Below are 144,179 nucleotides of genomic sequence, written 5' to 3'. Positions count from 1 at the left end.
CATCAGGTTACCCACCGCCTGAAAAAGGTGGGGCAGCGCATGGGAGTGCGTGTAGTTTCCTCTGCACCACACAAGCTTTCTCAGCTGGCTAGACTGACATGTGGCGCTAGACACAGGGAACAGCGGTGTAAAACAAAGCACAGGAACCGTTTTGTCAACTGCATTAGTGACGTAGTTTACATGATCATACTTTCGTGCGGTGCCTGTTATATTGGGCAGACTGGAAGATGCCTCAACGACAGGTTGCGTGAGCATGCGTGCAATGTTCGTAGCGGCAATGATGGTTTTCTTGCCCAGCATGTCACTAGATGTGGCTGTGAAGTACAATTTGATAAGACAGTAGTTCTCCAAAAGCACAAAGATGAGCGCACAAGGCTTATAATTGAAGCAGCACACATAGCGGAACACGGGGCTTGCGTCAGCAAACCATCAATCGCTTTGTCCGATAAGGAGCTAGCGTTTTTAAACATTAGCAGATGCCGTAGAAGTTAACTAATCAATGTAAAGCACAGTAAGCGATGGTAAGGTAGAGCTGACGCACTAAGATATTCTATCGGTGTTGCCATTTTTGGTCTGTGCTTTGGTGTTATCGTATGTGCCTTGACACTGTATCATCTTTTAGTATATATTTCATATTTTTTCCGAATAAACTTTCAGTTGGTAGTGAGCGCTTGTCCCTGTCTTTCCGTCTGCTTCTACGTTGTGCGCTTCCATTTCATAATTAGTCATGTATCACCAACTCGCCCAATCAACCATTTTGACTATATCATCACTTTCATCATCACCTTCATCGTCATCATCATCATCTACCACGAAGCATCCTTCAGGCCGAAGTTGTGGACTCAATTCCAGAGCCAATTGACGAGAAGGAACAGAACCAGCAGACAATTCGCAGAAACGTCAGGTCTAGTCGGAAAGAAGTAACTAGCACTAAATCTTGCCAGTTGGTGGTTCCTGCGAGCCAGATTCCACCAAATGAACACTACTAAACCCAGCAGAGCCATTCGAAGGCGTTTCCAATGAAGAAGCCATCAACCTGCTGCTTGAATACCCAAGCCTCTATGCACAACAGAATGGGCCCATCAACGTGAATGCTGATGAGATGAAATACGGTAGACGGAGACAGTGCTTAACAGCGCAAACACCGGCAAGTGCGTTCCCCAACCTCACTTCACTGCGACGGCTGCTATGAAGTGTGTAGCCTTGGTACGACTGGCTTGTACAGAAAGATACTGTTGCCTGAATCGGCGTTTTCTCGTCTCTTCTATCCCCTCGTGTCGTTTGCGGTGTTAAGCACTTTCTTCGTCTACCATGCAGTACCTACCAGCCCAATCAAGCACCTTGTTGAGATGAAATGTCTTCTCGGCATTTTGTTCCTCGGTGGCCATGTACCATTTAAAACACATTGATATTTGTCGCAAAAATAACTTTATTCTTACCACAGACTCGCAATTATCCTCAAAATGACCGACCGCATAGAAACATTTTGATGTACTGCACCGCCATTTAAGAAAAAAAATGATACTGATCACTCCTAATACCCCTGTCACAGGTGACAATTTAAATGCCCTTTGAGTGAGTGTACTTACGCTCACGATGTGTCATTTTAGCGGTTCGCTGCTACACGAAAAAGCGAAGTGTATTTTTGGAAGTGATGGCAGTGGTGATTGACCGATTCTTAGCACAACGTATATTTGTTACATTTGCGCCTGTGTCACATCTTGTAATCACGTTGTCTTCGTACGTGGAAGTAGCACCTGTGGCACATGCCATCTTAAATGACTAGAAAACAACTCGCCCACACGTGTGCCAGTGTACCTAGAAGTAAACAGCGCGACGAACGCAACCATTACCTTGCTTGTGCTGCAACATCCCCCTAGCGGACGTGGCCACAAACAGCCCGACGGTGAAAGTAGCAAGGTCAATGTTGTATTTTATGACTTGTTTAAACATAACATTATCCTTTATAACAAAAACAATGGTGTAAATAATTTATTAACGCCGATTCAGGCAACAGCGTCTTTCTGTGCAAGCCACTGGTACAGGGGCTACACACTTCATAGCAGCCGTCGCCGTGAAGTGAGGTTGGGGAACGCACTTGCCGGCAAGCAACTTTGGAGCGAGTGACAATGAACTTGCTTGTGTGACAGCGCACAAATGACACTCGCGACTAAGTGTACTCGCTCAAAGTGCACTTAAGTTGCTACGTGTGACAGGAGTATAACATATCATGATGATGCATGTGTAAACAACGTATTGCACTTATACGGGAGAGAAATGTACAAAACAAACCTTCTCACGTTTCGCAGAACAGTATTGATAGCGTACATGAAGGGCTAAGGCTCCAAGTCATTACCTCAGAGAAGCCGAAATTCGCTTCTGAAAGTGCGAAGTTGATTGATTTTATCGCACTGACATCGTGGTGGTCTGTCAACAGAAGCAAAAAGGGTGCACTAATTGCAATGACAAGACCACCACTCATAGTGAAAATTGTGACATCGGTGTGCATGTCAAATTTTTCAGTTGAAATCGTTCATCTAACTAGTGCATCTGCCCAGTGTCATACATGCAGAAAGGCTCGAGAATAGTTGTTCGAAAGATTTTTTTTCGTAAATAAAAACGTTATTCTCTTTTCTAAAGTCATAGCAGCAATAATTTTGTTGAAGCAAAATACTTTGGTAAATTTCCCTAAGTTTTGCCATATAAGTGTTAAAGGTGGCATGAATTCAGTGACTTGCTTGCTCGAAGTTTGTTGAGATAACAATAACATGAACACTCTCCACAGAATTTCGCTACCAGCGTTGTTTGCGGAATATGTGTAGGTATGTATGTATATGAAAACACAAGAAAGAAAAAAATGAACCCAGAACAAGAATCCGGTGCGCGGAATCGAAAGACCGACCTAATTGTTCGAGACGGCACGACGTCATCCACTGAGCCCCTCCATGAACCATAAACGGCAAGCTTTTTCATACAAGGAAATATTCTTTTGAGCATTACCAGCGACATGGCGCGATGAGCGTCTTGAAGCCCCTAAAACTAAGATTGGTACGGTTCATTTGTTTTGTACGTGCACGTGTATTTCAGAGCAAAATTCTCTCTGTGGTTCTTTTTCGCTGACAGATCAGCCGGAGCACTCGCGATGCGAGGGCAGCTATGCAAACCGTGCATGCCTTCGAGTTATTGGGTGCGTGCATCGTTTAGAAACCTCCCACATACGTGCCATTTTGCGTGATAAGTAATGAGCTATTTTGTGTCAAGGTTTATATTCGCGAGTGGACTGTTGCGAAGTCATTGCGTATGGTGGCACGCTACTTCATTCGTACGCAAGCTATAGTTGATTCATACGCTAGCTATAATGATATAGTTCGTATTTGAGATACGTTCACGAGGCGCACTTCCTAAATATGATCTATGCGTCTATACACTTCACAAAACAGTCACAGCTGTCCGAATGTATCAAATAGAAATTATGTGCGCCTTCTGTCGCCGCATGCTTCACCGAACGCTAAAATTGGCCCTCGGCGACATCGCCTTTCCGCGTCGACAGCGTCAATGTGAGTTGTTGCTTCCACTGCATGATAGTCACTACGAATGCTCTCTGCAAATATTGCAGACCCTATATAGCGAAGCTTACACCGACCATGCGGTGTGTAGAAAAAGACAGTCACACTGTCTGTTCGACTGCTATCGCGCCAGCTAAGAAAATAGTAAGCGACAGCAGTCGCTCATAAACGTCCAAGCGACGTTATTTACGGTGTCAAACTTACTCGTAGATGAGCTAAACGATGGGCCAAAAAAAAAAAAACGAGGGTTCCCACTAACGATCACGTTTTCATTTTTAGGAACACGCATACTAAGGGTTGATGCTCACAAAGTTACCATCTGGTCATTGTGACGTCGAGCCGATCACACGTGATCACAGCCCAGAAAGGAGGATTGGTGTAATAACAGCCCACAAAACAGGCGTGCTCGGGAGTACAAAAACTGACATCGAAGCTTCGGCCCTGCAGTTTTGTGGGGTCACGCAAGTTAACATCTAGCCAGAGAGGACAATGGCTGCGCCCAGGGATCCTTCATTAAAAAGGTATATAAACAGAGCGGTGATGGACCAACGTTACACTTGTTAAGATAAATTTAGGGTGAGGTAGACGGCTAGCGCGAACACTCTCAGCGCGCTGCCTGCCGAGCAAGCGCTCTCGCCGCGAAAGGGAGTCTGCTACGCAAGAGAAATGCATGCACGCTCAAAAAGAAAGTGCGAAGGAGAGGAGTCCGAAGAAAAACGAGAGTGGAGGAGGGGGGGGTGTCACTATTCAACGAATTTGTAGAGGCTTTAGCTCGAAGTAAAGGTCGGCACCGAGGTCGCTGCAATGTGCCTGTGCGCACTTATCTACCGCGCGTACTTTGCTCCACGGAAGATGAGAGTGGCTTAGTTGCCGACCATTTAGTTACCGGGCGCACAAATATCACTTCGCTAGCTAGACAGGCCCCAATTCCGAAGAGAGCGCGCCTTTTAAACACAATAGAGTAAAAACTGGGGCACTTTTAGGACCGAAGCTTTTTATAGCGGCACCCGTTCGTCCCCCGTAGAATGTAACAAGTATACCATTTTGACCTCCAAGGTGGTGCCGGTGAGAGACTTCTTCTGTGCGTTGTTGAACAATAAAAAATAGTGCTCAATGTACATGTCAGTGGCTGCTAATGGGGAATGAGAGACAGGAGCATTCAGCTTTTAGATAACGCGCAGGCTGCGATCACCATTAGTAGCCATTGGCATGTACATTGAGCACTATCTGACAAGAAAGGGTTGCTACGCTATACTCGCTGGGTGTAACCTCCTTAGCTTTAGAAAGGTTTAGTGAGCGTTGAGCCGCAGTGCCATGAATACAATGAACTTGTATATACCATGAATGAACTCGAGGTGGTTAAAAATGGGAAGTAGATACGAAGCGCAAGCCGTAAGAAAGTAAAAGCTGAATTCTCCGCCTCTCATTTCCCATTAGCAGCCATTGGTATGCACATTGAGCACTATCTGACTGAAAAAGTTTGCTACGTCATACTCGCTGGGCGTAACCTCCTTGGTTTTCGAAAGGTTTAGGGAGCGTTCGGCCACAGTGCCATGAATACAGTGAACTAGTATATACCATGAACTCTAGGTGGTTAAAGGTGGGAAGTGTACCCGAAGCGCTAGCTGTAAGAAAGTGTGCGTGTGCCACCTCTCGTTTGGTCCTTGGAATTTCCGCTGGATGGCGGTGCTTCTATATGGGCAATATATGATGAAAAGATGCGAGATGGTGGTACTTGCAGTGTTGAATAGATGGACGAACGAACACATAGACAGATGCATGGATGGACGCATGAACGGACGCAGGGGCTGCTGCATGGACGAATGCAGGGACAGACGCACGAACAGACGCACGTACGGACGGGCTGATGGACGCATGGACGGTCACGCTGACGGACGCATGGACGGACGGAAGCAAGAACGAATGAACGGACGAATTCTTCGACCCACTCTCCATCATTCACTCCGTGGATATGCTGCCAATTTTTTAGTTGGCACTGATATTTGTACCTATGGTCACGTTTCGTGCTTGTCTTTGTTTGAACAGCACGTTAAGTGTCGAGCTGGAAACGTTGTAAGTTCACTCTCGTCCTGTGTCACAAGTCCTGTTAGGTAGGGAAACAATCGCCAGGCTAATTTTAAGGGCTGAAGAATCGGCCCCCATTACTGCACCACGGAAGAATAGACGATTTAGAAGTGGTACTATTTGGCGCACCTGCGGAAACCAGCTGTGGTCCAAAGAACGAGTCAGAACCGAATAAACGAATAAACATATATTCTCAAATATGACAGATCAAACAACACACCAGCATGCGCTCCTGGAAATAGTCTAATAAAATATGTCACCAGACAAACATCAGGCTACACAACACAACAAGCTAGACTCAAAACAACTAAAACGATCAAAACGCGCTACACTGCTACCTCATGCATTAAACAACGAAGACACCTAAAGACTAAAGATTTTGTCAACTTATTCAGTCCAAAGTTCTTGGAACAAAGGTTGAATGATACTCCTCCGGGAATCACTCACTCCAGCGCTGCTTTCGTTCCGCTGCCCCTGAAGTTTCTCTTTCAAGAAATTTCGCGTAGTCAAATTACTGCACTCCGGGCACAAACTTCATCGACGGTAACACGCTGGCCTCCTACGCGCTGTGGATTGAAAAATGACTTCGTCCAGTGACGGTGACCACCCACTCTCCTCCTGCTGTAAAATAAGCCTTCATCCACTGGTGGAAATTTTCTTCATTTCCTGCTTTGTCCTTGATGACAAACGGCTTCGCCCGACGGCGGAAAGACTCTACGCTCTTACAAACATTCTTATTGGAAAATCAAAGAGAAGTTATTGAGCAATGACAACAGATGCGATCGGAAATACATGACAGTTCAATAGAAATATCCCGAGGAAATTGTTGACCAGTATTGAAATTTGGCCCATGATTTTCAATTGAGAGCCATCAATGATTCATCAATGCAAAAAACCATTGCACTCTTTGCCACTTGGCACTCATTGCCCTTTGGCACTCATTGCCACTTGCCACTATTGGCGAAAAGCCACTTGACAGTGGCTTTTCGCCAATAATGCGATAGATAATATGACCATAGGTAATTAGAAAGCCTTTTATACTATAACTATCTACGTCAATAGAGCACCCCAGCACTGGAATCAAACTTGGGGCCTCATGCACGTGAGGCAGAAGTCTTACCCATTGCCCAACAGCGCCACCGTACAAAGACGAGTTTTTTTGCGGTGTATATATCTACGAAACGGCTTTTTGCAAATTTTGGGTGGAACTTAGAATGTTATTTTTGCCATATGCATTTGTTTGAGCATGAATTGGATCATCGAATGGTTTGTAGGGATTCATGGACTCGAGACAAGAACAGTGAGCGCTTTCGACTCCAACTGCGGTTGCGTGGTGCGCTGCTCCGCAAGAACGATTAACGTGTGTTCGTGCGTCGTTTCTGTGTTTCCCCGAGAATCGCGGTTATTTTGATCACCGAAATTCGCGGATACCAGCGCGACGACACTGTGTTTGGTTGTCGAAACCTACTTACGTTTTTCGCACTTGCGTGTGCTGTAAACAATTTTGTTTATTTGTGTCGTGAGGTACATGCGTATGAGTGACAGCGGTCTATTCTCAGCTGTTAGAAGACAATGCGCCTTCGCACGTAAAGGTTGCATGTGTATTTTAGCGTGCATACTCTAACATTTGCATTTCGTGCGCGCGAACTGCCGCGAGCTGCATGCTGGGGCAGCAGCACCTTGTTAGGATTTCAACAATTACAATTTTTCGTAATTCAAATTTATATGCTTTATTTCGCGATTTATAGTGGTTTTTACTCATTTTCAGTCTTTAACTGATATTATTTATAGGGAGTGAATACTCTTACCTGTATTCAGCGTCACACCGCTGTTCAAGCGAATGCCGAAACGCGCACCAAGCTCAAGTATGACGTACACAAATTAGCGACGGACAGGTAGGTCTCCCTTCAGATAAATAATGCTTCTGCGCATCTCTTTAGCGAACGTCCGCGTGCAGATGAGGTCACGAAATGGTGCAGAACAAACCTCAAAATCTTTATTGTTACTGCATGCAGTTGCTCTTTAGCAAATGGGAATTTTTATAGCAGGTACATTATCTTCACAGCAGTACACTGGTTGTCTTGGTCGTGGTTCACTGTTACAATATCATGTTGGAATATGAGAAATGTACTTAATATTCAAAAGATGAGCAAGAGTTGGTAGCATACGCTCTCCTGCTCACTTCTGCACCTGACTTCAGTATACTTGATGTTCAAGTTCATCAACAAATTACGCAACCCCTTATCAAACATCAACCAACCGATTTTCAATTTCAATCTTTCTCTGTCTCGCTGCCTTCCGTATTTTTTTTCTAGCCATGTATTCCTAAAATAATCAGTTCAATTCGTTTTGTAGCACACGAGCATCAACATAATGGCCAGTGTTTCAGAACTGTTAGGCATGCACTATGGAGTGGCCACACCGCGAACACGAAACTTCTCAGCTTCCGCGGTTTTCGCTTCTGTTTTCTTCTCCTTTTCCCCCCTCCTTCACGCGCGCGCGCTGGAGAACATGAGTGGCCGCGCGGCTCAATTTTCCTTGTGAAATATTGCTTACGACATATTTCGTCCATGGTCTTTTTACTGAAATGAGAAAATAAAAATTTTATTGCAAAGTGCTCAACAGAAACATTGTTTACGAAATATTTTGTCTATGGTTTTTGATACAAATGAGACAATAAAAATTTTGCTGCAAAGTGCTCAACAGAAATATTTTTTACAATATATTCTGTCAATGGTTTTTTGATAGAAATGAGACAATAAAAGTTTTATTGCAAAGGGCTCAACAGAAATATTGTTTACGAAATACTTCCTCAATGGTACTTCAACAAAAATCCGTCAATAACAATTTTATTACAAACGCCCAACAGAAATATTGTCGAAGAAGTATTGAAGCAACTGAATGAATACTGCGGAACCACTGATGATCAATGGAGTCAATCATTCGATCACTGTCCGACAATGAAAAATCAACAGTCATTTTCATAAGGGCGCACGCTGGTTCAACCTCCTTCTTCGCCTAATAACTACTCCCCGCTGCTCACCTAAATAACTTCGCGCTAGGGTCTTGACGTTTGCAACTGTTTCGTCCGTGCGCTGCGCAGCCAAAGCAGTGGAAGGGAAGAGGCGTTTCAAGAACTCTTCCCGACCCATGACGCGACCAGGGAGTGATTCACGCTTTCGTTCTCAATGCTTTTGGTGTTTGCACGGCGTTGGTACGTGAGTTGGTCAGCGTAGTGACGCTTTCGAGAGAGAGAGCGGCGGTGCACCCAAGGAGTCCTTTGATTCTGGTTTTCTTCTTTCACGCTAGATTTGGCGCGACTGTATGGCGCCCGGTATAGACGTCAGACTCTGCGCAGGCGACGCTGCGAAAAACGCCGCCACCAATGCCATGCCGGCCATAAATGGGTAGTGCAAAGAGAGCCGTCCGCAAGCGAACGTGTATAGACCCTCTTGTTTTGTTCTTCTTGAGGTGCAGTTTCTTGAAAATCAAAGACCTTCCAAACTTCTTCCGTCAATCGAACCTCGCTTCACAAAAGTAGGAAGCTTATCAAAGCGAAGTGCAGGTACAACAAAAAAGATGCTTCAGTTATTTCGGTGGGCTGCAGTTTAAATGCCAGCGGCATCGCACGACATCGAGTTCGAGGCAAGCATTCCGACGTGTGTTCTTTAATGCCTACATGCGTTAAAGTTGGGCTTGCACATGATGCCTAAGCAATGAAGTACATCTACGAGCAATCTATTTTGCAATTACTGGTACGAAGCTCGCTTTATCCGGCCCAATGACCCTGAAAAGTTTCGTCTTAGCAGCTCTCTATTGATATCCGGCTTCTTCTGCGTTGAACTGCTTGAATGTTTTGTTGACGGTTGCCTACTGTTTCTCTATACTGCAAATGGGGATACATGCGCGTAAAATTTCTCAGTGAACAACGAAAGGCACAAACGAGACATTCTAGATAGCTCCGGAAATCATGGAGACGAACGGCCAGAAAAACCTGGTTGTGGTCGCGAGTATTTAGGCATTTACCTGTGTGACGTATCCTTCAAAGCCCTACGTTCATAATGCTGTGTAGTGGCGACCCAATCAGACTATCGGTGGTCGTGGCGTGTGCGACGTTTTTCGCGCTCGTCACCTGTCTTCTGATGCAGGACGCGCACCGAAGTCTGAGGCCCGTATTCACAAACGCTCCTCCACTCGACCCTTCACTCGAAACGCTCCTTAAGTTGCGTTTTCCCATTCACAAACCGCCCTTCACTTGAAAAAATCTTGAGCGTTTCCTCAAGATTGTCAAGGAAGCGATCGAGCTACCTTGAATCGTCCCTCGAGTGAATCATGTGCGCCAGCGACGCGTCCATGGCGGAGCCCGTCTCACTTTGACGGCATTTCTCGATTAAGTAGGCTGCCACCGCCGCGTTCTTTCGACAATGACGGTGCGCGTTTACTACTGAGCTGTCTTCGAATGATTCAGCAACGGCTACTGTGGCGCCGGGACAAGCGGGCGTGGTTTCAAAAGGAGCACTCACCAGTGCCGTGATGTGTTGCGTTCCGTGCATGAGCCAGTGAATTACCCGCCTTCGGGTGTGCGTATACTCTTAGTGCGAGTGCTCCATGACTTACTGTGAATTCCAGTGCTTTGAAGTGTTTTGTTGAAGCTCGTACACCGCATCAGTTCAAGCGTGGTGCGAAATCTTGACAAGCAAGCGGCATAGCAAACTTTTGACGCGCTGGGTTCACCGTACTTTAGAGTGGCTTCCTCTCCGGTGAGCCTTTGCTGCCCTAGCCTAAATTTATGACGAAGCACACCTCCGTTAGACGACCATCTGTACCAATGAGAAGGTAAGTTCTCCTGTGTTTTTTTTAAATTTTTTTTGTGCTTCGGTCAGATTACTATTAAAGACAGTTTAAGAAAAGCACAACACAATACATTGGGCGCAATGAGTGTGCTGCTGTAGGTACTACCCGTGAAACATAGCTTCTTTATACAGTGTTTATGCAAGCTCACAATACCAATGAACAGCCAAGTACACATTTAGGGGATCAAGCAGATGATCATGCTCTGTGAAACCTGCATGTACGCAAAAGTGCGTCGAGTGTCGTATGAAAACGCAAACGTATGAAATATAAATACAGCAGATACATAATCAGATTGTTTTTTTAATTTAACCCCATTCCTACCCCCCGAAAAAGAATTGCTGGCTATGGCACTGATTCGTGCCGTTAGATAATAAAATAATATAGCCATATGCCTGGTCATCCGCCCAAGTGCCTGAGCCAAACATGAGTCAAAATAGTCAAAGCTCAATACTTCAACCATGTCAGTTCTTGAACGCGAGACATACTAATGAATGTGTGCACAGCTAGAATTGAAGAAAAATGCGGCTTTTTTATCGAAGCTATTACGTTTTTTTAATATTATTTCTTGCCTCTTTTGTGCAGGGGACCAGCTGCCGACAGAACAACACAAAAAAAGGCCCCGTAGAATCTGCCGTATTATCAATGCATTGCAGAGTTTGCACGACTGTATACTGACACGTGCGGTTCTTTTGGGCTGGTTGACGACAACGGTTGCCGAAGACCTTGCTTCCGTCATCGTGGATGCCGGCTTCGTAGCAGCCTTTGTTTTCTTGTCCTTGTCGGGGAGCGGCAGGTATTCGGGCGGTAGTCCTTGTTGTCTTCGGCTCACTCGAACGACCGGGTCGGCGTCGTCCTCTTGGCGGCTTGGGCTTGGCTCACGGCTGGACGGGGGCGTACGGTACATGGACCGAGAAGCACCTCCACCAGATGTCACGAGGTTGTGATACACGCAGCACTTGAGAGGAAGCACGCAGAAGTCAGGGCGGTGTCAGGCGAACTGTTTATTGGGCGGACTTGTGCCCAGGAAAACAGGGCCAAACACAACTCACAGCAACAGCGGCGTGAACAGTCGTCGGCCGACGGAAAAAAAAAGACTCCCCAGTGGCGCACTGCGCCGGCTTTTATACACGCGTCGTAACGCGTTCCAGAGTGGCATACAAGATAAACGCGGCCTGCGTTGCGCTTAACAGAAAGTGATAGCGGCTTCCTTCGTAAACCAAAAGAACCGCACGTGTCAGTCTTTTATACACGCGTCATAACGCGTTCCAGAGTGGCATACAAGATAAACGCGGCCTGCGTTGCGCTTAACAGAAAGTGATAGCGGCTTTCTTCGTAAACCAAAAGAACCGCACGTGTCAGCCTTTTATACACGCGTCATAACGCGTTCCAGAGTGGCATACAAGATAAACGCGGCCTGCGTTGCGCTTAACAGAAAGTGATAGCGGCTTTCTTCGTAAACCAAAAGAACCGCACGTGTCACTCTTTTATACACGCATCATAACGCGTTCCAGAGTGACATACAAGATAAACGTGGCCTGCGTTGCGCTTAACAGAAAGTGATAGCGGCTTTCTTCGTAAACCAAAAGAACCGCACGTGTCACTAGTGACACGTGCGGTTCACGGATAATCACGCTGTCCACGGATAATGCAACGGCGTCAGACTGCAACGTCGCTCACAATGCCTTGAATGTGACAGAAGAGCAGGTAACCATCCCGCCACTGTCGAGCGTCATCATTTCCGTCGGCACCAAAGCGTCTACCAACTTACAAGGTGTCATCGAAGGCGACCAGCACCTGCTCCTAAACCGTCAGATGTGCGTCGCAAGAGGCATAACCAAGCTTCATAACGGCGAAGCCAAGGTAATGGTGACGAACTTCAGCAACGAATATAGGCACTTGAATAGGGGCACGACGGTAGCACATCTAAGCGAATTTGTGGAAGCGAGCAATGCCTTCGCCCTCACCGACTCTCAGGGAGCCGCAACGTCGACAGCAGTGTCCGCGCCCGCCTTCGACGTCAATCAAAGCCTTTCCAGGCAGCAACAAAAGGAGCTCAAAGCCTTACTCCACCAATACAGGGACTGCTTCTCGTCGTCATCGAGGCTTCGTCAGACCCCTCCCGCGAAACATCGCATCATAACCGACGAATATGCCCGTCCGCTCCGTCAGAGCCCCTACCGAGTTTCTGCACGGGAACGCGAGGCCATGAAGCAACAAGTCGACAAAATGCTGCGTGACGACATCATTCAGCCGTCTACAAGTCCGTGGGCATCACCCGTGGTGTTGGTGAAGAAGAAGGACGGAACCCTACGTTCTTGCGTCGATTATCGTCGCCTGAACAAGATCACGAAGAAAGACGTGTATCCCCTCCCACGGATAGACGATGCTCTGGACAGACTCTACAACGCCAAGTATTTTTCGTCGATGGATCTCAAAACCGGCTACTGGCAAATCGAAGTAGACGAGAGAGACCGAGAGAGGACTGCCTTCATAACACCAGACGGCCTATTCGAGTTTAAGGTCATGCCCTTTGGTCTTTGCTCGGCGCCTGCGACGTTCCAACGGGTTATGGACACAGTACTCGCAGGCTTGAAGTGGCAGACTTGCCTCGTCTACTTGGATGACGTAGTCGTATTTTCTTCCAACTTCGACGAGCACCTCCGGCGCCTTGAAGCTGTTCTTCGGGTAATCAAAGCCTCGGGACTTACCCTGAAGCCAGAAAAGTGCCGCTTCGCCTACGAGGAACTATTGTTCCTTGGCCACGTTATCAGCAAGTCGGGAGTGCTCCCTGATCCACATAAAACAGCTGCGATCGCCGACTTTCCTGCACCCACCGACAAGAAAGCAGTACGCCGATTTCTCGGCCTCTGCGGTTATTACAGGCGCTTCGTGAAGAACTTTTCGTGGATTGCCGAGCCACTGACGTACCTCACGAAGGCCGACGTCGACTTCAAATGGGAAACGCCGCAAGTCGAGGCATTTCAAGAATTAAAGCGACGCCTGCAAACGCCGCCAATACTGGCGCACTTCGACGAAGAAACTGACACCGAAATTCACACGGACGCAAGCAGCACAGGGCTCGGCGCCGTGATCGTGCAGAGGACCGACGGACTTGAAAGAGTCATCAGTTACGCTAGCCGGTCACTTTCGAAGGCAGAAGCCAATTATTCCACGACAGAAAAGGAATGCCTTGCCATCATCTGGGCTACATCAAAGTTCCGCCCCTACCTGTACGGCAGGCCTTTCAAAGTCGTGAGTGACCACCACGCCTTGTGTTGGCTAGCTAACTTGAAGGATCCATCAGGGCGCCTCGCACGGTGGAGTCTCAGACTACAAGAATTTGACATCACCGTCGTCTACAAGAGCGGACGAAAGCACTCCAACGCCGACTGCTTGTCTCGCACCCCTGTCGATCCGCCGCCCCAGGACGACCGGGACGACGACTCTTTCCTGGGACCCATAAGTACCGACGACTTCGCGGAACGCCAACGAGCTGACCCAGAGCTCAAGATCCTCATGGACTACCTGCAAGGCAAGGCCGCCGACGTGCCGAAAGTATTCCGCTGAGGACTGGCTTCGTTTTTCCTGCGAAACAATGTCCTCCTGAAGAAGAACTTCTCGCCGCTCCACGCCGACCACCTCCTCGTGGTGCCTTCAGCGTTACGTCCAGAGGTTCTGGAAGCATTACACGACGACCCGACAGCCGGACATCTTGGTGTTTCCCGCACACTGTCACGAATACAAGAGAAGTACTATTGGCCTCGCCTCACTGCCGACGTCGCCCACTACGTAAAAACATGCTGAGACTGTCAGTGACGCAAGACGCCGACAACTAGGCCAGCTGGACTTCTGCAACCCGTCGAACCACCTCAACGGCCATTCCAACAAATCGGCATGGACTTACTGGGGCCGTTCCCGACGTCAACTTGTGGCAACAAATGGATTGTCGTAGCGACTGACTACCTCACCCGCTATGCCGAAACAAGGGCCTTGCCCAAGGGCACTGCCGCCGAGGTCGCCAAGTTCTTCATCGAGAACATCGTCCTCCGCCACGGAGCCCCCGAGGTCCTCATCACCGACAGAGGTACGGCCTTTACTGCTGACCTAACGCTAGCGATCTTGAGGTACAGTCAGACAAGCCACCGCCGAACCACCGCGTACCACCCACAGACGAATGGCCTCACCGAGCGTCTAAATAAGACCATCGCCGACATGCTGGCCATGTACGTGTACGTCGAGCACAAGACGTGGGACGCCATACTCCCGTATGTAACCTTCGCGTACAACACGGCCGTGCAGGAAACGACGCAGTTTGCTCCATACAAGGTTGTCTACGGACGGAGCCCAGCAACGACGCTTGACGACATGCTACCGGTCGGCACCGACGAAGAAGACCTCGACGTCTCCAGCTACCTGGATCGCGCTGAAGAAGCTCGACAGCTAGCCCGCCTGCGTATCAAGAGCCAACAGACGGTCGACAGGCGCCACTACATCCTTCGACGACACCACACCGAATACCAACCCGGCGACCTTGTCTGGGTCTGGGCGCCGATACGACGACGGGGATTGTCTGAGAAGCTCCTGCGACGCTACTTTGGACCCTACAAGGTAATCCGACGTCGTGGTGAACTGGACTATGAGGTCGTGCCCGATGGCTTAACGTCATCCCAACGACGCCGTGCACGACCCGAAGTCGTACACGTGGTGCGACTTAAACCTTATTACGCGCGCTGATTAGCTGTGACGCATTGTAATGTAATTTATTGCATGTACTCTCTCTTATGTTCTGTTTTTAGCATCGGCACGATGCTTTTTCAGAGGGGGGTAGTGACATGTGTGGTTCTTTTGGCTTACGAAGAAAGCCGCTATCACTTTCTGTTAAGCGCAACGCAGGCCGCGTTTATCTTGTATGCCACTCTGGAACGCGTTACGACGCGTGTATAAAAGCCGCCGCAGTGCGCCACTGGGGAGTCTTTTTTTCCGTCGGCCGACGACTGTTCACGCCGCTGTTGCTGTGAGTTGTGTTTGGCCCTGTTTTGCTGGGCACAAGTTCGCCCAATAAACAGTTCGCCTGACACCGCCCTGACTCCTGCGTGCTTCCTCTCAAGTGCTGCGTGTATCACAACCTCGTGACAATACAAAAGCACAAAAACAGCAGGGAATGCGTACAGCTACACTGCATCAGGCGCGCTATGGTGTCTACTTCCTAATCTTATTTATGATGTCCTCCTAGCTCGTACTTTATCTTTACCGTGTGTAGGTTGCATAAGTTTGATTGATGAACACTTTTCATTTGCATTCTTATGTTTGCCACGTTGCTCCTCATCAGCCACATGTAATAAAGGTCCATTTGCCATTCACAACTTCTGTTTTGTTCATTTATCAATACATAATTATCGTCGTGTTTGTCTTTTCATGATGAGACAGGACTGCAAAAACCACTTCTCCGATTCTACAGGAAAGCAGTTCTAGGAAAATTAAACTTGTTTTATATAAAGCAGCACCACTCCTCTTCCATGGAACTGAGATGGCGTGGTTCTAACTGGTAGACTTGCTAATGATGCAGCAATAGGGGATATTTGATTTACAGGGTTCTGACCAGATGTATCCGCAATGACTGCAACACTCTTGAGCATTTTTCACTGCTTTGTTGCACTGGTCTTCAATAAATAAGCAGAATAATATACGCTGCTCTTGACGACACTTTTTCGAAGGTTGAGAGAACCCACAGGATAGTATTTAAAACAGAACAGCGCCAAAAGTCAGACGCGGCTTCAATTTTATGATTTCCAAAAAATAAAACATCCCCAACAATTTATGTTGTGCCGGGGCTTTGGAATGCAGCACAGACACCACGATCCTTTTCAACAGGTATTACCAGTAGTTATATTGAAATAAAATCCAAAACATTAGTGCGAAGGTCATTCATGCACTAACGATTGTGCTTCTGAGCATGCAGATGAAGGAGACGGGAAAAAAATTTAAGACGTTGCAGCTGTGTGAACTTGGAGACGGAAGCTACACAAATTTAAAGGTTACTTCTATGCAACTCTGTCAAATTAGACGCATCCACAAATGCAGGGCAAATTGAAAAACAATAACTTATTCCTTGGAAGTTTAAAATGTTAAAGTTGACACACACACACACGCACCAGTCCCTGTTAACCGACTATATATGTTACTAAAAGAAGAAAACAACTTTAAAATGCATTTTTCGCCAATAGTGAAAGAAAGGCACACGATCGCTTTTCTTAACTTGCGTAGCAGTCTAATTTGAACGCTCAGCCACGAGTATAACATGCCTAGTTTTTAATGCTACCCTGGTATTACCTTGAATATCGGTAGCGAGCAATGTCTTTCAAACTTCCTATTATACGCAGAGGAACAACTACGAAAGCGCCACGGTGAAATTCGCAGTAAATGAGAAAAATAAACATTGCACAGGCCCCTAAAATTAGGAACTGTGCGCGTACTCCCGTAGCGAGAACGATTTTACGTATGAGTAATCCTTATACATATTGCGGGGGTGAATGCTAAAAGCACGCCAACATAGTGTGATATATAGTAAAAAATACCCATTTCACCGCGTTATACATTCGGTGGCTACATTAGTGATCAGAAGGCTCTCAGTAAAGCGGAAGTAAACAAAGCAACAGAAGAAACGGCCGAGCAGACCGACACCAGAGGTCCAACCATCTATTGCGCTTCCTGTCATCACTCACGTAGTTCGTTAGTCACCGCGGCGAAAGTAGGCTCTCAAATGACACACACGCAAACACTACCGTAAATATAAACTGCAATTAATAGACGCATACAAGACAAAATAAACCAAGCAGGTAGACACGTTCAGCAGCAGACGAAATGCCATCAGCTGTTCGTTCAGCTGCCTGGGTTCAACTGTTGCCAGACTTGAAGGAGGGTTTCGCTAACTCTATCAGCACAAGGCTTAGGGAAACATCACTACCACTCTAAATGCACGTATTTTGCTGTAATGTCAATTTAGAAAAAAGAGTAACTAGAAAAGGCGTTCTCCTAATGTACATAGATAGGCAATTCTTAACCACGATTGCGAATACTCTCGTTATCAGGCGCTTTTCTCGGCGCATGCAGTTCACTCAAGTGAAGCGAGCATTTCCAAGGCCTCCCTTGGCGAAGGAAGTGTGGAGGAGCGTTCATGAAATGCAGCGGCCCCTTGAGTGGAGGAGCACGCTCCACCTTGACTTCGTCAAGTCGAGGGGAGCCCTTGAGGGAAGGAGCGTTTGTGAATACGGGCCTGAGGGTCTGTTAAGCTTCATTGTCACCTCGGTTTTTCATGGTAACGATCGGACGCATTTTCATATCACCCACATTATCACTTTGTCTAGCGACTGCTGCGGAGAAGGCGAATTGTTCGCTTACTCCGCATGTTTACGACGGCCCGTATCTAGCGATCTAGCCATTCTGCTTCGAGAAAGCTGCGGAAATCAGCAAAACTGAAGTCCTTAACGTCCGCGGCAATTCACAACGCAACAGTATCGTCGACTGGGGTCTTTTTTGTAGAGTGCGGAGCTGTCGCGACGGCTCTTGTCTTCACCGTCGTCGTGGCGAGTGAACCAGCAAGCACTTATGGCAGTTTGGTGACGCGTCCGAGTAGCAGAGTGAAATTGGCGGCTCTTTTCCCAAGGGATCAATGCACAATTACACCTAATTTTAGTCAACTGTTGGTTCATACGCTGTAGTAGCACCTGGTTGCGCAGCGAACTCTGCAACAATGTCGGGCTTCGCACTACTCACAACTGCGTCGACAGCTGGCGCTGCGAGTCTGCAAAACTCCAGAGTCTGACATCTATCGTCGCCGTCACCAGAATTCGGTGGCGCGCGCTTTCTTGAGCACTGGTTTGTGACATCATGTCTGTGTTCTTTTCATGCGTCATTTGTGCGTGAGCAGCGTGCTGCACGTTTCGATCTGCTTGTCATTTTTAGCGTTGCATTACAAGTGGTTGCTATCATATTTTTTGCTTCGTGCTTGTGGTGAAACTCACTTTTTTGGTACGTCGCAAATTCGCAACCTTACGCAGAAAGTCATTAAATATGCCCGTGACATTTGGCGAAATAATTTCAGGGCAGTATAAACTATAACTACTATCATAACCAGCTTTGCGACGTCCTCAGTGTGAACCTCGCAGTCCTATTCTTGCTTGTTAAAGAACTACAGAATGTAATACTCAATTAAGGTAGAAAAAATGCCAAATATGAATATTAGAATTTTACAAAAATTGCATATGAGCCGGGGCTGCTGAGTGAAAGTGTGAAGTCTTTTTCAAACTTGATTTATTGGACAATACAAAGAACTCAAAACCGTCACGCAGCTCCTTGAGGGAAAAATTGCCCAAGCTGGGCGCCGTTGCAGAAACTGAAGCTGTTGTGACGACTAGGGCAACTATCAAAAATGTACACGATGTTCTATACGGCATATATATCTTTCGCATTCCGTGATCCTTATGTTTCTCTCTCATATCTCTTAATTAGTTCTTGAAAAAGACTGCAAGTTTACTTGAAAAGATACTTTTCTAAGAACAGGAAGCACTGATGTGGCTTCTTGCGAAATTTTGCCATAACTACATTTCCTAAACACTGCAATAGTATTCGGCAAAGATTCAAAATAAATCATTATCATAATTATCACTGTCATCATCACCATCATCATCATAAGCCTGACTCCTTCCACTGCATGACAAAGGCCTCTCCCATGGTCCGCCAGTTAACACCGTCCTGTGCTTGCCGCTGCCAATTTATACCCTGGTGCGGACCGGGGTCGGCCCGGTCTTTTGTGGTAGCGTGGTGTAGCTTCGCGTTGAGTAAACGAACGCTCACAAGGTGGGCATACGAAAAAACAAACAGGTTTATGGCACTATTTACAATTATTTACAGCATGAGATTAGGAGTTCACAAACCACGAACGTGGTGGTTGAACCGTTACATAGTTCAGAGTGACGTCCAGCACTCTGCAGCGTCGTTTTAAATCCTGTCGGGCTCCTCCTCCTTGATTGGAACGTCAATCACACACACACAACACACCGCCCACAGGGCATAATTCCGTAGCACAAGGTGCGCCGAATAGTTATTGCCCCTCTTGACGCAATGCTCTGAGGATAGGAAAATTGGGGTTCCTTCCTGGAACAGTTTGGCGGTTGGCTTGCTTCTTCCGCCTTTCCCAGGTAGGGTAGCCAAGGAGAAAACACTTGAATCGCGGAGACACGACCTGTGCGGTTGGTCTGCTTCGCCGTCTCGCTAAACAAGCCAACCGGGAGGAATCGCTTGTAGAGACATTGGCCAAAGCCACCTTCTAATCCGCCTTCTAATCCCTTTGTCGCTCCCTGCCACTGGACGCTGGTTCCGACAGAACTGGGGTTCCAGGCGTGGGATCGCTGCCCACCTACGTTTCTCAGCGACAGCATGGCGCCTACTGACGACGGTCATAACAGTTTCACCCTTGCCAGATGAGGCACGCAGGGTAGCAGTCCCCTCTGCTGCACGGAGTGGCGACAGAAGGTTCCGTAGTGTAATGCCAGGAACTCGCCTTCGCTTGTCGCATGGTCTGGGTAATTGCCGAAAACTTCGACAGCGTCTTTGAAACTCGACCACATGCACAAGCAAGCACTAGGCCCCCTTCGAATAAAGCAAGCCAAAAGAGGGATGGCAAACCAATTCCCATTGCTAGCTTTACCAAAAGCTCGCACTCAAAACTCTCAGGACTCACTTGTGCTGAGAATCCAGACGTGCTACCTTACACATTTCACATAAGAGGCACAAAAAAACAAAATATCAATTTTGATACATCAAGAGCACCCCTACATAGTTCAGAAAGAGCGACTGAGCGCCTCAGCGTTTCCATTCAATTTGCCCTTTTTATAGATAATGTCAAAATGATATTTTTGAAGAATGAAGCTCCACCTCACAAGGCGACTGTTCAATGTCACGGTTTGCAGTCAAGAAAGGGGACAGTGGTCTGTCTCTACTTTGAATTTTGCACCACCTAGATGACACTGCAACTGATGAATGGCCTACACAATGCAAGCGCACTCCTTTCCTGAAGCGCAGTAGGTTATCTCACGAGAGCCCAATTTTCTGGCTCAAGTAAAGCGCATCTTTACTTGTTACCACTGTCGTCCTGACATAAAACAGCTGCTTCCTTCTTTTTATCGCTGACCACTTTCATCGATTCTTCTTTTCACTGCTGACCACTTTCATCGGATGAGAGCATCGGTACAGAACTCAGATTCAGCGAGCGCTAAAATTGTCCAGATGTTCATCTGTTTACAGTCGCCAATGACCGTCTACTACTGAGACATTAGGCTCACCAGCCTCCAGAAAGCTTAACCTAAGCTGTGACCTAACGGTCTACCTCAACGGTTAGGGAAAGCTTGATGATCTGCTCATGATCACTAGATACACCATTCTGCAATGAAGACAACAACAAAAAAGTAACAAACACTGCCTTCTAGCAGGTTTGTTTGGTTAGTTACCGGTCTTTGCTAACGCCTTTGATTAAAAACACTGAGTTTCTCTGAGCGTTTTCAATTATTCTCATTCTTACAGCACTGCAAAATGCACGGCACTACTAACCAAACGCTTAAGCCTTCACAGTTGGTCCAAACGTTCATCCTGACATTACGTATCAACACACCGTGTACAACACAAAAATAATGCCAAGTGCAATACTCATCAAACGCACCTCACAATGATGCACAGGGTTTTGCTAAAACTGCACCAATGGCTCTCAATTCTCATAGCGCACAACGACAACTTCACTGCGTTGCACCAAACTTATCCATTCTACGAAATCATCTGGTCTATGTTAATATCAATGCCAATTCACGCAACATCCACATGACTGTAAAGGCATACGATATTACACTAAACCTTTGAAACATTAAAAAATTATAAAAATTTTTCAGTTTATACCTTCTCGGTATATTCGTACAAATGATTAACAGACTTCAATTTTCAGCCTTTAGTTCGGCGGTTTTCCTTTTCAAAAATTTACTCCGCATCATATAACTTACAAAATTAAAATGACTCAAATTTGCATCTCCAATTCAACACTGAGTAACAATATTTAACACGCCTGTGCAAAAGTTACTCATACTGACCGCCCCCTTTTCTCAAGGTTCTTTTAATCGCACGAAATGGGGTCTTCGTCCCGGCGGTTATCGAGCACGCTAGAGGCCACAAAATACACAAACTCTAAGCAGTCCACTGCCGTCACACCTCAGTTTCCACTTCGGCCTGTTCCCCTCAGGAATTTGAAAGGGACGCCAGAAGCACGGGTGAAACCTGGCCATTTTTCTGTTGTCTTCTCCCCTACGCGGTATTTAGCCACTCTGTGCTTTCGACTTTGACCCATCGGGCAAGGCCGCTTTCCCGAAGTCGTCGAACTGAATCACGCGTTTCCTTTGAGGGATGCACCTTCTTTAACCCCCTCCAAAGCTGGCTCGCCGCTTGTGCCTGCCTGAATGCCACCATTGACATTTCCTAAAACTGATTGAATGCCTACCCCTTCGTCTTTCTGGCGACGGGGTGAGACTAGTTCTACGCTTAGGCAGTGCCGAACGCTTTCGCTTCTTTCTTTTTCGGCGATGTTTGCTTGCCTCTTTTCTCTCGATGACATCATCTTGTCGCGTCGAGACCTCAGAAGTTGGGAAGGTCATTGGAGCTAGTACTAGGTCTTCCCTCCCGCTAATGCTTTTCGAACTCGGCGTCACGACGGACTGTCAGGCCAAATTATCTTTGTCATCGCTGATGTAACCATTAACTAGGCCCTCTCCGATAGCATCGCTGCACTCCTGAAGCATCGCGTTATCACTCTGTTTAGCAACTGCGCTAACCTTGCCTACATTTGACGATGTCAAAACATCCTCTTGAGGCACGAAGAAGGTTTCCAGCTCCTTACTGGGCCCATTACAGCTGCAGGCACCTTCCTCATCCACGCAAGGAGCGTCTTGCGACATCGTCGCTTTTGCCAGACCGGCCATGGCCTCGTTTTCAGCATACTCTACCTTGATGGATTCTAGAATACGCGGGCCCTTCTCTGGCGCGATCTGTTCTTGTCGTGCTTTACGAGGCGCCTCAACGTCCAGCGCTTTGCGGCGCGCCTCGCTTTCAGACTACGGTGCGAGTCTTTCTTTCTTTTTGCTAACATAATTTCCAAATCTTCTGATTAGCTCTGCTTTAACAACTTCGTAGTTGTTCGCATGCTGCTCCCCGAGTCGCGCAACAACATCCGCTGCCTCGCAGGGCAAAACCGTGAGTAGCTTCTGAGACCACGTGTCTCGCTTACACGACAGTTGCCTACACTTTCGTTCAAACAGTCTAAGATACAGGCCCATATCCCATGATACCTCATATGGCTGCATGTACCTGCACAACTCGAACTCTGCCTCATTTTCGAGAAGACGTACTCCTCGCTGGGGTCCCAACCTCATACTGAACTCATAGTCTTGTTCGAAAAACTTTATCTTGAAGTCTTCTCTTTCGTCTTCACTCTTTCCTTCCATCTGAGCTGCTCTTAACTTTCTTTCAATGATGAGGTCCCATTCTTCGCTTAGTTCCTCATCATCCGCCCCCAATTAATTAATCGCTTGATTGATTATGAGTTTTCATGCCAAACCCTTTGTATCGATCCCCAATTTCTCACACAACAGCAACAAGTCCGGCTTCTGCAGCTCCCGTAAGTCCATGATCGTACTCAGTGCTCGCTACTTTCACAAATAACTTCCCGAAAAGGCGAAACTGAGTCTTTCAGCAAAGTTAACTACCAGTTCTAAAATTTAACCTTCTTTTAGAACCTGGTTCACTCAAAAAAAAAGACAAGCACTCACCCATACGTGATCCATGTTTCGAGCCAGCTGCTTCCCTTGGGCCGACTGTTGTGTTTACTTGTACCTTCGTATCCTATAGCTGCCCACCAGTTGTTGCGCATCCCACTGCTGCCACCAGTTATTCTGGATCCCGGTGCTGAGTCGTATCCCACCGCGATCACCAGTTGTTGCGACTCTCGGCGCTGTTCACCAGTAGTCGCTCCAAATCCCAGTGCTGATCACAAGTTGTTGTGGACCGGGGTCTGCCCGGTCTTTTGTGGTAGCGTGGTGTAGCTTCGGGTTGAGGAAACGAACTCTCACAAGATGGGGATATGAAAAAACAAACAGGTTTATGGCACTATTTACAATTATATACAACATTATGTTAGGAGTTCACAAATCGCGAACGTGGTGGTTGAACCGTTACATGGTTCGGAGCGACGTCGAGCACTCTGCAGCGTCGATTTAAACCCTGTCGAGCACCTCCTCCTTGATTGGAACGTCAATCACAGACACACAACACACCGCCCACAGGGCATAATTCAGTAGCACCAGGTGCGCCGAATAGTTATTGCCCCTCTTGACGCAATGCTCTGAGGATAGGAAAAATGGGGTTCCTTCCTGGAACAGTTTCGCAGTTGGCTTGCTTCTTCCGCTTTTCCCAGGTAGGGTAGCCAAGGAGCAAACACTTGAATCGCGGAGACACGACCTGTGCGGTTGGTCTGCTTTGCCGTCTCGCTAAACAAGCCAACCGGGAGGAATCGCTTGTAGAGACATTGGCCAAAGCCACCTTCTAATCCATCTTCTAATCCCTTTGTCGCTCCTTGCCACTGGATGCTGGTTCCGACAGAACTGGGGTTCCAGGCGTGGGAGCGTTGCCCGGCTACGTTTCTCAGCAACAGCACGGCGCCTAATGAGGATGGTCATAACAACCCGCAAACTTCCTAATCTCATCTGCTCACCCAACCTTCTGTCTCCCCCTAACCTACTTGCCTTCTCTGGGAATCCAGTTAGTTACCCTTAAGGACCAGCGGTTATCCTGTCTACGCGCTACATGCCCAGCCCAGTCCATTTCCTCTTCTTGATTTCGACTATGATATCTTTAACCCTCGTTTGTTCGCTAATCCACTCTGCTCTCTTCTTGTCTTTTAAAGTTACACTTACCTATGGGCAGACGCACGCAATGCGCAACCTCTAAGTGAACCCTGTGTTTTCCTTGCACAGCATGCGTACTACGTCGCCTAAGCACGCAGAACGAAAGGGTCGTCTTCTGGCGTGGAAATAAAAAAAGTTTCGCAGCGGCGAGCAAGTGCGGTCGACATGCGAATGTGCGTGAGCCTTGCAGCGTCACATTGGCAGTGTGCACATGGTGAACTACTGGCCGATTATTTAGCGACCGGATGGAGTAAGCCTGCCCCGTAGCTGTTCTCGCCCTCACTCTATACCACAATGCAACACCCTGGTTACGCGAGCACCCACGAGCGGTGGCACATGCACTAGTGGCCACGCGCAACGATTGCCCTGTTTAAATCTGTGAGTACTGTACACTGTATGATGAAATTTATACACATGGAACAAATTCCTATACATCTTTCCTTATGTTTTGTCGTCATTTTGTTGGTTGTGGTTTTATGGATGTATTGTTTGTTTTCATTTTTCGTTCTTTTGCACACGTTAGTGGACCTAAATTTCTATGCTATGCTTAGTATCAAGATGCCTTTGTAGTGCTCTGTATATATGTTTTTCTTACACCGTATTTCGGCATTGCAATGTTAGTTTATATATTGTCACGAGGATTGACGTACTTTTTCATGGTTTTTCAGAGTTTGCGCCAAAGTACCAGTGCATAATCTTTGCCAAAATGCCAAAAACGTCGTTGCAGAGAGGAACAAAAACTACTAGCACGCAAAGATATTGCGAAAAATGAAAGTTGCGCTTGCAGAGGACGTCGTCGTATAAAACGTCACAGCATTGCCAGAAAAGCGAAGCTATGAACGTGATAGCCACAAATTGAAAGGTCACGCGCAGAATTTAAAGCAGATAGAAACTTGCCCTGTTTTCCTCACGCACAAATGACGCACAAAACGTACTCACAAGTACAGATCCATGCGAATAAGCGTCTCATTTGTTACTTTGCTGTGTTTAAAAAGCACGCGCTTTTAGCAAACGGACACTGCAATGATTAGAGGGACCTTTGTGCACCAGGTAGTTACAGCAGAAGTGTTCCAGGTAAAGCCCGAGGCCAGCCAAGACGTATGACTTTCCCCTCCTCGTCGGGCAAAGTGCGCGTAGGAGATTCGAGAGGGCGCCGCTGCGCGATGTGGCGACGTGTGCTTTTAGCGCCATCTTGATAAAAATCAATCCCCCCCCCCCCCCTCCGAGATACTCGTGAGGAGCGGTAAGTGGCAAATAAAAGTAGCTTGCCGTTCGAACGGTAAGGAATGTGCTCCGGCGTGGCACAGTGGTTAACGCCATGCCTTCACGGCGTAGAGGTCTCACGTTCGACTCCGCGCGTTAGAGTGTTTTTTCTTTATTTTTTTCCTGGCGTTTTCATATATGTAGATACGTATACATGAATGGTGCATGACATCGACGCTGATGGTGTCGGCAAAATCCAGCCGAGAGTGTTCATATATTTGCTATCACAATAACAAAAATTACAATTGGCACGCAAACTTACTAGGAGGTTGCGGGCCACGACTTTCAATGCATTCGATAAGTGCTTGCAGTTCTGGGTGTTGGTGTTGAGCCAGAGTGGAAGATTCTAGGAAAAGAAAGAGCAGTGTTTGTCAGATTTTGCTGTAGCGGTCTCAACGGGACTCCGGGAAAGGCAGTTGGCGTCAGCGTGTTTCTGGCCAGATCTGTACACGATTTTTCATCCGGATTCCCTCAGCTGACAGTTCTATCCTGCAAGACGACCCAAAGGATCCTTGAAATTTGTCAAGCAGCAAAAAGAGTGGTGATCATTGGCTATTCGGAAGGGCCGCCTGTACAAAGTATGGCCAGAAGTTTGTATAGACCATATAACGGCGAGAGAATCCTTTTTGGTTGCTGATTCGTTTTCGGCATGAGACGACGTGCAGCTAGCCTAAGCGATAACGCGTTCAACGCCATGTTGAAACTGGACAAGAATGGTGCCAAGACCAAGGTTCCAAGCATCAGTGTGCTCTTCCGTATCTGCTTCTAGGTCAAACTTACCAAGAATCAATGGGTTTTCAATACGCTGCTGAAGCTCACGGAAAATGTCAGATTGTGTCAAGCCGCAGGTAAAGGTGACGTTGCCCTTGATCAGTTGTTGAAAAGGTTCTGCGATTAAAAAAAAATGTGGCACAATACGGCGGTATTAACCACAAACGCCTAGAAATCCACCCACACCCTGCTTTGTCTTCTGCATCGGGAACAGAGCTGGTGGTATCGTCAAGGCCACACACGTGGTGGCTTTCGGTAAAAGGCGCACAAAATTAACAGAGCACAAGCGGTGTGGTGGCGAAGGTGGCACATCCCTGACAATAAAAACTTCGCATCGTGCACGTTAACTAAAAGCCGCATTCTCCTGTCTCTCATTTCCCCTTAGCAGCCATTGGCATGTACATTGAGCACTATCTTTTATTCTTCAACAACGTACAGAAGGAATCTCTCACCGGTACCACCTTGGAGGTCAAAGTTTTATACTTGTTACACAATACTGCAATGGCTACGAGGGACGAACGGGTGTCGCTATAGGGAGCTTCGCCCCTAAAACTGCAAACAGAACAGATGTGGGGTGATCGGCGATTGTTGTGCGTGCTGTGCACATTCCTGCGATGGCGATGCTTCTTCTGTCTGCGACACGTATAACGCCAGGAACAGTCGGTGTGAGCACACCGAGTGTTTTCGAGCACGTAAACCTGGGAGTGTTAGTGGGCATGGTTCGTAGCATGTGATCTTTTTATGTGTTAGTAACTGACAATGAGCCCTCCTACACTGCCTAAAAGCATTAAGTGTACAGGAACGAGACCCTTGCTATGAATGAACAAGAGAACGTTTAGAGCCTTATTTTTCTTTGTTAAACGGACTATGTTCACCATGAGTTTAAACTTGTCAAACTTCTGCCAGTGATCACAGCTGCAGGCTTTTTTGTTCATTCCAGAGGTGGGTCTGCACAGACAAGAAAGTGCACTGCCTGTACTTCAACACTTTCTTCCTACCTTTTTGAGTCTGCGGGAGACACTGTTCATGCAATGTACACAGTTTCCTATTCCTTTCTTGGGCCTTCGATGTGGCCAGCCACTCTTAACGTCTAGGATCCATTTTACGTAAGCAAACTCACAGCTACTAGCAACAACATATCTTCAGTGAAACCCGCAATCTTAAAATGGGATGTTTATTCGGAGAATGCATCATCCACCTTCTTTGAGATGAGTCGATTGCCACAGAGCATTCTGCAAAGGTAAGTGCATATTCAGCCTTTTAGCCCTTTTTCAATACCGCGACAAAAAAGCAGCAATGGCTTACAAGCACAAAGTTCATACCACCATTATGAGTGTTATTCTTTGAGAAACCACCTTAAGTTCAAGAATTTATTTGTGCCTTATTCAAGAAGCAGCTACGCTATTTCAAGAAATTGGAGCACTACCTAAGAAAGCTTCAAATGGGGCAATACATTCTACTCCCAGCCTATTGATTTTGCCTAGTGAAACACCAAAAAATCATCTGCAAAGCAGGAGGATCTTACAGCACTAGAAGTCATCTGCCTTTTATTATTTTTTTTTGCTTTCAGCACAGGCCAAGTTCAAGTCATAACCAAATATAAACAGCCTGCCAGCGCAAAGGGTCTACTGCTCGGCACCAAGGATGCTATCGAATTTCTTTGAGCAGTATCCTTCCCTGAAATGTGTTGAATGTCACTGGCAGGTGCTTGGAAATGCTTCTCACGCTGTTACTTGAGTCTACCTGTCCTGGCTAGATCATAAAGGTGTATTCGTAACGGCAGGGTAAAAGTATTAGTATTGAATCGAGCACTGTATCAATTCTTAGAGACCTGCACTTGACCAGTATTTAAAGAAACAATAATAACAGCTTTCTAGATTTCAGTGCTGTGCAATCTCGTGCTATGAGGATAATTTTTACTGTTTAATTTGGTAGAATCTATGGGCTGCAGGTGGGTTGTCAGCGCAGTATGAAGGTTTTGCAGCACAAGTTCCAGCTTCTTGTGGTAACACATAAGATTTCTGAATGTTTCGGAATTGAATCCTGCGCTTACCACAGCTTTTCACAAAAGGGTGTACATGTTGGGGGTGAATGTAAACATTCGACAGAAGTGTGTCTGGTTGGGTATGAAACTGGGCGATGGTTTAGACTCCAACCAAAAGTTTTGAAGAAACCCTACACTTTGAAACCGACTCGGTTCCTTCCTCAGGGGTGACTGCGTAGACTACGTACGTAGCATCAGTATAAGTCTCATAGATAGAAGTCACTGGTGCCTTTCTTATTGGGGCACACAAAAAGGGCCAAAAGGGCAGCCATGCACATGACCTTTCAGAGTGCTATGTGTGGATCACTTTAACACAAAGCGGTTGGAGTGATTTTCAAGTAAGTGTCTAGACTTGACAGTACAGGTTCAACTCAAGACGAGTTGCCCCAAGCCGAGGATTTGCTCAGGCATGCGGGGTGTTCTAGGCGTAGAAAGGAGCTACAGACCATTTGAAGGACTTAGCATGGGCAGTGTTTCTCACAAACTCTACTAGAAAATAGGGAGAATGTGCTGGAGTTGAAGTAGTGTTTATGGCTCCCGAAACTTTCTGACCTACGCATATTCATCGATCAGATGAAAGGAAGGAAACACTGCCGCACTCATCACAGGTAGAAGTATGTAACCTGTGTTGAAGGCATGATGTGCACAATCACTGACATGCAGCAGGAGCTGCATGGGTCAGATAGGACACAGTCTTAATGATAGACTCCATGAAAACTTTATAGCGTACAAACAACTGTCACAAGGCATTTCTGAATCTATAAGTGGGATTGTAGGTGTCTTTGAAGAAAGCATAGGACTTTCAAGTAGTCTTTATCAGGCGGTTATTCCACTCGGTAATTTTTAAATAATAAGTCATACAGGTTCTGGTCAACATTTGAGTGATTAGCTTTCGAGGGTTGCGATTGGTTACAGAATTATTAACAAAGGTTCCTTCATTTATTCACTTTTAAATTATGTGCAAGTAGCTAAAACAAATGAATAGTTGTGCCGCACGTCACCACATCGATAGGGATACGCTTTACAGGCTGTGATAAAATCATACTTGTTCTCCTCGCAGATTATTTGGAGTAAAATTATAATAATGCTATAAAAGAAAGAAACTTGTACAAATATAGTAACGCTCACTTGAGCTAAACGCAGAAGTTCATCATAAAAGACGCGATGGAAAAGTTCACGGCAAAACTGGTGTCCCGGGGAAAGATGATGAAACCGTTCTTTAAACGAACAAGGGCCTGCCACTCGTTGAAAGGGCCAATTTTTTGTAGAAATAATCACACAGAGCAACCTAAAATGATTCTGAGAATAGAAGAGTTCATTAAAATTTTACTTCATTGGTGCATACATCGTATACACTTAATAAATCGAGATATTTGAAGTGAATGTACGCAAAAATGACACGATTATGATTTTTGGTTGCATACAGTAGATTGCTTCGGTGTCACACGAGCGCTTTTGATCGTCAGAAGTGTTAATTTCGAAGTGTCGCAGTTTAGGCTAGTTGGTATGACATGACGATAGTTATAGCGCGAGAACAGAACAACGACGGGTCTGGTTTCTTGATCGCGCTCAACACACGCATACTCTATATAAACTAAAGTTTCACATTGTTAACTATTGATGAAGGAACCGTGGCGGAGGTCTCCATTATTTAGAGCGTGAAATGCTAACACGTGATTATAACACCCCATGATGCAAAGCGGAACCCGATGTTGACAATGTATAGCCCCCGAGACAAAAAAAAGGTCGTGCCAACCTCAAAGACTATTGCTTGTTTTATAACTAGGTAATTTTAGACAGTCTTCGTGCAAATTGTGGTAATTTTAGAATCCCTACTGAATTTTTGTTTCGGTGATATCTGATGTGCACAACATTGAATTCATTGTAAAAACGCATCATGAGGGTGCAAAAAAAAGCAAGTAACAAGTGCGTAACTGAAACTTCAGTTGCGCTACACAAGTTCTAGCGTTTTCCTACGAATACTTTAGTGCGTACAGTAATTTGGTCCTTTGCAAACAACTTTTGTCTCTCTTTTTTTATGCTTCCTTACCTATCTATTCTTTACTGTTACAAAACAACTTCAAAAATGAAGTTGAAATCGAAACTTGTGCAGTTTTGATTTCGACTCACTATTATCGTCATCATCGTTACACAGTAGCATGGAGCATCTTATTTTTGTGTGTTTTCGCTCGGCATTCTCGGTCAAAGGCGTCAAGTTAGGGTGGCTAAGGGAAGCGTGAGGAGTTGTTCAAGTGTGGACGATAACGACAGACTCTAGTGAAAAGAGCAGAGTACCTCCACGGAACAGCTAAGCATCATGATGAGCTCCCTTGATGCGGATCTTCCTACGCAAAATAACGTCCACAGCAGAGACATCTGAGCGCGTAAGTGCATTATAGGTGATTTGTGCGTGAACTGGATGCTGTTCACACAGCGATTTCAGCTTTATTTCACCGTTGCAACTGAAGAAACTGAATCTGTCGAACAGATGGTGATACTCCGACTTTCCGTAGCCGGCGGACCTGTTGCCCTTATCTATAACAGTTTAAATTTAGGTCCTCCAACTGAGGTGACTCCACAACCAGAAATGAACTCTTCATGCACACTCTACGCCGACATGACACAAAGGGTATACCCACTGCACCCGTCGCTGTTTAAAGCGACAAGCTAAATAATGTCCCGGCTCTTCCCCCACTGCCTCAATCTTAGAAGTTCATGAATGTAACAATGAGCATCAGCGCGACAAGGTGATCAGATAACAGATCTCCCGAGGTATGGATCACCATTTGTGCGAACTAGCGACAATAGGCCACAATTGTCTTGTGCAGAGCTCGCCAAGTTCACCAAGCAGTGGCAGCCCGCACACGACTTCCAGCTTACATCGGCCTCACTCTAATTTAATAGTTGACAGTTTGATAAATGTAGCTAGGCGTTCGTTGTCTTGTGACCAACTAGAAAAACTTTGCAGTTGACTAAATGTATTAGTCGTCCTAGACAGCTGCATAAACGTGGTGCTGCCTATGCATGTACATCACGCTGGAACAGAAAGGGAAACTCGCCTAACTGCTGACAGGTTATCATACCTACTCTGTCGACAACAAACATGCTGCTTAAAAACCTATTCTGCAGTAGCAGACTTAGTAGAAAAAAATGTAGTAATTAAGAAACTACTACAGAGAGAAAGCATCGAAGCTTCTTTAGCTGAAGGAGACTCCATTAAGACTGCAACTGTTACCGCCTGGAATTCCATAGAAAAAAGGTGGTGTTTTGGGACCAGTAACCAGAACTTACAGCGTTGAAGTGCTTGGTAGCATGTTAAGGAGGAAGGAGCACACCTGTGACATATGCCTCAGCTGTTTGCATTGCGACCAACTAGAGAAGCACTGCAGTTGGCCAAATGTTTCAGTCGCCCAGACAGCTGCATAAACCTGGTGCTACTTCTACATCTACTACATAGAAAGCTCGTGAAGTCATGTGAAGATAGAATGGTATCTCACTAACAGCTTTGTCTTAGTTGTGTGTCTTCTCGCTCAACCTATTCGAGCAAGGAAATCGCAATCGGTAGGTGCATTTGTTCAAGCCGACATAAGCTTTACAGTCAAAGTGAAGCTGAAGCCAGGCCTTGGACAATTTACAAGAGGAATGCAGTGGTCTGGTGTTATTCGTGTGCTGCATAGTGTGTGGTGTAGGCTTAGCATCTCCTTGCTGGCATCTCTCAGATTTGCTGTGGGTGGTATTGCTTGCAGATTAGTGTGTCCTTTCACGATACTGCAATTTGTGGTTTAGGTTTTCTTACCAGCAACACAGTGTTTTCAGCAGGGGTGCTTTCTTTATGTTAGTGTCTACTGTGTTTGCTGTGAATGGTCGTCCTTCTGTATTAGTGTAACATTTCATCGCAGTGCAATTTGATGTTTATATTTGCTTGCAGACTGTGTGTTCTGCAGGCCTGGCGTTTGCTGTGTGTGTCGTGAAGGATACATTTGGCAGTGACAGAATAACACTCTTTTTACGATTGCTTAATTTTTGGCCGATGTCTACACACACGCAGTTATTAAGAAGACGCGAAATTATTTCATGACAATGCGAGTTTCCAACAAAGCTATAATAGCAGAGCACGTGAAATAGCTGCTCTATTGCATTTTCATCAGTCACAGGCACTACCAGATACTTGAGTATTGCAAAGAGTTGTCAAGGCAGTTTCGAACCATAATGGGCACCCTTTTTTGTCCGAAAGCTCAGCATGTCTATACCTTTAGTGCGGCTTCGAACGTCCTCCTAAAATTTCTTCGATCGACCCACCTCGTCGAACGTTTGTGACATTCTAGTGTGTGTGTGTGTTTTGGCTTCCTCCCACAATCTTTTTCTCTCTCATTCCATTTTCCTTACCTTTCCGTCCCCCCTCTCAAGTGCAGGGTAGCAAACCGGATACTTGCTTTCCAGTGAACCTCCCTGCCTTTCTTCATACCATATTTCTCTCTCTCTCTCTCTTGACCGCATTTTACTTTATTACTATATCCAGTTACTGATTTTCCTGTTTGCACCTTTTTCTCAAATCATTTCATTGCTTTTTATGTTATCCAAGTGTAAGGGCTCTGTGAAACAGTTGTTTTTCTAGCTCCATTATTCCTAATGGTTCCACTTCCAAAATTATCGACAATCGTAGGGTTTGTTGCGGCCATTGCCTTGCATCATGGAAGCATGTAGGTCCTGTTTTAGTAGGTTTGTTTCTTGTTTGTTTATTCTGAAAGCACTCTTTAAAACACGATTGTGGTGATGCATCATAATGTAGGCGCAGTTTCATTTAACTACTGCTTGCTCACTTCATAATGTGATGGTTCCTATGCTATTTTTACAACCACGCAGTAATAATTTAATTAGACAAATAATTTATTGTTCAAGTCTGCATGCATACAATTTAAGACGAAGCCTGCCTACAGCAGGCTTCTTGTAGCCTGGAAATAGGGGGTCGTAAAAGGCTTGCTCTTGCACATATCTTTCTCACATATGAATTCACCTTGTTTAGTTTATCTAGCTACAGACGTGAGAAGGTGACGCAATGGTCTCCACTGTGTGATTGTGCTCTTGTGTTTCTTTTTGCCAATGCAGTCACTGTCTGTGAATAACTTATGATGCGGAGCTACAGAGGCCTAGTCAGGTGACTCATGGTGGTGTTTCTTGTCTGCTGCGCTACCCCAATCGAGTAATGTCAAACAAATAAATAAAAAAAACATAGAGTGCAGCTGTGTAAAGAAATCAGATTCATAGAAGGATAAGTGTGTGAAGAACACAGACTTAACTGTTGTCTGTATTGTTCATGCTTCTTCTATTTCTTACTCAACCACAATAACTAGCCACTACAGCCATTAATAAAATGAGTACACGAAGTTGAAAATGTTGTCATGTGTGTTAATGGATGTTTCAGCGATTATGCTTTGCATGTTGTCTTTACGTTCGTTGTTAAACATGGGCTTGTTGTCTATATACAACGTTGGTGCAATGTGATTATTTGATTGTTGTTGCCACAATAATACCATCACATTAGGGCAACGTGATAATTTGAATGTTGTTGCCCTGTTAAAAACAACACGTTAGGAAAACGTCTATATTTGAATGTTGCTGCAACATAAAAACACTGTATTATGGCAACGTATTACTATAAACATTGGTGAATGTGGTATTTTACAGTCTAACGTTGCCTCACAATCGTTACATTCAAACTACGTTGACTCAACGTTTTGCGTTACTTATGTGTAAATGTGAATTATTTAGATCTATCTATGAGCAATTCAAAAATTTCGAATTATATTATTTACCTAATGCCTCCTTGAACAGATGTTATGCAAAGTCAATATTTCAAGAGCTTGCTTGGCAAGCTACTGGTGCTCGTGCCTTGGCCAGCAGCGGTGGCCGGCGGCTGACGTTTACACCACTGCTGCCAGTAGAAGCATCTGTAATCGCCGCTGAAAACGTCCTTTTTGGTGGTTTCAACAATTCTAACTAAATGGCGTGCCGCCACCCAGGGAATTGTCAACGAGGAAAGAAGTGGGCGGTAGTGGTGAACGAACTGAAGTATTCGAAGCTGTTCATGCACGATTTGAATATTTTAAATTATCTGAGTTATCAAATGCTCTCTTCAAAAAAATGTTTTAGAAATAATGTTTCAGGAGCTGGCTCAGCAAGCTACTATTGCTTGCGCCATGTCGAGCGGTGGTTGCTGGCGTGTACGCCAGAATTTTACTTGGGAAGTATGCAACAAGAGCAGAATATGAAGAAAATGTGGTGGTCTAGGAATGATAATCGAGACAAAAGCCAAATGGGATAGAGTGACGCGGACGTGTTCAGAGCACCTCTGAGTTTTGGGCACAGTCGGGGGAAATGAAAGGTGCTTGGTGTACAAGGGCGAAAGCCGCAAGAAAAAGAATTTAGAGATTGTGAAAATAAAGAATTTGGTCTCGGGACCAAAGTTATTCTTATAGGAGGCAGAAAAGAATGCTCACACATGATGTTGACCGATATTCAAACACAAATAGAAATTTATTGTTATAACTCTGCGAGCAACATAGTCTTCAGATAGGTAATGAGAGACCTAAGTGTGAGAGGCAGATCACGTGGAAGGTCGCACGCAGGCAATCGAGCATTGAATATTGTCTTCTGACAGAGGGAATCTATAAGAAACTTAGACAGAAGAAAATGGACGAGGAAGACATTAACAGCTTCAGTAGTTGTCATAAACGCATAAAATTGGAAACGGGATATAAAACTAAAAACCAGAACATCGAATCAAAGTTTGGAAGTTATTATCTAACTGACACAAATAAAAAATATAGCAGCCAGAGTCGACAACGAAGTTAGAAAACTAATGGGCAAAAACTGGGTGTATAGTGAGCTGTTACACCAAATGACGAGGGAGATGGAAAAAAAGAAGAAAATTATTTGCTGAAAAGGAAAGAGAAAGCCAAACATTTGGTGGAACAGAAAAATCCAGGAAGCGATCGGGAAGCGAAGTGAGGCATCACGGGAGCTTATACTAGCAAAAAGGGAGATGCGGCCACACGATGAAGTCTACCAAAGATGTGAAATTTATATAGAGAAAAAAAAACAACTGTGCAGAAATTGGTCGAGGCAATAACTAAGGTGACTTTAAATGCTGGATGACAGAGATTCGCGAAAAAAAGAATGACACGCCTATGATACCTTAGAGCCACCAAAAAGCACTAGATAGGAAGTCTGTCACAATGCGCTAACATATGGTAGATGTAGGAGGAAATAGAAAGGAAGGGTGTGAAGCACTAAGTTATATCTGAATGGTAACAACAGATTTGTTTTCAAAGTGCGCCCAGAATGCTTCTCTGAGAGGTCAAAGTGTGGAAACAAGTGCAACCGAGGAAGAGGTAGGAAGTTCCATTGGGAAAAGACCAAAGGAAAAACTGCTATGCACACTAATGCAGACTTACATGGGATGCCCGCCCACCTCATTATTGAACTATGTATGGCTTAGCACTAAAGAAGCATGACTGAAATCCGTAGAGAAGTACTTGCAGGAGAATTTAATATCCGACACTTGGGGAAAAAGTACAAGGATCCTAAACTATAAAATCAAGAAAAAAAGAACACCATTCGCTCGTACAGACCACTATATAATAAATGTGTGCTATACAGGTTGTCGATGCAGGTGGTAGAATAAAAATAGAAACATAGGCAGAGTAAAATGAGATTTTGTGACAACTCCAGAATGAATTGAGAGTCTACAGGTGGTTAGACTAAAACCTGTTTGTTCTTACTCAGTGTAAAGAAATATCTGAAATAGGAAACACGCCTTTATACGTAGCCTATGTGAACATCTCAGGGGCGTATGGCAGCTTCATTCAAGAAATGTTCTGGGAAATAAGGAAGAAGGTAGACACAGGGGGCGACCGTATACAGCTTTAAAAAATATACCCCTATATTACAGTTTCCACATATTGGGAGAAAAAGTAGCAATGACAGCGTTAAAATTAACAAGAGGCTCAAATATGGATGTCCTTTTTTCCCGCTGTTAATCACGCTGTACATGGTGAGAATGGAAAAAGTTCTTCAAGGTAGCAACGTAGGGTTTATTCTGTCACAAAAACCGGCTGGCGCAATAGTTGAGCAGAAGCTTCCAGGTCTATTTCATGCAGAAGACATCGTCTTGTTTGCTGACAGTCACTACAATATAAAGCAGCTGGCAGATAAATGTGGAAGGAATGATTAGGGTCGAGGACTAAGATTTAGTGCAAAAAATTTGAATGGATGGTATTGAATGACCACAAAGACCGGGCGATCTGAACCAAGCGCCAATAAATACCGAGGGTACGCGACTATATGTACCTCGAAGTACGGGTAAATCAGAGAGATAGACATTTTGAGGTACAGGAAAAAACATCGGCAGCAAAGGCCAAGAGGAATGCTGCAATAGTGAAGCACCTAAGGTTATTGGTATAAATAAGTTACGAACTACTTCGAGGTCAGTGGCAAGGCGTGATTGTTCCAGGCCTTACATTTGAGAACTCAATGTTGCGCATGAGGTTGAAGGTGCAGTCAGGAATGGATATAAGTCAAAGGACTGCGGGACGCCTCGCGTTAGGAGCTCACTGGAAGACGACGATTGAGGCTGTAAAGGGGGATATGAGATGGAGAGGCTTCGAAGTGAGGGACGCTCAGAGCAAATTGAGATTTTGAGAGGCTTCGGAAAATGAAAGAGACTAGATAGGCAGGAGAGGTGTTCAGGTATTTGTATAGGAAGACCTTGGACAGAAAGTGGGGAAAAAACTAAGAGGCTCACCAGCAAATATACGGCTGGTAGTGTGGGCGACTTGGCAGCAAGGATAATCAAGCAAAAAGACAGAGATGCGACGAGGATTTATTGGATGACAGCGATGAAAAAGAAGCCAGCTGTGAGTAACTACCGAATGGCAAGAGCGAAATAAGGTACGAGAGGTTTCATGATGTTTTAAGGGGAAAAAAGGTATTGTTCGAAGCAAGGTGCGGTCGCCTTAGAACGCGTAGTTATAAAGCGAGTTCAGTGAAGAAAAAAATATTCAAGGAAACGCGATGACGCCCTCACTGTTGTCGTGTTTCAAACGTCATCGACCATGGATGACGTCAATAAAGAATGCCTATGCTTCGAAGAAGTGAAAAGTTGTGTGATTACTCCACGCGTTTTGCGTATTCTAGACATGGCTGCATCATATACCAGTGAGGACGCACGTTTAGCACCAGCTCCTGCTACGTCCGACAATTTGGTGCGCATCGTGCGCCAAGAAATCGAGGCTGCATCTACACTTCCTCACCAAATCAGGGACCCTGACGACTCTCGCGCAACGATTTTTTCGTTCTAAACTGTTATCCTCCAGGAACTGGTCAATGCTGGACATCAGGCAATATGCCCCGTTAACAGACCCGGTGAACCCATTGCACCTGATATGTCCCGCAGACCGAACAACCGCCCACGTCATTGGAACTTGGCCGAATGGCGAGCTTCTGGTGACAGGCTGATCTGATTCAACTGCGGACGAGATGACCATATTTCACGTCACTGCCACCCTTCCTGAAATCGGCAGCCATGGCTGGATTAATCAAACAACCGGCACCCTCCAACTGGTTCTCGGATACTGATACTTATTGAATAAGACGATGCTTAGCCATCCAAGACCACCCAATCAAACCGTTCCCTGTCACCCTCCGGATGCTTGTCCCGCTCATTTATTCATCACTTCATTGCACAAATAGCGTGATGTCAGTACGTTATTTGGAAAATGGTACACGCTGAAAACACTGGTACCCGCAAGTAATCACTGGTACTTCGCTGGGCTCACTAGGAAAAAGTGGTGTCGCACTAGTAGGGGCGCTGGCTCAACCGCTTTGATGCTGGTGTGCTCAGTGAAGCGCTGAAAGCGCTGGAATTTTTACTGGCAAGTGCTGGTGAATACTGGAACACGCAATGTTTCTACCAGTGCAGTGAGCACGTTATTGTAGCGTGTGACGTGGTACGTTTAGGTGTCGTTGAATATAAAACGCTTGATTCGATGGCAAGGAGAGATGCTACCTTAACAGATACCGAGCGTACGTAACTATTGCGGCACACGTACGTATCGCAGCAATTAAAATGCACTTTTTCCGCATTTGGCGCCGCGTATACCAGCCATATTCGCACCATTCGTGTATTGCTGTAACGATTCCAAGTGGCAGTCCTTGTAAGCCACGCCACTGCTAACAGTCCTTGGAGCTCCACGTCACTGCTAACAAAAACAGGAAATTGTTTTTGCCGCAAAGTTGACGAGACGTAAATGAGCTCTCTCGATCGCTTCACAAGGTTTCCCAGTGGAGGCGAGATAAAAAGCAGTCATTCGATTCTGCACACCACATAAGTGTATGTCTGGCTATGCTTATCCTTTTACTTACTTCAGGTAAGAGTTAGGAATGTTCCGAAGCTCAAATGCAGAATCTTCAAGCACCCCAACTCACCGCGTCGAGAGTGGTTTTATCCAGTGCCCGGCCCCGCGAGCATTAAACTTGTCGTGCCGGTCACGTTAGTATAAATGTTACCGGCGTTTATTGCTTCGTGTAAACACAATTTTAAAGTGTGAGAGCAACTGTAAAGCATAGTTTAGACATTCATGAACCTAAATAGACTATTTTGCCTTGTGTCGATGTTCGCACAAGGAGCGCTGGCATCGCACGTCGTGCTTTCAGCTACGCAGGCTATCACCTAAAGCTGCCGGCCGCACTTAGCCGGCACTTCTCACACTGATATGTAACAACACGCAATTTTCAGTTGGTACTTTGGTACGCATTTATGAACTGACTCGCTGGCATACGTTTTCGGTGGATTGTATTGGTATTTCTAAGGATTTTGTTTATTGTTGGTATTGATATAACTGCACATATCTGCTCAATGGCACGCCCGCTGTGTACTGCCAGCGGAGGCCAGAAAAACGGCTGTCGCTCGACATCACCACTCAGTAAGTGCATTTATGGCATTCATTTACTTTCCAGTCTCTTCAGGTGCACTTCAGGTAACAGTTAGAATTGTTTCAAAGCTCAAATGCAGAAACTTCAAGCATCGCAACTCAGCTGCTTCGAGAGCAGATTACCAAGTGCCCCGTCCCAGCGAGGCCTATCGTGCCGGCCACGTCGGTTTACATGCTGCCTTCACTTTTTATAATAAATGGGCGCAATTATAAAGTGTAATAAGGACTCTAAAGTACAGTTTAGACAAACTTGAGCCTAAATCAACCATTTATACGCTTGTGCACTGGTTTTCAGACATCGAAACGCATGGGAGTGACCACAATCAAACTGATATGCGAATAAGGGGTCTTACTAAGTCCTCTCCTGAGACGAAGAATTGATACGAAGAATTGATTGGTCAAAATTTCAGCGACTCATGGAAAAGACATGCTGTAAAGACCCTGACCAGAACTTGGAGGATGTCATCAAAGAGGCAATGAGGGAAGCTTCTTGTCTTCTCCCGTTCACCGGCAAGCGTTCAGATTTCGACGTTGAACTGGAAAAACTGTGCCCGCTTCGCCGAAGGGCGGAAAGGAGGTACAGGCGGACGAAAGCAATATGCGACCTGAGGCTGGCATGACGCATACAGAAAAAGGTCCAACGACGTTTAGACAAACTTGAACAGGAACGCTGGAAATCATTCTGCCAATCATTGAATCCCCGAAAGCCATTGTCAGGCATCTGGAGCACTATTCGTGGCCTGCGCTCGACTCCCCAACAAAGACATCCTTTCATGGCTTTAGCCCTACATTTAGGCCACACCCAACTTGAAGTGGCAATGAGTTTTGTGCGCGAATCGCTGGTGTGTCCGCCTTATCCGCTGGCACCATTAGGAGTGCTATCCCTGAACCCCACATCTCCGAAATGGACAATCTTTTCACTATAGAAGAATTTGACACATCTTTGGCGGCTTCCCGACGATCATCTTCACCAGGACCCGATGGCATCACCTACACCGCTCTAGCCAACCTTCAACAGGAGGCAAGGGGACAGTTGTTAGGCTATTACAACCAGTCATGGCAGGCGGGCATTGTTTTCTAGGATTGAAAGATAAGTCGACTTGTGCCACTACTCAAAGCAGGAAAGTCACCACTTGATTTGACATCTTTTCGCCCTGTTGCCCTCACAAGTTGCGTAGGAAACGTCATTGAAAGGATGATGCTTACACGCCTAGAATGGTTTCTCGAGCGCTACAACGTTTACCCAAAGTGCATGACGGGTTTTCGGCAAGGTAGGTCATCTCTTGACAACGTGATTGATCTCACAACATTTATCCAGCAACAGAAGAGCCTCAAGCGCATACCACTGGCACTCTTTCTCGACGTCAAAGGAGCTTATGATAACGTAACACATAAAGCCATCCTAGACTGATTGAAAGCTGTCGGATTCGGTGGTCGGATGTTCCAATGGATCCAAGATTATTTGACGAGAAGGTCCTTATTTGTACAAACCTCAGAAGGGCCTACCAGCAATTATTATACCTCCCGTGGCGTCCCTCAGGGCGCAGTATTAAGGCCCATTTTATTTAACCTCGTGATGGTAGGACTTCGTGATATTTTGCCAAGTATTATCCTGACGTCCTTATATGCTGACAATATTTTTCTATGTACTTCGGCTGTAAATCGTCTACAAGTGCGTGCAAGAGTCCAGCAGGCTGCCACCCTAACATGCTCATATCTCCACAAGCAAGGTCTTCCCATCTTAATGGAAAAATGTGCATTGGTTGCGTTTACTCCAGAGCCTTGACACAATTCCCCGTTACCATCAATCGACAAAATATTCCTTACCAGAAGAACCATCGCTTCCTGGGTGTGATTATTGACAAGGACCTTTCGTGGAGTGTCCACTGCGATTACATGAAGGGAAGGCTAACTTCCATTGTCCATATAATGCGGTTCCTCTGCAGAAAATCTTGGGAGAAATCTCGATAAGGTCAATGACGCAGCTATACAGGGCACTGTTTCTGGGAATTTTGCGCTACAGCTTGCCGTTACTGGCAAGTACGTGCAAGACGAACATCCGTACCCTCGAAAGTCTGAAAGGACCAGCACTACGCGTGCGCTTAGGATTGCCACGATGCACTTCAACCTACGGGGCAATTATGATCGCAAGAGAGCATCCAATTCAAGCATAATTCAACACTGACAATTTGAGAGCCCACATAAGACACCTCTCCCGAGTTCCTGGTCACCATGTTGCAGTGTTGCCACTTCAAATACCACAAGCGTTGTTTTCAAAGATTATTTCTGCCCATAGAGAATGCCTCCCTTTGGCTTCACTCCAGCAACAAGACCAGCGTCACCTCCGTGGTGCCTACAACAACTACAGGTGTGCCTCACTATTCCGAGAATAACAAACAAGAGCAGTCATTCAACAGTGGTCCTACGACAGGTAACACTGTCGCTACTCAACGAAAAATACGGCCGGAGGACCCACATTTACACCTATGGATTGGTCTCGGCTGGCAGCTCCACAGGTGCTGTTGTCATCCCGACGTTCAAACTGTCGCAGAGGACAACATCCACAGCAGCGGAGCTTGCCGCCTTACGTACTGCTATACTTTATATCGCGGAAGCCCGACCTCATAAGTGGGCTGTGTTCTGCGACTCCACGGCATCCCTTCACAGCTTGCAATCAGCTTTACGACAAAGGGAACATCAACAGCTAGTGAATGAAATAAGAGAAGTGATTCACGAAGTTTTATCGAAAGGACATGACGTGGTATTCCAGTGGTTACCGGGACATTGTGGTATTGTCGGTAATGACCTTGCTGATAATGCTGCCCAATGCGCCCACGCGGACGCCCAGACAACCCCAATTCCATTGTCGAGAACCGACGCTGCAAGGGGCCTTCACTCGTTCGCTAACACCATGTCGGAAACTTGGCCGAGTGACCCCAATGTCAGCGACCGCCGCCTACACAAATCGGACCCATCGAGAAAGCTTCAAGTTCTATCGAACCTCTCCCGCCAGGATGTAACTTTACTGTGCCGCCTGTGGTTATGAGTAGGTCTTACAAAGGCATACTCCTTTCGCATAGGAATGGCGGATAGCTCCCGATGTGAATTGTGCGACACTGACGAGACAATAGAACATCTACTGTGTTCATGTGAACGTTTTGCGAGCGAACGCAACTTGCTACGCGAAACGTTAGAGATACTAGACAGTAGACCTTTTTCCGAAGAGAAGATCCTTGGCTCATGGCTCTATGCGTCGCTGGCCAGCAAAGCGACGTGGGCATTGCTAAGTTTTCTGAAGACGGCCGGACCACGTGACCGCTTATAAGCGTGCAATGGACAAGATCACATCTACACACAAGTTGCCCTTCACTTCTCTGTCTCTTCTCCTTTAATCCCCTCACCCCTTCCCCCAGTACAGGGTAGCAAACCGGACGTGGGTCTGGTTGACCTCTGTGCTTTTCATTTGTTTCGTGCCTCCTCCTCCTCCCCCTATCCGCTTGTGCAGTGCCCGAAGAAAGAGGGGCTAGTATCGATGTGTCGTGCTTTCAGCAACGTAGGCTGTCAGCAAAAGCTTCCTTCTGAGCGCAGGAGCCGGTACTTCTCTGACTGGTATGTAAAAACACGAAATTTAGAGTTGTTGATTTGGTAATCGTTTGTGAACAAACAGTTTGGCATACTTTTTCAGCGGTTTGAATTAGTCATTTCTTCGGCGGTTTCTTAGTTGCAGATATCAATAGAACTGCAAATATGTAATCTGTCACGCCGAATATGTACTGCTAGATCGTCGCTTGCGCGAAAAAAATCATCAATATTTACTCGTCAGCAAGGATATCTATCAAACAAGACATTTAAATCATCTGTACATGTTGATTAGAAGCGAGTGCGAGAACCGACTATCAAAGGAAAAGACTATCGGCAGCAACAGCCGACAATCTGTGGCTGCTCCTCCAGTCAGTAAGTTTTTTGCGAGTTGAGATGTGGATGCTTAAAAAAACTTGCGCCATTGGTAATATTCGTACGTCATTTGGTGCCCGGAAGCCGTTCGTCACTGTCAAATCAAGATGCAATTGTAATTTGGAAAGGAATACTGTGTCAGTTTTGATTTCGCATATTGTAAACTTGGGTTCGTATCCCGGCTGTGGTGGCTGCATTTCCGATGGAGGTAGAAATGCTGTAGGCCGGTGTACTCAGATTCGGGTGCACGTTAAAGAACCCCAGGTGGTCAAAATTTCTGGAGCCCTCCATTACGGTGTCTCTCATAATCAAATGGTGGTTTGGGACGTTAAACCTTACATATTAATCTTGTAAACATGAAGTTGAACGGCGTGTTCTCCAGATAGATAGTAATTTCAACCCTTTACACGCACTTTCTGGCCTGGCGTAGTGAGTAGCATACTCGGTTCAGAATCAGGAAGTAGCAAGATCGAATTCCGTCAGAAGGCGTGTTGGTTTTTAATTTTTATTTTTTAATTTTCAGTGTGAATTCGCGCTCTTTTACTTATTTATTTATTTAGTTATGGCGAATGGGCACCGCCGTTTTAACCCTGTGAAGCCATTTTGCACAGAGTACTGAGACGCTGCCACTCCAATGTCCCAGTACCTGCGCGGAGAGGCGCTGGTACCAGAGCCATACTGGGCCCATAATCAGGCATGGCGCTGGACGCTGCTACTCAGTGGCGCTGCTGTTTGCAATAGGGCGTCGCTTTCTCTCACCCTCCTTCCACCTCCAGTTCTGGGCAAACTGATAAGCGCAGCTCCTAGAGGTGAGCCAGCTTCGTGATGACCCGACAAGAAATTTTGTAAAAACGATACGCGGACGCAACCACGTGATAAGAAAATGTCGATGATCTTTCAGTAACAGCACTTATCGACACCAGTGCTCACATATCCGTCATGAACAGTAGCCTTCATGCTCGAGTAAATAAAGTGCTCACTCCTGTACCGATCGCTCTAGTCCGAGTAGCCGATGGTGAAACACTTACGGTCATCGGGATGTGTGCCACCCGCGTCACTGGTGCTGAACGTCATACCTCTGTTCTGTTTTACGTACTAGACTACTGCCGACAAGATATCTTTTTGGGACTCAATTTTCTGTCGAAGCAATGCACCCTAATGTACTCCTCTGCTTGTGTTGTTTAGCTCATTCTACCACATGCGATTGACCCTCCTGATCATGCACTGCCAAAGCTATGCTCCACCGACTTTATTCGCCTATTGTGTCGAGCTGTGACGTATATCTATGTCTTTAGGACGTATATTGACGCTGATTTTCTCGTGTCATCTAATGCTACCGTCCTATCTTCGCTCAATCTTGCGTTCCCCCACACGATTATCGCTATGAAAAAAAAAACGGCATGGCTCCATAATGGGAGCTTTGGAGTCTGCTCCGAAGTGATACCCCGAGAGATATTTATTGCAACTCCTGCACCAGCCGGCGACTACCACATTTCCGCCTCAGCAGAGAGTACTCCGTCACCTGCTAGTTTTCAGTAGGGCAGCACACTGCAGTCCACAACTAAAATAATCGCCTATGACCTCATGGCTAAGCATATGAATGCGCTTCGTGGCCTTCTTGCGTCGTATCAAGACATCCTTAATATCCATAACTGACCAGAAGGTCAAGCGATCGTCGTAGAGCATCGAATTCACAGCTACTTTGCATATCTAGTACACCGGCAGCCCTATTGAGTTTTTCTACCGATTGCGACGTGATCTGCAAGAAGCATACAAGATGCTTGCTCGAGGCACTATGCAACCTTCTTCAAGCCCTTGACCTTCCCCTGTTGTGCTCGTTAGGAAGAAAGGTAACAGCTCACAATTCCGGGTCGACTACCGAATTCCTAACAAAGTAAAGAAGACGTGTATCTTCTGCCACGAATAAATGACGCTCATGACTGCTTTAGTGGAGCAAATTATTTCTCTTTCATCGACCTGTGTTCAAGCTACTGGCAGATATCAGTTGATTTTCTGGACCGTGAAAAGACAGCTTAATAACTCCTGACAGGCGATATCATTTGGAAGTAATGCCGTTCGTGTTATGCAATGCCCTAGCTAGGTACATTCTAACGAATTATTGATGATTTCCTTTATGATTCTAAGTGGTCAACCAGCTTATGCTACCTTGACGACGTTGTTGTTTTTTCGCCGACTTTTCAAACTCACCTCGAACGTCTCTCAACAATTCTTTCGGCTTTACGCAAAGTAGGACTTCAACTAAACACACCAAAATGTCACTTCGCCCGCCGGCTGCTCACTGTCCTCGAATATCTTGTGGATTCTTCTGGTGTTCCTCCAGATTTTGATAAAGTTCTTGCCATCAAGGATTTCCCTGTGTGGACCATGGCGAACGATGTTCGAAGGTTTGTGGCTCTTTGTGCTTGTTTTCGCAGATTTGTGCAGAATTTTACTGGCATCGCACGCTCGCTTACAAAAATAAAGAGAAAAATTTGACTTTAGCACGGGGACATGAACAAGCCAGAGCATTCGTTGAACTGACGACCAGACTTAGGAAGCCACCCATTTTCGTCCACTTTGAGATATGCGCTCCTATGCAAGTGCGTACCGACGTCTGTGGCCACTGAATCGGGGTCATTTTAGCACAACGACAGCATGGCGGCGAGCGCGTCATCGCATACGCTAGCCGTCTTTTATCGCCACTAGAGCAAAACTACTCAACCACAGAACGCAGATACCTTACGCTTGTGTAGACTGTGGCTAAAGTTTGGCCAGATTTGTGAGTTTTATGGACAGCCTTCACGGTTGTCACTGATCACCGTGTCCTATGCTGGCTGCCGTCCTTACAAGATCCTAGTGGACGTCTGGGACGATGGGCTCCACTGTTAAAGGAATACCCGTACACAGTTCTCTACAAATCAGGCCGCCACCATGAGGATACTGATTGCTTATTGTGTCATCCTGTTGACCCACGCGACATAACTACCTGGAAGTAGTGAGACTGCTTGCGTGCTGGCACTTTCCGCGATCGGCAACATCGAAGACGAGCACAGCCGTGATTCTCACCTGGAATATACAATCCTTGGGTTGAGGAGTCTCACATCTCCGTCTCTCCTTATGTTCCTGCTCCAAGATGACGTATTATATCGCTACAGCATGCATTCTAATGGACGTGAGCTACTAATGTTCATACCCCAACTTTCGCGTCAAAGTGTCCTCGCGCAGTTGCATGATCTTCGGACAGCTGGTCACCTAAGAGTCCCAATATCTTTTGACTCCGTTCGAAGTCACTTTTTCGGCGCAGTATTTACCCATCCGTCTGCCATTCCCATCCATCCATACCCATCCGGCTGCAATACAAATTCTGTCGGCATCGCAAGAAACTAGCAACCCTTCCAGCGGGATGCTGTCAGCGCATTCATATCACATCCGAACCCTTTCATAAGAAAGGTCTTCACGTTCTTAGATCTTTCTCTTTATCAGCGATTGGAAACAAGTGGATAGCAGTCGAAACGCATTACGCCACTCGGTATGCCATCACACAGGCCCTTTCTACCATTGTGCGACAGACATCGCTGTCTTTCTTATAGACGATCTCATACTACACCATGGTGCTCCTCAGTAAGTGCTTACCGTTGGGGGTGCTTTTTTTAACTCAGGTTTTCCAAGAGATATACTCTCTTACGCTAACAAGCACAAGTTCACAACGGCGCCAAACCGTCAAAACAATGGGCTCACAGAGCCGCTTATAGGACCATCAGAAACAGACTCGCCTTGTACGTTTCCTGTGACTATCTTGACTGGGACTCCGTCCTCGCATTTGCGACATTTGCCAACAATACGTCCTGGCATGATACTGCAGGTTACTCGCCAATTTTTCTCTTGTACGGACGAGAAGCCACGCTGCCTTATGACAAGCTCCTTCCTTTTGTTAGCCACACATCAGAATACGCCCTCGATGTAATCTCTAGAGCTCCACAGACACGCGATAATTCTCACCTGCTTCGGAGTGATTCGCAAAAGCGGACACCACGCCGTGGTGGTCCAATTGATACAGTGCTTGGCTGCTGACTCGCAGGTCGCCGGATTGAATCCCGGCAGCGGCAGCTGCATTTCCGATGCAGGCGGAAATGTTGTAGGCCCGTGTGTTCAGATTCGGGTGCACGTTAAAGAACCCCAGCTGGTCAAAATTTTCTGAGCCCTCCACTACAGCATCTCTCATAATCAAATGCTGGTTTTGGTACGTTGAACCCTACGTATCAATCAATCGCAAAAGCGGCAACGAGTGCTCTACAGTTACAATGCCCACGACGGCGAATTTAACTTCAGTCATCGTGACACTGTCCTTCTCTGGACGCCGTCACGGAAAGTTGGCCAGTACAAACAGCTGGCTTCGCCATACTTGGGTCCGTACCATGTGGTGCGCCAAATCACCGACGTGGCATTTGGAATTGAACCTCTTGTGTCGACCACTGCACACAGTTCTGGGCAGCATCCGTCTCGCCACAGATTAGCCCGGCGCAACATGGCCACTTGCTGGAACTTCTTTCTGATCAAAACTAGCGCCACAGCAGTTTTGCCGGATGATTACGTCCCCACTACCAGCTATAAAACACAAGCTGCCAAGCTCAGTGCTCACTTCGTTTCTCTAACCTTCGAACACAGCATCAGCATGCTTGAATCGCTGCTGCTACCCATTCAATAAATGCCGTTACGTTGTATATTGGGAAAGCGTCATTCTCTTGACACGACATCCCACACTCTTGACACCACCAGCGCACGATCGTGTTCTGACGTTGTTCACGCCACTCGGCTAAAGTTATATCACTTGGACCAACCAAGCACCGAGACGGTGCCTTCGTCGGCGGGGGTGATGGTACAGGGCGCTAGAGATGAACATGGTAGAAAAGACGGTGTTTAGTGGTATCTCGTGCAGGCAGGGCTTGATCTTGTTCGCCTGCCTTCGTGCGCAATTATACTTTCTTGAACGCCTTTATTCCAGTAAAAATATATTTATATTTACGAGGTAAGTTCAAAACTTTGTTCCAAGCAGCATTTCTTGTGGGTAATTGCAGAAAAAAGCGTTGGTGACGAAAAAATTCGGGAGCTTTGATTAGAGACGACTCCAATTTTGATGTAGAAATAAATTTATGTGACGAAACAGAAAAAGTTTAACCGAGAGTCTCTTTAGGACGAGAAAAGTGGTGATGATGCGTGCAACTAACAAGAAAGTGACAAACATGAAAGTGCTGCTAAGAGGTCTCCCTCAGAGCACTCACAAAAAATACAATTTTGACATTTCCGCCATCTAGACATACATAAATTATAAAATGAAAAACCCTGTTCAGCGAGAAGCCTATGATCTAAAAAGCCTTCTCAAAAGCCGGAAACACCTTTGACGTAGTTGAAAAAAATACTTTGATAACAATTTTCACACATTGATAAAAACATTGGCAGCATATCCACGGAGTCAATGATGAAGAGTTGGGCGAAGCATTCGTCCATTCATTTGTTAGTGTTTCCATCCGTCAATGCGTCCGTCTGTGTGGCCATCCATGCGTTCATCCACGCGTACGCGCGTGCGTCTCTTCGTGCGTCCGTTCCAGCGTTCATCCATGCATCCGCCTCTGCGTCCGCCTATGCATCCATCTATGCATCTGTCTGTGTGTCCGTTCGTCCATCCATTCAACACACCAAGTACCACCATCTCGCATCTTTTCATCATATGGATGGCGGTGCCTTATAGTAGCACCGCCATCCAGCGGACATTCCAAGAAGTAAACGAGAAGTGGCACACGCACACGTTCTTACGGCTTGCGCTTTGGGTCTACTTCCCACCTTAACCACCTAGAGTTCATGGTATATACCAGTTCACTGTATTCATGGCACTGCGGCCCAACGCTCGCTAAACCTTTCTAAAACCAGGGAGGTTACGCCTAGCGAGTATCACGTAGCAACCTTTTCCCTTCAGAATGTACATGCCAATGGCTGCTAATGGGAAATAAGAGACAGGAGAATTCGGCTTTTACTTTCTTACGGCTTGCGCTTCGTATCTGCTTCGCACGTTTAACCACCTCGAGTTCATTCATGGTATATGCTAGTTCATAGTATTCATGGCACTGCGGCTCAACGCGCGCTAAACCTTTCTAAAACTAAGGAGGTTACACCCAGCGAGTGTAACGTAGCAACCGTTTGTTGTCAGATAGTGCTCAATGTAAATGCCAATGACTGCTAATGGGGATCGCAGCGTGCGCATTAACTAAAAGGCGAATGCTCCTGTCTCTCATTCCCCATTATCAGCCGTTGGCATGTACATCGAGTACTATTTTTTATTGTTCAACAGTGCACCGAAGAAATCTCTCACCGACACCACCTTGGAAGTCAAAATGGTATACTTGTTACACTTTACTACAACGGCTACGAGGGACGAAAGGGTGTCGCTATAGGGAGCTTCGCCCCTAAAACTGCAAAACAGATGTGGGGAAATCGGCGATTGTTGTGCGTGCTGTGCACATTCCTGCGATGACAATACTTCCGTCTGCGACACGAATAACGCCAGGAACAGTCGGTGTGAGCAAATTCTTCAAGCAGCGATGAAGTCTAACACTTATAACAGAAATATTGGTTCCAGTGTCAACAAGCACAGAAACAGTCAGGCCGTCAATATCGATCAAATGTCGTCGTGTCGGCAGTACAAGGACTGAGTTTGAGGTCTGAATCAGAGAATGTAGCTTCAGCTTCAAGATCTGGATCTCCAAGAGCTGCATCTCCTAATTCCCCCAATGAATATTGAGCGGGGAGGTCGGGCGTCTTCATAGAGGAGACGAGAACGATGGATGACGAGCCGGCAGTGAACGAGACTGGTGATCTTGAGGCGAAAGCGATCTTTAACAGAAGTGAATTGGCCGAGACCAAGCAATCGCGCAGACAGTGAAGCCCAAACGGCTCTGTTTTTTCCAAACAAACGACTGGACTAAGGGCACCTGAGGCACGCGCTAACTGATGGGGCTGTTGGTGGAAATAGCAGGACTAATCATTTCGGTTTGTCGCCTGCCGACTCGCAAAATTTCAAACAACCACAAAGACTGCAGACGAGAGGTCAGTCCATCTTCATAAAAAAATGTCGCAGCAGTGTTCGGCAGTCAAGTGAAGCATTTTGCGATACGCCTGTTTTTAGCTTGTTGAAAACACTGGAATTCCTCAATTATTTCGTCGATGGTCGCTTATATACGCCACATTACAGGTCAAATGCGTTGTTCATTATCTCCTTGAGCACGTGGCCAACATTGTCCGACATGTCGTTGTCTGCTTTACGACATAGAACTAGCACGTCCTGAATATATTAGATATACGGCTATGTGGACGACTGAGCGCAGATGAACATTTCCTTTTTTGCAGCCGCATTTTGGCCCATGGGCTTCCCAAATAGATCGCGAAGCTTCTGCTTTAAAGTGTTTTAACTTGCGATCTCCTCCTCAATATTCTCGTACCACGCCTTTGCCAAGCCCTTTAAGTAAAACTGCACGTTAGCAAGCGTCAGCTTCGGGTAATGCCGGTTGATCGCAGTGGTACGTTCTTAGTCAGCTGTCCAATCGTTCAAGACTTCTACCGTACCACAGAACATTGTTGGTGACTTCAGATGTGTCAGCACGTACGTGGGAGGTGTTGGGGCTGGTGCAGGTTGCCATTACCGATTGAGAAGTGGCAGTGGGATGAGTCCCATATTTCCTCGTGGAAACTGGAATTTCACGACCATGACGGAGCTCCATTGTATAGGGCTTGATTTACCTAGCACCTCCACTGATTTGTCATGGAGATAACGAATACACGGAAGACACAAGCGAGTACATTTGCAATATTTACAAGTAGCTGTGTTATCAAAAGGCTTCCAGCATCTCACGCGGCGACGGCGCCTCTTTTTTGTCGATTTGTCTGCAATGGCAGGTTCATGCCAACTGCCTCGTAACAATATCCTATGGTCGTTAATAAACATCTTCGCTATTGTCCCCGATGCCTTCTAAAGGGTTGACTGGCCTCGTCAAACAGTTCCTAAACATGCTTAAACTAGTGAACGTCTCGTGATCCTTTTCTTTCTGGGGAATAAGTAGGATATTGTTTTACGAAATTCGGAATCTTTTTTTGTTCCACATGCTTCGCATGACTCAAGATGAATGTGTCCGCTCTCGTGAGCATCTCTCTTTTTGCCATGACTTAGAAAGATAGAGGAAGAGCAGATTGCCAGACACCCAAAATACCAGTATAGATGGATGCCTGCTATTGAACGACTCAAACTAAAATTTCGCCCCAGTTTTGAGTAAATTTCAAACAAAACGAAGCTATTGTCAATATCGCATTTTCTTCCTTCTGCTCTTCTTTTTAAGTTTTAATAGTGAATCTATGCGCTTTCGCATTCACGGACTGCTTGCGGCATGCCAGTACGAGTACGTATGATGGCCAGTGCATTCCAGATCACTACTTCAAGTGTTTATGAGAGCTTTCTTTTTATGAACGGTTTACTTTACCTTGAAGTTCTAAAATGTAGATAACATTCTCAAACCTAACCGGAATTTGAAAGTTGAGCAAAAGTCGATAGAGACATTAATGTGGAAAATACATTGAGGGCATTTGTGGGCATTTAGAAACAGATGTAAAATAATACACTATTAAAAAAACACTCTAAAGTTCTGCGTATTTTCCAATTCGTGTTTATTGTGTCGTTGTGAAATGCGAAGAAAACACAGTTACATCTTGGGACAGCGGAAACAGCGTGTCCTCAACAGCTGAATGACAAGATTGCCTTCTTAGTTGTCGAATACAGCCAGAGCGCCATTACATTGTGTGCGCTTCATCTACCGTCTTTGTTCTCCACTTGTAGGCACGCGTGTTTTGCATCCCTCTCAAAGGGCATCGGATTGATGATTGATATGTGGGGTTTAACGTCCCAAAACCACCATTTGATTATGAGAGACGCCATAGTGGAGGGCTCCCGAAATTTTGACCACGTAGGGTTCTTTAACGTGTACCCTAATCTGAGCACACGGGCCTACAACATTGCCGCCTCCATCAGAAATGCAGCCGCCACAGCCGGGATTTGAACCCGCCACCGCTCCCTACTGAAAAATTTCGTACAAAATCTTACGGAAAACATATGGACTCCGTACGATTTCCTTATGAGCTATACGGAAAAGATACGGATTTTTATGGAAACATACGGAAGTTGTATGGCGTATACGGTAGACTTTTTAAGGAAGATATAGAAGGATACGAAAACTATATGGAACATACGAAAAATTTCTTAAGGAAGATATGGAACGATACAGAAGGCATGTGGTATATACGGAAAATTACTTACAGAAAATATGGAAAGATGTGAAAATATGGAAAGCTTTATGGAGTATACGGAAACTTCCTTAAGAAAGTTCTATGGAGCATACGGAAATTTTCTTACGGAAATATGAAAAAATAAGGAGTGCAAGCAGACTAATAAGACCGGAGATATTCATGTCACTAGATTCAAATGGCAGTCTGAGATACGAATACCATTTGATGCGTGGTGGTGCTACACCACGTCCAGAAAAAGTAATGTTGCTGTGATTTTACGTGATGTCAATGTCGACAATTCAGAAATAAATGCCCGCAAAAACTGAAGAAGGAAAGTGTAGTGATCAAAAAGTGAATATATTCAGAAATAATTAGTCCCGTGCAAACACGACGAGCACATAAACAAAAAAACTTCTACAGGACGAGTGCTCACTTGCAAAGTTTATTCCTTGATTTATTCCTCCTAAAAACAGGCTAATTTGCTAAATATATACGCATAGAAATTTTGTTTCGCAGAATAAATGTTTACCATGAGCCAAGACGACCCGCTGAACCAGTATACACATGGCGGATAAAATAACCACAAGCAACAAGGCGTGCGTGGCGTGACAAAAAACACTAAACGGCAAATTGAACGTCTCGGGTCTATTCAGGTTTTCTAGAACGCGAAGTAACAGTTGAACACCTGGTATCTTGTGGTGCGACCACACACATTTCGAGCTAGTTCGTTATTAGCTTTCATGCAAGCTATAAAGAGAGCAAATTTAAAATACAGATGCATGAAGCAAAATTGCCTCTCTGCCTTACTTTACGATAGGCAGTGAATCTTCATGCGCAGAATATTGCCTCTGTGAAGTACACAGAAAAATGAAGCAGAACAGAAAAAAAGAGAGGAAGAAGACAGAAGAAAGGCAGGTAGCTCAACTAGGTTGATGATTTGCTGCCCTACAGCGTAGGTAGAGGTAGAGGGAGTGGTCAAAAAAATAATTAAGTATGAGAGCATAACTGATATGTACGGACACATAAAGGTGCTTATCATTGATGCTCGGATAGTCGTGTATAAAGCTGGGTCGTTTTGAGATTTTCAAAAGCATTGTTTCAGATCACCCTGCAGATTACGCTTCAATTGTAGTGCTACATAAAACACAACCTATGAGCCAGCTTTAATGAATAAGCAAATTATAGGTGAAACAAATGCTTTAAAATATATTATGGCTGCATGGACGCATACAAGCAATGTAAAGCGCAATGAAGTGAGGACGCATGAGCTTCTCTTGACGCATCAGTTCTACATGGATGCTTCAACTGTGCTGCAAAAAAACTTAACCAATGTCTGTGCGTGCAACATTGTCCATTTTAAACTATCTATATGTATATAAAAAACTTCTACAGCGAGTTAAGCTACGTAGCGCTCCATAACTCTTCCTTTTACTGAGGGCAATTTTTCAAACAATCAACATTATTCATTTTCTGTCTCATGACTTCGAGCCCGCAATTCTTGGTTTGGCTCGATCACAATTGTGCAGCCCTTATTTTGGAGGAATCAAAAAACATCAACCAAAATATATTTTGGAACTACATCTCGGTGATATTGCCTTCCCTCAACAGCCACAGCTTAAGATGAGTCATAGCAAGTCCCGCGCATACCTAGGACCTACCCTTGAAGAAGCTGGTCCGGCTGTGAAATGCTCAGTTTTTTCTCAAATAAATTTTTTGGTTTGAGTTTTCTCACTTCTCGAGTCCCTTCACAATCAAGCAGACCTAATAATCCCCTTAGTCCTCCATTTTGTTATAATATGAAATAAATAAAAAATGTAATAATGAAAATAAAAACTAATAACTGTTGTGCAAAAAACACAGTCCCACATACGTACTTGAACGCAATATTGCTTATTAGAATAGATAGCAGTACATAAAAAACATTAAAGAAAACTGAAAAATTTGAGACTTGGTGGGATTCGAACTTGCGCCACTCAGTTGTGCTCGCGTACGTGAATTGAGTGCGTTAGCTTGCCTAGCTATTCACTTTGTTTTTTTTCTTTATTACCGGTTTCGCACAAGGTACATACATCAATATAAGTCACTGTAAACAGTAACATACAAACAGAAGTGATGACAAAACAGCCACGGAACTATTAGTGATTACAGTGCTAAAATTCCTTCAGGTTCACCAGGGGTTCGACCCTGGAGACAAGCTATTCACTTTGGACAGTGCGCGCACGTTTAAGTTATATATATAAATTTGCTGTTTACACGCTATGTGTTGGCATATTTATGTACGATACGCGATTGTATCTATTGTTGTGTGCATATGTTTTATGATTATATATACGTCACATGCCTTTCGCATGTCTTTCAACTATAGATTGCCGCCCCGTCGCTGATAAAACAAGTAGTTTTACGCCCACACACAAGCTTGAGAGTTGAAGGTTGTTTTTCGGGGCTCTCTTGCGATTGAGTTGGCCACCACAGGAAATTAGAGTCATACGCCATTAATCCCTGCATCTAGCTGTATTCCACTTAGTAGCTCTCTCGCTCGATGACAAATCGAGCGCGGGGCACGACGCTATTGCGCTCGACCATGCCTCGCGTAGCGGCGACATCAGCTGATTGCGCCGGCCAGTTTCCTTCGATTTGCTTCAGAGCAAAGAAATGTCGTGCTTTGAAATATTGCGTACTGCACTATGTCAAAACGTTACTGCTTTGTAGTCATCCTATTATTCATTGAGAATTGATAACTTCGATAAGACTACTATAGAGCTTTGCGTCGGCGACACGCATCGAACGTAAAACCGCACTACGTCTGTCGTAGAAGCAGTAGGAAGCTGTCCTCTGCTAGAACAAAAAACAAAACAAAGACCTGCGAAAATATTCATAATTTGTAATTTGTTTTTTGAATAATCATTCATAACTTTTAAAGTTATTTTGCCAGATAACATACATTTTTCGCAGTTTATAGCAGCCACAATTGTTTTTTTTATTTTACTCACACAGATATCCAACTCAAATCCATCCACAGCTAAAGCCACTTGTTGTTTGTCTTCTTTGTTTCCGTGGGCATGCCGTTTCGGTGCGTCTCTCATGTGTTCATGCTGCTACACACGATAGCACGAAATGTTAAATTTACGCAAGGAAGTGCCGTTCCTCGTTCTTGTCATGTGCAAAGATTGCGCCCTATTCCCGTGGTTGTTCGAGTGCGGATAGAGTGCGAGACGTCCAAGGAATCGGCGGGTTGTGTGGGTGCTCGAAGGACTCCGAGGTGACGGCTGACGCCTGTAGTCGCTTCCCTCAGGACAGTGTGAAAGAAACTAAACGTAAGGGGGACACTTTTTTATGTAGACTAGGTATGCCACTCAGTGTAAGTGTGTGTTGCCGCACTCGAACGAGGCGTCGTGAAACGGCAGCCTTACGCGCCTTTGCGAGTGTCGTTGCCGATTCGCTTTGACAACGCTAACGCCAGCAGAGCCAAGGCGCATCGGCGCGGCCTTACTGGAGCTGATTCGCGACAACTGCGGCAACATGCATGTGTATGGTGATCGATTTTTTCATAAGTGCAATGTAGTGAGGAGGACGCACACGGCGCTTGTTACGTTGTTGATTAAACGAAGCCTGCGGTGCCATTTGATGCAAAGCAGCATTTCCTTCACGTTTGCGGGCGATATAATTTGTAACTTAGCTCAATCCACCTAGCCAACCGCCTAAGTGGGTTGATAAGCATACGTTCACAGTAGAGCGTTATTATGCCCCTAAAATATGGCGTATGCTTGTTAAAAGATATAATCTGTGTGCCTAGCGTAGAGAGAGAGAGGTGTTCGTGCAATCTGTGTACCTGCAAGACGCGTTTGCTTGTAACTAATAACGTACCGGCCAGCACCTACATTGTACGCCTGACTTTGAAGAAAACTTGCATGCACAATGTGAGATTTTGTAATCTGCCAGAGTTGCTTTTTATGAAATAATACTTTGCCAGCGTGTTCAAAATAGGTTTCGCTGCTCTGTGGCAGGAAGGAAGGAAGGAAGGAAGGAAGGAAAATAGAGGGACAAGAAAGACAGGGAGGTTAACCAGCCTATAGGCAGCCGGTTTGCTACCCTGCGCATGGGAGACGAATGGGGGAAATGAAAGAGAGCATAGAGGGAAGAGAGAAACAGCACATTCGGCAGCCCACGCGCGCACACTCAGTCATAGTCCAGTCTTGTCTTTTGCGGTCTGGGACAGGGGTGCGGTTATCACGCTGTTGCGTAGTTGCTGATGCAAGAATTTATAGCTTTGATGCGTTAATAATTATAATCTAACTCATTAGGGGTTTGGCTGTTTCAGCACAAACAAGGCAAAGAGAGAAGGAAGGCGGGTAATGACAGGACCAGTGCCGACTTTTGTCTGCAGGAGAATACCCATGTTGGCGTATTTATTGTGACAGCCTTTCTGCGTTGCTTTTTTGCCCAATTTATGCAACGGCACAGTGGTCAGCAATATGAGAGAGAACACTGAAATTAGCTTTTAAAGATCATGATGAATAAATGCCTAGAAATTCACAGCGCAAAGTAAGAACAAAAGACATCAGTATGATCAATGTGGGACGAGTACAGTCTATCTAAAAAATGTATTGTGCAAAATGGTGCCTAAGTAAGAAACCTCTCTATGTTTGCAAACCGAGTGACGTCACTTCGAGCATTGTGCCAGCCATTCCCTTCCTTGGTGCAAGTAAGAACAAAAGACATCAGTATGATCAATGTGGGACGAGTACAGTCTATCTTAAAAATGTATTGTGCAAAATGGTGCCTAAGTAAGAAACCTCTCTATGTTTGCAAACCGAGTGACGTCACTTCGAGCATTGTGCCAGCCATTCCCTTCCTTGGTGCAAGTAAGAACAAAAGACATCAGTATGATCAATGTGGGACGAGTACAGTCTATCTAAAAAATGTATTGCGCAAAATGGTGCCTAAGTAAGAAACCTCTCTATGTTTGCAAACCGAGTGACGTCACTTCGAGCATTGTGCCAGCCATTCCCTTCCTTGGTGCAAGGACTGGTTGGAAAGGAAGTTGTTGCTGACGTTCCTGATAGCCCCCTGATATGTATGCGATTCCAAACGTGTAGCCTAATATATACGTAATCTTTTTTGCAGTTACAACGCTGCATGTGACACCTACAACTTATTTGCATATTTACATTGCTCCCTGAGGACCTAACACACAAACTTGTAGTGTGCATTGTCACTTCAATGATATCGAGTGGTAAAGGTACTGAGTATATGTAAAACAAGAATCTCTGCTTATTACATGAAGACATATGAGGCCTTCGATAAAACGAGTACTACCTTTATTGGGCTTGCGTACTCGTCGGGGCGATGCGCACATGCAGCTCCAGCAAATGGTATCTTCCAGCCCGGTGACCATGCAATTTTTTTTCTGCACAAAGCGCAAATACCGAGTTGTATCCACTCGCAGATAATCGCGTCAAGTGCATATTTACTTGACTAAAATGTCAAATCAAGTTTGTTCAACAACCGGTCGCTGCCACGAGTGCTAACGTCTTTGCAAACAAGACACATTGTTATTTACACTGCACACACTACACACAATATTCTCAGTTGAACCGATATTCTCAATACCTTTCAATGCATACTACATGCCGCAATTACAGTGCGCATTTTTGAAGACTATGCCGCTTTTCCTCGCACAGGCCACCACGTGTGTTCACTTCGTCAAGATAAACAGACAGCGTGGCAAATAGTTCACCACACAGTTTACGCACAGCTAGTTGTTTGCTGACACATACTACAGCTTATGTCGACATTGTAACGTGAAGTGTAAGCTTTGAAAAATTAAAACTTGCCCCAAACACCGCACGACTGTACCGGGCTGAGCCACTAGCGGGAGTGTTTTTCCAGCCCACGTTTTACGTGTGCCAGTGACATCATGCTGTGACGTACCAGGGTAGGGGCCTATCGCTGCATACGTTATGTGGATGAGGGTCTTGTTAGAGAAAGCAGGCATTGTTGATTTCGTAACTTGTTCATCTTCAACTGTACCGTCATTTACACGAGTTGTCTGACTGATATTCAGGCGAACTATTGTGCAATAAATTATACAGTTGCCAGTCTGTGCTTGCCCCATACTGTTGTTACTGGTGTTTCTCGTTGTTACTTTGCACTGTTTATTACTGCTCACCTATAGAAAGTAGCCTAACTTGCCGCTGTTTTGGACAAGATGCAGCTGGCAAGTGCGATAGTGTTCATAACTTTATATGCTCAAGCAAAAGTTTTCGTTTAATATTCAGTTAGTTGCATTCATAGCAGTACATTATAAGTAATCATTGATTAAAAATGGATCCATGTTCTTTCACATAATGCTCAAAACTTTAAATATCAAATTAAATATTGTTTATAAAAAACATGGGTTTTAGCTAAACTTCATGCTGTTTTTTGAACAGCTGACAAAACGCTATTGCATGCTTACTTGCCATGAATTGAAGTGTGTTTGAAATACATTGCAATTCTTTATGAGACTGCTAGTAACACTTCACATTGGATGAACATTTATATACCATGGATTGATTAATTTTCAAGAACGGAAAGTGTGCTGTATAAACGAAGAATTGTTTTATTCCAGTCTGTAACCCCCCTGCTGTAACGCCTTTTTGAGCAAAGCGGGGCACTCACCGAATAAAGAATAAAGAATAAAGAAGCGGCAGGCCGGGATAGTTACTTGATATTGGCATTCGTTTTGCTACGCAGCACATTATCATGAAACTTCCTATAGAGTGGTTATGCGTCTTAGGTGTGTCTGTAAACCAAGAACTTTGGGTAGAACTACATTTGTCTTACAAATGGTTGCAGGACTTTGGAGGCTGTAGGGCTGCTTAGACAATATAAATGGTGAAATTCCTGGACATGTGTTCAACCATGCTGCATCAGCTTCTTGGTGTTTTCACGGCATCTTTACAGATGTGTTGGGTGAGTAAAGCAAGCAGGTTTTAACACAGGGAAAAATATAATATGGCAGCACCTCTTGTGCATGCCTTACATCCCAAGCATATTAAATATTTATCTTGCACCTTGTGGCCTGTGATTTTTAAATAGGCACTTCTTTTTGCTTTATATTTGAGTCTTGATGCTTCAACAGCAATGTATTTGTGTTTGACAGCAAGTGTTCTTCAACAAATAACTGATCTCAATAATGACAAAACATCCTTCATACTTGGTCCTTAGCATAAGCTTGCACATATCTATAGCAGATTCAATTGTTCATTTTTTGCTGTGATGATAATGGGAAAGTAGCAAAGGCAAGTTCAGATTGGAGTGGTCGGCGATGTCTGTTTAGGCTGTGCCATATTGCTTTGCAACCAAAGTTACTTGTGGCCACATATAAAATGAAGCCATATGACGTGCATTCTAACTGAGGTTACCATATCACATTTCCCTGCTTCTTAATGTGTGTCGAAAAAATGCAGATATTTTTAGCTTGACACTATAAAAGGATCCTAAACCAACACAAGGTTGAAATTTAGTCGTGGTGTTGCAGCTGTGTATGACTCTACAATGGATGCATAGCCGTGATAATTTTTCTATATGTTGTCGCAATAGTAATAATACAAACATTGGATGATGCAAAAGGGGTCCTCGCTTATTACGCTTTTTTTCGCTATGCTTCTTTCTTGCCTCTTATTGCCATGTGCTCATCCTCACTGTGCAAGGAGCAAGAGCAGTGGGCACACAAACACGTATTTAAAAAAATGTTGTAAGGTGAGCACTGAGGGGCTGAACACTTACAAAAGGCTCGAAGAGGAAAAGGTATTGTTTCTAGCTACTTTTTGGGCACCTTTAGCTAGTTGTCCTGCTGCAGTTATCATTGTTGATCAGGACACTATTCTGAAGTCGTTGCACACGTTTGCTTTAAGTGTTAAAACATAATTGGAGGTGGGTTGGCACCCTTTATTGCAATTATATACAGAACTAGGTTTCAATGTGTAAGCAAAATCTGTTCACTGCAATTCAATCCTCATAATATCTGAAATTCAGGAAATATTCACAGAAAAGCTCAGGAAAAAGCTAAGTGGTTGCCCCTTGAACGTGAAGAAGATATCCTTCCTTTAAAAGGTGAATAGACAGTCTCGTAGTCTCGATATTACATGCACTATAAGATATTCTGGTGTGGTGCTTTTCATGCAAGTTATAATGAGAGGGATTTTTAATAGAACTGTTGTCACTTTGCCCTGTGTTGCTGAATTTATTCACATAGTTATGATACATGAATCACTTTATGCGTTTTGATTTCATGCAAATGGTTTGCTTACCCAGTCGGTATAACTTGATTTGGATAAAATCATAAATGCTCTCAAATTTTTTTTACTATACAGCAGGTTTATTTTTAAAATACGCGACCGTTAATGTGAACGCAGATGGTGGCGTGCTTTATTAATGCTTCACTATCACCACTACACCGGCCACAGTGCATAGTGTGACAAAAATAATGGTACTTACCATTACTGGCAGCATACACTTTTATGTCTCAAAATGTGTTAGAAAGGCTGGTTAAAATGTGTTCACTTTTTTTTGCTCCTACTAAATATTATGGTCTACTCAAAGCAGCTTCCACTCTTTTAAGGTCCTCAAACTATATGGTGTTCAAAAGAAGTATCAATGCCATATCCTTGCTTTGTTGGCCTACTCACCACTCTAATAATGAGAATTACCCGACAACATTACCCAGGTATATATATGGGGATGTTATAAAAAGTAATGTCAATTCAATTGTCAAAAAACGTGAACGAATTAGTAACTTGTCGCCAAGTTACGTTTTCTTTCATTTTTGTTTTCACAATTTTGTTCAAGTTATTTTTGATAACTTTCCCTACAGTTTGTTTGGCATCATTGTCTGTTAGTTCTCATTATAATATGTACTGAAAAGACAACGAACCCTTAAATTTATAGTTGTTTCCTTTACTCATGAATCTGAAACAGTGAATCTCAGTAATCTTAGCGGTGCGTGACTAGTTTTTTTGATCAGTTGTGCGTGTGTTCGCGTACGTGCATTTAGGTGGGAGGGCGAACGATTGCCACCTCCTATGACTAGCAGATTTTCTGAGAACTAACAGATGCATAATGCTGCCAAAGAAGTATAGGTATATTGGAAGTAATCGTAATGTAATTGTAAAGAAAGAAAAGTGGAAGAAAAGATAACTTGCTATGGTGAGGGACAGAACCTGCCACCTACGAATAAAGCACGCGGTGCTCTACCAACTGTGTTACGTACCACAGCAGCTATTGCCCCTTCCGCTTGGCAAGGTATACCTAATCGTCGGAGAGACAGTCAGCCCCGGTTGTTGCCATCATGGCTAGTTTGGGACACCTTTTCGTTTCTATTGGCATCACCAAGCATGTGATGTTATTACAAGCTGGCAGCCTGACTAATGCCCCTGTGCTTAATGCACATATACACCCCTTAAGTGGACGGGTAGACAACCGTCATAGTTAGTAGTAGGGCATCAGACGTATTATTCAAAGGTTTCCAGATTCGGTTATTCCGCACGACTAGTTACCTTTTTTTCCACGTTACTTTCTTGTCAATTACATTACAAATACTTCCATTATTATTCCTATAAGTTTTTCTGGCAGCATTTTCAGTTCTCAATAATATCGTTTCTAACAAAAAAACGAGCTCTTTTTTCCTTCATTCGTAGTGAGAAAATTTTTATGGCAGGCTTGGTGCCATGAGGTTGTATATGAGGGATAATTGGTCTGCTGTTAGCTCATGTAATATTAGCGCGTGCTGCGTGCCGCTAGTAGGCAAAAAAGGTGTCCCACACTCACCATAATGTTAACAGACAGCGCTGACTGACTCTTCCATGATTGAATGCACATATAATCCGTACAAAGTGGAAGGGGATAGCCACCATGGTAGCTCAGTTGATAGAGCATCGGACACGTTATTAGAAGGTCGCAGGCCCGGTCCCTGTCCAGGGCAGGTTATCTTTTTTTCCTTCTACTTTTCTTTCTTCACAAATACAACACTTCTATTCTTCTTGCAGATTTTCTGGTGTTTGCTAAAAAAGGTACCTTATAATCTGAAGAGGCAAACAGAGTGTGCCAGTGTACGAGTTAGCTCTTGTAGTGATTACAAATAAGATATGTTTTAAATAATAAATCATTCTGCCACTTGCCTAAAGAATGCATACAGGACATGGTGCTGGATGCACTTTGTTATGTTTGAATCGAGCTATCTTGAATTCTATTTTTATAAATTACATGGGCTACACATGACGGTATCACACACTTTAATGCCACAGAGAATATGCAGCGAACAATGTTATAAATGCGAAATTGCATAGCGATAAGGTGAAAACTGCACTCTCGGCGAGAATGTACAGAGAACACAGGGTGCAGGCGTCATTCCTTCTGCCCGTCCTTTTCAAGTGCGAGCTGTTTTCACCTCATTCTGATCAACTAACTAGATTGAGATGTGTTGTTATAGTGCATAAGGATGCTCCACGGGAAACTAGGTTTGTCTCAAACGCTGTGTGTCTCTTTCAACCTATATGGTGCCTGGTTCAAGAGTTCATGCAGACCAGATCGTGTAAAACAGGACACCCGTTTAACATAACAACATGGCTTAAAGCATAAAGAAGTTAATTAGACCGAATATCAATTTTTATAGTAGCTGTTTTTTCTGCAATAGAAAGCTTACTGGTTTCAGCGTATAATCATGCAGTAAAAGAACAGAATTTTTGGGGCTTGTTTCTTTTTGTTTGACATGGCTTTCATGATTACACTTAATGGTAACACAGAAAGTGCTGGAAACACTTTAAGAATTTCCGGGTCTCTGACTGCTATGAAGTGTCACACAACCCAGGCTGCAAACAGTGGGAGGTCAGCATAACAGCTTTATATGTTTGTGCAATGCAGTTTGCAGCGAAAGCACGCATTTCACATGCGTGTGAAATGTACATATTTCTCACTGTTTGCCACGATGGCAGTGCTACTTTTTGAGGGTTGACTCCTCTGCCTAGCCAGCACAGAATAATGTTGGCACAGGTAATATGGATATATGCTGTAACTTTGACCACTAATCTTTTTGCATGTTAAAGCATCAAATAATTTGCAATAAAGGAAGAGGCTGCATGACATACTGAATTTTTAGGCTTGTTAAGTGCAATCCTAAAAGGAAATGCGACTCAAGTTGCACAAAGAATGCCGTTCAATTCAAATTTTTCGATTTCCACCTCCAATTACATATTCTGGCGACTTGTCAGTCTCTTTAATGAAGACATCCTAATCAAAACTTTTAGCTGAATGGGTTGGTACTGATGTTAAACTTTGTGCATTGCTCATGAGTAGAACGATAGATTCGTGCCCTACCCGTCAGTACTGCCTGAATTTGATCAGGCTATCTTTGCATAGTTTTCTTATTGTTGCACGATCAGTGTCAGCTTAAGCTATGCTATGAAAGCAGCCCACAGCGTCCAGCTAATGGTGTTTCCGTGTGCAACTGTAGTTGTGGTTGTGCTGAATTACCTTTCTTCATATACACTACATACTAAACTTGCTCCTTTAAAGTCAAGTGCATCTTCGAATCGATTGTAAATGTTTGCATATGCGAGGCCTTAAGTTTTATGAGAAATTCCTCAGTATGCCACGAGGAAATGCGTGTTCTGCAAAAACTTGTATATCACTATATACAACTCCTAAAGCCTCGTCTACAACGTAGTGCAGGTTGACCTTGAGCCGAAAACGAGAAGCGGCCGCAGCCTCCAGCAAAGAGCAAGCACCCTTTAAGCTTCCCAAGCTCTATTCGACAGGAACAGCAAAGTCACTGTGTGGCATTGAAAACCATTGCAAGGAGTGCCTTATCAGTACACTCTGCTGCTCTTTCATCGTGGAAGACGAAGTTGACCACTCCAGAGGAACATCACGCTGTGTATTGTGAGTGCTTCAGTGGTTTTGTTTTTTGTCCAGCCAGCAGTTAAGAAATCATGTGTCAGATTCAGCCGGGATGGCTAGAGGGAGTCGGGCAGGCATGTTTGGACATTTGTCTAGCCAGGTAGTGTCAATTTTCGCACTGGTCCTGTTGGAGTTACTGCCATAATCACAGAAGCTTCGTCCCCTCTCTAAATGTACAGATGTGTCGGGGAAGATTAGCTGCATTAGGTTTTTCTATAACTGATAGCCGCCAACATTCTTCAATATTTAGGAGTTTTGTTCCTCACTTATGGGTGTAAAGCCCTCCACAGAAAAAAATGCAACACGTCTACTTCCAGAAGGCTCCAAGACATTACTTGTAGGTTTTTTCGGCTTGTATCATAAGCACCTCGTTTGGGCGTACATGAACATTTTATAAACATGTACAGCGAAAAGTTTGGGTGGCTAGTCATTTTGTCGTTATTATGTTTCTCGCAATATTCTTAAGCATGTTGTGCATTACGTTTTCAATATGATTCATGTGCATAGAAAACGTTACGCAGTTTTAGGGTACTTCAAGCACCGTATTGTAGCATAAAAAGCCTGGAAGCAACCTATCAATAATTTTTTCAACACAGTTGCTTAATCCTATGCATGATACATCACCAAACGTTCGTGCGTATTCATCAATATAAGCTCGTCTTAGTGTTATCCAAAATAAAGATACCAGTCGACCACAAGCATCTAGTGGGGTAATTAGGGTGACCAGTGGTAGTGCCTCAGACAGGCTGGCCGATGTTGCCATAGGAGGACCTATTTATTAGAAGTCACCTTGTCATCCTTGGCGTGTTAGTGTAAATGAGGTTAGTAATGACATCGTCTTTTGGTGTAGGTGTGTGTGCCAGTTAGAAATGTATGTCTGAGAAAACAAACCTATTACGCAGAAGAGCGCAGCCCTCGCTTCCTTTCAAGTTACATTGCGATGATACAAAGTGTTTTCCTGTTGGAGGTTGGGAGTAAGAAAAGCAAAAAAAGGAAAAGAAAGAAAAGAAAAAAGAAAAAAAGAAAAGGGGGATGCAAAGTAAAAGTAGTGTGCTACGCTGCTCCTACTTTGCATCCCCCTTTTTTCTTTTTTTCCTTTTTTTCAATTTTTTTACATTTGCGTTGTCCCATCTAGTGCAGGAATCAATGACACATGGCTTTGCTATAGCAAACATGCCTGTGTGGTGTTGGATTGAACAGTGCATCGTACTTCATTCAGTTCAATTACAGGCTGATTAGTCTTGTAATAAGTGCTTTCTCTCTATCACCACACATGATCAAATGAAAAGTTTGCACTTGGCACTTAGTATACTGGTATATAGCTTGTGTTTTGGACTGCTCAAAATGAATGTTATTTGCTGCTGTTTATGGTAATGAATTTATTCAACATGAAAATATCTCGCCTAGTGAACTTTGTCAGACCTGCCTTTCTTTTTCTTTCCTATGCAGGCGTTGTATGTAAGGCAGTAACAGAAAGGTGATAGCTTGAGCTTTTGAAGAATAAATACTGGCAATGAGGCGATTCCACATAAAACATCCCAGCCATTTTTCCAACCAACCTAAATGTGTTTTAAAAAAATTGTGCTCGTTTACTGTATTGAAAACAGCAAAATGCTAAAATATATCGCAGAGAAAAAAATATTAGTCAACCTTGGTGCCTTGTGGACTTCCCAGAATGTTTTCTGGGTGTTGTTTGTAAAAAAAGTATTTCAAAAATACTGCTTCTTCGACACCAAATTTGGTCTAGGTATTAAGTAAAGGTGATTGTGTGTAGTGCATAAAGCTCAGTAAAATTAGTGCAATTTTTTGCCACATCAGAAGCAAGAAAGCAGTTCTCTTTATATGGCAAGTTATGTGATTACACTTTTTGTTTTCTAATGATGGCTGTTTTCGCATTTGATATACGACAGCTGCCGTTTCAAAGTTCTCCATGGCCCTCAATAGGAGACTTCAAAAATATTTTTCTTCATTGAAACAAAAATTGTAAAGATAACACTTGCCTTAAAACAAGAACTGTTTATTTGCTTTCAACTTACACATAAAAGTAATTTTCAATTATACACTTAGTGCAAAGTGCATCTCAATGTGGAAAAAACAATTATATAGTGATATTTGTAATCTTGACCTAACATTATTTTTTTCGTGAAATATAACTTCTGTGGAGTGAGCATTTACGGTTCAAATATTCATACGAGGTGCAGTATTGCCATAGAAGAAATGCAAACGATAAACAGTCTGGCTGAGTTCTTCAAAGCATATGTAGCGGAAAAATTGCACATTAGTTATTCAGCATCAAATACGTTAAAGAAGCACCTTTACCTAATATGCAGATTAAATTTTATATGGCAAGAAAAAGCGGTACTTTAAAATTTGTCTCACAAACAACACCCCCATGACATTCTGCGAAATTCTGAAGTTACCATTGTGACCACTACTTTTTCTCTTCAAAATATTTCAGCAAATAAGTGTTTTCAAAAGAGTAAATTACCACCATTTTTTAAACTGTATAACTGTGATGGTCGCCAGGCAGTATGGTATGGATGTTTGGTGTAGAATGGTCCAGTGGGAAAAACAACAAATGTCTGAGCATCCTTCGATGCTCGGGCAACTTCAAAAGCATTTTTCTGTTAGCAGCCATTCAATTAAGCCCTTGTCTTCATGCTTAGGTCCAGAAAAAAAAACACAAGTAACCAAAGTAGTCCTAAGAGTCATGCAGTCTCGCTGTTCCAAGCCTTGTGGAGCCTCATTTAGTGCAAGCTTCACCAAGTTTAAATATTCAGATTCAGCCAACAGGTTTTGGAGGCACAGTGAATTTTAAGCTAAATTGTTTCACACCAGTTACTTAGATAAAAAGCGGCAAGTAGAGGTAAAAATACCAATTTAAAGCATTGTAGGTTATAACAAAAAGGTCTGCTTTCTTCTTTGTGTGGTGCTTTGCCTGAATGCTGTGCTTTTTGTGGTTTAATTGCTTGTCTAGTGAACATAGACCTAAAAAGTAACATTAGCCTTGTTGAGCTAGCTTTTTTGGTTATAGTCATAGTAGCCATAATAAAAAAACTATGACTTTAAACTTGATTGTTCTTTTAAAAATTTTTTCTTGCGTAATGATATTGCAGAGTCTCAGTCAATTTTGTTATAAAAAAACGTGATGTCATAATAGGGTCACTTTTTATAGAGTCGTTCAGTTCTACCTCACTCTTTACATTCCCAATAGAGCAGTTATTTTCAATATCGGTATTTTAAATGGAATGAGCATGCTCTATGTAGCAAGGTGTAAGCCCTTACAGATAGCGCATGCACCCAGCTTTTCTGTTGGCAGTTTATTTCTGTTATTCTCGATTGATATGTGGGGTTTCACGTCCCAAAACCACTATATGATTATGACAGACCCCGTAGTGGAGGGCTCTGCAAATTTCGACAACTTGGGGTTCTTTAACGTGCACCAAAATCTGAGCACACGTGCCTACGGCATTTCTGACTCCATCGAAAATGCAGTCGCTGCAGCCGGGATTTCATACCGTGAGCTTCGGGTCAGCAGCCGAATTTTCGTTACTCTTGCTCCCCTATTTTTGTGCAGTTCGGTTATAGTAGTCTGGCTTGCACAGATTTTTAACGGCACTTGCCTGATCCCGCTTGCTTTCATGGTGATTTTAACCTTCATAAGTTGCATAGTTTTACGTCTCAAAATTGTTCAAGATGCCAATTTTGTGCACAATCTGTATAGTTTAAAGGCAGCAAATGTATATGTATGCACTGCTAAATGTACATTGAGAGCTTTCATTGACAGTTCCTAAAGTTTTAGTGTGCAAGAAGCATTTAAATCATAATTTTATAAGGACATATCAATGGATTCTCTCTACCATTGAAAATCGTGGCAACAACCTAAATATTTTCACTGTGATAAGCATGCTGTTTTCTTTCATGTGCTAGAACTAATTTATACATTTCTTTCTTCTATTTTTCACATACGCATATCATGAAGGATTGTCTGCTTTACATTTTCAGTTTCATTCTGTGTGTTATAATTCTTGTGCATGTGAACTAAGGTGCTAACTTGTGTGTCTGACATCATTTGTGCCAATTATTTACATTTTCAGGTGCCTATGAAGGACACATAGGTTCTATGGCAGTGACCTCCCAAATCTACAGTGGTGCCGGAGCCTCAAGCAGCATTTCGCCGATCTCCACAAGGCGTTCTTGAGATAAACACAGTGCCACACTTTCACAGTGCTATGAATATGTTTAAGATTTCGTTCCGAAATTGCTGTTACATTGTGTTTTGTGCCATCATCCTGTAGCTTAGGTGGAGCTCGTGAAATTACGGTGAAGTCAACTCATTTGTGTACCATCAACGCTGCAATGTCGCTATTCACAGCTGGAGCATACAGACAAATAAAAATATATTGAGTGTAGCAGGGCTTATGTGTATATTAATGCTTCTCTATTGCAAATAATAACTTTATTGGTTTTTTAGGTCTAGCATAGAACACTGCAATATTGTGTTGCAATGAAACCACCTTTTATGATCACTAGCATGTTAATTTAGTAGCTTTGTAACGTATTTTATTTAAGAGCTAATTTTGCTTCCGAATCACGACAATTGGAAAGATGCCGATGATTCAATGCCTTATCATGCATATTTAAGAATTATTGTGATTTGTACGCAGTTGTGCATGCACTCCAGATGTGGATGTCTATTCAGTTTACACATTATTTTGCTTTGCACTAGATTCGGATGGTCATTTCATTTCTGCATAATTAATACAGCTTTCCTTATCTGCGGAGCTTTCCGCATCATGCGGCGTTCCTTATCTGCGGACCTTTCCGCATCATGCGGCATTCCTTATGTGTGGACCTTTCCGCATCCTGGGCTTTCCTTATCTGCGGAACTTTCCGTATCATATGGCTTTCCGTAGTACAATAATGGCGTATGTGCGGAGCTGCACATACGGAAATTTTCAGTAGGGGTGGGTCAGCCGCCGAGTACCTTAGCCACTAGACCACCGCGGTGGGGCGCTCAAAGGGCATCGGCCCGAGGCAAAGTGAGTAATGCAGTTTTTTGTAGAAATGTCTCACGCAATCACTTGCTGGCTTGAGGGTTCATGTACACTATATGTACGAGTACAGCATGGTGCTGGCAACGCCTCGTATTATATGAGCTGTCGGTAACGACTTCGTAAGTGACATCGCTCGTGTTCGCAGAATGAGGTGCGGAATCGAACATGGTGCCTCTGAATCATGAATTCGAGGGGTTAACGACTGATAAACGAAGGAGCACCTTTTTCAACGTTCAAACAGCAAGCAATACATATCTACCACTTACTACTCTTGACGGGCATCTATTGTTCATTGTATCTCCTTGAGAGCTTTCCGGAGAATCATCGTTTACATACGGGTTTCCAAACCCATACTCAGTTGCCAGTTTGGTAGACGACTATTCTGCGGTGAGCATTAAAGGGGTATGCATTGTACTCTTGCTTCTGGCAGATCCGTAAGCATGCAAGTTGCTTAACTTCTCCGCAGGGGCGTCTGCGCAAGCAGGCGTTTAGTGTGTGACGACACCACGAACCCGAGCTAACAGGAGGTTTCGACGTCTCCTCCACCTAGGTGCGCGTGGCTGAGCCATGTCTGGGGAAAACGAAATCCTGGGGTTTGAGCCAATGCCGGGGGATTGAACCTTTAAGGCCTGCCGGCAGAGGCAACACACCCCTTTGGCCCCGGCTTCAAGGAGACGGTACCCCTGGGCTGAACCACCCAGGGGAAATCGGCAAGCACCTTTTCCTATCTCTCTCTTTCCTCTTCTTCATCTTTATCTCACAGTTCTATCTGTGTTGTCGTCTTCTTTTTTCCATTTTGTTTGAGTTTTGCAGAAGTTAACGTTGTGTGTCATATCCAGTCTTCGGTATGTACATGGGGTATAGTAACAGCGTATGACTGGCGTCGCGCAGGAATGTTACAAGTCCAGCCGCGTCCCCTTGTTGGGCTCCGAAGTGGGCGGTCGGTGCTGTTGGCGACTACATATTCCTCTTATGGCTTCTCAAGAACCCTTCAACTTTGATCGGCCCCACAAAAGAAGTTGCATTGAGGCACCTTTCACTTTTCACACAAAATGAAGTAGCGTTCCAAAATTACCATGTCATCCACAATGCAAATATACCAGCAAGAAAGCTATCCCCATTTTTAGTGGCTAAGTGCCTTTAAGAAAAGATTGGACCTATGTATAAAGCTCAAAATGCCAAGCGGCGATCTTCTCATAGAAATGTCAGAGAGAGAATAAGTGTCAAAACTATCTGAACTAACCAGTATTGATGAAGACATGGTTACAATTGAGGTCCACTGGTCTCTGATTACTAAAGGCGGAGTTATCTTTGAGGAAAACTTTTTGAACTTGAGTGACGAAGAGCTTCTTGAAAGTTTTGAAGATCAAGGAGTGATCAAGTTCGAAAGAATAGTCATCCGTCGCAACAACCCCCAAGTAACGCAGAACGCTGAGCCAACATGGCTTGAATGTTACAAATGTGAGGCAACATTAGACGGCAAAATATAACATTGCACCGACGTTTAGAATATTACGTTGCCATAACACAATTTTAATGTTGCAGCAACATTCAAATAATGATTTTGACCTAACGTGCTGTTTTTAACCAGGCAACAACATTGAAATTATCACGTTGCCCTAATGTCATGGTGTTTGTGGCTACACCAATCAAATAATGACATTGCATCAACGTTGCATATAGACATCAAGCCCATGTTTAACAGCGAACGCAGATACAACATTGAGAACATAATTGCTGAAACATCCAATAACACACATGACAACTTTTAGGGGCGAAGCTCCTTAGGGCGTGGGCTGTGCGTCCCCTGTAGCCTGTATGTAGCCACCTCTAGTTTAGTTCTTGCAGTGTTCACTAGATGGCGGTACCGTCCCCTGTATGTAGCCACCTCTAGTTTAGTTCTTCAGTGTTCACTAGATGGCGGTACCGTCCCCTGTATGTAGCTACCTCTCGTTTAGTTCTTGTAGTGTTTACTAGATGGTGGTACTTGTAGCTGATGATGAAAAGATGCAAGATGTTATAAACTAGAAAGCGGTACTTGTAGTTGATGAAAGACGCGAGATTTTATAAAATAGGAATGATGTCACATATGGCACGTGTCATTGGTTGAAGGCAATCGTTCGATTTAGTGCGGCGACGTACGCTAGGGGGAGCGTTGTAATAAAATCCGTTCGCTGTTGGCGCGCGCTCGGAGTCGCCGGATGGATAAGGCTGCACAGCGGAGAGAGCGCAAGGCGGCAGCAGCGCGCGCTCGCAGACAGAATCCCGATGACGGATGGATGCACGAACGAACGGACAGACGGATGGTCGGACTGACGGACAGATGCATGGACAGACGAACGGACAGATGGTCGGACGCATGAATGGACGCGCGGATGGTCGCGCGGATGGACAGAAGTACAGGTGGGCTGACGGACGCTTCGCCCCATTCATCATCATTCACTCCGGGGATATGCTGTGATTTTTTTAACTTCGCGTACTCATTTGATTAATGGCTGACAGTTACTAGTTAGTGTGGTTGAGTAAGAAATAGAAGAACCATGAACAATACAGACAACAGTTCAGTCTATGTTCTTCACACACAAATTCTTCTATGAATTTGATTTCTTTACACAGCTGCACTCTATGTCTTTTTATTTATATGTTTACAGTACCCGATTGGGGTAGCGCAGCAGACAAGAAAGACCACCATGAGTCACCTGACTAGGCCTCTGTAGCTCCGCACCATACATTATTCACAGAGAGTGACTGCTTTAATGAAAAAAGAAACACAAAAGCACAATCACTCGGTGGAGACCATTGCGTCGCCTTCTTACGTCTGTAGCTAGATACACTAAACACCATGAATTGATATGTGAGAAAGATATGTGCAAGAGCAAGCCTTTTGGGACCCCGAATTTCCAGGCTACACAAAGCCTGCTGTAGACAGGCTTCATCTCAAAATGTATGCATGTAGACTAGAAGAATAATTTACCTGTCTATTTTATTTAATACTCTGTGATTGTAAAAATAGCATGGGAAATATTACAATATGAAGTGAGCAAGCAGCAGTTAAATCGAACTGCCTTCATTATGATGCATCATCACAATTACGTTTTAAAGAGTGTTTCACATTAAACAATCAAGAAACAGATCTACTAAAATGGTACCTACTTGCTTGCATGATGCAAGGTGACAGCCACAACAAACATTACGATTGGCAAGAAATATATAATGGGAACCAATAGGAACCATGGAGCTAGAAAAAACAGCTGTTTCACAGAGCCCTTACTATTGGGGAACATAAAAAGCAATGCAATGATTTGAGAAAAAGATGCAAACAGAACAATCACCAACTGGAAATAGCAATGAAGTAAAATCACGGTTGAAACCCTACTGACAATTCCTATACATATGGGACCCGTATCATGCAATATTATTAGATACAGCTGATACAGGGATTACGGCCCATATAGGCGACATGGGGCTTATGAACCATATTGGGTATATGGGGTACATGGGCCATACAGAAGTTATAGAGTTTTTGGGTAATATAGGTGATAGAGGTGCGATGAATTCTCTGGTTCCTGCTGAAAATCTGAATGTAGTGCAAAAAAAAGAGAGGACGGTCGCACAGAACCACACGCCATATAATATTAAGGAAGCATAAATTAGCCCAAGAACAAGTCCTTCTGCAGAACATCCCCTGTTCCTATGCGCAAGTAGTAAGCGTCATAAGTAACGTTTGCCTAAGCATGGTAATAAGGCAATGCCAGTTTATAAAATGTAAAAAATACGAATATGCCACGATGGCCAATTTAATGGTGCTTCGAAAGTGCAGTAGACTTAATTGGTGGAACAAAGTGCTGTATGTAGTGTAGTGTCGGGACATTGGAGAAAAAACAAGAAGACAAATACATTTGCATCCTCGAACTTATTTATACGAATAAACACTTTGCAAGGAAGTGTTTTTATTTTTTTTCAACCTGCTAGGTGCATGCATATCTGCTGGCTGATTGGAAATTTCGCAAGACCGTCTGCACAGTAATGCGAAAGTACATGCAGTACTTACTAAATACCTTACTTCTTTGTTTATCTGTAAGTTAAAACATAAAGCAAAATACCATAAAGTGCACTGACACAAAATTTTGTGGCTCATATAGCCTGTGACATTGATTCTCTTGAACATGCGTATATCTACAAATTTGATGACAATTATAGCTTAGACAGACAATTATATGAATATTGAAGTTTGCGTGCCTGATCCAGTGCTGTATGCAGCACCTCGCATCATTTAATCACCAAATGTGACATGAAGCTGAGTCCCAGCTCAGAGTTCGCACAGCCACATTATTGACATCATAGTCGTTGTTGCCCTTTGGACACACTTGTGCTAGCAGGCTACTACTATTCAGTGACTGCTGTATCCATGCCTGATGTAAACATGTGGAGCGTGAGGATGCCACAAAAACTTCTTTGCACTCAAACGACAGTGATTAAGTTGACGACAACGACATTGTGCTACATATGCAGCAACAAAATAATGTGAGCACACAATGCAGGCACCACATAAGTGCGTAAGTGTTCTGTGTGTAGGGAGGAAGAAAAACAATAGGCTATGGTGTGGGCCATCTCTTAAGCCAGAAACGCCGAGCGTAAGCTGTTTGCCTCAGCACCTTGATTACTGTGTCGGATGTCACCGCTCGCTTTCACTATTGATATACTTGCTGTGCAAGTGCTACTTACGCCAGGAAACCCCGTTTAATGTGTACCATTTTGTATGCTATCTGGCATTTGTTGCACCCAGTGGCTCGCGTTCTCAGAGCTGTGCCAAGATAAAACTACTCTGTAATAAACATTCAGCAATTGTCCACCTGTCGCATGCTGCAGCAAGCAATCCACCACATTGTGACTAATAGGCTGTCAACAATGTTAATAATGCAAGACAAAATCTTGTGTCAGTACCTGTTCAAGAAATAATCACTAGCCACAACCTTCAAATTTCTCACTGTCAGGGGCCTGTTCAGGGGCACCTGTTTGTCCTCTTGTGGCGCAAATACTCCAACGCGGAGCTACTATGAGGCTCTTGTTCTGAACCTGAAGGATACTCCACAGGAGCTTTGTGGCCACCTTGCACCACGACCGCAGCCAAGCCCACTGCTCCTTCTTTTGCATCTCAGATGAACCTGCATTGGAAAAATGTCTCTGTGATCCTTTTTTGTGTGTGGATGTCAACATCGTTTCACTCACCCCTAATGTGTTTTATTACACTTAAAATTTACTAGCATAGCTACTTCAATGAATAAAAATTTAATAGTGAAAATTGATCCAAGAGGTTTCACACTTTTGAATTCAAACAGGCAAGTAGAAGGTCTCACAGAAAAATATGCGTGGAGCTTTAGGCACGTGCATGAGTTCTGATCTGTGGCCTTAGCACAGCATTTAAAACGGCACACGTCTTTTCTAATGAGAACGAAACATGGGGTAAAAACGTGAAGTAAACAATATGTAGGGGTGCACAAATAATCATATTTTTGAATAACTTTTGAATAACGTTTGCTATTCGATTCAATTTATATTCCAAATTTTGCTGTTCGAACTGTTCTGACTTACCAATGACAAAAAAAAACGATCAATGTCTGACTGAAAGGGACCCTCCAAATTTTTAATGTTTCACCTCATCACACTCGTATTCCGTGAAAGCTGCCTTTCTGGCTCTGCTAAGGTCAGAAATGTACTGACACCAGAAAAGGCTGATTCTAACAAGAAAATGATAGATGTGGCAGAGGCTGGGGCTTATTTGTAGCGGTTTTCGATATGAAATTTGATGAACTCTTTGGCTGCATGAAATCAAGTATATAAACGCGTTTGTGTATATATAAATTCAATTGCTGCATTGCCTTATTCCTAATAAGGCAAGTACGAATCGCCACCCTACTAACACTTCATCAATTTTGCCAAAAGGAAGACTCTCATTTCGTAAGAATAAGCTTTGGAAGCCTCGCAAACTTTTTCTAAAATTTCACATGAAGTATTTGAAAAGACTTCTAGAGTTATTCTAGAAAGTTCAGAAAAATATTTAATTTGCACTCGCACTTCAATATTAGAATTCACTTTGGCACCCAAACTAGAACAATAAGTTTCAAGAGAAGTGGAAAAACCAGAAATAGCTGAGCATTTCATCACACACTCGTGCCTTTTGTTTGTTTGTTTGTTTGTATCCTCTAATCCATGGCTCGTACCCACTTTGGAGGATTGGCCAAGAGAACATATAGTCTCATATGGACAATAACTGTATTATTGCTTACAACGAAAAAAAGGGGGGGGGGTTGGGAAGTTGTATAGTTAAGACAGTATGTTAAAAAAAAGAAAGAAACCGAAGATTTAGATAGTGAGAACAAAGAATCAACAACAAAGTAGACACCAATGCCACAGAGAATTCTTCTTCTTGTTCTTCAAGCACTTTGATGATGTTGAAGCAGGCAAAGCCCTATAAAGCATAGCCAAATAAGGGCACACTTGCGCCATAGAGACCTTTTCCTCTTTTTCTTCGAGTGCCTCGACGGTAACATTAAATGGCCAGCAAAGTTAGAGCCTGGATTATCTGCTGTCATCACTTTAATTGTTTTCAAATTGTTTTTATAAAGTGTAGCAGATGGCAGATATAAAGTAATTAGGCATGCTAAAATGAGCATTTCTCTCTACAATTTCAGTAAAACGTACAAAGCACCCTTCATGAAGCAAATGAAGTGACCCCGCAACACTTTTCGAGCTTGGTCAGAAAATGCTGCCGAGGGTAGTCATGGCACCCTGAGAGCATGTGAGACAGACATTATAGGGCAGCACGCAGCCTGTTATTCATAATTTATTATTTGTCACCTGACAAACGCTGTTTTTCCTCAACAAATGAGGCTCCAAATCCAACTGACTGCGCTTCAAGTGCAATGTCTGCAACCGCTACGGATGGCTGCCACATGACCGTAAACCTGTTCGTGATTACACTGAGAAGATGCTCCATGTTTGAAGAAAAAAAGGGGGAATAAAAGCGCTCAAGGTCAGGACGCACGTTGATAAATGGGCATAGCTTCTTTCCCCCTAGTCTTCCCCTCCTGCGTGGCTTTGAGTGTGCTCACTCGAGCGACAGGTGAAAGAAAGCACATAAAGCTTGTGACAAATTCCTGTAGCTCCGCTAGTACTTCGCAGACTGCAAAAATTTTTTCCTACAGTCAATTTGGGATGAATTAAGTTTCTCTAATGAAGACTTTGATGATTACTTTCAAAGGCTTTTCAGGGCTTCTTCATTACAAGGCAATGCGAACATGTGCCTGTAACATGAAGGTAAGCACTCTTCAACCTGACATGGTTTGGTTATGGCACAACGTAGCCATCACAATTCCAGCTTCAAGTTTTACATTTAGTCGACCTGTTTCAAAACTTTACCCACTGTACAAACCACACCTTCAAGCCAGCAAATTATCCGAAAATGAAGAAAATGCGAATAATATGTCAGCAAATAGAGTACATGCATACAAAAAAGATAAGTGCAAGCAGCAGCAATGTAAATGGCATATTGAGGCTGCATGAGGAATGTCCTGGAACTGGTAGTGATGAGTACTAATGCATCAGCAGCAAACAAAATTTTCAAAAAAAGCACAGCTGCCTACTTTGTCATTTATAAGGACCAAAAGTGTAAGTGGCCGTCTCTGCACTGGCACCTGCTCCTCGTAAAGCAAAAAACTGGATAATTTAGTCAGCCATAAAATAAGGTGATTCCAGCCCCGCCGTGGTGGTCTAGTGGCTAAGGTACTCGGCTGCTGACCCGCAGGTCGCGGGATCAAATCTAGGCTGCGGCAGCTGCATTTCCGTAGGAGGCGGAAATGTTGTAGGCCCGTGTGCTCGGATTTGGGTGCACGTTAAAGAACCCCAGGTTGTCTAAATTTCCGGAGCCCTCCACTATGGCGTCTCTTATAATAATATGGTGGTTTGGGATGTTAAACTCCACACATCAATCATCATCATCAGTAAGGTGATTCCACACAAGCATGCAACCATAGCTGACACAAACGAGCACCTAAACAACATTAAAAAAAGCCTCAAACACCGCCCCTAATGAGCCCTTTGCCGCTACACGAGCCACCAGCAGCCGCTTCTCTGAAGCATGCATGCTCCTGAACCCTCCTCCGACAGAAGGCACCGCGCCAATAGCCAGCATGCTTCACACGAAACCCTGCTGCAAAAGCACAAAAAAATGTAAACTCAAGACAAAATGTCACGTGGAAGCCGCCACAGTGCTATGAGAAGAGCATGCAAAGAACTTGTTCCTTACAAGGCCTTGCCTTTGTTTTGCTATACATGGATGAGTCATGTCAATATTCCTTGAACTAGAGTGCAAATGGCAACTATTGGCACCCTTGCTCAATAATTATAGCAATTTAGAATCGAGATTAGCAGTTACCTCTTTTGGATCCAATCTCACTTAGCTCCACAATACAAAACACTGGTTAAAGCAAATGTGAGCGCTCCAAAGAGTGAAGGGTTTTTTGAGCTGTTGGTAGTTTCAACAAAAACTCAGCACTGAGAGCACGCCATGTAAACAAGCCGTCTAGTGATAGTTATCAAAATAGCACGTGCCAGCACTCGCACCAGTGCCTTTACGTGCATATTATTAATGAGTAAAGCATTTACAGCTCACCGTGTGCTGGCTGCTTCTGTCAGGACTATAGTTCTACCATATAACCATCCACCCATCCGTCTTACATACTTGCACACACTTAGTTAAGTTACTATAAAAGTCACATCGTTTTATCAATATTGAGGAAACAATCAAATTGTGTCCAGATAGACCCAGGAACCTAGAATAATAAACAACACTTCAAGCAATAATTCCATATTTGCCAGGACGACCAGTCCCAACACGTTGATTGCATCGCCGAGCAGCGGTTCCCTTTTGGAAGTTGGTGAATACTTGTTTTTCCTCAGTGTCCTTGCCTGAGACTCTTTTTCAAAACACGTTCTCTGTGACTTAGAAGTGTGGCAGCTTAGGCTAGCCGGTATGGCCTGACTTCGCAAAAAACGCAGTTGGAATTAAGCACTCGTGTCCTTCGTGTCCTTCTTTTCTCTGTGTCGTCATTTTGTTCTCGCGCTATAATTATCGTCGCTTTCTCGTTGGCTGCACAGCGTCATGTCTTTTCACTTCTTCGTAGACTGAGTGCCTCACGCCTAAATAAAGCAGTAATAGGGGCTAGCTCGCATATGAAACATCACCATCTGTTTTTATTTTCTGGTTTATGTATTAGTCTGCAGCGCATCACAAGCATGATGACCGATGACACTACTTGAAATGCAACACTTCTCTGGCCGACCGAACCACTTCTGCGTTTTCCCTGTCTCTGTTCACTCATAATGAGCAGTGCCCAGCATAGGTTTGCAAATAAAATCTGGAAATAATTCACACTTCCTCATGAAATATACTTTGTCTTTTGGCTTCCCTCAGACTTGCGGCTCAATGCAATGACCAAGTCTGGGGAATAGACTTCTGAGTCCGTTAAATTATGATTATCTTTTTCACCTATGGTTTCAATGCTCCATAAAAGCAATATATTGCATAATCGGTGCTCCAGTTGGCACCATGGAGTGTCTTGTGGCAGTGTAGTGGCCTCCCTCCACATGGCATTGCGCCTCGAGCTCTCAATTTTCACAGCTCACAAATATCTCAATGCACAAGCATTTGTACCTACTCAATATTTGTAGCTGAGAAGCCGGAACTTCAAGGAGAAGGCGAGGAAAAGTCAAGGTTTCTTAACATGCCCTCCTTTGAATTTTTTCCCATGATGTTCTTATAAAAATATCTGGGGCGCCATCTGTTTGAATAGAGATGACCTTACTGGGTTACTGGGTTACTGGGTTGCAGTCACTATATAAAGGGCTTATATTGAAAGGTTGTAACTGGAGCACCAATTATGCAACCCATTGCTGTCAAGGAGCTTGAAACCATGTGTGCGAAAGATCATCATATTTTAATACACTCGGAAGTCGACTAACCATACATGTCAGACTTGCATTAAGCCGCGAGTCTGAGTCCACGAGTAAGGCCTCAAAAAAAAGATATTTCATGAGTGAGTGTGAATGACTCCCAGATTTCTTTTTAACCTATGCAGGGTGCTGCTCAATATAAGCACGTAGGGTTTACCCACGTAAGCTGCAGGTGGCCGACATGGCCTGCATCGCTCACCGAAATTAGTACACCTGAAAAAAAATTGAGGCTGGCTGGGCATTTTGCCGCAGCATGGTGCAATTTTAACAATTTCGCGGGTTTGGCGCAGCTCGGTGCAACAATCGGGAATTGTATCAAATTGGCGCGATTGGCGCAGCTGTTGCAGCCCTGCTAAAAGGACCTGACGTTAAACTGTTCAAGCTTTAGCAGTGCATTTTGGGGGCTGTTAAGTCAGCCATTAAAGTCTACCCGGTTACTGCCTTCAATTAAGGGGTAGCAACAATAACTTTTCTGCACCATGTATCTACTTTGCCATTATTGAATAAGACAGCTCTGCGGGTGTTTGTAAACACTGCCTTATTTCAGAGCACTGTGTCGATTAGAGAAGACCGGCAAGTCCCAGACTTCCACGTAGTTTTTACCCTATTGTCATCATTTTTAAGCATGTAATAATGATAGCAACCAGAAGTTTATACTAATTTGTTCAGAGCCTTGTCTTCTATTTACCGAACCAAAGAATGGTTTATTTTATTTAAAAATTGCATTTTTTGCTCCTGTACATGATTTTGGACATTTTGCACACTTTCTTTTAGATCAAATGAAAGTTATTCTAAAGGATCAAGTTCAGTTCAGTACACCACCGTGTGTTGCTTGAGTATGTGCACAATCAGCATGACATCTTTTGCCATTTCAAAATTATCATACTGACATAACAAGAAATGCCATTTCGAGAAGATGGAGCTCTACTTACGCAATGAAAATTGCAGTTTTTTCTGTGCTGACCTATTTTTTTACTGTGCCACCTTATCTATTTCACTGTGTCTGACTTCGGTAAATGCGTAAACATTACTAGTTGGACAGCTTTTTCTTTTCGCTAAAAAATGCTAAACTTCATGCTTTTCGTCAATTTACAAAGAAAATAAGCTACAAATATACCTTATGTAAAAGGGCCATTTGCTTTCAGGTCGCTTTTTTTCAGTTGATTAAAAAAAGATACGCAGGATGAGGACAATACTATAATATCTCAAGCAAGCGCCCCCACCTAAGCGAGTTCCATCCTCTCTCTTTCAAGATATTTAAAACATGCATGAACAACTAAGCAAGCACTCCCCCCCCCCCACCACCTTCCTGCCGTTTCTGCAGTTTCCTTCACTTTTTTTATTTGGAAGCGCAACGAGGTAGCACAATCATAGTGAATTCATGCATATTTATTAAAGTGTATCAGTTTCATTGGAAGCACATGCGACTTTTTCATCACAATCTTGATTTTTGATGCAATACCGAGCAAGAACCCTACCCCTCATTCCAAATCACGTTACTTTCACCATAGTGGGAGCACTTGCTCAGGGTTGTACTGTACATGAAAATTGTGGAAGAAGAATCTGCTCTGACATTTAGTAAACAATGAAAAAGTTCTTTTTTCTAATATTCGGTTGCCCTGCTTCCTTCATACACAAAATTAATAACATAAAGCTTACAAATATTATTTATTTTGCATACTATTTTGCAATATAATATGCTGCCCGCTGATATTGTGAGCTGCTCTTCTGTCAAATTCATGTGCAGAATTCAGAACTTATTGGAACACCTTGTTTACTGCATAATGTACATATTTCTTGCTTTGTACATAGGTTCAATTTTTTCCCTCCCATTTTTGTGTATTCAAGTTCTACCCATATGCATGGGCCTGAAAAGGGGCCCGCAGTATCGTAAATTAAGATAAAAATAAGCTATTTTGAAATTCACATAAACTTTGGTCCCTGCACTGAGAGACACACGTAGTTTCAACCCTGTTCAAGAAGCATGAAGTTGGCAGACTTATCAATTATTCTGCCCATTGAAAACATTATTGCCATTGAAACCTCAATTCTTTAACAGTGCACCTTGCCTGATAGCTTCCTTTTGAAGCGTGTGAAGCCCTGTCAAGGTATGGCATCTTTAAGAAGAACTATGGTAGCGGCTCAGAAGTGGTAATACTGGTTGTGATGCAGCAATGGCTGAAGTGAAATCTAGGCCGTGGTGATGGTGGCGGCAGCTGCAGTGATTGTGCCGAAGGTGGCTGATCTGGATGATATGACAAACTTAAGGGGTGACAGATAATAGGTACCAAGAAATCATGAAAAAGATTGTTCAATACATTACAAAAATGTACAATTTAGAGTGACAAACAGCTGAGCTCGTTGGTAGATATTCACGTTGGACTTCTGTGAACATAATAGGCGAGAAGCGTAGCAAGTAACGGGCGTTTCGTGGAGAGTCCTTACATTCACAACATAGCACACAGGCTAAAGAAAGTGATATATAGATACAACATTATAGTATGTTGCCACTAATAGACTAGGTACTAGATAAGATATGCGCCGTCGTGCTTAGAAACAATGAGAGGGGACAAGAAGCTGGACTCCCATTTGTTTCTTAAACACACCAAAAAATTTGTTGATTACCATACAGGCGCGATGTAAAATGTTCCTTTTAGCTTCGGCCAAACCTACATAGGACAGATGGGCCAGTGTTAACCAGAAATTAATAAAATATAAGAGAGCACGAACTACAGGCTCCTCAAAAATTCTATTCTTAAATTGTCGAAGGTGTGTTGAATGCATAGGCGACAAAAAATGTGAAGCTCACTCAATCACAAAATGTATGTGCACATATGGCTCATTCATATTCTCATTTATGGCCCAATCCGAGTTTGAGTGACTCGGCTTATGAGGAAGTTTGCCGACCTATGGCTGAGAGGGGTTCTGAAGTCTGCCATTGCTTTCCTCCAAAGCCTCTATTTGTTGTTAAATCCACTCGTTTCATTGTAATAATTTTCTTCTCTTTCTAGAGGAGGCTCAATCAAACAAGCCTCTGATTGCCAGAGCCATCCTTCAGGGGTCTTTTTCTTTCTTTAATCGCAGCCTTCTGTGACGTTTTTTTCGTGGGGTGGACGGGGTAGGTCTTGGGAGTGTTTATATAAACCCAAAATATTACCACTCAGCAGAGATGCTCTAAATGCCATAAAATCCATAGGAAGCACTCCTAACAGAGCAAGCGCCTCCCTACTTTCTTCAAGATTTGTAAATAAGTAGCCTTTTCTCTTCTACAACCATTTTCACTGTTTTTATTTGCCGAGTGAGTGCGAAATAAAGCTGTGTATGCATGGGCATTCAAGAAAGTGCTTAAACGAAGCACAGATGTGCATTTTTTATTCTCAGTGATTACTCCACTTCCACGTTAAATATTGACCAATGACTGAGCAAGGGCTTACTCTTCAAACCTTGTTAAATTATCATTCATTCTCAAGGAGCACTTGCTGAAACTTTTCGGTAAACACAACATACTAGGAAGTCTGTACTTTCCAGTAACACGTACCTCAAAACTAGAGTTGCAGTAACTGCCTTCCTTTAGTCATCTATTACTTAATAGGTAGCCATGAATATTCACTTGTCACATATCATACTGCCTGCTGTGTTGATGACTGAAACAGCTGCATGTGCTCATTAATTTATAACTATGGAATTGTTGCACTTCATATTTGCAGGCTGATGTTTCTGCAGTGATTTAGCCACATGAATTTTTGCAAATCATTACATTATAACTGCTTCATGAACGTAACAAACATACAGTCAGCATGAGAGTAACTTGAGAAGCTTGCTTTGGCATGTTGACACTCCAGAGATACATTTTAGCTTATAAAATACGATGCCTATATTTCTCAAAATCAAAATGGCTCCCAAATAAAAAGTAATTTAAATTTCGTGCCGCAACGCATATGTGTTGCATGATTTCTTTAGGGTGCCTGTCTATCTTATGAGGCCACAGCTCTCAGTTGTTGGCAAAAAGCGCCCATGCAAGCATGCCTCGATAAGTCTGAATTGTGTGCTATAATTCAATTTCGGGGTGCTGAACAGTGCAGTGCAGCTGAAATTTATCGAATATTGAGCAATATGTGCAGCAAGACTTTCAATACACGACATCAAGGCAATGCAATAGTGTAGGAAATTGGAAGCACGATGTACAATGTTCACAATGCAGACTGACTGGGAATGAAGCAATAGTAAAACCATAATCTTGTTGACTGAAAGGATTAGGTAATGCGGGAAAATTATTGGGTCAGAGTATTTGGGCTGAGTAATTCATTTCCCAAAATATTACAGTCAGCTCAATACAGCACAGATGGTATACTAAGGTTGGACACAGAGAGAGACTCCAGTGCTGGAAATTGTGTGCAAAGTCAGTTCCTAAATTGCGGACTGGTCATTGAAACAACAACTAATGGGTGCCATTTTGACATTTCGCTAGCACTACCATGACGTGCTTCAAAACTGAAGAAATGAAGGTGCAACACAAACAGTGGAAGCATTCCGATGAGCACAAAGAAGTTCAAGTGAATCTTCTCCAAGAATAAGTGCATGGCTGCTGTGTTTGGGGAGAGAAATGGTGGAGTTTTCTTGGTATATAAGTGAGGCATAAACCCACAAAAACTCATGATATTCGCCATCTGCATCGGCTTCTAGTTCAAGATATCCGTGGCACGCTTTTTCGCTGGCCGCGTTTTTGGAGCCGTAGACAGAGCTTTTCTTTCAATTGTGTTGCAATCTACTCACTTGAACAATCATAGTCGGATGTGCAGCTGTCGAAAACAGCACCAAACGGAAAAAATGTTCAGATTCCCTTGAAACAAAGATAGAAAATTGAAATGGTTTTTGTAGTGAAACAAGGTGAGTGGTATACCCTTTGGATGCCTAGCATAAAATGGGTAATACATCTCGGAAATCCTGCACGGATGATTTCGTTTGCCACATTCGGTATTTACGTACAGGCGCTCCCAGCAAAGATCTATGGCAGGTTGACTACGTGCCATCAACGTATTGGCACGTCGAAAGAGAATCTAAGGTGCCCAGGCTGAAATACAAAAGTCATTTGGATGTGTAGTTTTCATGAGCACAACCGCAATCACTATCTACACAGCTATGACAAGCATATGGCATGTACCCTACCATGCAAGGTGCAGCCAGCTCTGAGTTTGATACAGAAAATAGCAATACAGAGCAGCCAACAGCCGCACGACATCAAGCCAGAGGTGACACCGTGGAATCCACGGCACCAATCGCAGTGATGTATACCCAATCAGTAGTGGTTAAGAAGGCGACGACCTCGCAACAGTTGGAGAAAATGATGTGTCAGTATCGCTATGTACCCAAGAAAAGGCACCCCACTATTTTGCCTCTAGAACAGTTATACAATGTGTTGGTAGTGATTTCAACTGTTTCTGCAAGCACTTATTTAGTAGTAGTCAATTTATTCATACCTGATCTGGTGCACATGTGGGCAGAACAGGTAACTAGGCTTAACAAACATGGTGCCTGACCGCCTTATTCACCAACGCGATGCAATGCGGAAACGCCTAAGAAGCTCGACTTTACTAAAAAAAGTTACCGTGAACAGATTTTGCTGTCGAAGCTTCTTCAGCATAGCATTCTAGCCGATGTCATTCACGAACATTTCAACATTTTACCAGGCCGTCACCGCTGAACACGTAGTTTTAGTAACATATGATACCCATTGCACACGGTGAAAATTGATGCAACATATTGTATACCCAACAATCTGAGACAGCGACAGAGTGGTGCAACAGGAAATGCAAAAACAGCTGAGCGCCCTCATTGAATCAAACATATAAAAATAAACACATCATATGGTGATGTTCATTATTATGCAAATGTAAACTTAGTTGAAAGAAGTCACAACCAAGGCCATGCCACTTAAAAAAACACATAATTGTGATAGCACATACAGTCGGTTGTCTTTCATTTCAAATTAAAATATTATTTGACAATCACAGCACCTGCTTCTCTTTCGTGGTCAGTCGTAGGTGTGGCCATGCTAGTGTGTGCTAGCAACTGGCAGCATACCCACTGGGTTAACATGAAGTAAGCGAGTGACACCGATAAACGCCGATACACAAGGAGTGATGCAGCACACGGAGAGCCATTGAAATGGTATCTGGTGCAGACTGCGTGCATCCCATGTGCCTCTGCATATTTATGCCTCACTTATTTATGGGATATGGCACGACCCTCACTGCAGCATTGTAAGTCCAACTCTGAAATGCCTAAAGAGCACAATTAAGAATAAGCAAAGAAAGATGTCATAAGACACTGTATTTTTTTTCAAGACAACATGGGGCCGCAGAGGAAGCAGTGGGAAGTTTTCAGTCACCCATCACCATACAGACTAGACTTAGATATCTCTAATTGCCATATATTTGCTAACATAAAATGCTGGCTAGCCTGTGCTTTCACCCAGCTCTGCTTTCCGCTCTGCAGCTTGCTGCAGACTCGCTTGCGGATTCCTAGGTAGAAAATAAAGGTAGTTGGAAAACAGACAGTTCCGATGAAGCCCTTGATCAACATTCGTTGCACAATACTAAATCACTGAGGCTCTTACATTACTAAGTCACAAGTGTGGTTGCTAACTATTAGTGCTGTTCTTCTTTTTGTTTGTAAGAATCATTCTGGCAAGACTGACGTATTTGCTTGTGGTGGCAGTATTGTTATTAATTATTTTTGTACCATTCTCTTTTCTTGTAATTCCACTGCAGCTTGGGCAATGCTAGCTTGCAGTATTGTGAAATAAATAAATAAATGAGTTGGTGCCACACACTGACAAATGTCTGAATCGAAATGGCAAACATGTACAGATGTAGCTGGTACATGTACCTAAATGTTTCAAATGAAGCAGTCTTCATTTTCACTCTGCTTACTATTTCGCGACCGAACAGAACTTGGAAAAATAGTAACATAGAATGCGTGACCCTTGCCTTGCCAATTAGCGCAAATGTACTTGAATGAGTGACTATTGTATAGAGATGCTGTTTGAGAAAGTAACCAGGACATTTCCCCGCTGCGGTGGTCTAGTGGCTAAGGTACTCGGTTGCTGACCCGCAGGTCGCGGGTTCAAATTCCGGCTGCGGCGGCCATATTTCCGATGGAGGCGAAAATGTTGTAGGCCCGTGTGCTCAGATTTGTATGCAAGCTAAAGAAACCAAGGTGGTCGATATCTCCGGAGCCCTCCACTACGGTGTCTCTCATATTTATATGGTGGTTTTGGGACGTTAAACGTCATATATCAATCAATCAATCAGCAACTAGGACATTGAAAGTTGGCATTTTGTATATGCTGTTAAATTCAGTTTTACTACTAACGCACATTTACGTCCCAAGTTATGACGTTTCTTTCACAGTGAGTCTGGTAGAAAATTGTGTTTTACGGCGAGTAATTTTTTTCTCCATCTGCACGAGGTCAGTAAATATAGTTTAACCAGAGAACACAAAGTTGGAGGGCAGGCTGCTATAAATAACTACACAATAATGAAAACTTAAAATGTGTGACTATTACACGCGAACAATAAGTAAATGCAATGTAATGCAGGTTGGTCGCCAGGAATCGCGACATCGACTTGTTCATACAATAATAACTCTGCCGGTGTCACACGGGATTTTCGCAGCGCCATCAGGGCCGACCCGAATGTGGTTTTTTCGATCGCGATCAACAGTGCAAGCTACATCTTGTGTCGCTGTGTGGCCGCCACACATAATAGAGACATTTTAATTGAGATCAGTCATGATCGCAATCGAAAGATCCCATAAGACCCGAGCGCGCGGTATCAGGTGCAGCACGCCAAGATGCATAACACAGGGATAAAATGTTGCACATAAAAATAAAACACACATACTCTTTAATATGTTTTAGTTGTGCCTTCCTTTGTTCGCTTGTTCATCTGAACGCACGCCCGCGAAAACGTCATGAAAAATAAAATCGCACTCACCTCGAAGAAGGTGGACATCCCTGTGAAAGCAGCTCTTCTCGACGTCCTTACCCGGCTCACTTTACCGATAAAGGTCTTTTTTGCCATATCGACAACTCTCAACGAAATGAAGCCTTTTTGGCGGTTGTCCACAACGGCACGGTAACCGTCTCCACAAACGACGAATGCGACTTGTGATGTACCCCAAATTTCAAATGACTCTTCACGGTTTTACCGAACCACATCTGTTTCACACCTGACGCACATTTCGAAGAGGCATAGAAGCTGCACACAGAAAACGTATAAGCCCGGTAGCGCAAGAGTAGCAACAACACCCATCGCACACCCCGCAAGTACAGTGTACTACAGAACACATATACACTACCATTTAGAGAAGGGGAACTGTACTTTTGACAGTGCAATGAAAATAAGGGTAGCGGTGGCGTTGTGAACTAACTTATCCAACATAGAGACGGCAATGGTAGGCCTACCATCATTACTGCGCTAAAGTAACATGGCGGCTGCTTTGGTAGAAGGTGCGGGGGTCGCGGTGCACGCCCGCAGGTTTACGGGCCTTTATTCGCTGCTATTCCGGGGTGGTATTCGCGTATATGACACCATGAAGTTACCACAAATATTTTTGCTATGCCACCAATTGACCTAGAGGCCTCAACTAGCAAAAAACATGCCAATCATGAGCTCACAATGTTTCTTGACAATCGTGAATGCAGCAAAATACAGGTAAACAGTGAACACTGTCTCTCACAGAGTTGAACAAAGTATGCAAAAAAAGAAAACAGTGATAGCCATCTGATCAATAAAATTACCCGCTGAAATTGTGCAACTTTGTCTCTTGGCTCGTTCAGTCAGACAATGATATTTACATTGGACACCCCTTGCACTGCACTTGGTACTGTGCTGCCCATTGGCTTTCTCACCACACATGCAAATGCAGTGTCAGTATGATTAGCCTGAGCCGCAATATGATATTTGACAACGCATTGGCGACAAGCACATCGCGTTGAATAAAAAGAAATGACCCCACGCTGTTGTGCAAGATATCCTTGCACATAACATAGTTCTTGATATTGTGTTTAGAATCTGTGTTTTTACCTGCGTGTCGGATCTTTTTACGACTAACTACATCAGCTTACAGTTGTGATAAGCAAGTGTATCCTGGGAAAACATTTACAGGATTATGTTGAAAAGTAAACTTGGGCTACGTTTCAAAAGAGGTAAAACTGTTGCAGCGAGAGGCATTTTACTTGAGTAACAGTTGGCGAGTAATGAAAGCCTGAGTCGAAAAATTTCAACAAGTCAACATTCCTGCCAACGTTGTCACGGATGGCAAAAGAATTAGCTACCCATGACCTTCCTTGCCTACTCTAGATCAGCTGACACACGAGATGAAGGATGCCTGTTGGTGCTACCAAAAGCACTCATTCATAAAAAAGAAATTGTGCACCGGTGGATAGCACTCGCAATACACGGCGCATGCCATATACATATACAATAGGGACATCAGGAACACTTGTAACACTAGACAGCTGAGAAGTGCTGGAAGTCATGGTAGCAATGTTAGAAAAATAGGCAGTGAATAATCATTGCAGGTATATCTGCATAATGAAAATTTCTATGATATATTTTCACAAAGTAATGGCCATTTCCCAATGTTTGGGTATTTGCACATCAGACTGAAGAGTTATGTGCGCAGCACAATCTGTCACTTCTCAGCGAAAGTACTAAAGTGATTGTTCTGGCTCAGTAGTCATCTGCTCGACGGAGGACGCAGACATCAATGTTGGCGAGTATTGCTGCTTCCGCCTGTTGTAAGGTGCACACTGTATTTACATTTTTATATGCCAAAAATAATCACAAGGTTTTCTAATTTACGAGGAGTTGTGCACAGTTCATGGACCAACTGTGAGGAGTGAAACAAGTGTCGAAACACATTGTTGAGACTTCCAAATTGGCTGCACAAATGCGTACGAAAAATAGTGAAGCACCACGTCAAGCACCTAGACCAACCAAACTCTTCAAAGGGACAGAATATTTAGATAGATTGATGACTAACACTTACTGGTCTGGAAGACAACGTTCCCCATGTTTGCCTCACTAAAATCTGCACAATTGTAGCCGATATGCCCAGATATCGCAAAGCTAGGTTCTGAAAAGGCTTACCGACCAACTCAAACACTAAAAAACATCAAGTGCATGAGCGTTTTTGAACTGCTACCGATAAAACAGGGATAATTTGTTTTCGAACACTGTTGCATAGGTTACTAGGATTCATAATGTATGCAATTACAAAGAACACACAGTGGTGCCACCACTTCTTTTCAGAAAAACCTAAAAAAATTCAAGCAGTTTGCTTACTCCAGTTAGAAAATGATGGCTACCTTTTTCCAAGTCATAAACATAATTTTTAGTGTTTAATTTTATATAATGTGGGCCACACGTACAGCTGACATATACTATGAAACTCTTATCACTGTAATAAGTACGGTAAACATTGATGACGTCACTAATTATCATCCAGATTCGACCTCCTACATGACAACATGCATCCTTAAACTATAATCAGAACCGAAGGGAAGATCAAATATTCTGGTAGGGAACACTAATTGCTAGCCCTGCTGTCTTGTGCCAGCAGCGTGTGATTATTTCCTCTTCTTTCACTCGAAACAGTGACTCGGGGTACGGTTTGAAGACAGTGAGAAACTTCGATCACCGTTCGCAACAGGTTCAATTACCAAGTGGCGATCTTTTATTCAGATTGACTAACGAAACTGCTGCGATGGTACGAGAAGCATTAAGAAGCTAGCAATGATTTTGTAGCAAAGTGAAGTAGGATTTTGCTTAACTAAACCCACTAATAAAAGCCTTTGCTAATGAATATTTACTTGCTTGGAACCAAATGATCCTTACTTTTTGAATGACCTTCAAAGTTTTTATGCTTTGCATTGACAAATGAATAAGTTAGTTTTATTTCTTTTTTTGCCAATGGTGCATCATCATCAAAGACATTGCTTAAACAATGAACAATGGCAGAAGCCGATACCACATTTTTATACTTCACTACTTCCTAATAACCTGCCTCATTTTTAACACGGGTGTCATACAAAATTAGTCCTTTTGGCTACATATTTCACAGCAATATCAAGAAAATAGCTGTTAGTATACATTCGAATTATCAACATGTACAACCACTGGCCAACATTGATTATACCTACTGAGTGCACTCAATCATTGTTCTGTTAAAAATTGACATACCTTTAAAATACCTTGTCATGCATCAGGTATTTTGCAAAGAACAAATGATATTGCAATAAAAGGTCGTTATTTGAACTCGGTTAAGCAAAAGCTCGCAGCCCTGTGTATTTCTCTTGGGGGAAATTTGTTGACATTTGAACCCAATGGTATCCACAACAGCTAAATAAAACTGGGACCCCTTCTTTTCGTTTCTGCTCGCAGAAGTCTGTTCAGAGTGATCACAAAATTTTGCAAAAACAAACCAAACTAAATAAACTAGAGGAGAAAAACAACTGAGCAGCAGCATTTCTGAGCAGATGAGATTTCGAATGCTGAACTGGAGCCTTTGGAAAAGCTAGGAATGATAGCCATGGAGTCACAGTGTCATAAATGCAAGGGAATGCAAATTACTGATTACTTTTCATTTTGCTTGCATGAACTCTGTCATGTAAACAAACATGTTTTAAAGCATAAGTATTGGCATACGTTTCAACATTAGGGCTCACTGCTTGCGTGCATGTCGGTGCTTGTTTTTGGCGTATCATCAGTCTGATTACACCCACTGCCGGACAAAGACCTCTCCCATGATCGGCCAATCAACTTGGTTTTGTGCTCTTCGCTGCCACGTTATACGTACAAAGTTTTTAATATGATTGGTCCGCTGAACCTTCTGTCTTCACCTCATGCCTTTTCCTTCTCTGGGAATTCAGTCAGTTATCCTTAATGGCCAGCAGTTATTCTGCCTGCGTACACGTGCCAAGACTATGTTCAATTTTTCTTGATTTGAACTACGATATCCTTAACACCGATTTGTTCCCTCACCCATTCTGCTCTCTTCTTGTGTCTTAAGGTTACACCTATCATCTTCCTTTCTATTGCTCGCTGCGTCATCCTTAATGTAAGCTGAACCCTCTTTGTAAGCCTCCGTAGGCAAGTACGGGCAAGACGCAGCTGTTTTATGCATTCCTCTTGAGAGTTAGTAACAGATTATCATTCATGCATTGAGAATGCTTGCCGAATGTGATCCACCCATTCTTAATCTTTCTTATTCTTCTAGGTATTTTACTGTCATGGTGTTGTGTTCTCGGTTGTCGGTTTCTGTTTCAGAATGACATGTGAGGATGCCAGGGGGCGCCGCTCTGGCATGCAGGATTTCAAGGCGACTGTAAAATAAAATGAGTGTGCGTTGGGTAACCGTGGAGTGCGTTGTTGTTCTTCTCTTCGGCGGTTCGCGCCAAACCGCGTGTTCGAGCTGGTCGGTGTCCCTGCCGGCCGCGTTCGTGTCCGTAGGCCATCTTATTCTTCTGCTTCATCGGGACCAGCCAGCCCCCAACACAGCAATGGCGACGAGGACGTGTAACAACCCATTTCGTTCTCCGTGTTCGTCTTTTTCTTCCTTCTAACGGACCTACCCTGCTAACCCTAGACGCTTTTTGTTCCCAGCAAGGTGGATGCTGCGTGCTACGTCGCATGATTTCTTCTTCATTCAGCTACGCCGCCTCTGTCTTCTTCTTCAAACAGTGTACTGGCGTCATTTTCTTCTCGTCTGCACATCTCCATTCTTCTTGCTTGAAATGGCGTCTCCTATTCCACTTCCCTTATTTCTTCCTTCGCCCGGAGAACCGCCACTTCCGTGGGCTGACTGGAAATTGGTGTTTCAGGCCTACGCAGACGCGGCCGAGGAGGATGCCAGCAAGCCCAAGCGTCGCAAGGCCCTGCTACTCAACGCGTTGGGCCCTGCCGGGTCGAAGCTCTTCTATACTTTGGACGCCACCAACGCGTCGCCGACGCCAGCGTCCTGCGATGCCTTCAAGAATGCTGTTGCTCTTTTCGATGAGGATATTAAAGATGTCTCGTGCGAGTATCTCGCACGCGTAAAATTCCAAGAAAGGCGACAATTGCCTGGCGAGCCAGTCGCCGAGATCATTACTTCTCTTCGAAGGCTGGCCGCGTTGTGCGGCTTCAGCGCGCTCGAGGACGATAGATATGATCCGCCATTAGGTTTTCACCGGGGCAGCCTCGCAAAACATCCGCTGCCGCATGCTTCAAATAGGCTCCTTGATTTCATTATCCGAAGCCCTCTCGATTGCGCGAAAGGACGAGCTTATTCGCTCCCAGCTGGGGCAATTTGCTCCGCATTCAGTGCAGCAACTTTCTGCTGCGGGGGGCCAAGGCGGCGGCTCTTTGTTTCACGGGACGCGTCAACATAGCGGCCCTACATCTTCGTTTCGGCGCGGCGGCCAACATGGACGCCCGCCTACACAGTCCTTCCGTGGCGGCCAACACGGCAGCCTCTCTGCGTCGCGGGGGCGAGGAAGCCGGCAATATGGCGACCCCATTCCGCCAAATTCTGGTTTTCAGGAACAGCACCGAGATATTAACTCACGTTCGCAATTTATTCTCCAAGCGCAACAGTGCAATGCTTTCGTTGCGGATTGGCTCGGCATTTAGCCAATTTTGCGCAGTGTCCCGCGAGAATCCGCACTTGTCTTGCGTGCGGAAAAATCGGACATTTTCAGTCCATATGCAATTCCCGTCCAGCAAATATTCCCGAACCAGTTTCTTCGTCCGCTCCATCGAGCACTGCACAGACCAATACGGTCACTGTTTTAAAAGTGGATGGCCTCCACACTACGTCCAAGCCCAGCATCGTAGCTTCAGTGGGCCATGTGCCCTTGTCATTTCTCGTGGACACTGGTTGTTCCTCAGTCTCTTTAATCAGTGCCACTGACTTGCATAGTCATTTCTCCAACATTCGGCTTTTGCCTTCACACGTCGTTCTACAAACATATTCCAAGGAAACGATTGATAATTTAGGTCATTTTACAGCTCAGGTCTCCTATCGCAGTCGCACTGCTTCCATTACTTTTTATGTAACTGCCAATGGCAGCTCGTTTTTGGGACGTGATGCCATCAGAGCTTTGTCCATCAACATCAACGGTGAGTCTATGACGTGTGCTCAAGTCGACGTCCAAGATGATCTTCTGGCTGACGCGCGTTCTGAATTCCACCACCTGTTCTCCTGTGAACTGGGTTGTGTGCGCGATTTTGTGCATAAAGTGATGCGTCGACCAGGTGTGTGCCCTGTGCGTGCCAAGCTGCGCCGCATTCCTCTTCTTTTCCGTGAGCAAGTCTTTGCGGAACTGTCTCGCCTTGAAGCCAGCGGAATCATCGAGCCTGTCTCAGCTTCCGACTGGGTTTCTCCACTGGTCGTCGTCAAGAAAAAATATAGATCACTTCGACTATGCGTCGACTTACGAGAACCGAACAAGGAGATCGTCGTAGACGGTTTTCCACTTCCTTATATTGAAGAACTGCTTCATCAGCTCTTCGGAGCGGTATGTTTCTCCAAGCTGGACCTCGCGTCCGCTTATCACCAAGTTGAACTTTCTGAGTGCAGTAGAGACTTAACCACATTTGTATCGCACGAAGGCTTGTTTTGGTTTCGCCGCGTGTGTTTCGGGCTTGCATCTGCCCCTGCAGTGTTTCAGAAAATGATGTCAATTATTCTTAAGGATTGTATGGCGCCTTTTGTTACTTGGATGACATTTTGGTGTGGGGACGTACTCGCGAAGAGCACGATGCTAACTTGCATACTGTTCTCAACCGCATCAGTGAATGTGGTATGAAACTTAATAACAAGTGCATTTTTTCTGTGAATGAGTTACAATTTCTAGGATACAATGCCAGTTTTCGCGGCTTGACACCTGTAGAATCTAAAGTTCAGGCCATTGTCAATGCCTCACGGCCTACTGATGCCAAAACCTTACAATATTTTTTAGGTCTTGTTGGTTATTATGCCAAGTTTGTTCCTCACTACGCTGATGTTGTTGAACCACTGCGTACTGTACTTCGACAAGCACAGCCTTTTAACTGGTCAGCTGAAGCTAAGCAGAGCTTCATTCGAGTTAAGTCAATACTGGCCTCAAAGCCAGCGGTTAGTATTTTCAATGAGAAGCTTCCCATCGTCATCACGACGGATGCGTCCGATGTTAGAGTGGGAGCAGTGTTTCAACAACTCAGAGGTGACCAGCTGATTATATCGCTTTTGCATCTCGTACATTGACCCCTGCTGAACGCAGATATTCCGTAGGAGAGCGTGAAGCTCTCGCGTGTCATTTTCCCTTTGAGAAATGGCATGTTTACTTGTGAGGCCGGCACTTCACATTCTGTACATATCACCAAGCACTAGTTGCTCTTCTTTCTGGAGGATCTGAAGGCCGCCGCCCCTTTCGCATTTCCCGTTGGTGTGCCAAACTCATGTATTATAATTTCAGTGTTCAATATTGCAAAGGTTCTTATAACATGGTTGCTGATGGACTGTCGCACCTTCCTCTTCAGATACCGGTTACCGAAGAGCGGGATGAGGAAGTTGTTTCAATAGTTACTTCCTGCATGACTAAAGCTGAGCTTCAGGCAGCTACAGGTGCAGATTCCACTTTGTGTCAAGTTCTCACATATTTACGTGAAGAATGGTCTTCCAAATGTGCTCTTGCTTCTGAATTCTTGCCTTACTTCGCAGTCGGACAGGAACTGCCTTGTGTCGAGGACTTGCTTTTCCGCGATGAACGCGTGATTCCCCCTGCTTCTTTCTGTAACAAGCTAATACAGCTTGCCCATGAGGCCCATCGAGGCATTGTCCGCACCAAACAGAATCTCTGAGACAGGTACTGGTGGCCAGTCTTAGACAAGCAGGTCTAGCATGCAGTTTACAACTGCCATATATGTCAGGTAGCTGACAACTCTGCCAAACCTGCATTTTCTCCGTTGCAGCCAGTCCAGTGGCCTGATCTGCCTTGGCAGAAACTCGGCATGGACATCATCGGTCGTTTGCATTTTGTTCCGCAAAATGCCCGGTTCATTGTTTCTCTCATCGACTACCTTTCCAAATGGCCAGAGCTTTGTTTCACACATACGGTTACTTCTGAGGTCATCGATGAGTTTCTGTCTTCAATCTTCAGCCGGGAAGGTTTTCCTGATGCCATAGTTACGAGCAATGGTCCACAGTTTCAGTCCCAACATTTGGAGGCTTTTCTTTCACAACGAGGAATTCAGCACTTGAGGTCATTAGTTTTCTATCCCCAATGAAATGGGCAAATCGAGCGCTTTAGTCGCGTTCAGAAGGAACATATTCAGATCGCCCAATTAGAGCACCGTCCCCTCAAGCAAGTCTTGACTGAATGTTTAGCTTTGTACAGGTTCACACCACAAGGCACCACTGGAGTGTCTCGTGCTCATCTTCTCCACGGTAGGCAACCGCGAGTTGCTCTCGACATAGTCTCTTTGCCTCGTAACATAGCAGTGTCTTCTCGTGATCAAATCTGTTCCAGGGTTTTTTCTCATCAACAAGCAATGAAAAAGTAGGTCGACACCCGTCGAGGTGCAAAGCAGTCCAAAGTTCGCACTGGCGATCTAGTCAAGGTTCGTGTGCCAGGCAAGCGCCCCAAGTATCGCGGTCCTTACAAAGTCTTGGGCCAGGTTAGCACCAGTTCTTTTCGCTTAAGTGATGGTAACATCTGGAATGCTTCGCACCTTGTTATTTTTCATACGGATTCGCCTTCAACACCTAAAAGTCTTCCCCATCACGTTCCCTCCACGCCTTTCAACTATGCAACAGACTGTTACGTGTGGCCTCCATGTGCAGGAATTTCTTCTTCAAGGGGGGGAGGAGTTTTCAGTCGGTGTCGCTGGTTCAAGTACACCACGTCTTACGGTTCACTTCGAACCTTCCAATACGACTGAGACCGTTGAACTGGACTCCGATCCACAAAGTTCTTTCGAAGCTCATGTTGCGAGCTCTGATGAGACCGCGAATTGGAACGCTCGTTCAGAGTCTTCACAATCTTCTACTGCTCTTGATGTGTCACATCAGAGCACAAGTGACCAAGGTGCAGACACACCTGATTCTACACCCAAAAGGGCCCGCCCTAAGCGGAAGCGGCTTTGCCGCTTCTGCTCAGAGACTACGTGATGTAGAACTCTTGTTCATTACTGTTTGTGAAGATTATTGTTCAGTGAAATCCGATGCGTCCAAATCAAGATTGTACTGAGTTGTGTACATTTTTCCAGTGCATTTTCAGGGCTTCCATTGAACATTTTTTCAGTGATTTTCAGAACTCATAATGTGTGAGTTCGGTGTGCCGTGCTCTGAATTTTCATGTTTTCTAACGTACAAACCTTGTATAATACGTTGGTACCGATCATGTATAAATGTAAACAGTGTATAGGTGAACTTCTTTCGAGGAGGGGATGATTGTTGTGTTCTGGGTTGCCGGTTGCTGTTTCGGAATGACATGTGAGGATGCCAGGGGGCGCCGTTCTGGCATCCAGGATTTCAAGGCGACTGTAAAATAAAATGAGTGTGCGTTGGGTAACCTTGGAATGTGGTTGTAGTTGTTCTTCTCTTCGGCGCTTCGCGCCAACCCGCGTGTTCGGGCTGGTCGGCGTCCCCGCCGGCCGCGTTCGTCTCCGTCGGCCGTCTTCTTCTGCTTCATCGGGACCAGCCAGCCCCCAACACAGCACATGGTTCGGCTCCACGATTGCTACCTCTGCAGGTCAGGTCTTGTTTAGTGAAGGCACGACTTCTTGCACAGTTTTTTTAGTACTTTGATAGTGTGACTCCCAACATGCACGCGGTATCAGTAACTGTTTCAACACTACTATACCTGTGCCTATCACTGCCTTGCAACAGTCCATTCATTTACAGCAATCTATACACAATGTGAAAAAGAAGTGCTGCTAATAATCAACTACTACAAGCGCATTTGTTATCTAGTTATATGTGATACTCTATGCGAAGTTTGACATGTAGCGAGAAGTACAGTATGTACACCCCATCACATGTACTGTCCAAGAATATTGAAGCCTTCACAGAGTCCGGTAAACTTGTAACGAGAGAGGAGGATGGGACGGCGGCCAGCGTGGTCGTGTCTTGCTCTCGCCACTTTATTCCACGCCTGCAACGGAGCCGCGTGGCTTTCCACGTCCGACACAGCAAGTGCGCTAGCTTGTTCTAATCATCGCGCAGCTCGAGCTCGCCTCAGCTGCGCGAGAGGCGCGGCGCGGTGATTGAAGAAATGATGATGATGATCATGCACTACAGAGCTCCCCCCCCAGGCGCTTTGCGCGATTTGAAGTGCATATAACAAAGAAAGAGAAAGAAACTATATACATGAACGACAATCCGCAAGGTGTCCGTTTAGGAAGTCCAGTTTGTCAACGTGTAATGACCATCGGGAACCAGTGGGTCTCTGGTGGGCGACACTGGGAGTTGCGCAGAGGACGAAGAAGTAAGCGTTCCGAAACTGTGTTTGCACACAAGTGGGTGACAGGATAACCTGCTGGGGCTAGCTGTGAGCGCACAGGGTGTCGCGAGTGAGCATTGCTGGTAGAGAGGTGTTCAGGGTGAGGTGACGACGGGTGCACAAAAGCTGATTGGGCCCCTGCGCGCGAAGCAATTAGAAGTGGCGTAGTGAAGTCTTGCAGACCACCCATCGACAAGCAATGGCTTTGACGGTGCTTTCGCGGGCGTGCACAGCACTGGTGCCGATGTCGGTACGCAGGTGTCGTGACGTGAGTGGTATTGGAATATGAGTGGACTTGACCACTTATGTTGGCAGTGAGTAAGTAGGATTGTGCACGTTGGGTAGAGGTGCATGACGTATGCGGCTTGTAAAAGGGTGTGCCTACAGTCCAGTTACACGCCAGCTCGCCTACGGTTTCCATCAAGTACTCAGTAGGAGGCGTGTCATGGGATCCAGCAGATATGGACTCTGGAGGAGGCTCAGTGGGCGCACCTTGACTTGGGGAAACACCTTCAGTAGTCGGCGAACGTCGGTTCGTGCGCAGGTTGGTATGGAAGATGGGTGCTTGTATGACCGGCGTGAGATGTGCGGTCTGCTGTGACATAGGCAGGCTAGGCACGTCGTCCTCAGGAGCGTCGGTCATAGTCGCAACATCTCGGAAATTTGGTCGTGGTTGACAGCTTGTGGCTTCAACTTCGCCTGCGAGAGACTGCGAGGGCGAGGATGGTTGCTGCTGGCAGGACACGCAGATCATTGAGGTGAGTGAAAAGGCACCTTCGGGCATTGTCGACACTGAAGCCTTCGCGACCGGGGGGTGAATAGCAGGCGTGTAGATGTCCGTAGACATGGTAGACACCAGGGCGTTCGGTGATGTTGCCGTCGTAGCACCTGACGTGTCAGCCGTGTTGTGAGCCATGGAGGTCGGCCGAGACGAGCCTGTGGTAAGCATGCCTGCAGTGTCGTCAGCCGAGGACGATGAAAACACAAACCCCGTGGCTGACTGGTTGCCTGCAGCCAAAATGTCGAGAACCATGGCGGATGGGCAGTCGAACGCAGGAACCGCGTCGCTAGTGGCCAGACGAGAGGTTAAGTATCGTTTATTGGACGTTGTTGAAGGCGAAAGCTTCGAAGTCGGGAAGTCAATAACGGGCGAAAGGTCACCTGGGCCAGACTCCGAGGCGGGCGGCAATATATCTTAGTATACCCTGAAAAGTTAGGTTACGAAAACCTTCCGTGTTGTAGGGGGTTCAGATTCCTTTCCTCTCCCCTCTTTACTTATGGCTTTCTGGTTCTGCGTGCGCGTGGCACAGTATTTGCTGTTTAATCTCAGCTTTCTGAGCTCAGCTAGCTTCCAATAAATCGGCTCAGTTATTCTGAATCTTGTAGACGCCTGAATAACGGAGGAAGAGTTAAGAGAGAAAATAGCTGTATAAGACAAACCCTTTCTGAATTATTTTTCATCTCTCACAAGGGCTTTTATGGAGCTCAAATTCAGTAGATTGGCGTGTCATACTTCAAGGGCTATGGCGTCATGTGCTAGACATGAATGTTGGGTTAGTACGAAGAAACTTGCATCAAGAAAGCGTGACGGAGGAGCCGAAGCGCATAGCAGTTCCTGCACGTGGTGCGCGGCTCTGTCAGTACTATTCGACTGCAGCGCTGCCGCTACACGGAGCGCCAAAGAGACCAGGTGGCGAGGCGCGGTCACGCCACTCAACACTTCTAGTACACGTTACCGCAAGCGTCATATTGACAACAATTGACTTCAAAATGGGCTTGTCTCGGCCGCTTGGAGTTGACCGACTCTCCCGAAGTTCACATAAAAAATTGAAGCTGGCAAAACACAAAAAAAAACCTCAATGACACAATTTCAAATTCATAAACTCACGTTTTTTTCACGCGTGAAAAAGCATGCAGTAAGTCTGCTTGGTCTCAATCCTTTATCTTTTTACGCTACCGAAAATTATGTTTTGGCTTCCGTAGCGCGGCTGTCAGGTGTGGTTGACTTTTGGCTTGTAAACATCCGGTCGCGCAAAAAGGCAAATGGCAGCTAAGCATTCTGCGATGATCCCATTGATTCTCATCGACGCAGCAACAAACTGCACATCTCTACAGTGGAGAGCATGTGAAAAAAAAAAGCTTTTTTGAACTTCACTAAGCTTGCCAGCTGATTATTGTTCAGCAGCATGCCGTGACGGCATACGTCAACTGGCGTACATAAGCATACATAATCGCCAGAAGAGCGCGACCAGTACACCCAACGTCTAGGACACCAACAGAAAAAAAAACCCATCAAAGATAAAATTCGTCTATGTCATTCTAGATTAACGGCGAAAGCATAAAGCACAGATCTGCGAGATGTTTACTATTTTCCGTTAAATACACAGGGTAATGGTAGAGATATTCTTGTCTGGGCCCCGTAATTGGTGTGTGGTGTTCTTTAGAATTTTTTCACGAGCCGTAGGTGTTACAGAAATTAGTATTCATCTGACCTTACTATATCTGTAAACATTAATGTATTTTTTATCTTGTATATGCATATGCCAGAACGCAGCGTAGGTAATAGTGTAAGAACAGGTGAGCTGCGTATAAGAATTATCTTTGGCTAAGTTGTAAATGATGCGTAAAGTTCTTTTTTGAATAACGTGCATGTTCTTTAAAGTCGAAATTGAAATGTAAGACTACTTAACGCACAAGACTGGCATGCACATCCCTCAGCAACTTTTCTGTTAAATAAACACCTAGAGTAGAAATGACTGGCACAATTTTTATGTTTCTCGAGCTGCAAGTCAGTGACTCCTGTCATAGCACATGATTTACCCCATGGCCGAAACGTTATCCCTCTCGTATTAGCCACAATAATTTCTAGTGCACTTTCCCCAGTCACGCTCCATTTTTGATAATCAAAAAATTTACGATGATTACGATACTACCTAACGCGAATTCTACGCGCAGATTCTTGTTGAAGCAATGCCAACTGCAGCCACATGCACTCCGCAGTTGTGGAAACGTAACATTATTTCGCTGCACGTTGCCACTAAAACTGCCAGTGCTCAAGCTTTACGCACACTACTAAATGCGTTGTAGGCACCGCCAACTAAGTGGAACGCCTACAGCCACTTTACGACAATCGAAGCCTGCCGCACTGCTTGCGCACAAACTTTGACCATACGGACAGAAAGCAAGGGGTGGGGAGACAGCCTGCGTGACTTTTGAAGAAAACGAGGCTGCAGTCGCTCTTAATATCTACAGACTCCGCGTTTACTCTCTCGTCGTCGATCTATCGGTTGCGCCTCCAACGAAGACAGCGACGCCGCATAACCCAGATCACATGGCTAGAGATCAGCTCTCAAACACAACTGTATTATCGGTGCCATAAGTGCATGGTCATCGGTAGGATTCTCTTTTAGGGGGTGCAAATGGCTGGTGTAGGGCGAAAGCACTGGCGTTGCTTGGGTGGGTGCAAGTGCTAGTGAGGCTTGAGGGGGACAACTACCCCAATTTTCCCCTTACCGACGCCCATGCGCAGGTGTGCAAAACAAAATGAGAAATAGATACTTACAATCTTATTATAATAAGTTAAACAAGGAACAAACCAGTATGCTTCCCTATGTGACTCCTAGCTGGCATAAGACTCAATGTTTCTCATCAGTGCTAATTATTATTAACATACTGTTGTCGAAGCGACACACAAGAATTCACAAGTTTGAAGACTCGATTGCCATCATAATATAGAAATTCAAGCTTGGCAGAAAGTATTTCTTGCTTTTGTTTTATAAGTTCAACACTTCCTTGAAGTAAATAAAAAAGGCTAACACTACACACTTCTCTTCAATTCTTTGGAGATTGTATTCTGTCTGCAGAGTCGGTGTACCAACTTTTTGAAACCATGCTTGCATGGCATTGGAATATTACATCCCTGAATAAAATGAGAGAGATGTCTTCAAATGACGTTTTCACGGCCTTTAAAGAAAACTCGAAACGGGCAAATAGAAATTGTACAAGTTTGTGTCACAAAATTACTCAGATGACACATTTCAAACAATGTTTATTCATGTACCGCATCAATCCAACTGAAGAGCTAATGGGCACGGTACTCATGTCTTCCAAACAAGATTGGCTCAAGTTGTTGTTTTGAGCTTCCACGCATTGCGTTAAATGGTTTATCAGTGTGTTTGGTGGCACAAGCATTTTTCTTCCTGATACTTGGCTGGGCTATCACAGAAAAGGTGCATGATTCTCCACGTTTTGTTTTGTGCACTTTCATCTGAATCTTTGAAAACAGCTTGTTGTACGCTTGTGTGCACAGCATCATCCCTATGGGACAGCTATTTGTAACGATACTCATGTATTGCAAACAAGAGGGGCTTTCTTAGCTTTCACGTGTCGCATGAAATGGTTGCTAAGAGTGTTGTTGTGGCTCAAGAATTCTTGTCTGTGATAATTGGTTGTGTTTATCGCTGAGAAGATGGGCAAAAGGAAATAATTATCTACGCTTTGTTTCGTGTGCTTGCATGTGGTCCTTTGCAAAAAGCTTGTACGCATGCATGGAGGCATCGTCCTGACTTGAAAGCATATCATTGTACTTGTGTCTTGCAAACATAAGTTGCTCGAATTTTTGTTTCAGCTTTTATAATGTTTCAAATTCTTCAGACTGTTTTGGTGGCAAAAGCTTTCTTTTTAGCGATCAGTACTTCGCCTTGGTTACCATAGAGAAGGTGCGCAGGAGGAAGTATGTCTCAATGTTTCGTTTCATGTGCATCCACCTGAGCTTTCCAAAACAGCTTCTTACAGCTGATTGCACGTATGCATGAAACCTTTCCGCCAAGCAGAGAACTATATATGTGTTGCAGTACTTGTGTTCTTGAAGTAAGATGAAGACATTGAATTTTATGTTCGTGTTTCTATGCAAGGGTTCACATGGAAGCCTACAAAACAAAGGGTGCAGAATTATTTTCTCCTGTCAGCCTTCTGAGTCATAAACACAGCCAAGTAATCACAGACAAGAATTCCTATGCCACAAAAACACTCTAATCAACCATTACAAGCAATACGTGGAAACTCAAAATGAAAAATTGAGCCCCTTTTGTTTGCAAGATATCAGTACCGTTACAAATAGCTGTCCAACCGGGATAGTGCTGTACATGCAAGCATACAACAATCCATTTTCAAAGGTTCAGATGGAAGCGCACAAACAAAGCGTGGAGAATTATTTGCTATTGTGCACCTTCTTTGTGATAGCCAAGCCAAGTATCAGGGAGAAGAAAGCTTTTGCTACCGAACACACTGAAAAACCATTTTAAGCAAGCGTGAAAGCTCAATACAACATAAGTCACTCTTGTTTGCAAGACATGATTACCGTCACCATTAGCTTTTAAGTTGGAATGATGCGTTACATGAGTGCTTACAAATTTAGCTGTATTTAAGGGTCCTCATGGAAGCATACAAATTAAAGCGTGGAGAATTATTTGCTATTGTGCATCTTCTCTGTGATAGCCCAGCCAAGTATCAGGAAGAAGAAAGCTTGTGCTACGAAACACACTGATAAACCATTTAAAGCTATGCATGGAAGCTCAAAACAACAACATGAGCCACTCTTGTTTGCAAGACACGAGTATCGTGACCATTAGCTGTTCACTTGGAAGGATGTGGTACATGAATGCGTACAACAAGCTGTTTTCAAGGGTTCAGATAGAAGCACACAAAACAAAGCAGAGACAATTATTTCCTCTTGTCCACCTTCTGAGTGATAAACACAGCCAAGTGAATGCAGACAAGAATTCTTGTGCCCCAAAAACACTCTCATCAATCATTTCAAGCAATACGTGGAAACTCAAAATGAAAAATTGAGTCCTTTTTGTTTGCAAGACATGTGTACCGTTACAAATAGCTCTCCAATTGGGATGATGCTGTACATGCAAGTTTACAACAAGCCGTTTTCAAAGGTTCAGATGGAAGTGCACAAAACAATGCGTGGAGAATTATTTGCTATTTTGAACCTTCTCTGTGATAGCAAAGCCACGTATCAGGAACAGGAAAGCTTGTGCCACTAAGCGCTCTTGTCAACCATTTCAAGCAATGCGTGCAAGCTCAAAACAACAAATTTAGCCACTCTTGTTTGTAAGACATGAGTACCGTGGCCATTAGCTGTTCAGATGAAATGATGCAGTACATGAATGCGTACAACAAGCTGTCTTCAAAGGTTCAAATGGAAGCACACGAAACAAAATCTTGAGAACTATTTGCTCTTATTCAGCTTTTGAACAATAAGCACAGCCAAGTACGTTTTACGATCATGCAAGCTTTTGTCACCCAAACACTCATTCAAGTATTTAAAGTAGTGTGTTGAAACTTAAACTAAATATTTGAATCAATTTTGTTTTGAGACATGAGTAGCATGAGAAATAATTAGATGGCCAGTGGTGAAGATGCTTTCAAGCATACGTACAGCAAGCTATTTTCAAAGGCTCCGATGGAAGCTCACGAAGCGAAATGTTGATAATTATTTGCTCTGATTCTTATTCTGAGGAATAAACACAGCCAAGTACCATTCACAAGTGAGCAAGCTTGTGCCATGCCAACCATACTCTAAGATCGACCATTTCGAGCAGTGCATAAAAATTGGTCTGAATATTTGATGTAGTTTTGTTTCAACAACACCAGCACTGCAAAACCTTTTTTATTGTGTTCTTATGTAATTATTTTGTACTTGTATATAATATTGGCTGTATCGAGATCTTTCAGTGTGTGTGTTTAGACCACTAAGCGAAGTTTCTATGACAGAACAGAGACGCCTTGCCCCTTCACCGTGTTGTGTGCACTTATGCCTCGAGCCACAGGCCAGGGTTGTGCATGAAAGTCCAAGCTGCGTAGAAGCCATTCGCACTCTTCCTTGGTAGTCCTGCATGGCCCCTTGTGCTTTGTGCCTTGGGGCAATGACAGAGCATGTGAGCGACACTTGGTCTATCTCTCCTCAATCTAGAATGAGTTTTCTTTTAACTTCTTGTGTATTGTTTATATATCAGAAAAGTACTGAATCCCTATAACCATTAGAGATTTCTAATAGAAAAAGTATTCATTGCACAAATACAACATTTAAATTTTTGTTTTTCTTCATAAATTGCACCGCAATATTTGTGAAACTATAACACGTGCATCACTAAGGTGATGAAATAAAATTAAAGTACTTTTGTAATTATCTGATATACGATTCTTTTATATTTTAGCACATAGCTGCATCTCGTGATAATACCAGTTAAAGTTGGTTATTTTTTCAGATGGTGTACAGCCAGCTATTGGAGCTGAAAAACTGAGTATTTTAGGCCCTTCAATGCAAAAAAAAAACAAAAATGTTATGCATGCCAAGGTCTAATAAGTTTCTTCATGTCCTACACTGACTATTAGGGTGACATTGAGCCCTATGCAAGTCCTATGTATAGCCGCCATTCAGCCCCATTAGCTCTTACATTGTGTTAGATGGGACCCACATACCGAATTGATTATCCCAATATTGCTCCTACATACCCCTACATGTCCTGCCCAGGTCCCATTCAGCTCCTACATACCACCATGTTATGTTGGTCCTGTGTAAGGCCTATTATCCCCCTTTGGTTCCTGTCTTAACTCCTGCAACTCCTGACTTGAAGCATACGGATTCTGTATGGAAGTATATGCGTTTTTTAGTAGGGAAGAGACAGATATATATATGGTATGAAGAAATGAAGAAAAGCAGGAATTTTCATCGGAAAGCAAGTATCTGGTTTGCTACCCTGCACTTGGAAAGGGAGACAGAAAGGTAAAGAAACAGAATGAAAGAGAAAAAGAGAGCGGGAGAAAGCGAAAACACACACACACTAGAATGTCACAAACGTTCGTCGAGGTGGGTGGATCGCAGAAACTTAGGGAGGACGGTCGCAGTCGCTATAAATGTATAGATATGCTGAGCTTTCGGACAAAAAAGGGTGCCCATTCTGGTTCAAAACTGCTTTGAAACAGTTTGGACTACTCAAGTATCTGGTAGTGTCTTTGACTGATGGAAATGCAATCGAGCTGCTATTTCACGTGCTCTGCTCTTACAGCTTTATTGGGAACTGGCATCGTCATGAAAGCATTTATTGTCTTCTTAAAGTAGCGTGTAAATAAATATTGGCCAAAAATAAAGCAATCGTAAAAAAGTGTGTTTTTCTGTCACTGCCGAACCTAGTATTTACGGCACACACAGCAAACACCAGGCCTGCAGAACACACTGTCTGCAAGCAGATATAAACATCGGTTTGCACCGCGATGAAAAGCCTCACTGATACAGATGGACGATTACTCACAACGAACACAATAGACACCAATATAAAAAAAGCATGCCTGCTGAAAACACTGTGTTGCTGGTAAGAAAATCTAAGCCACAAAGTGCAGTATCGTAAAAGGGCACAGTAATCTGCAAACAATATCACCCACAGCAAATCTATTAGACAACAACAAGGAGATGCAAGCCTGCACAAAACACTATGCAGCACACAAATAACACCAGACTACAGCAGTCATCTTGACATTTGTCCAAGGCCTGGCTTCAGGTTTGCTTTGACTTTAAGGCTTATGTCGGTTTGAACGAATGCAGCTACCGATTGAGATTCCCTTGCTTGAGTAGGTCGAGTGAGAAGACACACAACTGAGGCAAAGCTGCTAATTAGATGTCCTTCTATCTTCACATGGCTTCACGCAGCTTTCTATGTAGGAGATGTAGAAGTAGCACAAGGTTTATGCAGCTGTCTGAGCGACTGATACATTTGGCCAACTGCAGTGTTTTTCTAGTTGGTCACAACCCAAACGGCTGAGGCATATGTCACAGGTGTGGTCTTTCCTCCTTAATAGGATACTGTGCACTTCTGTACTGTATGTTCTGATCGTTACTGGTCCCATAACACCACCTTTTTCCTCTGGAATTCGAGGCGTGAACGCTTGCATTCTTAACGGAGTCTTATTTCTTCAGTAAACGAAGCTTCAATTATTTCCCTCTGTAGTAGTTTTCTACTAATTCCATTTTTTTCTGCTAAGTCTGCTAGTGCCGGGTAGATTTTGTAGATTTTTTAAGCAGCATGTTTGTTGTCGACAGAGTAGGTATGGGAACTTGTCAAAAGTTAGGCGAGCTTCCCTTTCTGTTCCAGCGTGGTGTATATCTGTGATCCAAAATGCATCTGATCCAAAATGCAGTGCAGCTCATGAAGAACTTCCTATGCTTCATTCACTGAAGGCTTAGTCACATTTATCACACTGTCAACTATTCAATTAGACTGAGTGTGATTTGAACTGGAAGTCGTGTGCGAGCTGCTACTGCTTGATGAACTTGGCGAGCTTTGTCCATGACGATTGTGGTCTATTGTCGCTTCTTCGCACAAATGGTGATTCATACCTGGGGAGGTCAGTTGTCTCATCATCTTGTCGTGCTGCTGCTAATTGTTACATTCATGCACATCTAGGATTGGGGCAGTGGGGAAAGAGCTGAGAGGTCATTTATTTGCCGCTTTAGGCAGCCAAGGGTGGACCGGGTATACGCTTTGTTGCGTATTGGCGTATGTTGTGCATGAAGCGTCTTCTGTACAATCGGAAGGTGCATTTCTGTTTCAGAGTCGTCTCAGTTGAAGGAACAAAATCTAAACTGTTGTAGATTAGGGCAACAGGTCCGCCGGGTACGGAAACTCAGACTATCACCGTCCGTTTGATGGATGCAGTTTCTGGACTTGCAACAGTGAAATAAATCTGAGATCGCTTTGTGAACAGCATCTAGTTCGCCCACAAATCACCGATCATGCATTTACGCGCGCAGATGTCTCTGCTGCTGTGGACGTTATTTTGTGTAGGAATATCTGCATCAAGTGAGCTCGCGATGATACTTAGCTACTGTGTGAAGGTACTCTGCTTTTTTCACTAGAGGTTAGCGTTATCGGTCGCACTTGAACGACTCCTCACTCCTCACGCTTGACTAAGCCAACCAAACTTCACGCCTTTGATTGAGAGTGCAGAGCGAAAACACACGAAAATAAGATGCTCCATGGTACTGTGTTACTATGATGATGACGATAGTAGTGAGTCAAAAAAAGTTTCGACTCAATTTAGACTTCAATTTTAAAGTGGTTATGTATCAGTAAAAACAAGACAGGTAAGGCAGCATAAAAAAGGTGAGACAAAAGTTCTTTGCGAAGGACCGAATTTTCGTACGCACTAAGATATTCGTAGGACAACGCTATGACTTGTACAGCGCAACTGAAGTTTCAGTTACGCGCTTGTCACTTGCTTTTCTTTTGCACCCTCATTTGTCGTTTTTACGATTGTTTCTATGTTGCGCTCATCAGATGTCACCAAAACAAAAATGCAGTCCTGATTAAAAATATTATTACAATTTCCACGAAGAATATCTATAACTACCTAGTTATAAAAAAACAATAGCGTTAAAGATTGGCACTAGCTTCATTTGCTTAGGAGGCTATACATTGTCAGCATTGGGTCCCGTCTTGCATCATGAGTCGTTATATTCACGTGATAGCATTTCGCGCTCAAAATAATAGAGGGTTCCACCACGGTTCCTTCATCAGTAGTTAACCATGTGAAATTTTAGTTTATATCGAGTCTGCGTAGCTGCATTTATCGCCTTTGTGTTCTGCGGTGCCCGCTGCTGTTCGTGCACAACTAAGCAAGGAGTTCGGCTGTGGCAACGGCTTCCACCTGACCACTCCTCACGCTGCATGATCGGGTAAGTAGCGGGGTTTGCAGTCTTCTCTTTTGTAGCCCTTTTTGCCATCGCATGTTTCGTTGCACTAATTTTGACGTAAGTCACGTTTACAGCCGGTGTGACACGGGCACTTTTGATCGTGATTTGGCTCCCGAATGGCGGTTTGAATCTCTTTTCACGCAAACTCGGTCCAGTATAAATTGCACCGCTTAGCAACGATCATTTTTGATCGCGATCGAGAAACCAGACCCATCGTCGTTGTGTTCTCGCGCTATAACTATCGTCGTGTCATACCAACTAGCCCAAACTGCCACACTTCCAAGTCAACCCTTCTGACAAGCAAACGTGCTCGTGTGACACCAATGCAATCTACTGTATGCAACCAAAAATCATAAATGTGTCATTTTTGCGTAAATTCACTTTCATTATCTCGATTTATGTAGTGTATACGGTGTATGCACTAAATAAAGTAAAAATAATAATAACTATTCTCAGAATCATTCTTAGGTTGCTCTGTGCGATTATGTCTACGAAACATTGGCCATTTGAATGAGTGGCAGCCCCTTCTTCGTTTAAACAACGATTTCACCATGTTTTCCCGGGCCACCAGTTTTGCCGTAACCTCTTCCGTCACGTCTGGTTTCATAAACTTCTGAGTTTTGTTGCTATATTTGTACACGTTTGTTTGTGTTATAGCACTAATATTATTTTACTACAACTAGTCTTTGAGGAGAACAAGTATGATTCTATTATGGCAGTTGAAACAACCGCTGTCTGTAAAGCGTATTCCTATCGACGTGGTGACGTGCAGCACAAGTATTCGTTTGCTTTGACCACTTGCAAATAATTGATAATTAAATAAATAAATGCTACTTTCTTAATAATATTTCATCAATCTCGGCACTAGAATGTAAAGCACTCAAATGTTGACCATAACCTGAATGACGTATAGTTTGAAAAAGGACAGAATAGAATAACCCCCTGAAAAAGGCTACTTGAAAGTACTACGCTGTCTTCAAAGACACCGAAAATCCCACTTGTAGATTCGGAAGTGCCTTGCCACTCTTGTTTGCATGCTATAAATGTTTCATGAAGTCTATTCTTAAGACAGCGTTCCATGTAGCTCCTGCTGCATGTCTGTGATTGTGTACACCATGCCTTTAACACAGGTTACATACTTCTGCCTGTGATGAGTGCGGCAGTGTTTCGTTCCTTTCATCTTTTCGATGAATCCGCGTAGGTCAGAAAGTTTCGGTGGCCATAAACAACTCTTCATTTCCAGCACTTTCTCGCTATTTTCTAGTAGTGTTTGTGCGAAACACCACGCAAGCTAAGTGTGACAGCCATCTGCGACAGAGCCCTTCATATGGTCTGTAGCTCCTTTCCTCGCCTAGAATACCTTATATGCCTAAGCAAATCCTCGGCTAGAGGTGACTCGTCTTGAGTTGAACCTGCAATATGAAGTCTAGAAACTTACTTGGAAATCGCTTCTACCGCCTTGTGTAAAAGTGATCCACGCCGAACACTCTGCAAGGCCATGTGCATGGCCGCCCTCTTGGCCCTTTTTTATGCCCCAATGAGAAAGGCATCAGTGGCTTCCATGGAAGAAACTTATACCGCCAGCTTGTGCACCAATTTGTAAAAAGCTGTGTTAGGCGCAGGGATTCAATTAGGAAACATTCGGAAAGCTCATGTGTTGCCACAAGATGCTGAAGCTTGTGCTGCAAAACCTTCCTACGGGGCTTGACACCCTACTTTCAGTCCACAGATTCTACCAAACAAACAGTAAAAAATTATTCACATAGCAGGATATTGTACAACACTGAAACGTAGCAATCAGTTGTTATAGTTCCTTTGAATACTGGTCAAGTGCAGGTCTCTAAAACTTGATACAGTGCTCGATTCATTAGTAATAACCTGCCGTTACAAGTACACTTTTATGACCTAGCCAGGAAAGGCAGACTCAAGGAACAGCGTGAGAAACACTTCCAAACACATGTCAGTGACACTCATCACTTTACAGGAAAAGATACCGCTCAAAGAAATTTGATAGCATCCTTGACGAAGAACAGTACATCCTTTGCGCTGGCAGGCTGCTTATATTTGGTTAATCATTGCACTGATTTTCAATGTTTTGTACTTGGCCTGTGCTGAAAGAAAATAAATTAATACAGGTTGTTGACTTCTAGTGCTGTAAGATCCTCCTGCTTTGCAGATTTTTTTGGTGTTTCACTAGGCAGAATCAATAGGCTTGGAGTAAAATGTCGTGCCCACTTTGAAGTTTATTAGGATGTTCTCCAACTTCTTGAAATAGCATAGCTGCTTCTAGAATAAGGCACAATTAAATTCTTGAACTTAAGGTGGTTTCTCAAAGAATAACACTCATATTGGTGGTATGAACTTTTGTGCTTGTAAGCCATTGCAGCTTTACTGTCGCGGTATTGAAAAGGGATTAAAAAGCGGAATATGCACTTACCTTTGCAGAATGCTCTGTGGCAATCTACTCATCTCAAACGAGGTGGATGATGCATTCTCCGAGTGAACATCCCAATTTCCGATTGCGGGGTCCCTCAAGATGTGTTGTTGTTGGTAGCTGTGAGTTTGCTTACGTGTGTGTGGGATCCTAGGCGGGAAGGCTCACGTGCTCGGAAACACTCCATAATAAACAAGAGAACAGCTGCCACTTCAGCTAATTGATTAGGGCATCGAATGCATAATTCAAACGTTGTAGGTTCAGCTTATGCCGGTGGAAAGTAACGTGTTTGTCCATCTTCATTCTGAACATTTTTATTGTAATTGCTCTACTATAGTCAAAACGCTACTAATAACGACTCCTATATTTTTCTTGGGCTGATTAAATGTTTCCATTGAAGGACTGTATATACATTTGCACTGCTTTGTAATAAATTTTAGTTGGAAGATGGTGTCGCATCCTTGTTTTTTTGGCCCTTCAATCACATTTGCTCAGAGAAGCCTTTGCAGTCGGTTTAACTTGTCGGATAGATGTGCGGGGCACGGTTGTTTTCTTCAAAATTTGAGCAAGTGATATATACTGGAACACACTTAAAATCAACTTCACAGTTCTTGTTATACCATTACTTGCAGAACACCCCTTTGGTTTCTGTCTAAACAAACCACTGCCTTCTACGTCTATGCCTGTGTTGGCTTGCACAATCCTTGCAAGTTCTTTTCTAGCAGACTTCTTCAAATAAAGAGGTGGCAGGCTTGCATGGGAGCACAAAGGATAATGTCCTTGCTTTGGCTGCGCATTTTTATGGGTCATGCATAATATACCTCAGAGGCAATTATCGCTGCACCCAGACAGCCTTCATTGAAGAAAGTTGTTTGTGTGGTGACCCCGTTTATGCGGTTTTGTGTTCATGTAGCCAGCTATGTTCGCATGAAAACCAAGTTACGTCCCACCTCACTTGTTTAGCGCCCTCTGAAACCGAAATCGTGACTCAGCACTGTAAAAACTTTTTCTGGATAACTAACTGTTCCATCCACAATGAGCCTGTCATTAACTACTTATTGAAACAACAAAAAAAACGTTAGTTAGATATTTTGTGCGAGTGCTCAGGCTGTGTCTATAAAAGATAATTGAGCCCTTAAATGATCTTTTCGTTCTGTGACATGCAAGAGGGTCAGTGGCTCAGACAGGAATCCTACATAATGATACACTCTGTGAGCACCATTGCAGTCTATAAATAGCAGTTTAAAGGTTTCTCGTATCCCTTGCGTGGGTTCATAGGTTAGGCCCATTTTCGAAGTTAGTGTGTTTCTTGCACTTAGTCCAGATCAAATCGTTAGGGAAATAGTAGAAATGGAGGATATTGCAAGGTCAACTGACCCATGAGTAAGCATGCTATCGCTGCACCTTTGAGAGAAAGAGCATTCTCCTTTAATGAGATTTAGAGATGCGAACAGTCAGGCTGCATTTTTTGTTTCGCTTATCCTGATATTTTTATTCTGGTGCGTGGTTGGACGCTTCTATTTGTTGTACTTTTTCTGTGTACAGCTTACCGTTGCTGTAACTAGATAAACAGATGAATAGAAAAGTTTTGGTGTTGCAAAGGTTTCATTATTGGAAAATAACACAGTACTTACAGAAATACGCAAAGATGCATACCATCGAGGAACAAAGTTGAGGACCGAACAGAAAAGGCGTCACTCGCAAATAATATTATTCTTGGAAAATCAGCGAAATATATAAGCGTAATAACCATGCGCGTGCACATTACCTCACATGTTAGTGAGGTAATGTGCACATTACCTAACATTACCACACATAACATGCAATAAGAATCACAACAATAAAATGATGACAAAAAGCCTTTAAAGAAAAAAGATTTTAAGAAACGAAAATTCCCCTCAACGCAGAGCAACCGATGTAACACTAACATGCATATCTTTCTTCTTTTCATAGTAGAATGCTTCCAGAATTTTATGTGCCAAGGTATCAATACTCTTTCCAAGAACGGATACACTGAAAAAGCTTGCCTCACAATTACAGAAACCTCAATGTGCGGGCAAAATTGCCGAAAGTGTATTTTTCACGGGAAATTCTTGCTCCCTCATTCTGTGCTTTATGCACGAGCACATTTGCCTGCACATTGTGGTTCCTACTAGCGTGAGGCTAGGTTTCTTAGCGTATCCTTTCTTGCAAAGAGTAATGGCAACTTAGCACGCAACATTAAGAAGCATTCTACATTAAAAAGAAGAGAGATACGCATGTTAGTATTACATCTGTTGCTCTGCGTGGTGGGGAATTTCATTCTTGAGAATCTTTTTTTCGTTTAGTGGCTTTTTGACATAATTCTTTTGTTGTTAATCTTATCGCGTGTTTTTTTACAAGCATGTGAGGCAATGTGCGTGCGCAAGGTTGCTACGCCTATATATTTTGCTGAATTTCCAAGAATACAGTTAGTTGTGAGTGACGCCCTTTCTATTCTGTCTGCAATTTTCTTCCCCGTGGTATGCACCTTTTTAGAATGAAGTAAGCATGTACAAACTAGCCCAACAAACAGATTTATTAAGGTGGCGGTTCCAATACGGTAGCACCTGCTTTGCATTTCATTCATTGTTTGCTGACGTTCTACGCTCAGCCTATTGATGTGAATTGTATTGTACTAGAAATCTTACATTTTGCAATTTCTTATGACAGCTTGTATTGTCGCCTAGTCTGAAGCGGTTTTTCATAGCACTCAAAACAGTGCGAGCAAAGACCATTGCCTTTACTGCACACGCCTCTGTTGCACTGGAAGTGCGGCAAAACTGTTCAACATAAGCAAAGGAAATTTTCTGAGCCTCTTCATAAAGCATTACAAAGTTTCTATGAAGAAATGTAGCCAGTAAAGCAATCAAGAAGTGGCTTAAAATTTTTAGCAGGAACATGTACATTTATGAGCGAATAACTTTTTTCTTTTTGTGTAGAACAACAATAGTAACTGGGTTTTCTGGCTACAAGGTACCTAATGTCTATGTGAAATTGTTTCGCGTTCTGACGAAGAGCTCATGAATATTAACTGCTTGAATTAGCAAACTTATGGATCCACTTGTTGAGGCATTACCGACGAGGTGAAAAAACTGTCCATTATGAAAGTCTGAAATTTTCAATATTGAAGCAGCAAGGCTTTCTATGCAGAGAAAATTGTCATAAGGTAATTAGAAAAATGTAAGACAGGGTGAATTTGGCTCATTTTTTGTTTGCCAGGTTTGTGCATAATTAGTTTTTTCTTTTATTGTCAATTCACAATTATCGCACATTAGCAGGACTGTGTCATGTTTTGTAATAACCAATGCTCACTAACTTTGCGTAGCAGTGCTTGACTCAAAAGATTTTCAACAAATAATAAATATTGCAAACACCTTTTGGTGGTGGCGTCATCCGTGAAAGAATCATGAAATTGTCTCGTGTCAGTTCTGACGTTTGTCGAAAGTGAGGCTGCTAAATAGGACTCTGCCACAGAAACACGTATGAGCTATTTCTCCAGGTTTAAGACTTCAGCGTCTAGCCTTGTGAGTAAACTTAGTCGCTACGTCTCTAATACACAATGTAACCCCAAGAGGTTGCTGGAAAAAAAGAAAGAGATGGAGTGACAGAAACAAAGAAGGGAACAAAGCGTGCCACATTCCTGACCAAGTGGTTTGGCGAGCGATAGTGCCGAGAATTCCAGGAGCTGCTTGGCTGCTCGCCTTTGTAGCCAGGGGGCTGCAGAAGCATTTCTGAAGTACACAGAGATTTTCACCTTGCCTTCTTCAATTTTCGAGACTCGTAGATTACCTGGTGGTCCTACCTTCGAGGGGGGGGGGGGGAAGGTGAGAAATGTTTGGCAGTGTGTGTTCCACGGGACACTGGTTGAAGGGTAGTATAACATGGAACCCTTTTTGAGAGACTAGTCTGCACATGTGAAGGGTTGGCGACTTGGCGCGCGTCACGTTTTTTATTTCTTGGGAGAGAAGGGGAGGTCACAAGGCCAAGCAGCTTCTATAAACATTGCACATAGTGGCGACAGTTGCTAACTGAGAGGTGGCTCTAATCGTCTGCAAATTATTCCTGAAAAATACTAAGCCCCCGAGATTTTTTACCAGTGCGCGGCGGATAACTTCAGAGGCTACTTACCCCCAGTTGCAATTTCGGTGACCTTCATAAGGCACTTTTCGGAGTTTAAAAGGGCCCATTGACAAGTTTGTGGATAGTTTGCGGGCAAGTTGGTGGAAAACAAACTTTCATGTGCGTAGTAACTATATTCTAAACTGTGAGTTAATGAGCAATATTTCCCTGACTGCAGCAAAAAGTGCGGATGGCTGCGTGAGCTCTATAGCGTTCACAGCCACGCGCAGCGAAACAAACGTCAATTGTCTTGACGATTTCTGAAGTTTGGAAACAATATTTTCAGTATGCCAACCTCTTGATAAAAATTGTGTTTGTAGCGCGATACGTACTCTCAAATTACGTTAATGCATGTAATGAAAATGATCATTGTGTGATTAAGATCATTGATGTGATGCCATTTGCTTGTTGTAGTGGGCAGTGACTGTTCTAGTAGAGAGGTAGCAGGAATGAAGCTTGAACTGCACGAAATAGACAAGACGGTCACCATTTGCCTCTAGCTAAGCTAAGCTTTGGCAAGTAGTCTGTTCGCTCATGTAGGTTATGGTATGCCTTACTTTGTAGGCACCCGGCCTTCACTGATCATAGCGGGACATCATAATGTGGCTGCACATGACGCATTTATCCTCAGCATCGGCCACCAAAGACACCTAGAAAATGAGACTTTTGCAGAAAACGTAGACGCACTCAAGCGTATTTCTTCGATTAACTTCTTCAAGTGCTCACTGGGTGCAACCACAAATGGGTGAGCCACCTTTTCCCCTGCACCTTCCAAGTGACAAATGAAATACCCGGACTGATTTTGCGGCTTCCACTCGCTAAACCGAGGGTCCCATTTCGCTAGCATGCTGTCCAGACACTCAAGTTGGTAAAAGCACGAAGAGGGTTGGAGGGGGAGGCAATTTCAAGTTTGAAACAAAAGAATTGGAACCTTAAAAAAAAGAACTGCGGGAGTATATAACTATATCAAATGCTAGTGCTATGAGTACTCACATACGTGAGCACTAATGAAGCAATCGTTCCGTGTGATAACTTCGTGTACTACACCACTGTGCTGCTGTTCAAAAACTGGAATGAAAATATCTCCAGTACCATGTGCACAAACTGATCAGATACTGACAGGTCTACCGTCACGTTCGTGAAAGCCCAGTAAGTGCGCAGGTGGGATGTGGAGATTCTGTCCCCAAAATACTGTCACGAGGTTGTCATACACGCAGCACTTGAGAGGAAGCACGCAGAAGTCAGGGCGGTGTCAGGCGAACTGTTTATTGGGCGAACTTGTGCCCAGCAAAACGGGGCCAAACACAACTCATAGCAACAGCGGCGTGAACAGTCGTCGGCCGACGAAAAAAAAGAAAAGACCCCCAGTGGCGCACTGCGCCGGCTTTTTATACATGCGTCGTAACGCGTTCCAGAGTGGCATACAAGATAAACGCGGCCTGCGTTGCGCTTAACAGAAAGTGATAGCGTCTTCCTTCGTAAACCAAAAGAACCGCACGTGTCAGTCTTTTTATACACGCGTCGTAACGCGTTCCAGAGTGGCATACAAGATAAACGCGGCCTGCGTAGCGCTTAACAGAAAGTGATAGCGTCTTCCTTCGTAAACCAAAAGAACCGCACGTGTCACTACCCCCCTCTGAAAAAGCATCGTCCCGATGCTAAAGACAGAACATAAGAGAGAGTACATGCAATAAATTACATTAACAATGCGTCACAGCTAATCAGCGCGCGTAATAAGGTTTAAGTCGCACCACGTGTACGACTTCGGGTCGTGCACGGCGTCATTGGGATGACGTTAAGCCATCGGGCACGACCTCATAGTCCAGTTCACCACGACGTCGGACTACCTTGTAGGGTCCAAAGTAGCGTCGCATGAGCTTCTCAGACAATCCCCGTCGTCGTATTGGCGCCCAGACCCAGACAAGGTCGCCGGGTTGGTATTCGGTGTGGTGTCGTCGAAGGTTGTAGTGGCGCCTGTCGACCGTCTGTTGGCTCTTGATACGCAGGCGGGCTAGCTGTCGAGCTTCTTCAGCGCGATCCAGGTAGCTGGCGACATCGAGGTCTTCTTCGTCGGTGCCGACCGGTAGCATGGCGTCAAGCGTCGTTGTTGGGCTCCGTCCGTAGACGAGCTTGTATGGAGCAAACTGCGTCGTTTCCTGCACGGCCGTGTTGTACGCGAAGGTTACATACGGGAGTATGGCGTCCCACGTCTTGTGCTCGACGTCCACGTACATGGCCAGCATGTCGGCGATGGTCTTATTTAGACGCTCGGTGAGGCCATTCGTCTGTGGGTGATACGCGGTGGTTCGGCGGTGGCTTGTCTGACTGTACCTCAAGATCGCTTGCATTAGGTCAGCCGTAAAGGCCGTACCTCTGTCGGTGATGAGGACCTCGGGGGCTCCATGGCGGAGGACGATGTTCTCAATGAAGAACTTGGCGACCTCGGCGGCAGTGCCCTTGGGCAAGGCCCTTGTTTCGACATAGCGGGTGAGGTAGTCAGTCGCTACGACAATCCATTTGTTGCCAGAAGTTGACGTCGGGAACGGCCCCAGTAAGTCCATGCCGATTTGTTGGAATGGCCGTTGAGGTGGTTCGACGGGTTGCAGAAGTCCGGCTGGCCTAGTTGTCGGCGTCTTGCGTCGCTGACAGTCTCTGCATGTTTTTACGTAGTGGGCGACGTCGGCAGTGAGGCGAGGCCAATAGTACTTCTCTTGTATTCGTGACAGTGTGCGGGAAACACCAAGATGTCCGGCTGTCGGGTCGTCGTGTAATGCTTCCAAAACCTCTGGACGTAACGCTGAAGGTACCACGAGGAGGTGGTCGGCGCGGAGCGGCGAGAAGTTCTTCTTCAGGAGGACGTTGTTTCGCAGGAAAAACGAAGCCAGTCCTCGGCGGAATACTTTCGGCACGTCGGCGGTCTTGCCTTGCAGGTAGTCCATGAGGATCTTGAGCTCCGGGTCAGCTCGTTGGCGTTCCGCGTAGTCGTCGGTACTTATGGGTCCCAGGAAAGAGTCGTCGTCCTGGTCATCCTGGGGCGGCGGATCGACAGGGGCGCGAGACAAGCAGTCGGCTTCGGAGTGCTTTCGTCCGCTCTTGTAGACGACGGTGATGTCAAATTCTTGTAGTCTGAGACTCCACCGTGCGAGGCGCCCTGATGGATCCTTCAAGTTAGCTAGCCAACACAAGGCGTGGTGGTCACTCACGACTTTGAAAGACCTGCCGTACAGGTAGGGGTGGAACTTTGATGTAGCCCAGATGATGGCAAGGCATTCCTTTTCTGTCGTGGAATAATTGGCTTCTGCCTTCGAAAGTGACCGGCTAGCGTAACTGATGACCCTTTCAAGTCCGTCGGTCCTCTGCACGATCACGGCGCCGAGCCCTGTGCTGCTTGCGTCCGTGTGAATTTCGGTGTCAGCTTCTTCGTCGAAGTGCGCCAGTATTGGCGGCGTTTGCAGGCGTCGCTTTAATTCTTGAAATGCCTCGACTTGCGGCGTTTCCCATTTGAAGTCGACGTCGGCCTTCGTGAGGTACGTCAGTGGCTCGGCGATCCGCGAAAAGTTCTTCACGAAGCGCCTGTAATAAGCACAGAGGCCAAGAAATCGACGTACTGCTTTCTTGTCGGTGGGTGCAGGAAAGTCGGCGATCGCAGCTGTTTTCTGTGGATCAGGGAGCACTCCCGACTTGCTGATAACGTGGCCAAGGAACAATAGTTCCTCGTAGGCGAAGCGGCACTTTTCTGGCTTCAGGGTAAGTCCCGAGGCTTTGATTACCCGAAGAACAGCTTCAAGGCGCCGGAGGTGCTCGTAGAAGTTGGAAGAAAATACGACTACGTCGTCCAAGTAGACGAGGCAAGTCTGCCACTTCAAGCCTGCGAGTACTGTGTCCATAACCCGTTGGAACGTCGCAGGCGCCGAGCAAAGACCAAAGGGCATGACCTTAAACTCGAATAGGCCGTCTGGTGTTATGAAGGCAGTCTTCTCTCGGTCTCTCTCGTCTACTTCGATTTGCCAGTAGCCGGTTTCGAGATCCATCGACGAAAAATACTTGGCGTTGTAGAGTCTGTCCAGAGCATCGTCTATCCGTGGGAGGGGATACACGTCTTTCTTCGTGATCTTGTTCAGGCGACGATAATCGACGCAAAAACGTAGGGTTCCGTCCTTCTTCTTCACCAACACCACGGGTGATGCCCACGGACTCGTAGACGGCTGAATGATGTCGTCACGCAGCATTTCGTCGACTTCTTGCTTGATGGCCTCGCGTTCCCGTGCAGAAACTCGGTAGGGGCTCTGACGGAGCGGACGGGCATATTCGTCGGTTATGACGCGATGTTTCGCGAGAGGGGTCTGACGAAGCCTCGACGACGACGAGAAGCAGTCCTTGTATTGGTGGAGTAAGGCTTTGAGCCCCTTTTGTTGCTGCCTGCAAAGGCTTTGATTGACGTCGAAGGCGGGCGCGGACACTGCTGTCGACGTTGCGGCTCCCTGAGAGTCGGTGAGGGCGAAGGCATTGCTCGCTTCCACAAATTCGCTTAGATGTGCTACCGTCGTGCCCCTATTCAAGTGCCTATATTCGTTGCTGAAGTTCGTCACCATTACCTTGGCTTCGCCGTTATGAAGCTTGGCTATGCCTCTTGCGACGCACATCTGATGGTTTAGGAGCAGGTGCTGGTCGCCTTCGATGACACCTTGTAAGTTGGTAGACGCTTTGGTGCCGACGGAAATGATGACGCTCGACAGTGGCGGGATGGTTACCTGCTCTTCTGTCACATTCAAGGCATTGTGAGCGACGTTGCAGTCTGACGCCGTTGCATTATCCGTGGACAGCGTGATTGACCTGGATCTTAGGTCGATGACTGCGCCTTGCTGGTCCAGGAAATCCATGCCTAAAATGACGTCTCGCGAGCATTGCTGCAGGACCACAAAATTCACAGAATACGTCTGGCTGTGAATTGTGACTCTTGCCGTGCAGGTTCCAGTCGGTGTTATAAGGTGGCCCCCTGCTGTTCGGATATCCGGTCCTTCCCATGCAGTCTTTACCTTCTTGAGCTTAGCGGCGAAGAGACCACTGATGATAGAGTAGTCGGCGCCGGTATCGACTAGGGCGGTGACGCTGTGGCCGTCGATGATCACGTCGAGGTCGGTGGTTCGTCGTCTGGCGTTCCGGTTAGATCGGGGCGTCGGATCACGGCTGCGTCGGCTTGGTCCGGTGCTGATATGTCGCGTCGGCGGCGAGGCTTTGTCGTAAAGACTCTGCTCAGGCGGCGTACTGCGACTACGTCGGGAAAGTTCGTGCGTCGTGGTCGTCGTCATCGGCAGCGGCGGCGGCGGCGGAGAAGGATCTTCGGCATTGCGTCGTGCAGCAACCGCACCTCCATCGGTTGCTGCCTTTAGTTTCCCGGGTAGGGGCTTGGGGATCGGCCCCGGTTAGGGCCGGTGTACTGGCGGCGATCCGGGGAGACGTAGCGGCCAGGCGAAGGTGAACGGGATGGTCGTCGTTGTTGCCACTGCGATCCGGCAATGTAGTCGGCGATGTCGCGAGGTCGCTCACCTGGGCGCGGACGCGGCGCGTTCACGTCGAAGCCACGCAGTCCCATCTCACGGTACTGGCAGTAGCGGTAGGTGTGCCCGGCTTCGCCGCAGTGGTAGCATAGTGGGCGGTGGTTCGGGGTGCGCCAAACGTCAGTTTTCCTCGGCGAGCGCTGGATTACTGGCGAGCGGGAAGGCGTCGGGGGTGGCGGCGGTGGCTGGCGACGAAACTGCGGAGACGTTGGGTCCTAGTGTTGGCGAGGAGCGGCGACAGGTCGTCGTGCAGTAGCGGCGTAGGTCATCGCCTCCGGTTGGGGCTGTGGCCGTTCAGGAACGCTCAGTGAGCGCTGTAGTTCCTCGCGGACTACGTCTTCGAGAGAGGCGACTTGGGGCTGAGACGATGGCAACATGCGGCGCAGTTCTTCACGAACAATAGCACGTATGGTCTCGCGCAGGTCGTCGGGGCAGAGTCCTCGGACTTCTGCGACGTCTGGCGACATGCGCCGATCGTATTGGTTGGTCCGCATTTCAAGAGTCTTCTCGATGGTGGTGGCCTCGGAGAGGAACTCTTGTACCGTCTTTGGCGGGGTTCTGATCAGTCCGGCGAAGAGCTCCTGCTTCACTCCTCGCATAAGCAGGCGAACCTTCTTGTCCTCAGACATGTCGGCGTCGGCGTGGCGGAAAAGTCGCGTCATCTCCTCCGTAAAGATCGTTACGTTTTCGTTGGGGAGCTGCACCCGAGTTTCAAGCAGTGCTGCGGCTCTTTCCTTTCGCACGACGCTTGCAAAGGTGCGCAGGAAAGCAACGTGGAAGTCGTCCCAGGTTCGAAGCGTTGACTCGCGGTTCTTGAACCAAGTCCTTGCGGCGTCTTCCAGGTAAAAATACACATGACGCAGCTTGTCGTCCGGGTCCCACTTATTGAGGGCTGCGACGCGGTCGTAAATGTCAAGCCAGCTTTCCGGGTCTTCGTAGGTCGATCCGCGGATGGTAGGCGGCTCTTTGGGCTGGTTGACGACCACGGTTGCCGAAGACCTTGCTTCCGTCATCGTGGATGCGGGCTTCGTAGCAGCCTTTGTTTTCTTGTCCTTGTCGGGGAGCGGCAGGTATTCGGGCGGTAGTCCTTGTTGTCTTCGGCTCACTCGAACGACCGGGTCGGCGTCGTCCTCTTGCCGGCTTGGGCTTGGCTCACGGCTGGACGGGGGCGTACGGTACATGGACCGAGAAGCACCTCCACCAGATGTCACGAGGTTGTGATACACGCAGCACTTGAGAGGAAGCACGCAGGAGTCAGGGCGGTGTCAGGCGAACTGTTTATTGGGCGACCTTGTGCCCAGCAAAACGGGGCCAAACACAACTCATAGCAACAGCGGCGTGAACAGTCGTCGGCCGACGAAAAAAAAGAAAAGACCTCCAGTGGCGCACTGCGCCGGCTTTTTATACACGCGTCGTAACGCGTTCCAGAGCGGCATACAAGAAAACGCGGCCTGAGTTGCGCTTAACAGAAAGTGATAGCGTCTTCCTTCGTAAACCAAAAGAACCGCACGTGTCAGTCTTTTTATACACGCGTCGTAACGCGTTCCAGAGTGGCATACAAGATAAACGCGGCCTGCGTTGCGCTTAACAGAAAGTCATAGCGTCTTCCTTCGTAAACCAAAAGAACCGCACGTGTCAATACTCTAAGATCCCATATGCATTTGTCTTAGAAGATTTGAACACCAAAGCAGCCATTCTTTTTTGCTTGTCGGTCGACTGTATTCCCTCGTTAAAAGCTTTCTGCGCCTCATGCGGTTTTTTAGATTCTCGGGGATCTGTCCAAGTGGCGATGCCACTTGACGTCATGATTTCGATAAGTTTGGTGATTTATGATGGTAACCAATGATTTTATTTAGCACTTGTGTAGACAGTGACAGGCACATTTCGCGCTTGATAAGGCTTCTAAACTTCCATGTCCATGTTTACTGTGCTGTTTATTTTGTAGGAGCGTGCGAATATTATTACTCACTGAATTGAATACTACATAAGGCATAATATTATAAAGGCCCACTTTTTGGATTAGGAATCTGCGTGAATATGATATAAATAAATTCGTTGTTCAAAGTTCAGCGGGTGCAATTTGCATGTGTCTTACAAATGACTTGCGGTGCGAGTGGAACTAGTTTTATAGATGAAAGAATTGAATCTCATATGTTTCAATAAATCTGAGCATTGCATTCGTGCATGTAAGAGTGAGACCGCCCTCTTAGTATGATTAATGCGCTTCTTGACCTCATCTTTCTCTCTGTGGGCTCACCACGCTTGCACCACATTAAGACCGATGTCGCCCCGATCCCCATTCATATTTTTGAAAGCTTCAAGTAGCTATGTGAGAACAAAAAAGAAAGTGGCAACTGATACATCTGTTTAGCTATGCATGACGCTCGTAATGTTTTGGCTGGCGCATTTCTTTCACCGTTCTTGTCCATGAAATAACCATTTTTTCGCTCACTGCCAGGCATCAAAAAGGGGCTTTGTGTTATGATAGCCAGAAAGTAGTGAAAGATAGTTTCCGGGATAGCTTCTGTATGTAGCGACGTGAGTATAAAGTGGACAATGCGCAACAACCGCATTATATGTGCAGAGTTGTCCTGTGTTAATGGTAACGCCGGAGCATGTGTGATCTGCTCGGGTGTTCTTTACAAACTGCCACTTCTAGTGGTCACGTGATCAAGTAGAGGAGGTGACATTTAACATCCCCTGAAAACAGGTTCGCAAACCTCGGAAGCTATCGCTCGTGTCTCTCAAATCAATACATTTCCCATGTAGGGTTCCTAGAACGAATATGAATTGCACCGGCAGTGAATAATGCTGCCGTCTGCAGAGTAAAGCCCCGAAGAGGGGGCCGCCTTAGCACTTCTGTTGAAGAAAAAGTGCACGATGTAAAGCAGAGGTAGAGAAAGGAAAGTAGCAGGACAGGAAGCTTACAAATGCTGCAGGAACGTCTGACGTCATGCCCATCAAGGTGCTGCCTCACAAAGACTGGTGTGCAGCTGCGGCCTGCTAGCATTGTTTAAAAAACAGGCAGATCTTCAGAAACACTGAAAGTAAATGGTTTATTGGAACATATGCTGCTCTCAAGTGTGATTTTGATGCTGTTTTCTTTTTTTCCTGTTTTTCTACAGTGTGTTTAATCTCCGACAGAGGCATTATAGAGTGATGCTTATCAGAGTAATTTGACTGTCAGAGAGACAATAGGTTGTTAACGAAATGTCGCAAAATGCAGCTATTCTGTTGCTTTGCTCGAGGCACAATGTTGCTAAAATAAGTTATACCAGTATAATGAAGACCAGGCATTGTACGTGAGTTAGCCATGTTTTGTTGTGAATTTTCAGCTCAACATGATATTCAAAGAAATGCCTCCGTGAATTCACTGATACAGTGTCTTCATAACAAGAAAGTACATAAATTTTTTATCTTATACGACGAAGTGTAGAGCAAAAAACAAAGCGTGTTCTATTCTAAAAAAATTGGGAAATTTCACTTAAGCCAAATGCTTGAAATTAGGTCAGGTTTGCTTTGATGCTTGAAGTTTAGAAGGAGCAATCTGATAACATGAGCAGCACTCGTTGAGCTAACTACTAACCAAAAATTTGTAGTCAACTGTTGCACTTCTTGAATTAACACAGGTGGTGTAGCCAATTAGAAGAGACGCAGAGACAACAATTTCCAAGAAACAGTACACTGGCATTAGCGTAATTAGAGGATGATAGATTATCAGTAGTCAACGCATGGCATGAATGCTGATTGGCAATGGTTCTTTTGCTTCAGGTAGGAACTATGTACGCAAAGGCAGAAAGCAAGTCTATAAATATTTCTTTTTTGTTTGAATAAGCAATTTTTTACTCTGAGAATATTTGAACATATGCCAAAATACCATGGAAATAAAACTCTGCTCCTTACTGGTTACAGTATGTACTCTGACTTTACATAACAAAATATTACAAATCTACACAGACATTTTGCCTCCTATGTGAGTGGAATCCTCAGTGTGCACTGGCACCAATTGTGTGGAGGTGACCAAATTCACTGATTGTCTCGTATTTGTCTACTCATCCGTATGGAGGCCATGATTGTTATTGCACGCTGGGTGGTCACGGCGGTCTAACCACGGCTCGAAAAGCCTTTTCTTCTCTCTCTTCCTGAGCCAGCATCATCGAATTACGGAAGTCGAAGGCATGCCCCATTTTAAGCAGTGTTTGATGAGTTTTGCCTGAGAATGCGTGGCTTTTGTGATGTCCCCTTTGTGTATGTTAAACCTCGTTGACCACTTCCTGCTAGTTTTGCCAGTATAAGTGGCGTCGCAGCCACCGCACAGGAACTTGTAAACAACTCTGTTTTGATCACTCAAGGGTCGCTGTCTTTGGGCTGAGAGCACACGTTTACCGAGGTACAATGAAGCTTAAAAATTGTTTTTATTCCCAGTGGACGAAGTGCTATTCGAACAATCTGAAAAACCTTTAACGTAACGTACAGAAACAATGGGTTTTGTGTTTTCTCGCGGCCCACTCCTTGTTCCCTTTTGCATCTGTTTCTGGGTGTCGTTGATAAACCTGCTCAGATAATGGCTTCATTACAATGCACCAACCACGTTTTCCATCTATATGACTGCAAGAGTTGATTACTGCTGTATGCGACACCACATGCATGAGTGAAATAGACAGGAACGACCAATAGGGCTCAAAGAGCACAAAGGAGACATTGCAAAAGCCACCCATGCCACGCAATATAAGACAAAACTCTTTGAACACTGCTCGATGACGGGACATGCCTGCGACTTCAGTTATGAGACGACAGTAGCTCGGGAACAAACGTGGGGCAAGAGAAATCTTCTCGAGTCGTGATTCAATAGTGTGGCAAGTTGGCGCGCCACAACTACCGCGGCCACATACTAAGCGACATACCAGACAAGCAGCAAACTGTGTAACCTCTGCTCATTTGGTGCCAGGGCATACTGAGGATGCCATCTGCATATTTGGCGAGACGCCTATGTAGTTTTTGCTATATTTTGCTGTGTTAAGAATGAGTCAATATTTTAAATCATGAACTGGCCTGTACTTTAGAACTTTTTTACATCTGCTTCTAAGACATAATTCTGCTGCATACAGTGGTGTACCAAAAATTATGCTGATAATTTTATTTATTGTTTTGGATGAAATTTTTATTTTGTTTTAGGTACATATGCACGTGCCGGAAGAAGAAAATGAGCAGCAGAATTTCATCTTACTTTGCCACCAATGCAGCTGATGAGTTCGATCTCATTATGTATCAGCTGTATTTCTAATTTTTATGTTAGCGTTTTCATGCAACGCTCGATATATTCTTGCGTACATGCAGGTTTCACAGAGCATGCCCATCTGCTTGATCTCCTAAAGGTGGGCTTGGTTGTTCATTCGAATTATGAGCGGCTTATACACTGTATATGCAAGCTATGTTTTACGCGTAGTAGCAACAGCAGCACACTCTTTGCGCCCAATTGTATTTTGTTTTGCTTTTGCTAAACTGTCTCTAATAGTGATCTGACCGAAGCAGGAAAAATTGGAAAAAAAACAAGATAACTTACCTTCTCGTTATATTTTGTCAATTTTTTGTCAATTTCAAACTTTGTTTTATTGTTTTCTTGTACAAGACACCAGAAACAAAAGGATGTTGAGGCTAAAGGCATATAGCCTGACAGAGACCCAACACCCTTGACAGACAGTTATCTAATGGAGTTAAGCTTCGCCGTGAATTTCGGCTAGGGTAGCAAAGATTCACTGGAGAGGAAGCCACTCTAAGGTATGGTGAATGCAGCGTATCAAAAGTTTGCTATTACGTTTGCTTTCCACTTGATTTTCATGCTATCGCACCACGCTTGAACTGATGTGGTGTGCGAGCTTCATTGAAACACTTCAATGCACTGGCCTCCACAATAACCCTTAGAGCACTCGCACGGCGAGTATACGCACAACCGAGGGCAAGTAATTCACTGGCTCATGCACGGAACACAACTGATCACGGCACTAGGGAGTAGCCATCTTGACACCACCCCGCTTGTCCCGGCACCACAGTAGCAGTTGCCGAACCGTTAGAAGACAGCTCCGTAGTAATCGCGTACTGCCTCTGTCGAAAGAACGCGGCGGTGGCAGCCTAATCGATCGAGAAACGCCGTCAAAGCGATACGGGCTTCGCCATGGACGCGATGTTTGCGCAGAAACTTTACTCGAGGAACAATTCAAGGTAGCTCGATCGCTTCCTTGACAATCTCGAGGAAACAATAAACATTTTCTCAAGTGAAGGGTGGTTTGTGAATGGCAAAACGCCACTCAGGAAGCGTTTCGAGTGAAGGGAGCGTTTGTGAGTACGGGTGTAGAACTTATATTTGTGGTATGAACCTTGTGTTTGAAAGCCATTGCTGCTTTTGTGTCGTGGTGTTCAAAAGTGGTCAGAAGGTGAAAACTTGCCTTTGCAGAATGGTCTGTGGCAATCGTCTCGTCAAAAACAAGATCGATGATGCATTCTCCCAGATAGTATACCGTTCTAAGATTGCGGGTTTCTCTCAACATGTGTTGTTGGTAGCCGTGAGTTTACATAGGTATGTGATGAATCCTAGGCGTGAAGAGAAGTGGCGGGCCACAACGAAGGCCCAAGAAAGAAATTAGGCAACTGTAGGACAATGTATGTACAGCGTCTCTCGCAGACTAGAGGAGGTGGGGGGAAAGTGTTGAAGCACAGGCGGTGTACTTTCTTTCCTGTGCAGAGCGTCTTGAATGAACTAAAGAGGCTTCAGCTCTGATCACAAGCAGAAGTGTGTAACATGTTTTAAACGCATGGTGAACACAATCCCTCTAAGAAAAATGAGCCCCCAAAATCTCCTTTTGTTCATTAATAGCGAGGCTCTCGTTCCTGTAGACCTAATGCTTTCAAGTAGAACCGGAGGGCTTATTGTGAGCTACACACACCCTAAAGGGATCACGTGCTATAGACAGTGCTGACCAAGGCTCTCAGGTTTACATGATTGGAAACACGCGATAATGTCGACAAGAGGACCGCCGCCACTTTAGCTTAATCAGCAAAAGCATCAAATGCATTCATTGTGCGGAGGTTTATGTGCAGTCTTTGCCAGTGGAAAGTTGCGTGTTTGTCCCCCATAATTTCTGAACATATTCATCGCAATTGCTGTAGAATAGTCAAAAAGTTACTAATAATGCCTCCTATATTTTTCATGGGCTGATTGTCTGCTCTCACTGAAAGACTGTATCTGCACTGCTTTGTAATAACTTTCATTTGGAAGATGGTGCTGCATCTTAGTATCTTTTGTCCCTTATCTTGCAATTGCTCGGAGCAGCCTTTGCAAGCGAGTTAACTTGTGGGATAGATATGCGTGGGCACGCTTGTTGTCTACAAAAGAACAACAAGTAATATTGAAACTTAGGCTACACGCGCACAATGGTGAGAGCTAAGCAAAAATATTACTGGCCAAGGCTCAGCACTACCGTGAAGCAACACATTCGTACTTGTTTGGACTGCCAGTGACGTAAGTCTCCTCTGAGGAAATCAGCCGGCGTGCTGCAAGCTATTTAGGTTCTAAGTACAACATTCGACCAGACGGGTGTGGATATCTTAGGTTCACTTCCTGCTTCTGCTGCAGGGAGCCGCTGGGTTATCGTCACGACGAATTACCTTACCCGGTGCGCCGAAACGAAGGCTATTCAAAGAAGCACAGCAGCGGAGATAACCACTTTTTTCATTGAAAATGTTGTACTGAGACATGGTGCACCATTTGTCATGATAACCAACCGCGGGCTTGATTCACGGCGGCTCTTCTTGAGCACGTCTCGATGTTAAGTGGAATGAGTCAACGACAGACCACTGCCTACCACCCGCAGACGAACGGATTGACAGAGCGCCTGAACAAGACAATTCAAGATATGCTGTCGATATACGTGGACGTTCGACATAAACATTGGGACAAGATCTAGCCCTATATTACGTTCGCTTACAGTACAGCCAAGCAAGAAACGACTCGCATGACTCCATTCAGCCTTGTTCGTGGACGGGTGGTACGGGCAATGCTACATGCCATGTTGCCACATGAACGGGACGGCAATGACACGGGCGCCGACATATTTACCGAACGCGCAGAAAAAGCCAGGCAGCTCACACACTTGAGAATTCGCCAGCAACAACATTACGACGCAGGTCGCTACAATGCCCACAAAAGAGGAGTAACCTACAAAGCAGGTGACCGAATGTGGGTTTGGACACCCATAAGAAAACGTGAACTGATCGAGAAACTCTTAAGACGATACTTCGGACCTTTAATGTATTGCAAAAGTTAAGTGACATTGCCTACAAGGTCGTCCCCGACAGTCCCTCTTGCACCAGGCGTCAACCGCAGTGGTCTGAGCTTGTACATGTCGTACGCCTGAAGCCATATGTCAGTGATTGACTGGGTTTTCCCACAGCGGTCACTCAGATGTAGCATCGGGGCGATGCTCCTATATGAAGGGGCAAGTGACACGTGTATGTACGTAGAAGAGGATGATGATAGAAGTGTATCGCAGACTACGGGTAGCGTGACAAAAGGTTGGAAAAAGGAAGACGAAGAAGGTCTCCGGTGTACAGTTGATTCTGAAACACGCTGTTTCACTGTCGCAAGTTGTTTCTGTCGTCTCGCGACATTGCGACAATATAGGCTGGAACACGCTTAAAATCAACTTTAGAGTGCTTTTCATACAATTACTTACAGAACACCCTTTTGATTTTCATTTAAATAACCCACTGCCTTCTACGTCATTACATTGTGTTCACTTTCACAACCCTTGCAAGCCCTCTCCTAGCAAAGGTATTTAAAGGAGAGGGGGTAGACTTGCATGGGAGCACAAAGGTTTGTGTCCTTGCTTTCGATGTGCGATTTTATGAGTCATACATATTTACATCTTAGAGGCAATTATTGCGGCACCCAGGAAGCTTTCATTGAAGAAAGTTATCTGTGCGGTGACCACGTGCACGTGGTTTTGTGCTCATGTAGCCAGCTATGCGCGCATGAAAACCACGTTAGGTCCCACTTCACTTGGCGCTTTAAGAAACCGAAATTGTGACTGAGCACTGTGAAATATTTTTTTAAAACGAACCCTTCTATCCACGAAGAGAGTGTCATTACCTACCTATTGCAACAGAAGAAACGCTATGCAATTTTTTCTTGTGAGTGCTCAGGCTGTGCCTGCGAAACAAAAGAGCCCTTAAATGCTTCTTTCGTTCTGTGACATCCAAGAGGTTAGTGGATCAAACAGGAACCTTGTGTAATGATACACTGTGTGAGCACCATTGCAGTGTGTAAACAGCACTTTTAACGTTTCTCGGAATCCTTGCGTAGGTCGTTGGGTTAGGCCCATTTTTGAAGACATTGTGTTCCTTGCATTCTGTCCAGGTCAAAGGGTGGGGGAAGAGGTGAAAGAGATTGCAACGTCAACTGACGCATGTGTAAACATGCGGTCGTTGCGCCTTTGAGATAAGCAGCATTTTCTTTGGGTGTGATTCTGGGATGCGAGCAGTTAGGCTGCATACTATTATTCTGGTGCATGGTTTGATGCTTTCTTTTTTTATTTGTACAGCTGACCCTTGCTGTAAGTAGATGAACAGGTGAAAAGAGAAAAGTTGGGTGTTGCACGGTTTGCGTTACTAGACTCTGAGGCTTGCAACGTTTTGGCTGGGAAATTCCTTGCGCCGTTCATGCCCATGAAATCACTATTTCTTGGCTCACGGCAAGGCATGGAAAAGGGGCTTTGTGTTATGATAGCCAGGAAGTAGTAGAGGATTGCTTTCAGGGTAGCTTCTGTGTGTAGCGACTTAAGTATTAGGTGGAACATGCGCAATACCCGCAATATATATACATTGAGGTCCACTGCTAAAGGGAACATCGAAGCTCATGTCATCTGCTCTGATTATTTTTACAAACTGCCACATCTAGTAGCCACGTGAGTAGAGGAAGTGGCGTTTAATGTCCCCGGAAATGGGCTTGCTAATCTCGCCAGCTATCGCTCGTGTCCCTGAATCAACTACATTCCCACTGTAGCATTTTAGAACGAGTATGAATAGCACCGGGAGCGAACAATGCCACCGGCTGGAGAGTAAAGCCCGGAAAGGGGAGGTCATTTCAGCACCTTTGTGGAAGGGGGAGTGCACAATGTAAAGCAGAGGTAGAGAAACGGAAGTAGCATGACAGAAAAGCGTGCCGCTCGGATATGCCGCAGGGACGTCTGACTCCATGCCCATCAATGTACTGCCTCAGAAAGACTTATGTACAGCTGTGGCGTATTAGCAATGTTTCAAAAATGCAGGCACACCTTCAGAAACAGTAAAAGTAAAGGGTTCATCGGAACGGAAGCTGTTCTCAAGTAGAATTTCGATGCCTTTGTCTTTTCTTTTTTCTGTTTTTGTTCAGTACGCTATAAGCTCCAATGGAGGCAAGAAGGAGTGCTGCATAATAAAGTAATTTGAGTGTTAGAGATACGTAATCTTGTAAACGAAATGTCGTAAAATGCAGGTATTCTGTTGCTTTGCACGCAGCAAAGTGTTGCTAACAGATGTTGTACCAGTGTAATGAAGACCAAGAATGGTACCTGAATTAGCTATGTTTTGTTGTGAATTTGCAGCTCAACATTATTTTTATTTATTTATTTAAAAATACCTGACAGGCCTCCGTTGAGGCATTGTGTAAGGGGGGCAGTACAAAAAGGTGGACTTCCGTAGTAGTTACAAAAACGCAAAGTTCATGAACAGCGGTCATGTAGAAGATCACATAATAAGAAGAGCAGTAAAAAATAAAAAGAAATCAACACTACTAGCAAAGATAAAACAGATAATAAGGAAATATATTAGCGACAACACGGTGTAATACAATAAGAGACTGCTAAAAGGTTACAACAAAGAGAGCACACTGCGGTAATGGCACACATTTTTACATCTCGTTGGCCAGATAACTGGTCAATGCGTCACGAAAAGCATTAATGTTTGTCAAACATGCGATGCTATCTGGCAGGGTATTCCAACATCGTACTGCATGTGGAAGCGCAGAGCAGTTGAAGGCACGTGTTGATCCGTAAATGCGGGTATAGATAAAGTGATTATGAAGCCTGTGTGACGTGGAGTAGGGTCTTTTTAAGCATGCTGGCGTTGTTCGAAATGAATGAAAGAGTTTGTGAAACAGTGTCAGCAAGGCAATGTTACGCCGAGTACTCAATGATTGCAATGAAAGGTTAAGTTTGATTTGTGTGACGCTAGATTGCCAGCTGTAATCGTTAGAAAGGAAGTGGCTTGCCCTGTTGTGAATTCGTTCCAACAAAACAGTAAGGTATTTTTGGTCAGGTGACCAATTAGAAGAAGCCTACTCGAGTTGAGGGCGAACGAGGGTAAGGTATGCTAATTTGCGAACATTCGAAGGAGCATTTCTTGAGTTTCGTCGCAAGTAACCAAAAGATTGCGAGGCTTTGGTTGAAATGGAGATGATGAGTTCTGGCCAAGAAAGATTTGTAGTGAAAAACGCCTAAATACTTATATTGTGTAGCTATTGCAACAATGTCTTTATTGATATTGTATGAATGTGGGGAAGGTATAGGCTTCCGAGTAAATGCCATTAGTTTACATTTTGACGTATTCAGTAACAATAGCCATTTACGGCACCAGTTACTAATTTGTTCGAGATCATGCTTAAGAACCAGATGATCGTCTGTATTAACTATTTTGCGATAGACAACGCAGTTGTCAGCAAATAATTTTATAGTGGAGGATACGTTATGTGGGAGATTGTTAATAAAGATGAGAAAGAGCAAAGGGCCGCGACGCTTTCTTGTGGTACACCAGAAGATTATTCAGTTAAGGAGGACGAGAAGTTATTTGCAATGGTGAACTGGTGAAGATCAGAAAGTTCTGGAGCCATGATAAAGTGAAACATTCCAATTGAAGAGCAGAAAGTTTTGAAATAAGGCGACAGTGTGCAATGCGAGCGAACGCCTTTTAAAAGTCCAGAAAAATGCAGTTTATTGGTAGTTGCTCAAGTTAGTGTGTAGGTCTGTAACAACTTCAAGAAACTGTGTCTGGCACGATAGGCCTTTCTAAAACCATACTTATTATGAAAAAAGAACTTATGAGATTCAAGGTGTCTGTAGATCTGCGAGGCGATATTGTGTTCCAGTAACTTGCGAGAAATGCATGTCGAGGAGACTGGTCGGTAATTTTCGCATGATGATATATTGCCACTTTTAAATACCGGTATGATTTTTGCTATTTTCCAGTCCGTAGGGAGGAGGCCAGTTGCGGAGTGACTGCTTAAATGTAAGAAGAAGAATTTCGCTTTACACTGTTACGGTATTTCGTAACATTTTTGAGTTCATGCCATCTATACCACAAAAAGAAGACATCTTAAGGTTAATTATGAGTGATGATATTACCTCTATTGTGATATCTATAGGTTACATGTATTGGTACTTGAAATCAGAAACAGAAGGTACACTTGAAGTATCCTATTTTGTGAATACGAAACTGAATATTGAATTAAGAGCTGATGAACACTCGCTATTTTGAAGAGGAACATTACTGCTGCTGTGTAAGCAGATATCATTAGATTCGTGGTTGGGGCTTATTATTTTCCAAAACTTAGCTGGATTGTTTTTAAGTAGTTCAGGAAGGATATTAGAGAAATATTTGGTCTTTTGCTTCGCCTGAAGCTGAGCAATATGTTTTAAAATAGCATTTGTAATTCTACCATGAGGATGGTGTTCGAAGGCTCTTGGCAATATTATACAGCCGTTTCTTTCTGCTCCTCATGCGCTTGAGCTTTTTTGTAAAGCAGGGGTTTAATCAATCGTTTGTTAAAGAAACGAGTGGGACATATTTGTTTACCAACGCGCGCAAAGCATTTTTAAACAACAACCAATTCTCTTCCACAGATCTATTGTAAAATGAGGGCCACATTGCGTTTTGAAAAAAAAAATGTCCTTAGTTCCATATTTAATGCAGTAAAGTTACCTTTGTTGTATTCTCGAATTTGCTTTGTTATGGGACCTGCCGGGGGTGGTGTTATGTTTATCGTCATTGAAGCAGATGATAATCGCTGAAAGCATCCAGGTGTTCTATGTTACTTATAGTTTCAGGAGCGTTCGGGAGAATAAGGTCTAGAACATAGGTACCACGTGTAGGTTTAGAAACAGTTTAAATAGGTTCAGATCTAAACATAAACAGATAAATCTGTTTGATGTATGACAGGAAGATGCTAATTTCACCCAATCAATTAGTGGATAATTTAAGTTACGCAGAAGATAAGTTAAATCAGCCTGGAAGAGTTCTGAGGCTTTGTTGATGCTGTCGCACAGAGCACTTACGAAGGAACCGTTCGAATCCGGTGCATGGTAGCAAATGCCTATCAATAACTTAGAGGACGAAATTGTGTAACCCAACCAGATAATCTCAAGATCAGAATATGTGTTGATCAAAGACGACGTAATGATTTTTTATACCTATCATGACACCACCCCCCCCCCCCTCCTTTTGAAAGAGTGGTCACATCTATATATGTTATACGTGTTAGAAAAGAACAAAACTTCATCTTTTATTGCAGGATGCAGCCATGTTTCCGTAAATGCGATGTCTGATCTACTATCTTCCAAAAAGGAAGAAATGATATCACGTTTGGATGGTATGCTTCGTATGTTTTGTAGGCCCGTGTGCTCAGATTTGGGTGCACGTTAAAGAACCCCAGGTGGTCTAAATTTCCGGAGCCCTCCACTACGGCGTCTCTCATAATCATATAGTGCTTTTGGGACGTTAAACCCCACATATCAATCAATCAATGCTTCGTATGTTGGCGAGCGAAGAGACAATGATGGTGATATAGGGTAAAGCTTTGGTGCTATGTGAGTCTGCGCTGTTATGCCTGCGAGTCCACAGCGAACGTCCATGCCTCTGAAAAAGGCAATCTGTGTCAAGGCCAGCACGTGAGCCCGCCTGACGCGAAGAACAACTCAACGGCGTCATCAAGCGATGGTGTCTTTCTGCCGCGCAAGCAAGGTGAGTCACCTCAGCCAGCGAGCCGGCGCCTTCCGGTATAGCGAGTCTGACGCAATGTGTGGCGACGTCACTCGTCCTTGGGTGCAGCCACGTGCAGCGCAGCGGCTCCAGATACGATGAGAATGACGCGGCCCAGCGGCGACCCCATTGGGGAATTCTGACCTCACGACCAGCGGTGCTTCTGGTTGGACAATTGGTTACTCAAAGAATCCACCCGGCGCATATAAAAGAAGCCCTGCGGCGCGTCGCGAGCAGAGACCTATGTGTTAGAGAAGAGAGCTCGGCTCTTCGAGTCTCAAAGTTGTCGGCCACTGTGCCGAATTTGTAATGCCTCTGTATATATGCTGTACATAAACCTTGTTCAACTCATCGTCGTCTCGTCCGCTCGTCTATCAGCTTTGTGCAGAAGCAGTCGAGAGCTGTGAAACCTACGCTACCAAACGGCTGGTGACCTTCCCGGCGGAATTCGAAGCAGTAGCGCCTTCGGAACCGTGTTGGCATCGCCGTCTTTCAAAACAGTGGTTGCAGCGGTGAGATTCGTGGCGTCCTTCGTAACGTCGTCGGAGGCGCGCTTTGTAACAGTGGTTGGCAGCTGCGGGATCGGCCGGCGTCAGCGACATTGATGCGGTGAGTGCCTGACGTTTTTCCCTCCGTTCACCATACTACTTTAGCTCAGGTTATAGTAGTTTAGAGAAGGGCTGTGTGAAGCATTAGAGTGAGCTTTGATTGTTTGAAGCCAAGTCGAAGCGCTTTGAAACCAAAGTTAATGCGGAGGGTGTAAACACGGGAGTGTTACAAATTGTTTGCGTGTCTTGCTAGCTGAGTTACAGTGGGTACGGCAAGTAAATTCTTAACAGGGGCAAACAGCAAGAGGTTAGAGTGAACGATGGAGAACCTTAAAGTGAAGGAACTCATCGAAATTTGTGAGGAACTCGGCATTACTTTGGGCCGTGCGAAACGTAAGCAAGCGATTCTTGAGACCATGAGGGATGAAGCAGTGTCGGCTGAGGAAGTCGATGAGGCCTGGGAGGATATCAAAGCACGCCGCGACGAGGCTGAAAGGCGAGAAGTAGAAGCTCGTGAACGTGAAGAAGCTGAAAGGCGAGAAGTTCGCGGACGTGAAGATGGTGAAAGGTGAGAAGTTCGCGAACGTGAAGAAGCTGAAAGGCGAGAACGCTGTGAGGAGGCCGAGAGGCAGGAGTGCCTTGAGTTGAAACGGATAGAATCGGCAATTCTACAGTGCTCGGAAGCGCCTAGCGTAGCTTCTGCGACAGTTCAGGTTAACGGTCAGAGAATTCGCGACCAACTGCCACCGTTAGTAGTAGGCGAGGACATGGCGAAGTATCTCTTCAAGTTTAAACCCGTCTGGGAGCGAAATGCTTTAGAGCGGTCTCTTTGGGCGCAGAATCTGTTAGCTTTTCTTCCCGGTGAAATGTCCGACGTGATAACTTGCTTGTCGAGGGAAGCGTTTCAGAGCTATGACGAGGTTGAGGAAGTGCTCTTGAGACGTTATAAGCTGTCACCCGAGGCTTTCAGGCAAAGGTTCCGGTATGCTGAAAAGGGAAATGAGTCACACGTTGACTTCGTGTTTCGTCTTAAAGCCGATTAAATTGAATGTTTCAAGGGCGAAGGTGTTTATGGCCATCGCGATAAAGTGGTGAAATGCATTGCATTGGAGCAATTCTACCGCTGCATCGAGGAGGATGTCAAGCTTTGGCTGCAGGACAAACTTGGTGAAATACAGCTAAACAGGGCAGCAGAGTTAGCTGAGGAGTATTATACTCGCCGAAAGTTGCATAGCAGTGCGCGTTGAAAAGGATGAAAGGAAAGAGGGCTTTTCAAAGAAACCTAATCAACGGAAACCCGCTCCGCACCGTAATTTCAAGAAGGACCCGTCTCTTACGAAGGACACTGTAGGGAAAGGGCAAACGGAAGCGGAGAAATTGAGTGAGGTTCCTAAACAACGCACTAATACCACACGGACGTTTGAATCACAGAAGACGCTAATCTGCTACAACCACAAAAAGGAAAGGCACATCGCGATAAACTGTAAGTAAAAGTTTGCGTTTGCAACAATTCAAGAATCGGAAAAGAACCTGCGGTTGTTAGAGCCGTATATCCAAGAAATTAGTGTGAATTGGAAAACGTGTCGAGCACTTCATGACTTAACGGCAACCATGGACGTTGTCCATCCTTTATTGGTGTCTCCGGATGACTTTACAGGAGAATGCACGTGGATGAGGCAAGTCACCGAGGAGCAGAGTGCTTGCTTACCAATCGCTACGGTTGTCATTGAAGGCCCGTTCCGTAAGCTTCGCACCGAAGCGGCTGTGCCTGCTGCGCTTCCCGATCGTTTTCCTTATTTTTTCTCTAACAATTCAGAGCAGCTTCTCAAAGAGCAGGGTAAATCGTTCTTCCTCAACTTAGCGTACATGGCCCTCACGCGATCGCAAGCGCGGAAGCTTGCGCAGGAGCTTGATCTTGTACAATGTGGGGAAACAAGATCAAAAGCAGCAGATCTGTGTGACCTTGGCGGCGAGTCGACGGAACCTCTGACACGAAATTCTCCGTGTGAGTCATTTGAGCAGTCACTCGAGCGGCTCGTCACCGAAGCGACTGGCGCGGTTTCCGTAGCAGGGGGAGACGACATGGCGCCATTGAGTCAGAGTGAGAGGGGTGCAACGCTCTCGCCTGTAGCAGTAAGTTGGTGTGAGCTGTCGAGGGTTGATAGAGAAACGCTCAGTCGAGAGCAGCGTGAGGACCTCTCAATAAAAGGCGGCATGGGAGCTAACTATTCAACGAAAATTTGGTGTTCAGCTGTTGCACTTCTTGAATTAACACAGGTGGTGTAACTAAATAGAAGAGACGTATAGACAACACAAGAAAACTGTTCACAGAAAAGCATAATCATGGGATGGTAGATTATTGGTAGTCAAGACATGGTATGAATACTGAGTGGCAATGATACTTTTCACTCGGGAGTTAAAAATGTAGCAAAGATAGAAAGCACGTCTATAAACGTTTGTTTTTGTTTGTTTGAATAAAACAATTTTGCCCGAAATAATTGAACCTATGCCAAATTAACACGAAAATAAAACTCTGTTCCTTAATGATGATAATATGTACTCGTACTTTGCACAACAAAATAGTAACAAAACCTACACAAACATTTTGAATACCATGTGAGTGGCATCCTCAATATGCACTGTTACTAAGTGAGCTGAAGTCACCGAATTGACTGCTTGTCTCGTATGTTTTTACACATCCAGTAGAAGGCCGTGATCGTTGTTGCACTCTGACTGGTCACGACGATTGAACCAGGACTCGAGAAACTTTCTCTTCCGTCGCCTTTGTTACCAAGACAGCGTCCTGGTAATATGGCAGTCGAAGGCTTGCCCCATAGTGTGGCAGTGTTTGAGGAGTTCTGTTTTAAAATGCGTGGCTTTTGTGAATTTCTTTTGTGCCCAATAAGCATCGTTGACCACTTCCTGCCTGTTTTACAGATTTAAGTGGTGTCGCAGTGAACGCATGGTACCTTGTACACAACTCTGCTTTGAACGTTCACAGTTGTGCGGTCTTCGGGCTTGGTTAACATGTTTCCCAAAGTACAATGAGGCTTGAAAAAGATTTTATTGCCCAGCGGACGAAGCAATTTCTGAACAGTCTGAAAAACCCTGAACGTAAAGTATAGAAACAATGGAGGTTGTGTTTCTCTCAGCACACTCGTTGTTCCCCTTCGCATCTGTTTGGAGGTGTCGTTCATAAACATACTTGAATAATGAATTCGTTCCACTGCACCAACCACATTTTATTCTCATATGACTGCAAATGCTCATAAGAACAGTGATACATGCAAGACCACATTCATCAGTGGAGAGGCAGAAAGCGACCAATAAGACTCAAGGAGCATAAAGGGGACATTGAAAAAGCCACGCATGCCGCGCATTCCAAGACAGAACTCATCAAACACCGCTGGACACTGGGGCAGGTCTTTGACTTCAGTAATCAGACGACACTGGCTTGGTAACAAAAGAGAGGGAAGAAAAAGCCTCTCGAGTCATGATTCATCCATTGTGATAAGTTGGCGTGCAACAACTGCGGCCGCCTGCTTCATGTGTAGAGGCATACAACAGAAGCAGTAAACTGCGTGATCACCGCTAATTTGGTGCCAAGGCATACTAAGGATTTCAGCCGCATAGTTCGCGAAATGTCTTTGTAGTTTCGTTATATTTTGTTGTGTTAAGGATGAATCAACATATTTAGTCATGAACTTGCCCGTCTTTTGGAACCCTTTTGCATCTGCTTGTTACTTATAAATTGGCTCCATACTGTTGTGTACCAAAGAACATGCTCATAATTCTATTTTGATCTTTTGTAATGAATTTTTTATTTTGTTTTAGATACATAAGCATGTGCTGGAAAAAGAAAATGAGAAGCAGATTTATCTGTGCCACCAATAAGGCTGATGAGGAGTGAAGACAGGAATACTACACTGCGAGTGCCATGTTTTGCAAAAATCAATCAACTATGGGGCACCATAATATAGGCGATTTTAAACTGCTAACAATTTTTGTGTTATATTTATATTAATTCTAACAACATCGCCACCTTAAAAATAACTAAGTAGACTAAATATGTTTGAGCTGAAGAACTGAAATAAGAGCGGTAATAAACTTGAAATGTTGATTCCTTTGTCATCATTATAGAGTAAGGAGCTAGTGCATAAGCTCAAAATAGAACTTCACAAATATTATGTCTGCGTTATTTAAGTTTCCTCACTGCTGGATTGTTACATAGCTTTATGCCAGTCCTGGCACGGCTTTGATAGGATCGATCGTTTCAAAACACAATAAAAAATATATATTATATTATTGTAAATGAAGCCCAATAGTTTTTTTCCAATTTTTTTTGTATCAAACTCCAGGATCGGCTTCGACTCCAAGATACTGAAAAACGTGCCATTTTTCATCTAGAAAATTGGTGTACAACTAGCACCACCTAGACGGTATTGTAGTGGTTAGTAGCCAAGCCAACACCTGGATTAAGTACACCCATGGGGCCTGTATTTTGATCTTGTTGCCGAGCTTTGAGGCGAATCGTTTTTCAATTCGAGTCGCGCTTCAAGTGGTCTGTATATGGCTTAGCTCAGTGGCGCCAAAACAGGCGTTGTCATATTGTGCCATTTATAAATGGAAAGTTGTCCTTGCTGCATATTCGTCATGCAACGTTCAAGCTGGGCGAGACCTTGGAGTGGATGAAAAAAAATTGGGGGACCCTTAAGCTTCACCTTTAAGAGTTAACGCTATAGCGAAATCCGGCCCCTAGTGCATCCTTGAACCGCTAAGTACATACTTACAAATATGTTTTCTTACAAACACACACATGCACATCATCGCGCACGCGCAAATGTTACATACAGGTTTTTGATCTAAAGCAAGAGTCACATGGCCTCCAAGATACAGACCGCACACTTGACATTTTGGAGGTCATAACTTTAGAGTCTCAATTTGCCTCGCAGATAGCGGCACATTATCTAGCATTTGCTGTTCGCTTGATCAATGCCTCTGGAAGGGCATGTTATGGTTCCCGCTGGATAGGCCTAGTTGTCCATCTTTAGAGCTGTTTGAAAGTTCCTGTGTGTTTTAGCGGCGATGGTTGCACTATGCCGGCTTTATACGCGTAATTTGAGGCTTCGCAACTGCGCCTACAAATAGCCGGCTTGGTTGATTTATTTGTAGGGTTTAACGTCCCAAAACCACCATATGATTATGAGAGAGGCCGTACCGGAACACTCCGGATATTTCGACCACCTGAATTTCTTTAACGTGCACCCAAATCTGAACACACGGGCCTACAACATTTCCGCCTCCATCGGAAATGCAGCCGCCACAGCCGGCATTCAATCCCGCGACCAGCAAGCAGGTCAGCAGCCGAGTACCTTAGCCACTAGACTACTGTGGCGGGGCTACAAATCGCAGAATAGGCTCGTTTTTGTCGTGACACCTGTCAAACAAAACGCGTTAAAGGGGCCCTAAAAACTTTATTAAGTAACCATGGAATGAATTCACTAAAGGAGCCTATTGCCTCACGAATTCAATGCTGCAAAAATTTTAAGAATTCATCTAGCGCGAGTGGAGTTACAAAGGTTTGTCGTATATTGTATTCGCACTATCTATTCTCTCGTCCCAACAAAAGCGCTGGAAGCTAAGCAGGGAAGGGTGGCACGGGCAAAGAAAATACCGGACCTTGTGACCTTGAGCGCTTTTTTTTCTTCGAATGAGAGGCTTTTTGAGTGTGATCGCCTGTGCAGGCGTGGACAAGTAGCGGCCTCCCGCGGCAATTTCTGTAACTTGATTTTTTGCTCTCGGGTGCAGAGACAATTTTTCGCTCACAACTGACGGGGCCGACGCCGATGGCAGGATTTCTGCGACACGAGCTCTCTAATTCTGTCGCATTAAATTTGCGTCGCTGGAATTCTGACTGCGCTCTTTTAAAAAGTGCGGTATATCCAGTGTGCCGAAGACAGCGACCAATAAGTCAGTGATGAGGGAAGCAGGGACTGCAAGCCTGAATGAGAAGTTTAGTCAAAGTATACACTATGTTCCTTATGACAACGATACAAGGGATGATTGAACTGAGGACTCCTTGTTTATATCCTTCCTGTTGCCGTGACGAGATTCAATGTTCCACAGCGTTCCCTAGTTTGCAGTCCGAGTTGAAGCGTTTCGCTATTTTTCATAGGCGTTGAAATCGCAGGTGCAGAGTCGTAGCCAATATAACACCTAATGCTGTCAGAAATCTGGCAATGCAATGCTGCTCCTTAATCTTCAGACTTTGCAAAATGAACACCCTCCTGCCCTCTCACGCACTGCCGCATCAGTTGGACGGTGCTTTTTATAAGATCCTATGCTATTTCCCGCATATGCGAGCACTCCCACTTTATCCGATTCTTGGCAGAGACTCCAACCCATCCTTCATCATAGGTGTCTTGTTACGTTCTGCCATAGCAGCACAGGCATCCTTGTCAATGGTCAAGTTTTTAACCTTCATACCTTTTCACTTGAATACCTCTTGTAGCAGACACATCTTGTCAGCCGATTCTCGGTATTTTTTAGAGAAGTGTTCTGAGTTAATTAAGTTTTTGCTTCATAGGTTACTAGTATGAGTTTATTCACTTCCTCTTCTTGATACAGGCCCTCATTGCCAACCGATTGCTTTGCATCATGGCTTGTTCTACGGTCGTCACAGCCATCACCCTGCAATTGCTGATGGCTGACATCATCGACAGTGTATCCTTCTTAGACGTACCTTGACCTGGCGAGCTTGTTCAGTCAAGCTGAACCTCATGGGCAAAGTCTTCAGCAAAGACTAGCAGCTCCAATACGCTGCTCATTTTCCATATATGAACTGCACTGGGCATATGAACAGTTGTAGCAGTATGACTGTTACTTGCTTCTGTGATGGCGATGCAGGTTGATGTTCGTTTGTCATTCTACTTTAAAAGATTCAAAATCATGATGGGAGCCGGCAGATGAAAACAACGTAGTGGGATAATCATAATATGAGCAGGTTAAGTGCCTCAGACTGGCTGGCCAACGTTTCGACAGGAGGACCTATTTTTTATAAAAAAAGGACCGGTTCTCTGTCTGAGGCACTTCACCTGCCAGTTTGAGGCACTTCACCTGTTCATCCTATCACTGTCCCACTACTCTAAAAATTGCATTTCCTGTGCCTGGTGCTGTTCCTGTGCCCACAAGTACGATTGTATGTACTTAGTTGATATTTATAGTGTTCTAATACTGTGAGAAAGAGGCTACGCGCTCATAATACTCGTTCTGAATGCCTTCGAAAAATCAACTTCTTCCCTAATGACTTCCGCGAACCAGTCAGAGTACTTTGATACATTTCCGAAAGTGCGCATAACCACTTGCTACAAAGTGGTTATAAATTGGTTTATCAAATTAGAAGCTGCATTCTGTGGAGATCTGAAAAAGTAAAAATGCTACAATCAGTTGCACAAACAATACTAGAGATGTTTAAATGAAAACTACTAGATAGTTATGCAGAGCAGCTCATAACAATATAAAGATCTTACCTCTAAATAAAAACTATTATATCAAGACTGAATGAACAAGAATAATTGTGTCACGGCAGTTTAATAATTTATGGTTCAATGAATGAAAGGACACACTTGGTAATGAACTGAACAGAAAATGGTTGCATGCCCGTGTATTTTTTTGTGATCTGTGTTTCTCGCATTTTTGTGGCTGGAAGGTCACTGTGTTGCGCGAGTTACACTGAGCAGTTGCTGGGCTGATTGCGTCTCCTTCTTCTGACGAGATGACGGCTACCTTGAATTTCAAGGGACTAATTATTATGCAATCAAGGAGCCACACTTAATGAGCCGCTTTTCATTCAATGCATGTCAGCCAGTAATCATAAAGTTCCGTTGCTTTAAAACTGATAAACTTCTTTGATAAACTGATAACTTCTTTTGATGTGCAACACGTTTTCGTACACAGATATTCGCAGGTTTTTCTGTTTTAGTGAAAACAAGTTCCTGCGAAGCTTATAAGCTACGTCGAAACAAGCAGTACCTGATTGAGATGTGCCAGTTTTTCATCGCTGCTATATTGTCTCTGTTCATGCAATCGGCATACAGCATACAGTCAACATCATTGGCAGCCGACATTGTACACAACACGTGAATCACTGTCAGAAAAATATCGACAGGGCAATGGCTATCTATTGTATTCGTGTCGTCCTATGTATTTGACACAAATATTTGCCAGCCTCTTCTTCTTGCCTATTCACTTTCCCTCTGATATTGTAAGTACTTTAGATAAAAACATTTTTCGTCAA

The sequence above is a fragment of the Rhipicephalus microplus genome, chromosome 4 (assembly GCF_043290135.1).
Source record: "Rhipicephalus microplus isolate Deutch F79 chromosome 4, USDA_Rmic, whole genome shotgun sequence".
Lineage (NCBI taxonomy): Eukaryota > Metazoa > Arthropoda > Arachnida > Ixodida > Ixodidae > Rhipicephalus > Rhipicephalus microplus.
This window is presented reverse-complemented; position numbering follows the sequence as displayed.